This window comes from Caretta caretta, chromosome 3 (assembly GCF_965140235.1).
Source record: "Caretta caretta isolate rCarCar2 chromosome 3, rCarCar1.hap1, whole genome shotgun sequence".
NCBI lineage: Eukaryota > Metazoa > Chordata > Testudines > Cheloniidae > Caretta > Caretta caretta.
The window spans coordinates 13,395,313-13,539,491 of record NC_134208.1 but is presented as its reverse complement, the minus strand read 5'-3'; the positions used below and the strand labels follow the sequence as shown (position 1 = coordinate 13,539,491).

General features: G+C 42.6%; 1 protein-coding gene across 3 annotated transcripts; it reads left to right on the top strand.

Annotated features, from left to right (window-relative positions):
• Window positions 1-73,030: 73,030 nt before the first annotated feature.
• Window positions 73,031-132,824, top strand: TFAP2D (transcription factor AP-2 delta). Of its 3 annotated transcripts, none has more exons than XM_048845753.2 (8): window positions 73,031-73,515; window positions 74,380-74,877; window positions 78,127-78,187; window positions 90,089-90,254; window positions 91,886-92,004; window positions 102,304-102,445; window positions 112,058-112,171; window positions 127,328-132,824. In XM_048845753.2, the coding sequence occupies exons 1-8, from the start codon at window positions 73,477-73,479 to the stop codon at window positions 127,545-127,547; spliced, it is 1,359 nt and encodes a 452-aa protein (XP_048701710.1). In that variant the 5' UTR covers window positions 73,031-73,476; the 3' UTR covers window positions 127,548-132,824. The 3 variants fall into 3 exon arrangements, with proteins under 3 accessions (XP_048701710.1, XP_048701713.1, XP_048701712.1); XM_048845756.2 differs by lacking the exon at window positions 73,031-73,515 and adding an exon at window positions 73,612-73,954; XM_048845755.2 differs by lacking the exon at window positions 73,031-73,515 and adding an exon at window positions 73,612-74,026.
• Window positions 132,825-144,179: the final 11,355 nt, after the last annotated feature.

The window sequence follows — 144,179 nt, the reverse complement described above, 5'->3', positions numbered from 1 at the left end:
CTCAGAGCCCAGCCGATTGCAAGGCTCAGGCTTCAGGGCTAAAAATAACTGTGTAGACATTTGGGCTCAGACTGGAGCCCGGGCTCCGAAACCTAGCAAGGGGAGACATATTGTGGTTCCAGGAGATGGCTGACCTAAGCCTGCCCATAGCTCAAAGGCCCTCCCCTGGAGAGACCAGTGAACTTTGGCAACTATTGAATAATGGAGACAACAAATAAAAAAACAGGGATGGGAGTGAAGGTCCGAGGGTGAAAATCAGGGAACTGAAAGGGGACACTGAGCAGAGAACTCTTGACAGTTCCCACTGCTCCTCAAAGGTGTCCGGGAAGTCAGTGAACACTGCCTGGAGGAACTCTGCTCAGAGGCGTGACTGAACAATATCTTCATTAATGATCTGGAGGATGGCGTGGATTGCACCCTCAGCAAGTTTGCTGATGACACTAAACTGGGAGGAGAGGTAGATACCCTGGAGGGTAGGGATAGGATACAGAGGGACCTCGACAAATTAGAGGATTGGACCAAAAGAAATCTGATGCGGTTCAACAAGGACAAGTGCAGTGTCACGCACTTAGGACAGAAGAATCCCATGCACCACTACAAACTAGGGACCGAATGGCTAGGCAGAAGTTCTGTAGAAAAGGACCTAGGGGTTACAGTGGATGAGAAGTTGGATATGAGTCAACAGTGTGCCCTTGTTGCAAAGAAGGCCAATGGCATTTTGGGATGTATAAGTAGGGGCATTGCCAGCAGATCAAGGGACATGATCGTTCCCCTCTATTCGACATTGGTGAGGCCTCATCTGGAGTACTGTGTCCAGTTTTGGGCCCCACACTACAAGAAGGATGTGGAAAAACTGGAAAACGTCCAGCGAAGGGCAACAAAAATGATTAGGGGACTGGAACACATGATTTCTGAGGAGAGGCTGAGGGAGCTGGGATTGTTTAGTCTGCGGAAGAGAAGAATGAGGGGGGATTTGATAGCTGCTTTCAACAACCTGAAAGGGGGTTCCAAATAGGATGGATCTAGACTGTTCTCAGTGGTAGCAGATGACAGAACGAGGAGTAATGGTCTCAAGTTGCAGTGAGGAAGGTTTAGGTTGGATATTAGGAAAAGCTTTTTCACTAGGAGGGTGGTGAAACAGTGGAATGCGTTACCTAGGGAGGTGGTGGAATCTCCTTCCTTAGAAGTTTTTTAGATCAGGCTTGAGAAAGCCCTGGCTGGGATGATTTAGTTGGGGATTGGTCCTGCTTTGAGCAGGGGGTTGGACTAGATGACCTCCTGAGGTCCCTTCCAACCCTGATATTCTATGATTCTAAGGGAACAGAAATAGGCCCCACAGTCACAGAGCAACCCTACTCTTCTCCAACTTCCTCCTTCTGGTTTGTCTTGGCCAGCTCCAGGAGGAGGTTGACAAAGAGGTCCCATGACTTTGTGGGGCCACAGATGGGGTGAGCCAAGATCAAGAGATGTGGGGAAAAGTGTAACCAGAACCTCAATAAGAGGTTCTGGAGGAGCCGGAAGAGGGGCTTCAACCTGAGTCACTCTACGTAAACATGACCCAGAATCTCCCTCTCACTGCAGAAAGAACAGGAGTCAGGGGACTTTGTGAAACACTCCAGATACACACCAATGCTCATGGCTCCATGGACGAGCTGCCGACTAATATCCCAGGTGGGCCATGGAACGAGAGTGAAGTACAGACTAGCCCACTGGTGGGGGGAGAGGGTCTCAGACTCTGGGCTCCAGCCCAAGTCTGAATGTCTACTCTGCTATTTTTAGTCCCTCAGCCCAAGCCCTGCAAGGCCGAGTCAATTGACATGGGCTCTGAGACTTGGTGCCACGGGTTTTTCTTTGCAGTGTAGATGGAGTGGGAGACGGTCCCTGCCCCAAAGAGCTAGGCAGGCACACTGATCTACCCCAGCTGAAGATGTCTTGCATATAAACAGATTCTTTCTTCTTTCCAATCAGTCCGCTCTCCCAGGCTCATTTGGGAGATGTTACCCGATGGGTGGTGTTGTTTCCTGGGTGTGCATTCACTGCTGCTCATGTTTCATTGCTGTAATTCCTTTGACATCAGTGGTGGCAGTCACACCAGCATGAGAGCAGAATGAGGCTTTTCGGGTCTGCGGAATTTAATTGATTAATAGAAGCCAGAACCCAAGATGTTTACACTGTAGGTTAGCTAGCCAAGAAGAGGATGGGAGGAAGGATGGGCCAATCATTAGAGTGGGAGGTGGGGCTTTAGGAGACCTGGGCGCAATTCCCTGCTCTGCCACACACTCCCTCTGTGGCTTTGGGCAAGTTAGTTAACCTCTGTCTCCATTTCCCCACCTGTACAATGGGGATAATAGCACTTTCCCACCTCATAGGGGTATTGAGATGTGTGAGAGGCTCAGATAAAACAGGCTATATTATTACCTTAGCAAGGAATCTCTACAAACCATGTTAGATTTTAATGTTTCCATATTTATACTGTGCCACCAGAACTAACCCATAGAAAACCAGTTAGTTCCCAGAGGGATGTAGCCTAAATGATCTAGGGAAACTATGAACACCGGTGGGCCGGATTCTCTTAGGTTGCTTTTTCACCTTTTTGGCCGTGCAAAGGGCCCTTAATGTGAGTGTAACTGTAATTACATCCTGTTTAAGGATGCCTTACACTGCCAGCAAAGTGTGAATGAGAATCGGGCTCTAGGATCTTCAGCTACTCAGGTTTATTTACTCACAGTGGATGCTTACTTGTTTTTTATGTCATTTCCAGGTGTTCTGATGGGTAACTGGAAGCAGTGGCTTCTAATGCACTGACATAGCTGTCCAAATTCAGAAAGGGAATTAGGCACTGCATGCTGAACATCGCAACACCTAACTTTTAGGTATCTATAAAATCACAGGAACAACTCTGTGATCCACAAAGCCTGAGTTAGGTACCTAGACTACTTATACAGTGATGGGGGAGAGATGGGCACCTTAACATGCAATCTACAAAAGCCAGCACACTAGACAGAGAACACCTAAACTAGCCAATGGGAGATGCTGGCCCCACCCCTCTCTCATAGGTCAGTGCCGAAGTCCGGGTTGCAGGTAGGCACCAATTTCTGCTAGTGATCCACAAACTGGGGGAAGGTAGGTGCTTCTCTGCCTAAATCACGTGTGGGGCCTAGGCTGGTAGGGGTGCTCAGAGGCCATCTAACTCAAGAAAATCATGGAAGAACGCTTACTTCCCTTATATCTTTTAGCCCAGTGGTTAGGGTACTCGCCTGGGATGTGAGAGACGCCTGGTTCAAGTCCCCTGCCCGACCTAATAAGGAGTAGGAACTTGAACAGGGATCTGTTATCTCTCAGGTGAATGCTCTAACCACTGGTCCATAGAGTCATTTTAACTCTTTCTCTGCCCCAACTGAATAATTACTTATTCAATTGTTTAGTTAAAGTGGAATAGCTTCAATAGGAGAGATTGGGGGAGAGGCCTATCATGCTCCATAGCCCAATAGTTAGGACACTCAGCTGAGGTGGCAGATCCCTGCTCAACTTCCTTTGCTCTTTAAGGTGGAGGGGAGGAGAGACTTGAACTAGGAGTCTCCCACATTCTGGATAAGTACACTAACCACTGGGCTAGAGGTTATAAGGGAGGGCCAGCTCCTCTTCCGTGTGCTTTGTGGAGTTAGATACCCTCTGAACACACCTAATGGATTGTCCCCGAGAGCAACTTAGGTGGCCAAATACCTATCTTTCCTCTTGTTTGTGGATCACCCACTAGGATCATCTGGGCATATCTCTCGGAACTAATTCTCTCCCTCGGACATTGGTGGCACCTCATTCGCTGCCTGTGGCTCACACAGCAATTTAGTCTTCTGTGAAGTGACATTCTTTAGTCTAACGCAGGTTTTGTACTCCGTATAGGGTAGATGGGGAGCAGACGTGCAGAAAAACTCAGTGACTTGCTCAGGGTCTCACAGGACACCTGGGGCGGAGCAGGGAATGGATTCTAGGCCTCAGTCAACCACTGGCCCATCCTTCCCTTCATTCAGGCACATCTTGACTCCCATGCCAACTCTTAGGCCTTGTCTGTACTCGAAAAGTTGCACCAGTTTAAATTTTAAATTTAGTTCAACCAGAAAAAAAACAACCCAATATAGACACGCATAAGTTCGTTTAACTATTTCTTACCTCACTTTAGCTTAATATGCAAATTGACTGATGCCAGCTAACTTGATTTAAGCCAGTGTTAAACTGGCTGCAGTGCAGCTGCCTTATGAGTTTGCGCTGGTGTCACTAGAGTGATTTTAAATTTATTTCTTTAAACTGATGCCATATTTCTCATACAGAAACTGCCTGAAATCCCTCCCCATACAGCATTTGGAATAACAGGGCCTGATTCTCCTTGCACTGTAAATCAGGAGTAGCTCCACTGAATACAAATCAGTAGATTAGGAACATATAACCAGTGTAAGGGTGGGGGAGAATCAGGCACAGTGAAGCTTTATTGGTATAAAAGTGATGCAAATAAGAACAGAAATAGGTTCTTAGGAGCAAGACCTTAGCTTACAGAGAAAGGATGGTCCAGTGATTATACAGTTCACTTCGGCTTTGGGATGTGTGATTTCAACTCCTTGCTCCACTGCTGACTTCCTGAGGCAAGTCACTTAGCTTCTTGGTTCCACAGCTAGAAAAATGGGGATCCTAGCCGTGCCCTGCCTCCCAGAGATGTTTTGAGGATAATTACGTTAAAGACTGTGAAAGGCTCACAGGGTCTTATAGTAATGGAGGCCACAGAGGTACCAAAGATAGCTGGTGTAAAGCAGCGTTGCTCATAAACTTGATTCATTGGCACCTGTGCAAAATGAGTGTGAAAACCCACCAAATCAGAGTAGTAGCCTAGGCACATTCACTTTGCATTCATTTTGCACAGAGGAAAAGGATTGCACAAGTTGCAAGGCAATTAACAGATCTGTGCCTACAGCCGTTCACATCGCAACACCCAGTGGTTTCTAATGTTGATTATAAATAGACCTAAAGACTAGCAACGGAATATGAAAGATTTTCTTTTTCTTCCCAGGTAAAGTATTTCTGAAAGAGGAACAGTAATTGTATTTAGTAAAGCCCAGGCTTTTGAGTACTTTTCCTATTGCATCTTCACTAAGAGTTATACTTCAATTAGCCCAATAACAATAACTCCCCTCACGATAATAACATGAACTTCCAATTCAGAGAGAAAACAGATCTGTTCTGCTTTCATAGGTGATAAGGGAGGGGGGGGGGGGAGGTAAAAGCTACATTCTTGCCTCTTGTTTAACTAGTACCCCCTCTAGTGGCATTTTGACAGCAATGCTGAACCCAAAAAATGCTTGCTGCAGCTCATGTTGACAAGCAAACTACTTCACTTAGTACAATTTCTTTTCCAAAGCATTTTGAACCGAAAGGTGCAGTGAAATACACAAATAGGATCCAGTATATAAACAAGAGATTGTCATTTTAAAGAGCGCGACAATATAAGGGATGTGTTACCATGTCAGTCCTGCAAATATTGTGTGCCTAATTGCTAAATTTCGTAACTTTATTTCTGACCTGGACTTTTTACTCTGGAAAAACTAATTGATGTTTTGGTTAGAACTTTTCTGGAGACATCCTTCTTTTAATAATCTTCCTATCTTCTCTATTAAGCTTGCATTTCTCCTCTCCTTCTCCTCTCCTCTCCTTTCTCCTTTCTTATTTTCTTCATATGCAGAATTAGTTCTACAATTTCTCTGCTCTCGAAATTTGTTGTTGTTTTCCTCTGCAAGGCAAACAGACACCTCAGGTTCAAAGTATCTCTTCTTTGCCCTGTTTATCATTCCCAGCTTGTCTTTTTTTACCCACTTTTTTAAAGCTTCTCTACTGATGCAGCATTGATTTTCTTTTCAGATTAATTGTATTTGTACTAGCAGAGGTGGGGGGTGGGGGGAAATGACCAGTCTGAACAATGGTTCACAGGATTCTTCATGGAGAAGTTTTAAGCCAGGAGATGCATCTTGTTCTACAGGGATCTCTGTCAACTTCTCTTTTAATGCATTTAATGTTCTTCCCTTGTGATAGCCTCAGGGTGCTTTCACTAAACAATTAATGTAAGGAATCTCCTGGGAACCTAATGGGTATTTAGCAATAAGTTCACTTCCAGTGAATTGTATAATATGATATTTTGACAAGGGATATAGCGAGGTTCTTGAAAGGTGAAGGTTTCTCCAAAGAAGCAATAAAATATTTGACAGAACTTCTGGTTCCATTTTGTGGAGTGGGTGGGACAGGAATTCTATCTAATTTAGCAAACCATTATGTGCTGCAGTACAATATGTTCTATAATTTTAGTGTCATCTAGTGATACTGTTCACTTTCACTAATACAATGTACAAGTCTTAATCTATTAGTGAAAATAAAATTTGCTGTGACATTTGATATGAAAGCCGCTAGCAATGAAAGATGTACTACTGCAAGAGATATTTGTATTATGTTAATAAAAAATGATATTAACATATGAAACTAATACTTGGCAGGGAAAACTGTTTAATATTAAGGCTCGAATTGTAGAAAGTAACATGAAATCTTAAATATGGTTTGATAATGTTGCATTCAGAATCTCAGTCACCAAAAAGCTTGTGCATAGTGTATAGGAACTCCATTTTGGGGTCATTGTTCCAATAACAATAATAATTTAGTCAGGCCATTCAACAGTTTCTGGTGTAATTTTAAAGGGATTTAAATTTTTATAGAGCATAAACTGAACTGAATATTCCCTTCCTGAAATATTTTCACAGCTTGTTTAAAGTAAAAGAGAAAATCCAATTTGGAATTTCATGGAGTGTAGTTTACCTTTATTTTGGTACATTATAAAGTGCTATAAAATCATGCCGAGCGTTTTAGAATTGTGGTACGTGATTTTTTTATGTCTTCTTTTTTGTGTTCACAATAATGTGATTTTATAAAATTTGTGCATGAGTATCTATCCATCTGTCTATCTATGACAGACTGGAAAATTTCAACGCACTTATTTGCTGTGGGAGAGACATTGTTGGGAACAGGTAGGTAAAACACCTTTAGATTTTTGGCTTCTTTTAAGTATTATTATTATTTTATTATGGTAAATATAGGGGCAAATAGATGTTATGTGTTTATGTTTGTATGTGCATTTCCATAGTATATATACATACATATACACACACATACCCAAAGATAGATATTGATCTAAGGCTTAAATGGAACACTACCAAAATTTTTCTCCATTACTCATGAACACCATTCCAAACACACATTTAGATTTTTATCTTCATTTTCCAAATCCCATACACACAAAGTATTTAACATAATAAAAAATAATGAAGCAGTACTGAACAAATAATAAACTACCTGATTACATCCTTTGTCTCCACTAATTATATAATTTCTTTTATTAGTCAATTAATAAAAAGTGTCATGCACCAATCTAGGAAAATTTTATTTGCTGATTCCATGCAGATGTTCAGTTATGACGTACTATTGACTTTGCTTTTCTCCTAAAACAGTGTTTCCAAAGGAAATAATGTTCAGAGCACATCGTATGTAATATTATCTAGCACTAACAGAAAACTACAAATTACTTTAGAACGACTTTATTTTACTAGATTCGATCTGTTCATCTTACAGTTGATGATTAAATTAAGCTTATAATCATCCTTAAAAATTCCTAGTTTTCAGATACAGGAACCTGAAGGTAAAGCTCTAAATTTGTTGTAGCAATTGTGTTTATGAGTAATGGGGGGGAAAGGCTGGTAGTTTTCTTATTGTCAGAGCGAATCTGGTCAAAACCAATAACAAATCCAATATTTTAACATTGAATCAATCAATTTAAAAGGAGTAAAACATTGCTGGGGTTTTTTTGCCCTGCTTTTCCTCGGTGTTTTGACCAGATATCATAGCACAGACACTTACAGAGAAGTCTCCACTCCAGCGTCTAAGCTTATTAAGTGGTAGAGCTCATCTGAATCACTACTGAAATTGTACAGAAAACTAGCATGTTGCCAAAACAAACAAACAACAAAAAACAAACAACAAAAAATGTAATTAGCAGCCTCAGTCTGTTAAACCCAAAGACTATATTATGAGGTCCGTACCAGGTTGTAAGGACAGTATCTTGACAGTAATTTCTATTTAATAAATATATGGTCTAGGAATTTCTGCATGAAGTTTATTTGGCAGTGGTGCGCAGTTGGTATTTATCAATATTAGCATTCCACAGGATACATTTATAGGATTATTTTAGTTGTAACATAATAATGCGTGGTTTTTATCTGTTCTGAGATATAATTGTAGCTCAAGCCTACATGCTAAATATGTATTAGAGATTATAATTTAGGCCCAGATCTGGCAAAGATTTGCACACGATTAATTACTATTGACGTCAGTGGGTGTAGTCACATGCTTAAAGTTAGGCATAAACCTAAGTGTTTGCAGGTCTAGAGTTTGAACTTTACGCCCTAAATTATCCTTATTTATTTGTATAGGTCCAGATCCTAATTTTGTGTAAATGTAAATCTGGACTAACTCCACTGAAGTCAATGGCACTACTCAGGATTTACTCCAGTGTAATTAAGGTTACCATCTGGCCTTTAGGAGCAACAAATATATTTCTGTGCATGCTGTATAATAATATAGGTCTTGATTCAACAAGGTACTTAGGCATTTGAAGTCAAGGAAGTTTCTCCTATGCTTAAATTTAGGCATGTGCTTAGCTATCATCAGATCACTATTTTCTTTCTTTTGCATAATAACTGAAAGGTATGGACCAAATCCATTGTTAGTGTAACTCAAAAATCAAGGGAGTTACACCACAGATGAATATGGATCATTTTTGTTATATCTATGGTACAATAAAGGTTTTTGGTTTGCCTAGTTAACACAGAGATAGCAGAATGTTCACTGTATCATAGAATCACAGAAATGTAGGGCATCCTCAGAATACTGTTCTGTATTGTGTCCTCCTCATCAACACTAATGTGAATTTGGAGAAACATGCCAAGGGTTTATATGTGTGACTAATCACTACTTAATATGACTAAGGGCTGTAGAATTAGGCCCTTTATGAGCAAATTTTATCACACATGTAATTCTCACCAGTGTTTATATCACTGCTTAATTTGGTCCAGAGTCCAGCATTCAGACTGCTAATTTATAATTACAAATTGGCTTCAATTCTGTTCTCTGTTACACTAGTGTAAATTCAGGATAACTTCGGTGACTTCCATGGGAGTTTGGACTTCATTTACCCCAGTGGCCTGTACAGCACAATCACAGGCCAGCTCAGGGTAAAAACCTTTACCACGCAATGGGACGGGGTGTCAAGAAGTAAGTCTAGGCCGGGCAAATAAAGCAACCCTGTTTCCATGTAGGCCAACTAAACAGGAGACAGAGGGAGACATAACAAGAATAGAACATATCATTCAACCACATAATCTCAAACCCCCTTCCTTGTAAGAACATCTAACTCCCTATTCCACACAGAGACTATCGTAAAGGATCAAGAGACTAGGGTTCTAATCCCAGTTTTGCCATTGGCCTGCAGTATTACCTTTGACAAGTTGCTACATTTCTTTGTGCTTCTGTTCCCCCCCACCACCACCTTTGTCTGTTCAGACTGTAAACTCTTCAGGACTGGGGATTTCTCTTATTAATTGTATTTGTAAAATGCCTAGCACAAGGAGGCCCCTGATTTTGGCTGGGATCTCTATGTGCTCCTGCAATAGAAATTATTATTAAGAATAATGATGATGAGTATGTTACACCAGTTACACAGAATATAGAATGGCTAGCCAAGGGGTATCATTAAATCATGCAGAGCAAATGTTGCAGTCAGGAATTCAGAAAGGCAGTCAGGAAGAACCAGGACAGAAGCCACCCAGAGACATCCTGCATGTGTCGGTAACTGTGTGTTAGCAATCAATGAGCACAGGGCTAGGCAGTCGGACTTCCTCTATAATCTCAGTTCTGTCACTGATCGTGTCATTTTGGCCAAGTCACTTGACCTCTGTACTCCGGTTTAGATTCCCCCTCTGTACAACATGGATAATGCTCAACATTTTCCTTCAAAACATATTTTGATGGAAAATGTTTTGGAGTTTTTGTTTTGTTTTGTTTTGTTGACTGACTGAAAATTTTCGCAAAAAGTGTCTACTTTGATTATTCATTGGAAAATCAGCAATTTTTGGCTGGAAACTTCTGGGTTTTCAGACGAACATTTTTTGTTTTTCATCCCAATTTTTGTTTTATTGACAAAAAATATTGAATTTTTCAGCAGATCACCCAGAACACACTTCTACAAGCTCTAGCAATAGCAGATGGGGTGTCCACCACACATGAGCCTGGGAAGGGTTAAAGTGGACATAGAAGGCGTTAAGTAACCTGACAGGCCACACCTGAGGGAAAGTTAGGCTTGATAGGCAAGCACTGATTGAAGATGATTGAAGATGCAGTGTGGATGCTACCAGTCACCCTCTGGGCTTAGAGAGGGAAAGGGAGGAAACCCAGGGAGGGTGGAAAGTCCTGGGATCCTGGCCCTGAAGGCAGGGTTTACCCAGAAGGGTGGTGGCGAAAGAAGCCTGATAGAGGTGGAAAAGGAAGCTGTCCAGGGAAATGGCAGCAGTGTCTTGAGGATAGAGCAGACCTTGGCTGCCGAATGTAGGGTCCCTGAGCTGGAACCCGGGATAGAGGTGGAATGGGTTCCCCTATCCACCACTGGGGAAGTGGCATAGCCTGGAATTGGAGGACCGCCAAGAATGATACCCAGTCAGTCCAGTGAGACTTTGATACCCTGGAAGGGGAAAACTATAGTGACCTGGCTGGAGGGCCAAGATGTGAAGAGGGAGCATCCTGAGTCACAAAGAGGAACCACTGTAACTCCTAGATTGTGAGAGAGTTCGCAGCACAAATGAGGGACAGAAGGGGGCATCGGACCCAGACACAGCCGCACAAGGAGGTGCCCCAGCAGTGAGAGAAGAGCCCCATCACACAGTAATACTCATTTAACTCCCAGTGGTGATATGAGGCAACACTGAACCATATTTGTGCCAGGCTTGGAACATGCTGAGCCTTGCTTGCATGCTAAATGCCCTTTTAATTTTAGAGCTCATTAGAAAACAAATTTATTATTATTTTTTTTAATTTTCCTGTCCCTCCTGTTATTTTGCAGAAATTCGAAAATTCAAAATCTGAAATTCCATCAAAATTGAAGAAACTTCAACCAGCTTTGCAATTGGTAGAGAAACAGGGAGAAATTACAGATACGTTGACAATTACGTACATAAAGTTCAAAATGTTAACAATTATTCTTGTTGAAATGTCAAAGTATGAAGGATTTCAACCACTTCTGTTGGCTGTAGTTGTTCCTGTTAGCAAGGAGACATATCTTGATCCATGATGCTTGCATATAGGTTTGGCTGCTCTTTGCTTCTCATTATTCTGATTTGTCAGTTATTGGTGTTTGTTCCAGTGTTGTTCTGCCACTTTGCTGTTAGCTATAATTTACCAGCCTCACTTCCTTTACTTGAATTTCTTCATAAACACCTTTCTTTATATTGCCACCATGGCTGACTCTTCCTTCTGGCAAATGGACTTCTGTCTTTAATTGGGGCTGGGATGCCATCTGCTGGGATCTGCTGGGCTCACATGGAGTCACATGAATAGTTCTCCATGTTGGAAGCTCTTTGCCAAGGTTTCATTGAGGAATATCTTGTGTGTGGGTTTGAGCTCATGGAAAAGCAATGATACCATTTCCGCAATTTTTCAGAATAGCTTTGCGAATGCTTGCCCTGGGCACTAACAAAGTCCAAGCTCTGATACTTATTATTTCCTTTGTGGTCTTGTGCAACTTACATAAGAACATAGGACTGGCCATACTGGGTCAGACCAAAGGTCCATCCAGTCCAGGATCCAGTCTTCCAACAGTGGCCAATGTCAGGTGTCCTAGAGGGAATTAACAGAACAGGTAATCACTCATTCCCAGCTTCTGGCAAACAGAGGGTAGGGACATCATCCCTGCCAATCCTAGCTAATAGCCATTGATGGACCTATCCTCCATGAATTTATCTAGTTTTTTTTTAACCTTTTTATAGTCTTGTCCTTCATCCTCTGGCAAAGAGTTCCACAGGTTGACTGGGTGCGTTGTATGAAGAAATACTCTCCTTTGTGGACCGGATTCCAATCCCACTGAAATCCATGGGGATTCTGCTGTTGAAATAAATGGAGAGAATGGGCCCAGTTCAGAAAATCACTTAGGCACATGCATAACTTTAAGCAGAGGAATAGTCCCACCGACTTCTATAGGACTAATCACCTGCTTAAAGTTAAACATGCTTGCATGCTTTGTGGAATCAAGGGCAATAATACTTAACCACCTCACAAGTGTAATGTAATATATTTTTGTATATCACTTTGAAGATGTAAGTGCTAGATATTGTTATTACTCCATGAAGTCCACTCAAGGCTTTATGTGGAAGGCACTCAGATACTGTGTTGGTGGGTGGTAGTATAAAACCTAAAATAAATGTTGATGCTATTGTATTTCTCTTGCAATCCAGAACTAAGAGCTCAGCACAGATATTCTGCCTTCAAAAGATTAAATAATTTACGTTCCATCTCTTAACTTGTCACTGTGGCAGCAGATTGCCAAGGCTTTACCTTAATTTGTATCTTTCCTTTTATCAAGGAAATGGATACTGGAAACAGAGAGTGATGATAAGAAACTGCACAGTACCAACAATCAACATGATCTGATTATTTGTGTAAGGTTTCCTGAATCCTAATTGCTTTCAATGCTCTCAAAACACAGTTAGTTGGGAAATAATAACTTTCAAAGTACAGTAAAAGGCAATTACACCAAGCTGGAGGAGGTACCTTGGGAGCTTTCATCTCAAGCTTGATGTACCAAGATTTCCTGCAAACACACGTATGAATCTCAACAGGTTTGATTCAACTCCAAATAATTAGTTCCATGCAGTTCTGTGTGTTTGGACCTTTTTTCGATTAGAGCAGTCACATGATCTACATAGGACATCTTTCTGATTTCCTCACACTCCTCTTTAAATCCTGCTTCTTCACTGCTTCAGATTTAAAACTCTTCTCTGCACTGCCAAGGCTATCCAGACATACCTTCATCCTTCCAGTCTTATTGGAGTGGGTAGAATAGTTTGGTCTGTGTTTATGCAGGAGATCAGACTGGAGGATCAGTTGTGACCAAATCCACCTTCCTCCACTATTAGGGTCCTGTGTACCAGTTGTTCTGCACAGCTGAGGAAGTGATGCCTGGATTTACATAGGGATAAAGTGTGAACCCTTTACCCACATTACAGAGCACTTACTTCAAAGCCTCATTGAAGTCAGTGGAACTAATTGCAGAGTACGATATGTCTCAGGATGAGAAAGAGTAACATCATCCGGTCCATAGCTGCTTGCACCTTAGGATCTTTTGGAATGAAAGGCTCTGTATAAGTACAAGCTAACAATAATAATAAATAATGAAGATATTTTAAAGTATAACCTACCACTCTTCTTTCTGATACTATAAAATATAAACAAAGAGCACAATGAAGAAGGATCTCCTTATTTTGTTCCACTACTAAAAGTGACAGTCATTTAAAACACATAGGGCCAGACTCTGCTGTCAGTGACACTGGCAAAAATCCAGCATGTGTCGTTTGACTTCTGTGGAGTTATCGTAATGCACACTAATATTAGTGAGCAGAATTTTTTGCTATAGCCAGTTTATGGTTGACTTTTAAGTTGATCAGTTTGTGAAGGCACTTTTGCAGAGGACCCTCTATGCATCATTCATTTGTTAAGCAAGTCCCAGAAAAGTGTGAAGAAGATCTAAAGCAATCTTTGGTACAGCTTAAGTCTATATTGAAAATGATTCAGTCAGTTTAGCATCTAAGGGCTGGAGCTAGCTCTGAGATGTGTGATGTTTGTTTCAAGAGTGTCACATACCCATATCCTGTTTTGAATAGAGAGTTCAATAGGAGGTGGATATACATAACTATTTGTCTTTTCTTTTTCTTTTCTGTAAAAAAGAATTTATACCCAGAAACTTCATGATTTAAACATTTCAATTTGCTGGCAAGGCATACATTTTACAGTGATTGTTACACTGTGCAACTTATCTAGATGCAGATAGGTATTCGCACTAATAGAACTGTATTGATCCTCCAGCTATCATCTGATATCTGTATCTGATTACATGCTCAGAATATATAGAATGGCAGCAGAAGCAGAAAAGCACAACGAGGACTTTTCATCTTGATTCTTGCTGCAGATCATTGTGACCTCATTTATATTACGGAAGCCCCCAAGGGGCTCAGAACTCCATTGTGTTGGACACTGTAATTAAAGCCTTTTAACAATAGGATCCAAATAGGATGTCACAGCATTAGGGGTGCAATGCAGATCAGTAAAGGGTTGTGTTGCCACTTGCTCTGCAACCCTGGGTGCCTTACAATGCTTTACTCCTCTAAGGTCCAGCCTTGGATGCTCAAAGCCACCCTACCAGCATGCAGGTCACACTTCGGGTGTCTGTGTGCTAGACAGCCCTGGGTCAGCAGCTCCAAAGGCAGCAGCTTGTCTACAGCCCAACTCTGGCTTCCACCAGCCTTGGTTACAACCGGCAAAGTGACCCCAACACACTCCAAGTCCTGAATTTCCCCTAAACCGTATGTCCTGAAATGTCCAGCCCTCACCTGGACAGCTCAGAGAAATAGTAAGATTTGTTGCTCCTTCAAAGAGACAAAAGCCTGTTACATCTTATTAACTTAACTGGGGTAAATACACTCTTCCCTTCAAACACAGCACTGAATTGCTTTATAGTAAAAATAATATTTTTAATGAACTATAGTACATAAGTTAAGTGATGGCAAGTAAAAGAAATAAAAGTGGAGATGGTTACAAATGAATGAAAGAGACCAATGCTTTTTAGGGACTAAGACTTAACAAGCTACAACCTGGGTTCAAGGTAGATTTCTTACCAATCTCTCTTCTTTCCAGCCAGGGCTGACTTTCTCTCAGCCAGGACCTTCCACAGGAGCACAAGGGCCTGGGTTTCCTTGTCTTCCAAGGTGAAAGATCTTTGCCTAAGCAGATTTCTCACCTATATTCAGTTTTAAGCAACCTTACCACTCCCACACTCTTGGTTGAAGGACCCATTTTTCTCAGCTTGCAAGCTTGTGTCTGCCTAGGGGTGGATGCCAAAGATGGCTTCTATCTTTGCTTATATCTTCCAAAGTTCAATTACTTTGCTTCAAGAGGCAGAATGACCTCATACTCTTTTTCCCTTGCTGTTGGCTTCCCATCTGCTGAATGTAAATGGCACTTTCATTTTTTTGATTTCACCTTGTTTAGTTTACATAGCAGACAAGTAAATAGTTTTGATGTTCCCTCCTGCCTGGAAGAGACCTGTTTCTGCCTTTGTTTGGACACAGACTGTAAAGCCTAATATCAATGAATATCCATAATACCATATATAGTATTAATACATACATTTTACAGTTATATTGACAACCAGCATGTCAGAAGCTTTCCGAAAGCACCTCACTCAATAAACTTTTGTAATACAGTAATATTACATACAATCGGTTGGTTCAATTGCTTATCACTTGAGGTTCAGACACAGCATCTCTATAGCCCAGATAAAGTTTCTCTTCCCTGCAGGAAGCTGTCTCCTTCCCTGCTTGTTAGCTTTGTTTACCTAATATGTAAATCGACCTTCATTGTCTCTGCCTGGTGACTGGGCTGGTCAGAGAAGCAAATATACATTCCTGTGTCTAGAGCAGACTTATTTACCAAATCCCTGACATGCCTGGCTTAAACACATTTTAGCCATCATTCCAGCCTATATCCATAACCCTCAATACCACACCATCTGCAGACATCACACAAGAATATAAATGATCAGTGAGTTATTAGTTTTTCAATGCCATATTACATGACATATTTTAGGGCAGATTATATCCATAGTGAGGCAGGGTACACTGAATTGCTCATGCCAGCTGCCACTCATTACCTGATATCAGTGAGCCCCTTGCCCTCTGACACTGGGTTGCTCTTACAGTCACCCCTCGCCCCTTACAATGCTGCAGGAAGCTTAGCCACTGGCTGACCCAGAGGCAGCAGGTCAGAGCCCTCTTTCCTGGACAGGGCATTTTCTTTCCTCCTTATACAGAAGAAACCTGTCTTGCCAGCTTTGTGTGTTTACAGTATGCAGGACACAATAATAGCGAGTATCCATAAGTATCCATAACCTACAGAGCTGTTACAAACATTTCACAGTGACATTAATGATGACGGTGTTACTAGATTTCAAATGATATATTTATATGTCACCCTTTAAATAAATATCATTACACCAGTTTGTGAGATGTAGGGAGTATGCCAGGTCTGACAAGAGTTGCTGAGACAGAGGAGTAAACCACAAATGGGTTTTTCAGAAAAGTTAACTTTAGGAGACATTTTCTGTGAAAAGTTGGTAACAAATCTTTTTTAAGATATTTAGGGTGTGCTGAATCCAAATATGGTTATTATCAAGCTGTATGTTGTGCATAAAGTTCTCTACAGAGAGAAGAAAGTAACCCATGGAAAACACTGATACATAAGTCTTTATTTCCTTTTCATTTAGGATTAGCACACTTCAGGTGGATCTTAATGTAGGATTTAATAAAAGTGATCAAATAATATGCACAACCTTTTTATAAAGTTACTGAATTTCAGTTTCTTATTTGCAAGAGGTACTAGAAATATTTTAATACGTTATACAGCCATGAAAGACCATGTTTACATGGGGGGAATGCAACCTAGATGGAGCTACTATAAGGTAGGTGCTAAACTGGTTGGAAAACTCTTCCCAGAGAGTAATTATCAGTGGTTCACAGTCATGCTAGAAGGGCATATCAAATGGGGTCCCGCAGGGATCGGTTCTGGGTCCTGTTCTGTTCAATATCTTCATCAATGATTTAGATACTGGTATAGAGAGTACACTTATAAAGTTTGCCAACGATACCAAGCTGGGAGGTGTTGCAAGTGCTTTGGAGGATAGGATTAAAATTCAAAATAATCTGGACAGACTGGAGAAATGGTCTGAAATAAATAGGATGAAATTCAATAACGACAAATGCAAAATACTCCACTTAGGAAGGAACAATCAGTTGGTCACATACAAAATGGGAAATGACTGCCTAGGAAGGAGTACTGCAGAAAGGGATCTGAAGGTTATAGAGGACCATAAGCTAAATATGAGTCGACAGTGTGACACTGTTGCAAAAAAAGTGAACATCATTGTGGGATGTATTAGCAGGAGTCTTGTAAGTAAGATGTAACACCAACAGATCGCGCTCATAGGTGGCGATAATCAAACCTGGGACCTCTGGAGCTTAGTGCATGAGTCTCTATTTCATTAGCTAAATGTTAATTGGCTGTTAGTTAAGGATGTTGAGCAGACTCATTAATCTCTCTCTCTCTCTCTCTCTCTAAGTGGTCTCGGTGCCACTAGATGGGACAGAACACCACACTTAGCTGAGGAAGCGCATCCCGGGCTTCAGAAACTTCCCAGTTGAAATCCTGGACGAGCCCCTACTAGTAATGCCGACAGTCACCGGTCGTCGGCATAGAACCTGGGACCTCTGAAGCTAAATGTATGAGCCTCTACCGCATAAGCTAAAAGCCATCGGGCTGTAGAACAAATCTCTCTACTCCGTGCTGATTAGGCCTCAACTGCACTACTGTGTCTAGTTCTGGGTGCCACATTTTAGGAAAGAGGTGGACAAATTGAAGAGAGTCCAGAGAAGAGCAACAAAAATGATTAAAGAAAAAGAGTACTTGTAGCACCTTAGAGACTAACAAATTTATTTGAGCATAAGCTTTCGTGAACTACAGCTCACTTCATCGGATGCATTCAGTGGAAAATACAGTGGGGAGATTTATATACATAGAGAACATGAAACAATGGGTGTTACCATACACACTGTAATGAGAGCGACCACTTAAGGTGAGCTGTTACCAGCAGGAGAGCGGGGGGGGGGGGGGGGGGAAATCCTTTTGTAGTGATAATGTACTCCTTTTCTTTTTGCGAATACAGACTAACATGGCTGCTACTCTGAAAAATGATTAAAGGTCTAGAAAACATGACCTATGAAGGAAGATTGAAAAAATTGGGTTTGTTTAGTCTGGAGAAGAGAAGACTGAGAGGGGACATTATAACAGTTTTCAAGTACATAAAAGGTTGTTGCAAGGAGGAGGGAGAAACATGGTTCTTCTTAACCTCTGAGGATAGGACAAGAAGCAATGAGCTCAAATTGCAGCACGGGAGTTTTAGGTTGGACATTAGAAAAACTTCCTAACTGTCAGGGTGGTTAAGCACTGGACTAAATTGCCTAGGGAGGTTGTGGAATCTCCATCATTGAAGATTTTTAAGAGCAGGTTAGACAAACACCTGGTTTAGATCAGTGGTTCCCAAACTTGTTCTGCCACTTGTGCAGGGAAAGCCTCTGGCGGGCCAAGTCGGGTTGTTTACCTGCCGCATCCACAGGTTCAGCCGATCACGGATCCCAGTGGCCGCCGTTCGCTGTTCCAGGCCAATGGGAGCTGCTGGAAGCGGCGGCCAGCACGTCCCTCAGCCCGCGCCGCTTCCAGCAGCTCCCATTGGCCCGGAGCAGCGAACCGCGGCTACTGGGAGCTGCAATGGGCCGAACCTGCGGACGTGGCAGGTAAACAAACCAGCCTGGCCCGCCAAGGGCTTTCCCTGTACAAGCAACGGAATAAGTTTGGGAACCACTGCTCTAGATAATATTTAGTCCTGCCTTGAGTTCAGGGGACCGGACTAGATGACCTCTTGAGGTCCGTTTCAGTCCTGTGATTCTATGATTCTATGGCTCATATAACTTGAACATTAGCACCTTGAAACAAAAGTATATAAGTTGATTTAACGATCAGAAATACAACACAGAATCTGAAAACACCTGTTTTTAAACAAGTGAAAATATTTTCTTGACTAAATGTTTTAATGCACAGAAGTTAGGCGCACACTTTAATGTTGTAATACTTCAAGAAACTTTAGTATACAATGGCAGCTTGAATCGACATCTTATTAGGTCACTTATTGTGAGCCATGTATTTATTTGCTAATACTGTCCTTAAACACTAAGTGTCAGGTATATTGCTACAACCTTCTTTCTGTTCTCAACATTTGCAAGCTTCCATACAAACAAGTTGTACAAATGAAGATTTTTATTTAATTAAATATACCAATAAATAATGCAATTGGCCTCGTATTCCTTGTGTAATTTAATCTGATACTAATTTCAGTATGTCTTGTTCTGCCCTTCATTTTCCTGTTTTATTCGTGTGGCAGAATTTTGTACTGAACAAACATACCTGCATTGTAGAATTTGTCATGGGGGAGCTCGCATTTTTGGTAGCTGGATGGGGAATGATTGAAGCTTTTGGTACCTCAGAAAGTATACAAAGCAGTTTGGGATTTTTGGTTAAGCACAATCAGTGCATGTTCCAGCAAAAAGGACCAGTAATAAATAGCTATCAGTGTTGACATTTTGTGGTCATTTTAAGGGTTTCATAAGAACATTAGAATATAAGAACGGCCATACTGGGTCAGACCAAATGTCCATCTAGCTCAGTATCCCGTCTTCCAAGAGTGGCCTCAAAGGTACCCCACAGAGGTATATGTATGTGGGCAGTTCACATCTCTCAGAGCTATTGTTTCAGGATGCCTGAAGACACCAGCAAACATGATTTCTCCAGTTTGCACTTGGTAAACACTGGTCAGCTTGTCACAGTGAATGAAAACTTCATTTTTTTAAAAAACTGAACACTGAGATTCCAGAGCAAAATAACCAGCTAAGGGACAGATTCTGCAGGAAATTCTGGGTCCCTGGAGTTATGCAGTACACAGTGTCCTGCTTGACATATTATCCCTATTGTCAGTCTATGTGTTCCTTGTCCATATATGAATCTATAACTGGTTTAACTGCAAAGTGACTCATTTCTTTAGTTCCCTCAAGTGTCAGGTAGTTTTAGTGTGCCAGCCAAAAGCCATCACTCGGAATGACTATGGCAACTGCACCAACCCTGAGAATTTAACACATGATGTTATGACATGTCTGTGTCAGGAGTGCATTTGTCACAGATACCCTTGGTGACAGCTGTTGGTTGCTTGGTAACCTGCCGTGCTTTGCAGAGTTATCATGAAATGAAGTGAAGTCAGTAATGAAGGTAGACATGAGTTCACACTCTCCACTGAGAAAGAGAAAATGAACACCATGCTAGTTTCTAAAAGGGTCCCAGATCTGTTAGACACCACATGTAACTTTTCCCATTTTTGTCACCTCAGGAAGAGATGCAGAGATAAAGTTTCTAGACATCATTAATGAGTGCTTCTTGGAGCAGCTAGTCCTGGAACCCATGAGGGGAGAGGCAATTCTTGATTTAGTCCTAAGTGGTGCACAGGATATGGTCAAAGACGTGAATGTAGCTAAACAGCTTGGTAAGAGCAATTACCATAATGTAATTACATTTAACATCCTTGTGGGTGCGGGAAGCAAAAAACCCACCACAGTAGCATTTAACTTCAAAAAGGGAAACTACACAAAAATGAAGAAGCTAGTTAAATGGCAATTAAAAGGACCAGTCACAAGAGTGAAATGCCTGCAAACTGCATGGAAACTAGTTTAAAAGCGCCATAATAGAGGCTAAATCTATATGTATATCCAAAATTACAAAAAAAGCAGTAAAAGGACCCAAAATTTGAAATATATTAGAATACAGAGAATGGCAACAAAAATGATGAGGGACATGGAACAGCTTCCACATGAGGAGAGATTAAAAAGACTGGGACTATTCATCTTAGAAAAGAGTTGACTAAGGGAGGATATGATAGAGGTCTATATATTCACGGATGGTGTGAAGAAAGTGAATAAGGCAGTGTTATTTACCCTTTCACATAACAAAAGACCAGGGGTCACCTAATGAAATTAATAAGCAGCAGGTTTAAAACAAACAAAAGGAAGTACTTATTCACACAGTGCACAGTCAACCTGTGGAACTCATTGCCAGGGGATGTTGTGAAGACCAAAAGTATCGCTGGGTTCTAAAAAGAATTAGATCAGTTCATGAGGGATAGGTCTAGCAATGGCTATTAGCCTAGATGGTCAGGGATGCAACCTCATGCTCTGGTGTCCCTGAGCCTCTGACTGCCAGAAGCTGCCACTGGACAACAGGGGATGGATCACTCAATAAATTGCCCTGTTCTGTTCATTTCCTCTGAAGCATCTGGAACTGGCCACTGTCAGAAGACAGGGTACTGGGCTAGATAGACCATTGATCTGACCCAGTGTAACCATTCTTATGTTCTTATTTGCATCGAACATAGCTCCCCAACTTTGTGAAAAAGAAATTAATCCTCTTCTGCATTAAACATAGTCATGGTTAGAAAAGGGACTACATTATGACTGGCAACTACTCATTCAATGCATCTGCTTATTTTACTGACCAACACCTAAAAGTCTACTGCTTTTGGTTCCAGCTAGCCCTGCAGAACCAAAATACCTTTGAGATTGTGATCTGGATTCTATTCTGGCATGCATGGCATCAGCATAATTGTTGACTAAGGCCTTCATCCAACTCCTGTTGAAATTAATGGAAAGCTTCCCACTGACCTCAGTCACAAAAGGATCAAGCCCTAAACTACAGTAGCAGAATCCTTGTCATGTATGATTATGCACGAGCTAGAAAGAATATGGGTTGATTTTCAGATCCCAGTTTTAGTTTGCAGGACTGGCAGTTAGAAAAATAATCTATATTTATTATTAACACCTATTTTTCTACTCAAGTATTTTGCTGGATCAAAGCCAGCCTTGCAGGACTAATCCACTAATGAATGCAATGTATGGGTTACACATTATTTTTAATTGATACATTTTGGGACATTGTAAGCAATGTTATATATTACAAATAAATTGATCTTGCATTATTTTAAATCTGCAGAAATATTGTTTCCCTTATTTTGGATCTTTGCCCTACACTTAGCTATTGAGAGGACGAGAGCATGCTATTATCCCAGAAGGGGACTATCTGCATCCAATAAGCGAGGCAGAGTGTACATGGAGATCAGATCCCAGATTGGATCAGAACTGTATCCACAAAGAATGATTATTATCACCAACATAATCATGACATCAATCATTTGCTTGGCCATCAGCTAGTGCCAGCATGCTAAAAATTGCCATAAGACATGTTTTATCGCATGATTCTTAGGCAGCCTGGTAATGGAATATGGAACAAGCTGAAGTTATAGGATCACTTTATTCAGTGGGCCAGCAAACAGGGATGTATAGCAATCTAGACTACAGGAAGTAAAGGCATGGATGAGCTTCCAGGAGCTTGCTCTAGTGACACAAATGGCCAATGCAGAACAACAAGGAGAAAATATAATCTCTGGCTAGTCTTTCCAGTCAATACACGTGGACCCACATGCTACCTTGTATCATATATAGTGGAGGATAGCAAAATGCACCTGAAAAGCCCCAAAACTCTTATAGTGACAGCAGTGAGAGTGACAGCAGTGGGTCCTCATGGCATTATTCCCCATAGCTTCTTTGCAAATGTCCTTTCTATGATTCAGTGGTTCTGGGGAGAAGGAAGAGAAGAAGAGATCAGTTACATGGTCCCACATCGTGCTGTTTTGAGTTAAGGGAGATTTCTGATTGGAAACATACCCAAGAATGAAACTATTTGTAGAATGAACCATGTGCGTAAGTGTTTGTGCAATTAGGACACTGTTATCTGGACTATAAACTGTTTGCACTTAACAAACAAATAAGTATGAACTCATGATCCAAAGCTAATGGACAGAAATGAGTATCTTAAATTCCCTCATGTAGCTCATGTGGTAGGAAGGACGTGTGTGTCTGCATCCTTGTGTGTGTTTGTGTGTGTGTGGAGTGGTAGTAAAACCACCATCAGGAACCACACGGCAGCCCAAATCCACATGGTAGCCCAGACTCATGTGGTATCTCAGTCCCACATGGAGGTCCAGCTCCACGTGCTATCCCAGATCCACAGAGCAGTCCAGCACTCCAGAGCTATCTGATGTAATACCTTGTCAACTCCAAATGGGGTAAATGGCATGAGTGTGAGCCATAGTTCAATGGATACAGACATACCAACTATTATTAACAAATGCACAAGTGGTATAATAAAGATGCAAAAAAGTTCAAAATACAAACTCTAAACTAGGTAGATAAAACAGAGATGTAGAAATCAAAAACAAAATGTCAAAAGGGCTTAAATAGATATCTCAAGTTGTAGCCATTCAATAGCCTCACAGTTAGCAGTGCAGAGTCTGGAAAGTATTCCCAATAGAGCAGCATGAGATGAGCAGCCATTCAGTAGGTGTGTGGCATCCACAGTTACACAGGTAGCTGTTCCTCAGTCCCCAGGTGTGGTCATTTGCCACACACCTCACCACCCCACATCTGAAATGACTGAGCTTTCACCAGAGGTAGCATGGCAGCTCGAAGCCAGGCAGTCTCTCATCAGGCTGAGCGATGAGGATAGAGTTTCTCACAGAAAGAGCAGCTCATTCCCATTCCGCTCACCACAATGTGGAAGTGTCTGCCATAGAGATGGCAGCAACATAATCCAGATTGGTCCTCTGCTGATGAGTCTGTGGTGAGGTGCTTCCCATATATCTTTAAAAAGTGGTAGTTATGGCATCTTCTAGCTTTTGTCAAGGAGATTCTTTTCTGCAATATAATGCATGACATTAGGAGGCAGGCTATTAGAGAGGTGTTTATTGGTCTCATAGCCCCTGTTATTATTGTCATTGTTTGATTCAATTGTACGTCAACTAGCCTTGTGTGGTCACAGTTTAACCACAGAAGAGCACAGCATTCTTCAACTGAGTAGCAGGCAGCTAGAGCAAGTTGCATAATGTTTGCACATGTGCACACCCCAAGTTAAGCCCGCAAGCTTATTCAGGAGGCCATTTCTGCTCTTAGTTTTCTGAGCTACCTCGGTGCTGTCTTTGACACATTGGGCTTAAGTCTCCACTTCTTCCAATAGGGCCTGTATTTCATGATTTGACAGCAGCATATGATATGGCCTGCTGGTTAAGATGTTAAAGATGTTACCTTGACAGGTTGGTATAGCTACGGAAATGATGTTTTAAAATAGACAATTCCAGAAACAGTAGGCAATAAACTGAGCACATGAAGGATCCAGAAGAACGGACACCATCAGGGGTCCAAATTTTCACATTCCAACTTTTTTCAACATATTCATGAATTATCTACCTCCAACAGTCTCAAGGCCATTCAAGTCTGCAGATGACATCTGCCTAGTTTCAAGAGCTAGAGATTTCAAAAAGATTGAAGAAAACCAGAACGAAAACATGACAGCCTTCATTGACTTTTGCAGGACAGACCGAGGTGGGGAGTGCAATGAAACAAGGAGACAATATTGGTCAACACAATAGGCGTCTAACTCCTCTCAAGTTTTTTGACGCCTCATGGCAAAGAAGAATTTTAAGGAGGGATTTGAAGTTAACATATATACTCTTAAATTCCAATAAATGCTCACATTGCAAGTTCTACTGTGTCAGTCTGTGTTTAGATCAGTCCAGACGACTTGCATCTGGGAGATCCTATATTGAACAGTAAAAATGCCACAGAATCTGTGTAAAATGGCAACACCCCCATGTTCCATGTTGTCACCGACAGAACTTTTGGAGAGGGCAACGGTATGCTGCGTACTGAGGGTGGAGTAAAGAAACGAATGCTGTTGTTACAAAAACTCTCTATAAAAATATTTATGGGTACATATAGAGAGAGATATTTACTGAGGTACAGAACCACCTACTCACATATAAGGATGTGGAACATTGCTCACACATTCGTATTGTGAAGAGCAGAGTTCAATGAATAATGGATTTTTTGATGCACTGGCAATTTTGAAAAGTGGGGGAAGGAGGTTGTTTTGATTCAGACCAAAAATGAAAATTTTCAAAATTTTCAGCATATAATAATAATAATTGATAATAATTTCAGGTTGAACAAAATGTCTTGCTTGATCCCCCAAAAGGTGTTGCATTTTGAGTTTGGTCCTTTTTTATGTTTTTGGATTTTTTAAAAATAAAATGTGACAAAGTTCCTCCTCTACCTTGGTGGGTCCTGCGCTTATTGGCGGATTTTGCTTGCCTCAGAGATTCACGGCAGCCATCAGTTTGGCCACTTTCATGGCTCAAATCTGCCGTTCACTCAGATAACTTCATCACTGGCCAGCATGGGGAAAAAAGAGTAAGAACAATCCCCGCAGTTTCTGCCGATCCACCACGTGGGTCAGGGACCAGCTCAGAGACCTTCACCTCTAGTGGAAGCTCTTGTGTTGGGTCAGGAATTGAGAGGTTTGGGGGGAACCTGGGCCCGCCCTCTACCCCGGGTTCCAGCCCAGGGCCCTGTGGACTGCAGCAGTCTAGAGTGCCTCCTGGAACAGCTGTGCGACAGCTACAACTCCCTGGGCTATTTCCCCATGGCCTCCTCCCAACACCTTCTTTGTCCTCATCACAGGACCTTCCTCCTGATGTCTGATAATGCTTGTGCTCGTCAGTCCTCCAGCAGCACATCCTCTCACTCCCAGCTCCTTATGCGCACACCTCACTAACTGGAGTGACAGCCTTTTTAAACCAGGTGTCCTGATTAGCCTTAATTAATTCTAGAAGCTTCCCAATTGGCTACAGGTGTCCTAATTAGCCTGCCTGCCTTTATTAGTTCTAGAAAGTTCCTGAGTTTTCTGGAATAGTCCCTGTTATCTTACCCAGGGAAAAGGGACCTGATTAACCTGGAACTAATGTATCTACCTTCGACCACTCTCTTGAGGCCATCTAGCCTGACCCTGTCACAAAAATTACAGGAAAAGCTTAGATGACAAGTTGTTTCGAACCAAAAACTCAAAGTATTTCATTTTGAAAATATCAAAATGACATGTTTTGATTTTTTTTGGGGGGGGGCGGGATTTTAAAATAAATGATTCAGCTAAACTGACATGAATTCATGAAACATTTTGGTATCAATACATCTCCATTTTTAACTGAAAAAAGGGTTTGGTAGAAAAATGTCACTCTGCTCTAGATAAGAGCTGATGTAAAGAGCCGCTAAAGAAAACATTTTTTATTTGTTTTTTTTTGCATTGCACTGCAGCAAGTATTATTGGTCCTTGTTAAGTGGCTACATTCTGCAGCAGTAGCCCCACCTCGTGGTTAGAGTCCATGGCAGTAGGAGCAGGGATGGGTAGGGGATCCCAGGCCCACCCACTCCATCGAGTTCCAAGCCACTGGGTTCCGAACCGTGCTCTTGAGTACCATACAGTCAGCATTTGTTACCTGCAAACAAGCTAACACCCTCTCCTAGGTCCCTTCCTACTGGTCTATGCCTCTATGCCTCCTTGAGGTATGTTGAAGCTTGTAGGTGTCCCTGGCAACCCAGTGCATGGCCCTCTGTATGTGAAAGAGTCCTGGTTTTGCTCTGTAGTCCTCAGCTTTCCATTGCTTACCCAACTTTAAGGACCATTTGCGTAGCAGGTGTTTGGGTTAACAATTCATATGGTATGTGCTAGAATTTTAGTGGGGAAATGGAGCAGAAGGGATGGAAATCTTAACAGCTTGTAAAGTTTCAAAAGTGAAATATGGAGAAAAAACATTTTGTATATGAAGAATAGATGAAACATAGAATGTCACATCCTCAAGAATTTATAAGGCTAGGCACTGTATTGAAATTAGAAGAGAGCCAGATAGAGACATTATTTTTAGACCTAATTGAGCATGGAAAACTTCCCACCTGGTGAACAGTCACTTTCTTAAAAAGAAAAGGAGTACTTGTGGCACCTTAGAGACTAACCAATTTATTTGAGCATAAGCTTTCGTGAGCTACAGCTCACTTCATCGGATGCATACTGTGGAAACTGCAGAAGACATTATATACACAGAGACCATGAAAAACTACCTCCTCCCACCCCACTCTCCTGCTGGTAATAGCTTATCTAAAGTGATCACTCTCCTCACAATGTGTATGATAATCAAGTTGGGCCATTTCCAGCACAAATCCAGGTTTTCTCACCCTCCGCCCCCCCCACACAAACTCACTCTCCTGCTGGTAATAGCCCATCCAAAGTGACCACTCTCTTTACAATGTGTATGATAATCAAGGTGGGCCATTTCCAGCACAAATCCAGGTTTTCTCACCCCCCTCCCCCTTTTTTTTCAAAAACCACACACACAAACTCACTCTCCTGCTGGTAATAGCTTATCCAAAGTGACCACTCTCCTTACAATGTGTATGAAAATCAAGGTGGGCCATTTCCAGCACAAATCCAGGTTTTCTCACCCCCCACCCCCATACACACACAAACTCACTCTCCTGCTGGTAATAGTTCATCCAAAGTGACCACTCTCCCTACAATGTGCATGATAATCAAGGTGGGCCATTTCCAGCACAAATCCAGGTTTTCTCACCCCCCGCCGCCCCCCCCACACAAACTCACTCTCCTGCTGGTAATAGCTCATCCAAACCGACCACTCTCCTTACAATGTGTATGATAATCAAGGTGGGCCATTTCCAACATAAATCCAAGTTTAACCAGAACGTCTGGGGGAGGGGGGTAGGAAAAAACAAGGGGAAATAGGCTACCTTGCAAAATGACTTAGCCACTCCCAGTCTCTATTTAAGCCTAAATTAATAGTATCCAATTTGCAAATGAATTCCAATTCAGCAGTTTCTCGCTGGAGTCTGGATTTGAAGTTTTTTTGTTTTAAGATAGCCGACCTTCATGTCTGTAATTGCGTGACCAGAGAGATTGAAGTGTTCTCCGACTGGTTTATGAATGTTATAATTCTTGACATCTGATTTGTGTCCATTTATTCTTTTACGTAGAGACTGTCCAGTTTGACCAATGTACATGGCAGAGGGGCATTGCTGGCACATGATGGCATATATCACATTGGTGGATGTGCAGGTGAACGAGCCTCTGATAGTGTGGCTGATGTTATTAGGCCCTGTGATGGTGTCCCCTGAATAGATATGTGGGCACAGTTGGCAACATGCTTTGTTGCAAGGATAGGTTCCTGGGTTAGTGGTTGTGTTGTGTGGTATGTGGTTGTTGGTGAGTATTTGCTTCAGGTTGGGGGGCTGTCTGTAGGCAAGGACTGGCCTGTCTCCCAAGATTTGTGAGAGTGCTGGGTCATCCTTCAGGATAGGTTGTAGATCCTTAATAATGCGTTGGAGGGGTTTTAGTTGGGGGCTGAAGGTGACCGCTAGTGGCGTTCTGTTATTTTCTTTGATAGGCCTGTCCTGTAGTAGGTGACTTCTGGGAACTCTTCTGGCTCTATCAATCTGTTTCTTCATTTCCGCAGGTGGGTATTGTAGTTGTAAGAATGCTTGATAGAGATCTTGTAGGTGTTTGTCTCTGTCTGAGGGGTTGGAGCAAATGTGGTTGTATTGCACAGCTTGGCTGTAGACGATGGATCGTGTGGTGTGGTCAGGGTAAAAGCTGGAGGCATGTAGGTAGGAATAGCGGTCAGTAGGTTTCCGGTATAGGGTGGTGTTTATATGACCATTGTTTATTAGCACTGTAGCGTCCAGGAAGTGGATCTCTTGTGTGGACTGGACCAGGCTGAGGTTGACGGTGGGATGGAAATTGTTGAAATCATGGTGGAATTCCTCAAGGGCTTCTTTTCCATGGGTCCAGATGATGAAGATGTCATCAATACAGCGCAAGTAGAGTAGGGGCGTTAGGGGACGAGAGCTGAGGAAGCGTTGTTCTAAATCAGCCATAAAAATGTTGGCATACTGTGGGGCCATGCGGGTTCCCATAGCAGTGCCACTGATCTGAAGGTATACATTGTCCCCAAATGTAAAATATTTATGGGTAAGGATAAAGTCACAAAGTTCAGCCACCAGGTTAGCTGTGACATTATCGGGGATAGTGTTCTTGACGGCTTGTAGTCCATCTTTGTGTGGAATGTTGGTGTAGAGGGCTTCTACATCCATAGTGGCCAGGATGGTGTTATCAGGAAGATCACCGATGGATTGTAGTTTCCTCAGGAAGTCAGTGGTGTCTCGAAGGTAGCTGGGAGTGCTGGGAGCGTAGGGCCTGAGGAGGGAGTCTACATAGCCAGACAATCCTGCTGTCAGGGTGCCAATGCCTGAGATGATGGGGCGCCCAGGATTTCCAGGTTTATGGATCTTAGGTAGTAGATAGAATATCCCAGGTCGGGGTTCCAGGGGTGTGTCTGTGCGGATTTGATCTTGTGCTTTTTCAGAAAGTTTCTTGAGCAAATGCTGTAGTTGCTTTTGGTAACTCTCAGTGGGATCATAATGGCTTGTAGAAAGTGGTGTTGGAGAGCTGCCGAGCAGCCTCTTGTTCATATTCCGACCTATTCATGATGACAACAGCACCTCCTTTGTCAGCCTTTTTGATTATGATGTCAGAGTTGTTTCTGAGGCTGTGGATGGCATTGTGTTCTGCACGGCTGAGGTTATGGGGCAAGTGATGCTGCTTTTCCACAATTTCAGCCCGTGCACGTCAGCGGAAGCACTCTATGTAGAAGTCCAGTCTGCTGTTTCGACCTTCAGGAGGAGTCCACCTAGAATCCTTCTTTTTGTAGTCTTGGTAGGAAGGTCTCTGTGGGTTAGTATGTTGTTCAGAGGTGTGTTGGAAATATTCCTTGAGTCGGAGACGTCGAAAACAGGATTCTAGGTCACCACAGAACTGTATCATGTTTGTGGGAGTGGAGGGGCAGAAGGAGAGGCCCCGAGATAGGACACCTTCTTCTGCTGGGCTGAGAGTATAATTGTATAGGTTAACAATATTGCTGGGTGGGTTGAGGGAACCATTGCTGTGGCCCCTTGTAGCATGTAGTAGTTTAGAAAGTTTAGTGTCCTTTTTCTTTTGTAGAGAAGCAAAGTGTGCGTTGTAAATGGCTTGTCTAGTTTTAGTAAATTCCAGCCATGAGGAAGTTTGTGTGGAAGGTAGGTCCACTAACCCAGGAAACTATCCTTGCAACAAAGCCCGTTGCCAACTGCGCCCACATATCTATTCAGGGGACACCATCACAGGGCCTAATAACATCAGCCACACTATCAGAGGCTCGTTCACCTGCACATCCACCAATGTGATATATGCCATCATGTGCCAGCAATGCCCCTCTGCCATGTACATTGGTCAAACTGGACAGTCTCTACGTAAAAGAATAAATGGACACAAATCAGATGTCAAGAATTATAACATTCATAAACCAGTCGGAGAACACTTCAATCTCTCTGGTCACGCAATTACAGACATGAAGGTCGGCTATCTTAAAACAAAAAAACTTCAAATCCAGACTCCAGCGAGAAACTGCTGAATTGGAATTCATTTGCAAATTGGATACTATTAATTTAGGCTTAAATAGAGACTGGGAGTGGCTAAGTCATTATGCAAGGTAGCCTATTTCCCCTTGTTTTTTCCTACCCCCCTCCCCCAGACGTTCTGGTTAAACTTGGATTTATGCTGGAAATGGCCCACCTTGATTATCATACACATTGTAAGGAGAGTGGTCAGTTTGGATGAGCTATTACCAGCAGGAGAGTGAGTTTGTGTGTGGGGGGCGGCGGGGGGTGAGAAAACCTGGATTTGTGCTGGAAATGGCCCACCTTGATTATCATGCACATTGTAGGGAGAGTGGTCACTTTGGATGAACTATTACCAGCAGGAGAGTGAGTTTGTGTGTGTGGTTTTTGAAAAAAAGGGGGAGGGGGGTGAGAAAACCTGGATTTGTGCTGGAAATGGCCCACCTTGATTATCATACACATTGTAAAGAGAGTGGTCACTTTGGATGGGCTATTACCAGCAGGAGAGTGAGTTTGTGTGGGGGGGGCGGAGGGTGAGAAAACCTGGATTTGTGCTGGAAATGGCCCACCTTGATTATCATACACATTGTAAAGAGAGTGGTCACTTTGGATGGGTTATTACCAGCAGGAGAGTGAGTTTGTGTGTGGGGGGGCGGAGGGTGAGAAAACCTGGATTTGTGCTGGAAATGGCCCAACTTGATTATCATACACATTGTAAGGAGAGTGATCACTTTAGATAAGCTATTACCAGCAGGAGAGTGGGGTGGGAGGAGGTAGTTTTTCATGGTCTCTGTGTATATAATGTCTTCTGCAGTTTCCACAGTATGCATCCGATGAAGTGAGCTGTAGCTCACGAAAGCTTATGCTCAAATAAATTGGTTAGTCTCTAAGGTGCCACAAGTACTCCTTTTCTTTTTGCGAATACAGATTAACACGGCTGTTACTCTGAAACCAGTCACTTTCTTCTTCACCCTTCACCCAAGTGGGAGCTTGGATATAAGCCAACAGAGAATTCATCAAGGCCCCCCCATTATTTGACTCCCATGAACCTGGGGGACCACATTTTGATCAGCATGAAATTCAGGCAGAATTAATAGAGTGCAGATCACATCACTACCAAACGCAGGGGGCTTTGAATCAGGACCACACACCAGCAGGAGAAGCTCTGAACAAACAAACCAGAGATGTGTTTGTCATGAGGGCAGGATTCAACCCATAGAAGAGACTTGTTTTGAGATTACACAGTAGTTGCCTTTTGCATTCATGAAGCTGGCAACAAACAAACAAAGGAAGTATTTGCCAGAGGATGTTGTGAAGGCCAAGACTATAACAAGGTTCAAAAAAACGCTAGATAAGTTCATGGAGGATAGGTCCATCAATGGCTATTAGAGAGAATGGGCAGGGATGGTGTCCCTTGCCTCTGTTTGCCAGAAGATGAGAATGAGCGACAGGGGATGGATCACTTGATTACCTGTTCTGTTCATTCCCTGTGGGGCACCTGGCATTGGCCACTGTAGGAAGACAGGATACTGGGCTAGATGGACCTTTGGTCTGACCCAGTATGGCCGTTCTTATGTTCTTATGGCTACATTTACTTCAGGTGGGTTTTGCCACAGCAGCCATAATTAATTGCAGTAGCGGTGGGATTCGAGTAATGTGGTGCAGAATGGGCTTGACTCTCCACCGCTTTAGACCTTGTACAGTCATTCACATCCCAGCAAAATGAGTGTAACATGGTTGGTTGTAAGTCAATGCCATTCTGATATGCTAACACTATACACTAGGATATATCAGGGGAGGTATTTCCGGTAGAGATAGGGAAGAGTCATATATGACTGGTAAAAACCTCATCTGGAATATTTTGTACAGTTCTAGTCAAGCATGTTCAAGAACGATTAAATTCAAACTGCGAAAGGTGCAGGGAAGAACTACTACAATGATCGTGGTAATGGAGAGCCTACCTTACAAAAGGAGTCTACAAGAGCTTGGCTTATTTAGCCTAACAAAATGAAGGCTGATAGAGGATATGATTGTTTTCTATAAATACATCAGGGGAACTTGGGGGTAAGCACCATGGAGAGAAAAGAACTCTTTAGGATAAAGGACAATGTTGGCACAAGAACAAATGAGTATAAACTGGCTGTGAATAAATTTAGGGTGGAAATTAGAAGAAGGTTTCTAACCATCAGAGGAGTGAGGTTCTGGAATAGAATCCCAGTAGGAATAATGCGGGGTAAATATCCTAATTAGCTTTGTAAATTTATGAATGGGATTATATGAAAGGGCTCCAGGGCTAAAAATAGCAGGTTTTTCTTTGCAGAGTAGATGTTCCCTATTAGTACCTACATGCGGAACAGAAATATGACAATAGCAGGTTCTTCAGTCTAGCAAACAAAGGTTTACAACGATCCAGGGGCTGAAAGTTGAAGCTGGGCAAATTCAGATGAGAAATGAGGTGCACATTTTTAATAGTGAAGGTAATTAACCACTGGAACAACTTACCAAGGGTTTTGATGGAGGCTCTAGTTCAAACAGAGATTCATTCAGGGAAGTCCTATGATCTGTATCATACAGGAGGTCTGACTACAAGATCACAGTGGTATTTTCTGCCCTTGTAATCTAGGAATCACCCCCGTTTTACATATGGGAAAACTGAGGCACAAAGAGAGGTGATGTTACTTGCCCAAGGTCACCAAGTAGGCCAGTGGCAGAGCCAGGAATAAAACACAGATTGCCAGTGGTTTGTCATGTGCTGTTTAGGTCAGTTACTGATGGAGCCTTTAAAAGATAGGACGTGTGGTTTAAACATTTTCCTTTCCCTTTTAGATGAGGAGACTGTTTGCATCTGGCTCTGGAGACGGTTTAAGCTTTTAAATGCTTCATCCTGATTTTCTGGAGAGAGAGCATAGCAGCCTGCATAAGCCTCATCCCTAGTGTCTTGGCTGGATACATACTTGGGGCAGCTAGCCCCTCCCGCCGCTTGCACCACCGTGGCTACTCTCAATTTTTAGCATGCTGGCTCAATCAGAGCTAGCATGGGTATGTCTCGTCGAACTGGGAATGCCCACCCCAGATTGAAATGTAGACATACCCCAGTGTAGACATGATAAAATGCTATAAGCCAAGATTTTGCAATATTCTCAAGAAGGGGTAAACTCCACTGATGCAAATTAAAGCTTTGCCTGTCTACACTAGGGGCATCATTCTCCTCTCAGTTACACCAGTGTCAAAACTCTCTAGCTCCACTGACTTCAGTGAAGAGACTCCTGATTTACACAGGTGTGAGAGGATAATCAAACCCTGGCGACTGGCACTGGTGCAGACAAACTCTGCTGATTAGCCACAAATGGTTGTATTAGGGCAATTCCCCAGTGCAGGTAAGGCCTGAGTGACCATGTGATCTTACATCTCTGACCCTCCTCACCCCATTCCCCATCATTGTTTGCCATGCTTGTTTATTTTGTCCCATCTAAAATCACACCTCAGCTCTTTGAGGCAGGGACTATGGCCCAGATACTCAAAGATATTTGGGGGCTTAACTCTCATTGACTTCAAAGCAAATTAGGCACCTAAATACCTCTGAGAATCTGGGCCCATATGCTTGGATAAGCTCTGTAAAGCACCTGCAAACTTTTAGGCTCTGTGTAGTTCATCAATGACTCATAATTAATAACAAAAACTAGAAGGCTGCACACAGTGACAAGAGAGGATGCCTGAATCCTCGCAAGATTGGCAATACCAGGAAATGAGACTCTTAATTCTCATTTGCCATTGTGACTCATCAGTGTTTGTGGTGTTCTTCAGCATAAAGGACCCAACTTTTAAGAAGTGCCTCGAAGCAGCCAGTTATAGGATGACATTTTTGCAAAAGCAGCCAACTTCAGGGGCAAGTGATAGAATGGGGACATATGGCAGCCTGATCTGTGGGCATGAGTGTTGCAGTCGCAATACTTTTGAAAATCTGGCTTTGAATATCTAGGCAGATGGAGCATGTCTTGCCCTTTTGAAAAGCATATGGCGAGGACTGGCCCTTTTTCAGTGGAATCTCTCCCTCTCTCTCTGGGCTTTGGATGCATAATGGTATTCAATTGTTAACAGTTATGAATTCATCTTTCTCTGCAAAACAGATCTTCTTCTGTTTGGCTTCGTGATTTAAGGGCAAACATCCTATGCTTTTAATAAATGTGGAAACCAAAGAGTTATAGGAATTATACAATTACAGTATTTGACTTGACAAGAAAGAAAGAAAGAAAGAAAGAAAGAAAGAAAGAAAGAAAGAAAGAAAGAAAGAAAGAAAGACTTGTTTGCTGTTTTAGGACAGTGGAATCTTGGGGTAAATAGCAGTACTTAACAATATGAATATGCTGAATTGGAATTAATTTGCAAACTGGATACAATTAATTTAGGCTTGAATAGAGACTGGGAGTGGATGGGTCATTACACAAAGTAAAACTATTTCCCATGTTTATTTCCCCCCCCCCCAACTGTTCCTCAGACGGTTCTTTTCAACTGCTGGGAATGGCCCACCTTGATTATCACTATAAAAGGTTCCCCCCTCCCCCCGCTCTCCTGCTGGTAATAGCTCACCTTAAGTGATCACTCTCCTTACAGTGTGTATGGTAACAGCCGTTGTTTCATGTTCTCTATGTATATAAATCTCCCCACTGTATTTTCCACTGAATGCACCCGATGAAGTGAGCTGTAGCTCACGAACGCTTATGCTCAAATAAATGTGTTAGTCTCTAAGGCGCCACAAGTCCTCCTGTTCTTTTTGCGGATACAGACAACCACGGCTGCTGCTCTGAAACTTAACAATATGAAGATTCTTACTCTCATGCACAGGGTTGAATTGATCAGCACAGTTTGTGCCCCCACATCCTCAGTTGTCTGATCGTACGTACACTGTACATTGATTTCAATGGACTATACTGATTTATTCCGGCTCAGGATCTGGCCCTTGGACTCTTTTCTCCCATTGCAGGCTGGCCGGTATCTTGGGTGTGCTGTTCCTCTAGAGCATGAGCAGGGGTCATTTCTTAGTGTTTTGTGGATGCTGCCCAGGAAATTAATTCCTACATTGGCAGGAAGAGGCTCTCAGTGAACCTCAGCCCTTTTTGTCTGATGTTTCTATATTTAGGGCTCAAATGTGCTGGGCACCGAGCTGTGCCAGGACTCGTCCCTCTTGCCCGGTGGCTCTTTGCAGGGACGAGACATAATCGTAGTGAAGAGCACAGACACTGATCCCTGTTCGCAGCCCAGCAGATGCTTGCTACAGAAAAATGGGTGAGGAGAGACAGTCTGAGGGTGGGCCTGTGCCATAGCTGGCTGGCTGCAGAAGTGACTATTCGGTAAGGGTGGCAGATGTCCTGTTGGTATGTGTTCTCTCTGGAGCTCCCAGAAAGAAATCTATCTCGGTTAGCTGGCATGCCGGCTGGGGGTTCCCGCCGCAGTGCTGTTACACCACACGCTTCAGCCCAGGCTGTGGCTTCATAGCCACACTCTGGACCTGAAAGTCACAACTGCTCCCAAAATTAAATTCTGCCCCTGAGACGCGAAGGTCTGCGGGGTAGGGACCATCGTGTCCTATAGTTTTGCACAGCACTTATTTTAGCACAGTGGGACACTGACCTGCTGGACTCCTGGCGCTATTGCAACTATTATGTCTAATTGGTGTTGTTCAGCTCTAGTGAACACACTCACCCATCTTGGCTTCAGTACAGATATTATTTATCTTCAGATCCCTTCAGACTCCAGAGAGGGGTGGGTGTCTCCGATTCCTCCCCCAGACCCACACTGGCCGTAACAGATCTCCAACAGAGATTCTTGGGGGTCTGGGGCAAAATTGGAAACTGAGGGCCCTGTCACCCTTCCCAAAAAAGTTACTACTCAAGGGAGGTCCTGGGAGGGGAGAAAGCAAACCCCCTCCTGATTCACCCAGCAGCGGCGGCTCCTGTCCCATGGGGCTAGGCCCGGCTCCCTGTTCCAGGCTTTGTGACCTGGCATGTGGCCTCGCAGCACCGCTCGGGTTTGTACCAAGTTGCAGTGTCACTTGGTTTGGGGGCCTTCTCCAATGAGGGGCTCTGGGCAAACTTCCCCTTTTATGTCCCCTACCCCACCTGGGCCACTCTGCCAATGGGGTGTGATCTGTCCAAAGGAGTGTTTTTATCCCACCTTACCAATAATACAGATTCTACTCTCTCAAGTACTGAAGAACTGAGGCCATGTCTTGTGAAAAAATTCCCTGCACCCTTAGGTGGCTGAACTGCTGTTCAATCTACTTCACATCTGCATAGATGCTAAACAGCCAAGTTGCCAGACGACGATAGGTTGGCCCATGTGAAGGTCTCAGAGAAATCACTAGCAATCAGGAATATCACGCTGCCTATAGAAACTCTGAGACCCCATACAAGGGAGTTGGTGAGTGGAGGTGTAATTCCATGCGTGTATCTGTCTTGTTAATATACAAGAGACTCTGCCCAGGTTCTTCTTCACACTCGGATTTTTTTTTCAAAGACACATCTCTCAGCGTGAAGACACCCAGACACAAAGATGAAAATGACTGTACATCTCCACACTGAAATATTTGCACCTCCTTGAGAAGCCAAATGGGAACAGTGATCTGTGAATTACTGAACCATTCTTGAGCACCATCTGTAAGAGAACTCTGTACAGTGACAAACGCTATCAACTGTATGACAGTTTCCTGATGCATTTGGGAGCCTGTGGCATGCATGCCAGCGAATTGTTCCCTGGTGTGCTTTATACTGGATGTATCGCAGAAGTTAGAGATGGACAAGACCTATTAGATCATCCAGTCCATCTTCCTGAATGTGCCGAGATTGCATGGAGTTATAGACTTGTTCCTTGTTGGGCACATAAACATGCTTTTATTTTGCATATGAGAGGCATATAAATGGCCTTATTCACAGAATCACAGAACCATAGGGTCTGAAGGGACTACAAGGGTCATCTAGTCTAACCCCCTGCCAAGATGCAGAATTTGTTGTGGCGAAAACCTCTAAGACAAATGGCTGTGAAGCCTCTTTTTGAAAACTTCCAGTGACGAAGCATCCACAACCTCCCTAGGCAGTCTATTCCATTGTCCTACTGTTCATACAGTTGGGAAGTTTTCATAGAATCATAGAATATCAGGGTTGGAAGGGACCTCAGGAGGTCATCTAGTCCAACCCCCTGCTCAAAGCAGGACCAATCCCCAATTTTTGCCCCAGATCCCTAAATGGCTCTCTCAAGGATTGAACTCACAACCCTGCATTTAGCAGGCCAATGCTCAAACCACTGAGCTATCCCTCCCCCCCAAATTTCCCTGAGATTTAATCTAAATTGCTGTGATTCTCACTGATACTTCTGCAGAGACTTGTTATGTTGTTACAGAGTGTTTTCCACAGTTGGACTACAACTGCCTAGCTCTATTATTATTAGTTAACATTGATAATACAGGTTTCAGAGTAGCAGCCGTGTTAGTCTGTATTCGCAAAAAGAAAAGGAGTACTTGTGGCACCTTAGAGACTAACCAATTTATTTGAGCATGAGCTTTCGTGAGCTACAGCTCACTTCATCAGATGTTGAACATCTGATGAAGTGAGCTGTAGCTCACGAAAGCTCATGCTCAAATAAATTGGTTAGTCTCTAAGGTGCCACAAGTACTCCTTTTCTTTTTATTGATAATACAGTCGTGCGTAGAGGACTCAGCCAGGTCGGCGCTCCATTGTACTAGCTGCTATGCAAACATAGGGCAAGTCACCAGCCTTTGCCCATGTTAAGACTGACTTTCTGTTTAAACCTTGACTCTTCTTTAGTGCGCTAAATTGTCACTGTTACTTGGGTTGCCTTAACATTTTGTGAGCTTCATGGGGATGCAGGAGTAAGGTTAGTGATAGCAAGTGATCGGTCTTTGCCCCCAGAATCTTATGGTCTAAATTTCTAGCTGTAATATCAGACCTCAGCTTGATGCAATATTGTTCCACCATTTCTGACTGTGTTTGGATATGATCAGACCGGGTTTCTGCTAAATTAGATGAGCTGCCCTGACCCTAGTCCTGTGTCGTTTTGTTGTTTGTTTTTAAATCACACAGAGTCCATGAAACACATTCTCCTTTCATTTACATCTATGATTCTCCACTGGCATCAGTGTTTAAGTAGGAGGATAATCTGCCTAAATTCTGGCAAGGGGCATGGAGCAAGTCCAAGGCCTGGTCTACTCTAGAGACTTTTGCCAGTATAATAACATCATTGGAGGGGTGGAGGAGGGGGGGATATTTATTTATTTATTTTATTTTGCTACACTTTTATACCAGCAAAAGTCCTCGTGTAGCTGCAGTTACACTGGCATAAAAACCCTTTGGCTTTCCAAACTGGTAAAAGCTATTACAGCAAATGCACTTTCTTGCTAGTATACGCTGAGCATGCACTAGGAGGATTTGCTGTATCGCTAAACCTTTTCTAGAGTAGACCTGGCCTAAGGAGCAAGGTGCTCATTTCCTCAGCCAAAACTCAGTGCTTTGTTTTGACAACATATGTCGTGGGGTTGAGGAAGAAGGGTCTTGTGCTTAGGATGCTAGTTTGATGCTCAGAAAATCTGCCTTCAAATCTCAGCTGTCATAGCTTCCTGGGTGACTTTGCACAAGTCACTTGAACCTGGATGCACAAAAGGCATTAGGTGCCTAAAGACAATTTTGGCTCCACTGTGATGCACAAAACTCCTGTTTAACCTCTGTAGGCACCTGCATTTCATCGAACCTAAGTTTTCAGAGTAAAAGTTCCCAGGGCACCTATGTTCCTGCCTCTGGGCATGCTGCATTTTGCCTCCCTCAAGGTACCTGGATGCCTGTCTCACACATAAGCCCAAGAGCAATTCACAAACCAAGGGAAGATCGGTGTTTGGTCAGCTAAGTCACATGCAGGGCCTGATGCAGTAGGTGTGTATAGAGGCTGACTACCGGATCAGATCCCATTCAGTATCCATCAAAGGAGGAGGTGGTAGTGCTCACCTCATAATATTTAGGCCAGTGGTTAGGCTCATGGGCTCATGGACTTTACGATCAGAAGGAACCATCATGATCATCAGGTCTGACCTCCTGCACACTGCAGGCCGCAGAACCTCGCTCACCCACGGCTGTAAGAAACCCCTAAACTCTGGCTGAGTTAGGATTTAAAGCAGGGGTCTCAAAGTCCAGGCCCGCGAGCCATCTGTGACCCGAGAACCTCCCCGCTGTGGCCCATAGAGGAGAGACGCACGCAGCCACGCTGCCGGCAATGTCTGCTGCAGGCTCTGCTGTCCCCGTCCCCCGTCCCCCCGCAGCTCCCATTGGCTGGGGAAGAGGGACAGAGAGACCATCACTAGTTGCCAGGCAGAGTCAGCCATGGAGGCAGTGTCACTTTTTTCCATAATAACTATAAACCAGTCAAAATACCGAACACAACTAGCTGATGCCCACCTTGCTGCAATCCTGAAGATTTCAACTGCTCAGTCACTGAGGCCAAACCTCCACAAACTGACAGAACTGAAGCATTGCCAGGTGTCTGGCAAACACTAAAAACTCTCTGGCAGGCGAAGAATTGAATAAAGGTTTTTGACAGTTTTATTATTTCTAACAAATTTGAAATAAAAACTGCAATACACACATTTTCTTTTCTGAACACCATCTTCAGTGACATTATCGGCCCGCTGGGAGGATGTGAGGACTGGCACGAGCCCTACGGTAAATTGAGTTTGAGACCCCTGATTTCAAGACTTCAAGACCACTGGCCTGGGATGTGGGAGACTGAGGTTCAATTTCCATCCTCCAACCAGAGGGGGAGAAAGGATTCTGACGGGGGTCTCCTGCTTCTCAGGAGATGTGTGCAATCACTGGATATTCTAATATGCGGCTCCTTCAGTCTTTCCTGTTGAAGCTGTTCCAGGATGGATAAATAAAGTGTGATTAGAGCAGGGGGACTGGACCCAGCATCTCCCACCTCCTAGAGGGGTGCCCTTGCCACAAAGTCATACTCTCGCACAGGCTCTCTCTCTGGCCCAGTAACTGTTCCACTGTGGAAAAATACTTAAATAGTCATTGGGCCAACAAGAGAAAGCAGGAATGCGTCTGAAGTCCAGTGATAAGGGCAGGGGGGCAAGTTGCCTGGGTGTATTCTGGATACATTCTCTAGCCACTGGGCTAAAAGTTATAAGGTGGCACCACGATCATCCCCTCCTCCTCACAAAATGGCATAGGTGCCTAACTCCTCCTCTTCTGCTTTCCTACAAAATGGTATAGAGGATCCTGACTGTGAACTGCAAGCACAGACAGGGGCCTTCCTACAGCCTGGACTTAAGTGCCTCTCTGGGCAGGTCTACACTACTGCGGGGATTGACACTCTGAGATCGATCCACCAGTGGTCAATTTAGTGGGTCTAGTAAAGACCCACCCAATCGACCGCAGATCGCTCTCCAGTCGACCCCTGTACTCTACCCCCGACGAGAAGAGTAAGGTAAGTCAACGGGAGATACCGTGTAGACCCCGCGGTAATTCGACCTAAGGTATGTCAACTCCGGCTAAGTTATTCACGTAGCTGGAGTTGCGTAGCGTAGGTTGACTTACCGCAGTAGTGTAGACATAGCCTCTGTGTGAATGCAAGGGGCTGACAGCCCTCTCATCGGCATCTCCCATTGGCTAGCTTCGGTGACTCTCTGTCTAGTGTGCTGGCTTCGTGGATTGCATCCAAAGGCACCTATCTCTCCTCACTCATTGTATAGGTGCTTAGGTGCCTGACATGAGCTGTGTGAATTGCAGTGATTTTCCAAGTGCCTAATTCCTTTTGTGCATCCAGACCTTCATCTCTGTGCCTTTGGTCCCCATCTGTAAAATGGGGATAATAATACTTGCTTTCTCCCATCCTGATGCTGTCTTATCTATTGTAGGTGCTTCAGACCAGGGACACTCTCTAATTGCATGTACAGCCCTTAGCACAGCGTGGCACTGACCTACGTTGGGACCTTTCAGTATTGCTGTAATATGAACAGCAATAATGTGACTTGCATGAACACATGCTGGACTGCTGAAAATCAGCATGGATTTTGTTCTATATTAAAATTTTCCAGGCCCCAAATTTTTGCTTTGTAGACAAAATCAGTGTCAAGGAAGACCTTGGCTATTTTTTCTCTCTCCTGCAGAGGTTTAATTTGTCCTTACTTTATCATTTTGCAACTACAACTAGCAAGAGGAAATATAGCTTACCATGCTGCTGTGCCCAATATGATCTGCCATACAGTTATAATTCTTCAAAAAATATAAATATATTTTAAAATAACCAGAGAAACTCTGGAAGTAAAGTCTGAGCCATCACCTTAGCCATGCCAGTTAAGAAGTCTCATGCATTAAATATAATGGACGGCAGTAGTAACAGCTCCAGTTGAGTATGTGACTTGTGAGCTATCACAGGGCTTCTGACTCAGTATTACTAAGAAATGTTCACTGACTGTCACTGCAAAGGTACGCGAGTGAGACTCTCTAAGGACCAATTAATAGGAATGGAAGAGAATTGCAGTGGATTGGTTGCCAGTGGGGGGAAAGTGAATGGAGAGTGGTGAAGAATAATTTATGTTTGCAATTTACTTATTAAACCTACTAGGGGGGGAAAAAAGCACAACACATGCCAAATGAGGTAACAAAAGATCTTAGGAGCATTTGTAAATACCATGTTAATTATTTAAACTGAATGTGAATAGAAAGTATTCTTTTAAAAGGGACACCACTGCTAATCAACTCAGTGGCCCCATTGTGTGTCATAAATCTGTTCTGTAGCATTCTGCCACAGTCAAGCTCATTGCTCTAGTTTTTTAAAGCTGGCAGCCTTTAATCATAGCTGAAATAATGGCATCTTAACTCCAGCATATTCATGTTGAGGTTTGTTGTTGGTTTGGGGGGTTTTTTTGTTGGTGGTGGGGGGGTTCTTTGTTTTTGTTTGTTATTTGCACTTATGTAGCCATATCTTTCATCTGAGGATCTCAAAACATATTACAAACACCAATTAATTAAATCTCACAATACCCCATTTGAAGTAGAACTCCGCTCCTGAAATTCACCTGGCAGTAGATTGCATTGTTTGAGTTTGATGAGAAAGAAATTTTATGCCAAATGAACCATTGCATAGGTTGCCTGCTTTTGTGTATTTTTATTTTTGGTTTCTTTTAAGTGATCGGCTGGCTGACGTTGTGCTTCTCAAAGCGACCCAACTGGCTTACCATATGCCTTTGACAGATGTTCTCTCAGTAGTTAGGAAATCACTTTTTTGCTCAAACCCCTCTATTTTCATGAAGGAAAAAGATATACTCAGGCCAACCTAATACTGATGGAGGGAGGCTGGGTTGTTGCTATTAAAAGCAAATTGCATCCAAGCATCTTGCATCACTTTCATCACAACATCAAGCAAAATTCTGCTCTTAGAAACACTAGTACAACCCCACTTTGGCTTCATAATTGTTAAGTCCTGCTTCATTAAAGTATTTAAGCATGCGTTTAACTTTAGAGGTCAGTGGGACTTAAACAGTTACTTAATTTTAGATTAATAGATTTTAAGGTCAAAAGGGAGCATTGTGATTAACTAGACTGACCAGATCAATGGGACATAAATGGAACTGGTTGGTAATTTTTTTGATGAAATGTTTTATTCTTTGAAAAATGCTGATTTGTCAAAAATGAAACTTTGCCTGGAAAAAGGGTTGGTTTTGATGAATTTCGTGACTGAAAATAATTGGAAAAAGCATTTTGAAAAAGTTAAAATATCCTACTCTGACACTTTGGACAGGACAAAATATGGTTTTCTGGTTCAAAATATTTTTTTTATTTTGAAATTTGGGCTAATTGTAGCACAAAACATTATTTTAATTTACAAAATGGTCAAAATTAAAACAAAACATCTTGAAATTATCAGAACAAAATGTTTCAATTTACGTGAATTACTACTACTACTATTGCTTTTGTTGTTATGATTAATTAATTATTAATTAGTTACTGATGATCGTCATTGTTGTTATTATTTATTTATTAGGTTGCAAAAAATTCAAATTTCAACTTTTCATCCCAGTTTGGGATGGGAATATTTTCTGAAATCTCAACATTTTTCATAGAATGGGAAAACCATTTCCCATCCACCTGTAGACATAAGAAACCTTTGGCGGGCAATAGGACTGAAGATTTAAATGTGTAAGTGCTTTGGCGAATCATGGCCTTAATCTTGATAACACTTCCAAAGGGTAAGTAAGTATTATGCTTCTTTTAGCACTAGAATTTTTCCCACCATTGCTGATACTGGTGCAGCCCTGACGCTGGTAGCATTCATGGGAGAGCAAATGAAGACAAGGTGCCAGAGGCCACCATTTTGTTTTTTACCTCTGTGTTTGCTGTGAACAAATTTAGATGGCATGGTGCTTAAAAGGCCAGAGAATGCTTGGAGTCCTGTTTGCACTAGGCACCATTTCTCCACAAGGAGAATTGCACCAGAGTTAGCGATTAATTAAATTAAATTTAACCAGAGTTAGCAATGGAGAAAAAGAATTCTGAATAAAAAACCTAGAGCAAGACAAAGCCTGAGAAGTTAAAGCCAAAATTTTAAAATGTACATGCTTAAATTTAGACATCTAAATCAATGGCCTGCTTTGCAGAGGTGTTGAGCTCCTGTTATAGTCAATAGCTTTGAAAAGGGCAGGGACCCAACACCTTTAATTATGCATCTAATTTTCAGCACTCTATTGACTCAAGCCACATGATGCACCAAGAAGACAAACTGGGTTTGGAACTCAAAACTTCACAATCATGTGTTAGCTATAACACTTGTGAAACACAGGTAGAAACAAATAAGATAGTCCAGCCTTCAATGGGGAGAGAGGATATATGGCATAACCCAATGTTCTGAAGGAGGGTGTGATGGGATGGCTGCCTCTCACTGGCAGAAAAGGGGTTAAAAGCAGCCCAAGGGAGGCTGCACCGATGGCAGCCAATTAGAGAAGGGCTGAAGGGAGCAGTCAATCAGGGCCAAGAAGGCCCATTTAAAAAGGGAGCTGCAGGGGAGAGGAAGGCAGTTCTCTTCTGGGAAGAAGGACTCTCTGGAGGGCTGAGAGAACTGCCAGCAACCTGCAGAGAGCAGTGCTGCAAGCAGGAACTGGGGGAGCAGGAGATAGCTCTTGGCTGGCTGCTGGGGTTTGCAGGCTGAGGCTTGAGGCAAGGGCAAAGAGGATGCTGGGTCCACGAGGAAGGGGCCAGACAACTTACTGCAGTAGCCACTAAGGGAAGTGGCTGAATAGCAGGTTGGAGGTCCCCGGAAGCGGGGAGCACAGTGTGTGGCTCGGCTGGAGGGCTGTGTCACTGAAGACACGGTCCTTGGAGAGATGTGAGTCCTAGAGCAGAAGCAATGGCGGCGAGGCACCACCAAAAGAGGACTCATTACCATGCAGAGCTAATTCCCATGACAACCAGCAGGAGGTGCCAGAGTGTGAGCGCACCCAGTCACAGTAGGAAAGGATGCTGGAAAACTTGAGCAAAAGCTGAATATCAAGAACGTTTTCTAGTGTTGAGATTAATTGGACAGGGAACAGCCTTTCAGCAGAAGTGATGAAAACCCCATGGCTTGAGTAGTTTAAACAGAAAGGAGAATGAACCTACATTTATATAATTCTTTGGTTCTCTCTGGTTCACATGAAGGGAGGTGGTGGAATCCCCTTCCTTAGAAGTTTTTAAGGTCAGGCTTGACAAAGCCCTGGCTGGGATGATTTAGTTGGGGATTGGTCCTGCTCTGGGCAGGGGTTGGACTAGATGACCTCCTGAGGTCCCTTCCAACTCTGATATTCTATGATTCTATGATAATGGAGAACAATCATGTCACTTAGTGAAATTGGTCCAGATCCTCAACTGATGGAAATCAGTAGAGCTCCACCAACCAAGGATCTGGCCCATGAGAGTTTAAGTTTACAGTGCAGGGCTTTGGCAATGTAAATTCCACTCGTGTGAATGGGGGAGTTTTGTAACGAAAGCTTTTTGCACTGAATTGGGATGGATTCATCTAATAAATGTCACTTCTATACTTCAGAGTCCAAAAGAAGGATTTGGCCATCACTGTAATGGGTGGCACAACATTCTGTCTCATAGGTGAAGTGAACTTGGGACATAAGATCAATCTCTCGCTCCCCTACTGGCAACGGTTAAAGGCAATATGTTCAGCTTGGGCAGTGTGTCTGTGTGCATTCATGTATGTAACTAATTTTGCATCACTCTGTACTGACCCCCCCCCCTCCATGCACATGCACAGCACAGGAGTTGTTGGAAGGCTGTTTGACTCAATGCCTGGTTAAGGGAGGGGAGGCATAGGGGGAAAACAGAGGGATCCTTGGAGCTTCAAAAAGGCATCTCGGATGTCCTGTATAGAAAATTAAATTCAAAAGTAGATCATTAATTGGCTGTAGTGATATTTACAAATGTCTATATTCCTGTAAATATGGCACCTTTGTAGATGTAAGCCCTCTGGCCAGAAATCCCGGGGGGGGGAGGAGCTCTCTACTCCCTCTACTGGTGAAAAGAGAAAAGTGCTGTCATCAAAAGCTTCATCTGCATAGGCTACCTACCCTACCCTGGGGGAGTCACCATAACAATACATGACTTGGACTTTGGAGTTAGTGGGCTCCCAGACAGCCTCATTGAGGGGGAAGGAATTCTTACCTTGTGAGAAAGTACTTATTGCCAAGCAGCCAGGACCCTACTTGAGCATCCTAAGTACTCTTGACTCCCTTCCCGTGAGGTCTCCACTGCAAGAAACAATACAGACCAAGAACTCAGCATTAAGAGATAGCACAGAGAACAGCAGCAGAGTTGAGTGGACTCTGGTGAGACACCACTTAACCAGCACTTTAATAAAACTGAATGATTAACCAGGGATAGGTGTTGGTGCTTTCTGCTGGGACAAGGGAATCAGCTCCCTTGGATGGGCAACAGACCTGCAAAGAGACACGTGATTGCTGCTGTCCCCACAGTGAGTGGGGATGGTGGATGGGTGAGCTGGTGAGGTCCAGGGATTGCTCCAGTGGGAAGGGAGTTAAATGGACTACTGCCAGCGTTACCAGAAGGGGAGGAGTATTTTATTCTTTATTTGCATATGTATTGTGTTGCTGTGTTCCCCTGAGCTTACGTCTGTGTTCTCGTTACCCTAGGAAAGTTTCCTTGTTTATACAGTCTCAAAGTGCTTGTGAGTGGGGAAGTTCAACCTCGTCCTGCCCCTGTTTGAGTCATCCACCAGTCATGTCTTCTTTTTTAGATCATAAATTCCTGGAGGTAGGGACTGACATAATCACTGTATATTTGCGGAATCATACAATTATTGACTCATAGGACTAGAAGGGACTTCGAGTGGTCTTCTAGACCAGTCTCCTGTAGTCAAGGCAGGACTAAGTATTATCTAGACCAGTGGTGCTCAAAGCCGGTCCGCCGCTTGTTCAGGGAAAGCTCCTGGCACACCGGACCATTTTGTTTACCTGCCACATCCGCAGGTTGGCCGATCGTGGCTCCCACTGGCCGCAGTTCACCGCTCCAGGCCAATGGGGGCTGCAGGAAGCGGCGCAGGCCAAGAGACGTGCTGGCCGCCCTTCCCGCAGCCCCCATTGGCCTGGAGCGGCGAACCGCTGCCAGTGGGAGCCACGATCGGTCGAACCTGTGGATGCAGCAGGTGAACAAACTGGTCCGGCGTGCCAGGGGCTTTCCCTGCACAAGCGGCTGACTGGCTTTGAGAACCACTGATCTAGACCATCCCTGACAGGTGTTTGTCTAACCTGCTCTTAAAAATCTCCAATGAGGGAGATTCCACAATCTCCCTGGGCAATTTAGTCCAGTGCTTAACCACTCTGACAGTTAGGAAATTTTTCCTAATGTTCAACCTACAGCAACCTTGCTGCAGTTTAAACCCATTGCTTCTTGTCCTGTCCTCAGAGGTTAAAGAGAGCAGTTTTTCTACCTCCTCCTTGTAACGACCTTTTATGTACTTCAAAACTGTTATCGTGTTCCCTCTCAGTCTTTTCTTCTCCAGACTGAACAAACACATTTTTTTCAATCTTCCCTCATAGATCATGTTTTCTAGACCTTTAATCATTTTTGTTGCTCTTCTCTGGACTTTCTCCAATTTGTCCACATCTTTCCTGAAATGTGGCACCCAGAACTGGACACAATGCTCCAGCTGAGGCCTAAGCAGCACGGAGAACAGCAGAAAAGTTACTTCTTGTGTCTTGATTACAACACTCCTGCTAATATACTTAGCACAATGTCTTGCACAACTGGGCCCCCTTATGGTCCTGGTCTTTAGACTTTATTACAGTACAAATTGAAAATAATTTATCTTCAACATCTTTAATACCAAACTTTGCAATACTTTTATATGGAAGAGATTTAAGAGTCCTGTTGCATCCGTTGGCCACCTGGGTGAATTTAGGCAAGTCATGGCCTCTCCATGTGTCTCAGCTTCCCCATCTGTAATATGCGGATAATGATGTTTACCCCGATTTGAGATCTACCTCTGTAAAGTGATATACAAAAGCAAGGTATTAAAATCATTGATATTTTACCAATGGGAAAACAGCATACCCAAAGCCACAGGAAGAGTTTGTTTTAAAACTGAGATTAGAACTCAAAAAAATCACTGTCATCTTGTCTTTAGGCCCCTACACCACTCCCTTATTGTGCTGTGTGTCTGCCAGACACAAGCACAATAAGCACAAATAGCAGCTTATTTAGAAGAGACATAGCGGAGTCAAATTTTCAAAAGTGCTCACCACATTGGCCTTAATCTGCTGTCATTGACCTGAGTGGTAAAACTCCCTTTGACTTCAGTGGGAGCAAAATCAAGCCAATTCTGAGCACGTTCAGAAATCCCACCCCCATGTTTATAAAGATAGAATCTCAGTAACAATAACCAGAACTATTTTCAAACCTCATGCTTCAGGGTCTAAATGGGTCAACATAAACTCAGGAAAAAAGATGTTCATCCATATTCTGCAATGCACAGCTGACTAGGTGCATTTATGAGATGATTTTTAGTTCCTTCCAGAGGCAGGATAATGGAGTTGATGAAGCAACAAGCTTGTTCCTATACAGCAAATCTTAGCTTCCCACAAAACTGCATTGCCTATGATTTTTTAACCCTGCTGTTTGGCAGCTACATGTGTGGAACCACCAGTGAACTCAATCAATAGGAATTCCAGGTATCAGGTGGCTGCAAAACTTGGAGCCTTTATGAAAGGGAATTTTATATATATTTAAATTGCAAATATCAAATTGAGCCTGATTCACCACTAAGTTACTTTATGCACGTTATGTGTTTGGCCCCTTTCACCATAATATTTGAGCATCTTACCATCTTTAATGCTGTGTAGCCTAATGGGTGGAGCACTGGGGTTGCACTCAGGAGAGCTAGGTTCTATTACCTGCTCTGTTCTATTACCAGGCCTGTTGGGTGACTTTGGGCAAGTCACTGCACATCTCTGAGCCTCAGTTTCCCCATGTGGGGATGGTAATGATGCTGGCCTCCTTTGTAAGGTGCTTTGAGATCTACTGATGAAAAGTAAAGTATTATTATCCTGACAGCTGTTATCCTTTGACAGATGGAGAACTGAGACATAGAAAGAATAAAGTGGTATTATAATTTATATTACCAGAACACCAAGGATACCTAATCATGGACCAGGACTCCATTGTGCTAGGCACTGTACAAACACAGAACAAGGACATGGTCTCTGCTCCAAAGAGCTTACAAACAAAGTATAAGACCGGAGATGGATAGAGACAGACAGGGAGTGCAAGTGAACAATGAGACAGTATTGGTCGGCATGAGAGGCTGCATGATCTCTGCACACTTACAGGAAGTCTGTTGCAAAGCAGGGAACTGGGCCCTTGTCTCCTATGTCCGAGGCCTGCACCATAACCACTGGGCCATGCTTCCTGTCAGTCAGTTTTGTGCCAGCACAACTACATTAAAACAGTAAACCCAGAGCAATGCAGTGATGAATCAGGCCTTACTCGATATTTAATGTATCCCCCAGTGATATCACCAATTGCAATACCAATATATTGTAATCAGTTTAGGAAAACATCTCCAAAATCCTGTGGTTGCCTAGTCAAAAGTAACATAAACACACTATGATCACAAAGTAAGCCAATCTAAGCAGCAAGCCTGAGGAGCATGGCTTGGTGTTGCATATTAAAATAGCTTGTCTAAAGACTAATAATAAAAAGACTGATTGTGTTCAGATTTCTTGGTTTGGTGAAAACTAGTTGCCAATTGTCTCCTTCATGTAAGTATCAAAAGGGTCAGTCAAGGACCAGAGAATTAAAAAAAGGCTTCCGATTTTCAGATTCAAAATTCAGGGCAAAACCCTCAGGTGGTGTAAATTGGCATGGACTTCAATGGATTTACACCAGCTGAGCAGCTGTACCATGAAGGAGCACTTTAAAGCCGGATATAAACTCAGGCTGGCATTTCCAAAGAAACTTATAGGAGTAAGAAATTTCAATGGAATTTGGACATCTAACTCCCATCCTCAGGGTGTCTCTTTGTACAACAGGCATATTCTGAGCCAGTATTTTTCAACAAATAAAGACAACTCTGGTTGTGGAATTTTGAGCCCTTTGCTAATGAGATGTGATTTCAGGTTTTAGCCGAGCACCTAAATTTAAGTCTCAGTCATCACCCTCTCACTGCTTTGGCTGATGGAAGCTGTAATTCAGAAGAATATATAGCTCTGTGGAAGGTAACGTGGCCATGTTCAAGTGGCCACTGAAGTCAACTGGAGTCTTTCCATTGACTTCCATGGGCATTAGATAAAGCCCTATATTCCAGTGTCAATGTTATTTGTGACACCTAATTGTCAATCAAGGGTTGTCATAAGTGGGTGACAAAAGGAATTGTGTACAACCCTCTCTGAAGATGAATACCTTGGAGCTATTGGATATTTGTTCACCAGGAGAGGGAGGCATTTAATGGGCAAAAGTCAACCCTCATGGAGGTAGATAGGTATTAGAAGTAGTCTGAAGCCAGAGGAAAATATTTGTCAATAACTAATTGGCTGAACATTGCCGTTATTCATCAATTCATCCATACTGTAATATTTGACCAGGCAGAGACTTATCCTAACACTGGAAAAATATTTTTTTACTTAAAGAAATACGGCAATGTTTGTCAACGAATTTAGTAAGTGAAAATTGGACCTGCACAAGAACATACATATATAATAAAACCTGCAATCCCTAGCCCTGTCCAGCGTTCAAGGTTTTGGTTTAACGCTCCCTCTGGAGTTTGTCCATCTGAGAGGTAGTGGGGAGGTTCTCAGACAGGGTGGTGATGAGCACAGTATTAAAACACAGGGCCAGATCCTCAGCTACTGTAAATTGGGATAGCTCCATTGAAGCTAATGAACTGATCCAAAGCCACTGGGAGTCTTTCCACTGAACTTTCAGTGGGCTTTGGCAGGACTGTCAGTTCAGAACTAGAATAGTCCAGTAAGGAAAATATGAATGCATGAATTTTAATGGCAACAACTGAACCCTCCTTGCAAGAACAAATGGATGGCAGAGTACTTAGCCAGTAAAATATAGGCTTTGTTTTCTTCTTTCTTGTTTTTATATTAATTCACTTAGTCTTACAATCCTGTGTAAATCCTATTGAAACAAAAAAGACATTTACAATGTTACATATTCTATAAAACATGTTCACTACTCAGCAATCTGCTTGCTTCTCTTAAAATGTATTTTCCTGACAAACAATCATTAAGCCTCTCAACCACTGAGCTCAGATAAATGAAACTAGTACAGATATTACCATTTGGTTGACACATTTGTTTTGACATTGTAAAAGAGCTTTCCAGATTTTTTTGTATAAAACTCTGCCTTTTTTCCCCTCTGAAACAATAATGTGTTCCTGCAAATGCTGCAAAAGATCAAAAGCTGTTCAGATCATATTTACAGTAGTAAAAGCACAATGAATGCCCCTGTAAATGACATGTAAATTACCGAACAATGATTCAACTTCAGTCAGCTTTGCAGATGAATTGAAGGACCTTAATTCCACTTGAGCTTAGAAATCTGATTATTCTACAACTTGTAAGAAATCAGCTTTAATCCTCTTTTAAATGGCATTCAACAGGTTCTTTCTGCACAAAAGATGCAAATGAATTTCCCATTACAATATCTTTTCTCATTCATTTTCCTTCCACAGGACAGCCATAGAAATAATTTAAGACCGGGTGATCAAAATTATAACTATCCTTTGTTACACATGTTAAAGAAGACTGGTAATGATTCAGATCTTACTTACACCAGTTTTAGATTAGCTTTATGACATTCAACTTGAGCTTGATTTTCAATGAGATGAAAACTAGGCTCACTGGTAGCATTTGCAGCCCAGTTTTTCTTCAAGAAAATAAAAGCATCATCTTTACTTGGAGATTAAAGTAGATCCAGGAAGAGTTCAGACAATCACATATTCCAAAATGAGGGAAGGCATGTACTCATGTGCAATTGAACACCTAAGCATTCTCTCACTGTTATCTGTTCTCCACGGTCTATTTTACCCACCTGCTGTCTCCTATTTTATGTTGAGAGTTCTTTGGGACAGGGACTGTCTTTTTGTTGGATGGCTGCAGAATGGGCCTCAGTTCTTCATTGGGAATGACCCAAATACAAATTAATAACAAAGGATCCTGGGTGCTAAAAATTACAGGCTTAGCTTGTGTAAATCCACATTGCTCCATTTGATATTAGAGAGAGGTCATTTGACTTGGGATATGTCTACATTGCAATAAAAAAACCCACGGTACTCAGTCTCAGAGCCTGAGTCAATTGACTCAGGTTTGTGGGGCCTGGAGTGCACAGCTAAATATTGCAGTGTAAATGTTCCGGCTGGAACCTGAGTGCTGAGACCCACCCTGCTTGCAGGTTTCAGAACCTGGGCTCCAGCCCGGTCCTGAATATCTACACTGCAATTTTTAGCCCCACAGCCTGAGCCCCACAAGCCCAAGTCAGATGACCTGGCCATGCCACTGGTATTTTATTGCAGTATAGACTTATCCAGAGGGCCGAAGTCTCTGCTGCTGTAAACCATTCCAGACTTCAGTAAAGTTTTGTCCATTTACACCAGCAGAGAATTTTGCCTGTTGATACTCAAGTCCTTGCTGCAAAATTCAAAGCTGTATCTGGATTTGAAACAATCCAGGTAAGAGGAAGTCGTCTGTGAGGGATCCTGAGAAGCAAGTTGATCTTCTGCGGTGTAGTTCAGGTGATGTAAGAGAGGGAGTCATTTGAGAAAATGAATTTATTCAGGACTCCTCGTTCTCCCCTTTCTGAGCCCCTCTGTTGTAGTCACTATTCATCACAGTGTCTATAATGAATTTTACTCCTTCTTAAAGCAACTGGCCTTTTTTTAAAACACCACATCTACTTGAAGCAGGGAAGTCATGCTACATTTAGTACTGTAATCATCTTTCTGTTGCTTGACTATGAACCCCTCAGTTAATGTTCAGGGGGATAAAATCTAAGACCTTCAGCACTAGCTTCTATTACACAAACTAAAGGATCCACTCTGATAGCTAGTAGGCTCTTATCCTGTGTGTGGAGCTTCCATAACATCCATAGGCTCTGTCAGCAATACCTTTAAGCACATGTTTAAAGTTAATCACGTGCTTAGCTGAATGAGGGTCTTAATCAGCTTGTGACACTTGCTTTAGGTAGCAAAATACAGTGCATGGCACTTACTGGTAAAATGGTTATATCAACACTGTATACGAGGCCCAAGTCTGACTCAGGTTTGAGCCCAAACCCCCTTTCTATCCACATGCAAATCAATCTGACTTAGATCAGCAAGATCTAGCTCCTAAGACTCCACCGGGAGAGCTGGTCAGACACCAAGTCCTGCTGTGACTTGGATCCAAGCTCTGATCTTTTGCAGTGTGGATGCACATCAAGCCACAGACCCAAGTCTACACAGTGCAGTTTGGATGCGGTAGCATGGCTGTGAAACCTGGGTCCAGCAATAGTAAACCCAGGTATATAATGCACTGCACATGCCCAAGCGGGAGCTTGGAAACAGCAAGTCCACAAAAGCCCTGATCTCATAGACTTAGGCTCACTAGGCAGTGTAGACATACCATAGAGGCCCCAACTGAGCTCAGAGCTCCCATGCTTCTGGGCATATACAGATACATAGTAAGAGACAGTCCCTGCTCTGAAGAACTTAGATAACTTAAAATGTAAATAGACAATAGACTGTAACAGGGTTCAAAAAAGAACTAGATAAGTTCATGGAGGATAGGTCCATCAATGGCTGTTAGCCAGGATGGGCAGGAATGGTGTCCCTAGCCTCTTTTTGCCAGAAGTTGGGAATGGGCAACAGGGGATGGATAACTTCATGATTACCTGTTCTGTTCATTCCCTCTGAAGCACCTGGCATTGGCCATTGTTGGAAGCCAGGATCCTGGGCTAGATGGACCTTTGGGCTGATCCAGTATGGCCACTCTTATGTTCTTAAAAGATGGACAAAGAGTGGAAGAAAATGAGCCAAATAGTAGATTGTGAACTTAGTCATATTGACTGTAAGCAACTGGGCCAAAGTCACACAGGAAGTCAGTGGCAGAGACAGGAACTGACCTTAGTTCTCCTGAGCACAGTCCTCAAACTGTGTGCCCTGTATTGCATTACAGTGCTACAAATTTCATCACATATTGCGGAGCCTTGAAAAATTCTCACTGCATTCCCTTCAGCCTGTCAAGTATAAACCTTAGCAGGTTTGTTTGTAAAATGATTCTGAACACCTTGAAAACATTACAAAGTGTGACTGTTAAAGATTCATTAAGGTCACAACACTGAGATCTGATGTTGAAGGATAGGCGCTATCCGGTATGACTTTGTGACTAAGTAACATAGAACTGAGGTGTGTAATGTTGATTGTGACTGTACTGAGCGTACCTCTTCTTAAATTTCATTTGTGCCACTTGCAAACATATTCTAAATGTCGCTGACATAGTACGGTGACATGACTTGTATTTAGTGTAGCTATCACTCTTGTAGCCTAATTGTAAATAACACAAATCCGATGCAAGTATATTGTATTTTGGTAGGTTGTAGCACAATGATACAGAAAATACCTACCTGGCTTTACATTTTGTGAACTCCAGGAAGAGGCTTATCATTTAAAATGATAATGTGCAAATCCTATTAACCAAGCCTGCCTTTGGCCGGATGCTTTGGGTTTGATATGATGTGTCCCGAATTTCTGCCCTAATGTAACTCTCTTATCTAGTCCTCATCCAAGCAGTCCCATGGGCAGCAGGGTTTATGCTTTGAATATGAGAAACAGTGACTTGCTTTTGAGAGGGGGGAAAAAGAGCACAGCATGTCAACTGAAAAGCTTCTTGTGAGGTACAAGGTGATATCCTTGCATGATCATAGAAAAATGAAGGAATTAGCCCATGTAAAAGGAAGAGACCTCTCCCCACTTAGCATGAGATGTTCTCTGCAAAAAATAAGCCTAAAAAGTTTGATTGCAAAGGTAGCAAAATGCAGCAAAAACAAAAGAAGAGACTCCCCTGTGAGTACACTCACACAACAAGGAACTCTGTCCAGCTTTCAGGCATGAAGGCCCTGTTTCATACTTACCATCATGGGATGAAATTTACCAAGGCTGATTCACTAAATAGACCAAATGTCTTGTGGGATGCTAGAGAGTTGTGGGGATTTTTTTTTCTTAGAAGCGTGAAACAAAATGAAGGGAAAAAAAATCTGTATTTTGCAGGTGACACCTAAAACTCTCCAGTGGCCCCCACATCTTTGGTGTAATTGAAAACTGCTTCTTTGATTCAGCCACAGCATTTCTGGAGTCAGGCAAAAGAGATCTTGATAAGACCTGATCCACCTCTCACTGACGCCAGTTGGAGTCTTTCCATTGACTTCAGTCGGTTTTAGATCAGGCCCTGATTAAGAAACAAGTTCCCACATGCTCCCTGTCTTGCTTGTCCAATTTCTACCTTGTGCTTGTATGTATTGTGACAAAGTTCCCCCTCTACTTTGGTGGGTATTATGCTTATTGGCGGATTTGCTCGCCTTGGAGTTTCACGGAAGCCCTCAGTTTGGCCGTTTTCGTGAATCCGCAGTCCAGGTCAACTCCTCCAGTGTCTGACCAGCAGTTGGGAGGTTCAGGGGGAACCCAGGCCCGCTCTCTACCCCGGGTTCCAGCCTAGGGCCCTGTGGAATGCAGCTGTCTAGAGTGCCTCCTGGAACAGCTGTGTGACAGCTACAACTCCCTGGGCTACTTCCCCATGGCCTCCTCCCAACACCTTCTTTACCCTCACCATAGGATCTTCCTTCTGGTGTCTGAGAATGCTTGTACTCCTCAGTCCTCCAGCAGTCTGCGTTCTCACTCTCAGCTCCTAGCGCCTCTTGCTCCCATTCCTTACACGTGCACCACAAACTGAAGTGAGCTCCTTTTTAAACCCAGGTGCCCTGATTAGCCTGCCTTAATTGATTCTAGCAGCTTCTTGATTGGCTACAGGTGTTCTAATCAGCCTATCTTAATTGTCTCCAGAAGATTCCTGATTGTTCTGGAACCTTCCCTGTTACCTTACCCAGAGAAAAGGGACCTACTTAACCTGGGGCTAATATATCTGCCTTCTATTACTCTCCTGTAGCCATCTGGCCCAACCCTGTCACAGTATGAAATACTCCAGCCTTGTGCTTGCAGTGGTACTGATGGTATCTTGTATCCTGCATAAAAACTACATTCAATAATAAACATACCTGAATAAGTTAATGAAGGGGTAGCTACTTAGAAAATTAGTTACAGTAGAACCACACTGGTTGAACATTAGGAAAAACTTCCTAACTGTCAGGCCAGTTAAGCACTGGAATAAATTGCCTGGGGAAGTTGTGGAATCTCCATCATTGGAAAATTTTAAGAGCAGGTTAGATAAACACCTGTCTGGGATGGTCTAGATAATACTTAGTCCTGCCATGAGTGCAGGGCACTGGACTAGATGACCTTTTGAGGTCTCTTCCAGTCCTATGATGCTAGGGAAATGCATCCTAGAAGGAGCTATTATAAGGTGGATGCAAAACTGGTTGGAAAACCATTCCCAGAGATTAGTTATCAGTGGTTCACAGTCATGCTGGAAGGGCATAACAAGTGGTGTCCCTCAGGGATCAGTTCTGGGTCTGGTTCTGTTCAATATCTTCATCAATTGCTTAGATAATGGTATAGAGAGTACACTTATAAAGTTTGTGGACCATACCAAGCTGGGAGGGGTTGCAAATGCAAAGTACTCCACTTAGGAAGGAACAATCAGTTGCACACATACAAAATGGGAAATGACTGCCTAGGAAGGAGTACTGCAGAAAGGGATCTGGGGGTTATAGTGGATCACAAGCTCAATATGAGTCAACAGTTTAACGCTGTTGCAAAAAAAGCTAACATCATTCTCAGATGTATTAGCAGGAGTGTTGTAAGTAAGACACGAGAAGTAATTCTTCCGCTCTACTCCGTGCTGATTAGGCCTCAGCTGGAGTATTGTGTCCCCCTCTGGGCAGCACATTTCAGGAAAGATGTGGTCAAATTGGAGAAAGTCCAGAGAAGTGCAACAAAAATTATTAAAGGTCTAGAAAACATGACCTATGAGGGAAGATTGAAAACATTGAGTTTGTTTAGTTTGGAGAAGAGAAGACTGAGAGGGGACATTATAACAGTTTTGAAGTACATAAAAGGTTGTTACAAGGAGGAGGGAGAAACATGGTTCTTCTTAACCTCTGAGGATAGGATAAGAAGCAATGGGCTTAAATTGCAGCAAGGGAGGTTTAGGTTGGACATTAGGAAAAAATTCCTGACTGTCAGAGTGGTGAAGCACTGTACTAAATTGCCTAGGGAGGTTGTGGAATCTCCATCATTGGAGATTTTTAAGAGCAGGTTAGACAAACACCTGTCAGGAATGGTCTAGATAATATAGTCCTGCCTTGAGTGCAGGGGATTGAACTAGATGACCTCTTGCGGTCCCTTCCAGTCCTATAATTTTATGATTCTATGTTCTATATCACAGAAAAATGTTGCCCTCTGTTTTGCAGCCATAGAGAGTCTCAGGTGCAGCAAAACTGGTGCTGTTCCATTGCGTGGAGTGTGTATCAGTTGGCATGTGTGGGGCAGGCAGAATTTGTGGAGCATACAAAATGGGTGGAGGTCTTGGTGTGCACTTCTCAGGGAACTCTCCCCATGTCCCCGTACAGCAGAGTAGGAATGCCAGAGTGAGGCCTGGAGATCAGCCAGGATGCAATATCTCCGATGCAGTTCTGGGGCAGAGTTTGGAAACAGGCCCAATTCTGCTACAAACATGGCTATTTGGGGCTTTGTATGACAGTGGGGATCTGGATCAAATAGGGGAACGCTCCTGAGGATGAGTGAGGTTTGGGGACAAGTGAGTGCCAGGGCTGAGACTCGGACTGGGGCAGATCACACCATACTCCAGGAAGGCCAATGGAGGAGTGTTATGTTCACCTGTCCCCCATGCCTGACACTCACAAAAGCCCTGAGATAGAACTATTTAAATCCATGGAACTGCACTGCCAGGAGCAGGGAGCGAGAGCAGGGCTCCAGAGCCAATGCAGAGGTGCAGACCCTTAGTGAAAATGGCCTTGGTGTCATGCATGTTCCAGGGAATCAGCAAGTTTTTGGGGAGGTCCTGTGACTCATTTACTGGGGGATCTCCATCCCCAGTGAAACAGCTGAGGAGAAATGAAGCTAACTGATCCAGAGGAGCAGACCTTCCCCATTAGCCTCCTCCCCTGGTTTTACTGAAAGACAGGATGACAAACACCTGCCAGGGATGGCCTAGGTTTACTTGGCCTTGCCTCAGCACATGGGGCCGGACTTGATGACCTATCCATGTCCCTTCCAGCCCTGCATTTCTGTGAATCTATAATTGGGCCAAATGTGCTTATAGATCCATGTCAAGACTTGGATTTGCCCCTGAAAGCAGACAGGAAGTCAGTGTGTTCTTCAGAGAGTTGTTTATATATTTGGCCAAGGAGCATGGGCATAGAAAGTAATAGCTATCTAGTAGTGCCAGCCTGAGGGAAAGCAACAGAACCTGTGTGGAACTTGTAAGAAACAAGCCCAAATGTTATCAGGGCTGTAACAACTATTATTTATTGGTCACTGTTGTTTAGTTTATTGTCTTGTATAAGGTGGCAATCAATGCAGTGTCTAAAACAATAGGAGCCTATGCTTATGACAGTCCTGGCCATGTCATGGGCCCCAGAACCATCCAACCCCTTTGTGGTCCAGCAGAACAGAGAAGACAGAGAATTGGCCTAGCCCAGGCAGCAAGGGATTCCCTGATGCAAGGGGTATAACCAGCCAGCTGTACAACATCTGCCCTCCCTTCTGGATGGCTCCAGCAGGAGCCTTGCTAGAGGTTGGAGGACAGAGTCACAGCACACTGCACTGCAGTGGCCCTTGGCCAGTAGAGTAGTCCCTAAAGAACTGTTCTAGCTGGAACAACTAAGGACGCGTCTACACAGTGAATGTCATCCTCCGGCTGTGAGTCTCGGAGCCTGGGTCTACAGACATTGGGGGCTGTGTAGATATTGTGGGATGGGATGGAGCTTGGGCTCTCAAGCCTAAGGAGGGGATGGACTTCAGAGCCGGACCCCAAACATCTACACAGCTATTTTTAGCATAGTAGCACAAGCCTTACTCTGTAGACGCAGGCTCTGAGACTTGCTGCTGGGGGCTGCCAGTCAATGGGTAGATGCCCCCTTAGAGCCACCCATGGAGTCTCTTCCCTGCCAATCGCACCCCCAGGACCTGGACTCCATGGGCCTCCCTGTACCTTATAGAGTCATTTACATCGGTGCAAAGTGAATGTAAAGCACCACCTAATCAGAGCAGCAGCATTTTTACACCTGCTTTGCACAGGGGATGAGGACTACACTAGGTGCAGGGCGATGAAGAACTAGGCTCTACATGTTTAAATAGCCCTTTCAGTACAGAAGGCCCCCTTGGGCACCACTGCACTGTGTGTAATTCCTCTGCTTCCTTATTTCAGCTTCTGTATCTGTAGATAGCATTCCTAGGGCAGATTCTGTTTGTCAATCAGCAGTGGGAGGAGCTTCGCTGAGTCACTCATGCATGGCTCCTTGATGTTAAGAGCTAGCACAGTCCCCTAATGAACCCAGCACCAATGGAGGACCGGTGACGTGAAGCTGTGCCATAGCCCTTCTCTTTTCATGTTAATAAATTGGAAAGGGTTCCGAGGACATCCATGAGAACAATTAAAGGATTGGCGAACACACCTTATAGCGATAGACTCAAGGAGCTTAATCTATTTAGTTTAACAAAGAGAGGGTTAAGGGTGACTTGATCACAGTCTACAAGTACCTACATGGGGAACAAATATTTGGTAATGGCATCTTTAATTTAGCAGACAAATATCCAGAAAGATCCAGTGGCTAGAAGCTGAAGCTAAACAAATTCAGATTAGAAATAAGGTGTAAATTTTTACAGATACATATGAACATATGGAATCACACAGTTAAGATATGGAGACAACTTTAACTCTTTTTTGTAATGATCCCATACAATATGATTAGGGCATTTTAGTATCTGTAGTCCCAGATTAGATGGGACTGATATTCTAAATACATTTTTCTTCATATATTTTCTCCTTGTGGAAGAAGAATAGTACCTAGCTCTTACACAGTGCTTTTCCTCAGTAGATCTCAAAAGAGGTCAGTATCATTATCTCCATGTTACAGATAGGCAAATTGAGAGCAGGACAGGGGAAATGACTTGCCCAAGGTCAGCCAGCTGTCCTTTGGCAGAGATGAGCACAGAACCACGATCTCCTGAGTTCCAGTCCAGAGGAAGTAATTCTAGGGTCTCAGGATGTCTGTAAGCCATTCCCAGCTCTGCCAGACTTCTTGTGTGTCATTGGACAAGTCATTTCATTTATCTGAAGTCACTTATATGTATTTGGCTCTAAGAGTTATAAATCCCGAGTTCTTGAATGGCTTAAGCATGCAATCAGGAACCAGGAAAGTCTGCCTCCTATCATCAAGAATTTGCTGTTTAACTCTGGGCAAGTCAATGAATCTCTCTATGCCTCAGTTTCTCAAAGAGGATAATAATAGTCTCAGTTCTTCCACATAGAAATCAATAGGAGCAGCAGCAGATCTGTAGAGAAAGCATGGCCCAGTGGTTAGCCTGTTTGACTTGGGTGTGACGTTCTCTGATAAAATAAGACCATGTAAATCATTGTTGCTACCACTGTTATATAATTGCAGCAAATCTTGTAGAAATTATGTCAAGTAAGGTGTCTATGGAAAGAATATGATTTGCTGAATCTGATTATGCTAGTTGTATGCATGTATCATTTTTGTATTTGAAGTTATGAGAATTGGCTCTATATCTATATTTCTAATGTGTTTGCTACTAGGAAACACCAACAAGGTATTTAGCCTCCACATTGTGAAGGAAATATTCAGATTAAGTGGCTCATCAAGAAACACTTAACTCACTATGGACCATAGAAGATGCCTATCTACAGTTAATGGACTTTCTTGCTATGACTAAGCAAAATCATGCATGGACATGTGACTTGTCCATGTGACTCCATATATTGCATATATACATTTTAACTTGGGACATATAGTCATATATAGCTCTTTTAGGGTCCAGTCCTGTGAGGTAATCATGACATCTGTCCTCTTAGCCCACGCACCAGGTATTCAAAAAGGGATGACCAGAGCTAAAAGCATGTCTTAACATCTTGAGTTAAAAGACAGGCTCTTGAGCTGTGTAATATGACAGACTCACATCCTCCATGGATCTGTACATATAATGCACACTGACCGCTCCCAATTGCCCTTCATTTCAGCCAACTCAGCAAAGTACACCTTGCTTCTAGAATGCAAATAGTCCCATTGAATTTGAAGGGACTCCTTACATACCTTGTTGAACCAGGGTCTCTCAAAGATATTTAGGAGCCTGACTCACATGGAAATCAATGAGAGTTATGAACCTAACTACTTCTGAGAACATGGGCCTCAGTGCCTTGCCAGATCAAGCCTATATGGTGCTTTTCTTCTATGCATTGCTAAGTGTTTCACAAAGGAGATGCAGATGTGGTATATGGGGAAACTGAGTCAGAGAGAAAAGTTACTTGCCTCTGATCACATAGCAGAGATAGGAACAGAACCCAGCTCTCCCAATTCAGTGCCTAATCCACAGAGCCACACTGCCTTCCTGGGAAATGAGCTACTTACAACATCATCATCAGAAGCATCAATAAGCACCAGGCTGCAAAAGGGAACACCAGACTCCCATTCATGCTTCTTTTTTTGTTTTACCTTAAAAGGCCCTTTGATATTTTTTTATACCATCAGACAGCAACCAGCTCAGTTTTTTTAACCTCCTCCCTCTGGGCACGTGGGATATTAATATGAGCCCTGGAACAAGCAGCAGAGGAAATAAAACATCTAGGTAAATACTGCAGATGAGATTAAAACTCTTAGCTTTCTGATGTAACCCTGTGACATAGAGTTTCTAGCGAATTAAACCAAATGTACAAGTATTTAATGACTAATCCTTTTAAGTATTCTAATGCCCAAATGAAGATTTCTTGGGGGGGAGAGGGAAAGCAGATGTGGTTTCCGTTAGAGCCTGCCTGCAGGCGCAGGATTGAACAGATTGGCTTTTCCTTTTCTTTTTTAAATTAATTAATATTTCCCCTCTTTTGTTTTTTTGGCGGGCAGACACCACGTGGCTGACTGGTTCTGAATGGACAGCTCCTTTGGACAAGAGGCTCTACTTGCCTACTACAAGCCAGCATCCAGCTCTGCTGCTCGAGAAATCAACCTGCTGATCTTTCAGGAGGGGGAAAGGATGGGGGACACTTGTCCCAATAGCAGCCTGCAAGAAAGGAGAGGGATGCCAGACAAGCGTTCTTCCTCCCTTGGGTTTCTACAAACAAACAACGTAGTTGAGGGGCTCTTTCTAGACAGTAAAAGAAGAGAAACTTTTCGTTTTAGGAACCCACCCTGCAGGACAGCAGGTATCAAGCTGATGATTTAAAAAAAACCTACCTACCTACCTAATCTGGTTTCTTTTTATGTTACCCATCTTTCTAACTTCGAGGAATAATATTTTCCCCTCTTTTAATAGCAAGGCTTAGGGGTTGCAATGGATGAAATTCAATTTCCCTATTTAATCTTTAAGGATCAGGTTTGGTTCCAAATTTAGGGTCAAATTCCAGGTTAGGGTCATATCATAGAATATTAGGGTTGGAAGTAGGGTGACCAGATGTCCCGATTTTATAGGGACAGTCCGGATTTTGGGGTCTTTTTCTTACATAGGCTCCTATTAGCCCCCACCCCCATCCTGATTTTTCACATTTGCTGTCTGATCACCCTAGTTAGAAGAGACCTCAGGAGGTCATCTAGTCCAACCCTCTGCTCAAAGCAGGACCAATCCCCAACTAAATCATCCCAGCCCACTAATGTCCAGCTAATGTTGATATGTCCAATATAGAAAAATATATCTTCTTTGTGTGCACTTGTGTTGCACAGTGATATCAACAGGCACTGCACTGTACACACACAGTGCATAGATATAATGTATACATTACACACGTGCACAAATTCAGAGAGTTGATATACATCATGACATACATGCAGACCCCATTGGCGTTATTGGGAATTACAAGTGCAAATTAAGATCTATTTCTCTATATTCAAAATATGGGACCAGATACTCAGCAGGTGTAAATTGACTTCAGAAATTATACTCCATAAAAATTAACTGCACACGTAACACAATCCTAACTCAATTTCACCCAACACCTAATGATTTTTCTGTGTATAGTGTATGTGTGGCACACATATATCTATAACACACTATAACACTATAATTTGTGTACATAAATACACTATATTATAAATGTTATAACTATAGCCATCACATATAAACACTCTGTAAAATTACATAATTGTATTTAATACTCTGCTAACTAGACCTAGTTTTCACTCTGTATGTTGCTGTATGGTATTAAAACCATGGACTTGCACTTTTTGTTCTAGGTAAGAAAATAAATGTTAAGCACCTGCTTAAATTCTGGTCTGAGCAACTTGTATGTTCAAGCCCACTGCCATTAAACAGGTGTAGACATTCCATTTCAATTTCCATCATTTAATTTTGTAATGTAGAATTGTTGACGGTCAATATTTCACTTTCCTGGCCCGGAATAGTCAGCTTGAAATGTTCAGTTTCTAGGAATGGATAAAGGTTACCACTGAAAGTCTTAAATGGGGCTACAAATGTGTTGATTATGTTCTCCATGGTTGCTATGAAAAGAAAATAATATTTTTCAATTTTCTTAGTATTTAGTGACTTTCAGCTTTCAGTCTATGAAACCAACATTTCTAAAAGACATAGATTTTGTTTAAAAAGTATTTTCCATTGTAAGAATATTACTTTCCTACTGTCTCCTTCATTTTTGTATTTTAAGCACAGTAGAAACTCAAAGACTTGTTCAAGATCTGATCCAAAGCCCATTAACATCACTGGAAAGATGCCCGTTGCCTTAAAATGGCCATTGGAGCAAGGCCCTTCATTCAAGACAACCTAGGGCCTCACCCTTTCCCCTGAACTGAAATCATCAGTCCCATGGAGGTCAGCAAGACAACTGTCTTAAGTATGGATTACCAGCATGAGTAGAAGTTGCAAAATGGATCTCATAGTTAGCACTGTCAACACGTTCATTATGAAATCTAGCTATTGTCAGGAGGTTATGAATAGCTCCTCCTCCAACCAAAAAGATCACTCCAGAAACTTCCAACTTTTCAAGCAAGATACCATTGCTGGAAACAGTTTTTTTCCTTTTGCCAAATAAATGTTAAATGGCCAATTTTTAAGTAAGAGAAATGGAAAAAAAATGAATTTATGCATGAGCCATTATAATCAATCGGGAAATTAAAATATGTTTTAAAGACATAAATATATATTCCCCGATGGACTCAACTGTCTCTGAAGTAGCAGGCTTCAATTTTGGGGACCCAGCATGTGCATTTTAATAGCAAATGCCTGAATATGGAATCAACCTGAAGAAAAATGTAGAATGTTTCCCCTGCAACTATCCTGGATTCTTGGGTCAATAAAATCCCATTTTCAAATACATGAATAAATATGTGTTCTATATATAAAAATAAATAACTTAACCTAAATACTGATTTATACAAGCTATTCAGAGCAATCCCGGGCTCCTGAGGAAAGAATGTCTTAAAAATATTAATATTACACCTAAGTGTAAAGAGTGTTAGGGCTATAAATGAAGATGCGGGGGGGGGGGGGTCAGATTTAAAATGAATATCCATAAATCGATGCATTACACACACATACACATGGAGAAAAGCCATCAAGCCATGCCTCATGAGCAAGGACAGGGATGTCAGCCTTACCTTTGAATTTACTCTTTTAAGTTTGTGTCACAACCTTAAGGTTATTTAAACATACTGTAGTGCTCTGTGTTTAATTAGGTAAGGAAACGTGCTTGCTATTACTGCCAGCGCATAAATATATGAGTACAGTAGATTATGCTCAATAATCCAAAGAACCTGGCACTGTATTATTTATTGGAATGTCTACATTAATTATGGATGATTCTAATATAAGGTACATCTTTAATACATCACAGTCTACAGATGTTTTCATTCTCCACTACCAGAGAGAAGTTTAATGATAAGATTCTGCTTCAAATATTGAAATGCATCCTGAAAATAATGTGGATAGTGTCATCTTGGTTTAAATTAGCTCGTCAGTTTCTCTGATTAGGGGCATTTCCAAGGGCCTCTTTGACTTGATGGGGTGAACTATACAGTGTGCATGGTTCAAAACTGTCCTGAAACCGGGATTGGCTTGAGGGTTGTTTTAATTGGGTTCAATGGTTAATTTTTAAGCTTTGTGCTTTATCATCACTGCTTGCTTCTAGATACCACAGGTATCATGGTTTACGTACCCACTGAGAAATGGTGAACTCCAAGCGCCTGATTCAAAGTTCCTTGATGCTAATGGGAATCTTTCTATTGACTTTAATGGACTTTGGATCAACATCCAGAATTATTCTTGCTTTTATTGCATTTGTTGCAGAAGTGGACTTTGGGATATTCCTGCTAGAGCTAGTGAGAAAAATGTTGATGACTTTATTTCTATTGAAGAAATGCTATTTTAAAAAAAAAAACACCACCACCACGTTAGAGAAATGTATCAGTTTCAGTGTGAAGACTTCGGTTCAGGATGGAATAAGAGAGAATAACTGGTTAGTTAGAGCACTCACCTGGAATTTGGAAGTCCAAGGTACAAGGCTGGTACTGAACGATGCAGAACAAGGATTTGAACCCCGGTCTCCCTATACCAGCTGAGGGTGCTAACCATTGGTAAATCTGGGGACTTGTTTTCATGGTGTGTGGGTGTGTTTATCCCACAAGCCCATTGGAAAGCTCTCATTTGTTTGTGCCACATCAGAATGAAAATAAACCTGGAAACCTCCATTTTTTTCAGAAACAAAATTGTTGTTCTCCACCCAGTCCTAATTCCTACTACTAATGTACTCCCTTATTAATTACAGGGGAGTGGACTGGCAGTAGAAATTATATACAGAAGGAGCAATACGGTGTGGGGATGAGGATAAATGCAAACATCATTTGTACAGATACAAATACAAAGGACACACCTGGAGAAAGCTTAGTTTGCTAATTGGACATAAACGTGAGATATCTGTGACCACCTCCCTTCCTCAAACATACAAGAACTTGAATGACATCAATGGTTAATTAGCAAAACAAGATATGACTGGAGATCTAGTGATATGAAGATAGACACTGATCCCGCACACACGCATAATTATAACCTAGTTGGGTTTGTAATTAGAACATAACTTTACTTCCCAGCAGAACAAATTAGATAGCCGGCAACTGGGGGTGACATTGCAATAGCTAAACTGGAGTAGGGTTGAAAAGATCCAAAATAAATTAGCGTGGTCCTATGAGCCCTCTGTTACACTCAGCAGCAAATAGACTGTGAGTAAAGAAAAGTTGATTTGGATGGACAAAAGTTCCAAAAGTATTCAAGGGTAAGAAAGGTGAAATAAGTGAAGAAAAGAGACCAGGTAAAGAAAGAAGAGGTCTGGGAAGATTACCTAATGAAGGGAAGAGAGTGTAAGAAATGTGAGAACCACCACGATGAGGAATGAAAGGAGGATTGCACAGGAGATTAGGATAAATAAAGTAATAAGACTTTCTTCAGGTACAGAAAAAAACAAGGAGGAGTCTTTGTGACACCCTAGAGACTAACAAAGGTATTTCGGTATAAGCTTTCCTGGGCTACAACCCACTTCATCTGATTCATGGAATGAAAAATACAGTAAGCAGTGTGTGTATATATATATACACACACACAGCACATGAAAAGATGGGAGTTGCTTTACCAAGTGGGGTGGGGGGTCAGTGCTAACGAGGCCAACTCAGTTAAAGTGGAAGGGGACTATTCTCAAGAGTTGACGAGAAGGGGTGAATATCAAGAGAGGCAAAATTACTTTTGTAGTGCTAAGGAGGCCAGTGAAATCAAGGTGGACATCACCCATTTCCAACAGTTTACAAGAAGGTGTGAATATTAGCAGAGGGAGAATTACTTTTTGTAGTGATCCATGGAAAATAAAATCGGCCTCTAAGAGATCGCAAACGTAACGGACAGAAGAGGTAGCTCTGGCTGTTTAGATAGGGAGAATCCTTCACACAGGTGGATGGAGGCCAGATGCCACCACAAGTGACCATGTTCCTTCTAAGGGATGCAGTAGAAATACTGAAGGAAATTAAGATCGCTCAACAAAAGAAAAGGGTGGAACTACAAATGTCCCAAGGGGGATAGCAGAGTCCGCCTGATGGATGGAGCTAGCTAAAGAATAGAGAAAGAGCTAGTATAACTATTTAAAATGTCTTCGGAAAGGTAGAACCAATACATAGATTTGAGAGAAGTGCAGTTACACCTCTAAAAAGGAATATATGAAATACTCAGGAAACTACAGATTTGTGGCACCGAGAAAGTAGCAAAATGGTGTTGATGAGGCAATGGGGTCATTGTTATTCTTGATCATCCTTTAAGAAAGATTCCTATGCAACCCTTCACACTAGGTTCTGCAGTCTCTCCTCAGCCCTCAGGCAAAGCTCCCATTGAAGATATTGGGAAGTTCACTCGAGCAAGGACAGAAGGGATTTGACACACGATAGTTAAGTACTGAAGAGAGCAAAATATTTGCAAGAATAGGAAGCTGGTTTGGAGAGACAAAGATCGTGGGGAGCGAACAGCAAGGCGCCCAGAAGAACCAAATTAGGGCCAGCCTGGTCTAGTGCATGATGTGGAATAAGCGACATCAGTTAAGAAGAGAAAATTAGCTAATGACACAAGTCAAAGGAATGACAGCCAGGGGGAAGGAGGACAACACCAGTGTCTGTGCAAACATTAAGGTCGCAACAGTAAATAAAGAACAGAAAGAGAAGGGTGGAACAAAGAGGTCGTCCAGTGGGTGACGCCGGGCATAATGAAAGAGAGAGGTTCTATTCTTTGTGCTTTCAAACAGAATCTGTTCTGAGAGAAGGGTCTTGATTTCAAACCAAGGGGGGTAATTTGCCACCTGTCCTGGACAGTTTAAGAGCGGGGTGTATGCAAGGGATGTTTGAAAACCTTGATGATTGGATAGCAGGTCGAGCCGCCAAGCTGAGGAGTCCATTCTAAAATGTTGCACTGGATGGTACAGGCTGTATTCAGTCCCATCCTTCTTTTTGCACGAAAGCATTGATCAAGTCCACATTTAAACCGTGCTCTGCTAGATGTTTAATGATGGCAGGCACCCGTCTTTGAAGAGCTGCCCTTGAGTCTGAGTCGAAATCTCAGCGAGAAGAATTTTCGCTGTTATCAAAGAAACTACTTGGAGACACTAGTTATACCCTTTAATTTCAGACTAATATATTCACAGAGTTTTAATTGCTTGCAGATGCATTTTTCTCTGCCCCCTTATGTTGCCTCTCGGCTGCTGTGTTGAAGCAGAATACAGATGTACACAGGTGAAGGAGTGTTGTGGCGGGAAAAGTTGTTAGTTAGTGTTAAAAAGGAAAGAGGGGGAGGGTATCTATGACAATCTACTAGGGCGGAAAATTCTTCCAGAAATGCTAACTTGACCACAGTAACCCAAAACTCCGCAAAAGGATATTTACCTTGTTTCCTCGAGCAATGTTAGGTGAAATCGGGGGGTTACGGTTTATTCCCACACACACAGAATAATAATAAGAAACAAGGATGTCGTATGAATTAGGGTCTTAAAATAATGATCTTTAATAGGAAAAAATCGAATATTCCAAAGTAACAAAGTGTAATACCATTTTCAGCATATTTACAAGGTTTATCTACCTCTCTATCGTCTTGTTGTGTGGATAGACAGATAGATCTACCCTGCAGCGTTTTACCTAAGGTACGGTGTTCTGAATTTATCCCAAAAGACATGGAATGGAATACAGCAGCATCTAACCTTCTGATATTGACCACCTGGATGTCTTTTGATAAACCATATGCATGCAGGGACCAACCCTGAAGTCCCTTCTCAAGAAGTCTAGTCAATGGAAGTTTTGACGGGATACGGCCTGCAGAGTGGAGCTCATAGTCTGGATTTACCCTTCTGCGTCCAGTTTTCACTCTGTAAGGAGTCAAAATTATTGGCTAGAGCCTTGCGGCCGATAAGAGAAAGCATCACAAGCAATCGGACTCCCGAAGGCAGGGAGTTATGAGGTAGAAAGAAGGGTGGACAAATAAATGTCTTATTGGAAGGGATGCCTTTTCTTTTAAGGCAAGAGGAGGTTCATAGAATATTCGGGTTGGAAGGGACCTCAGGAGGTCATCTAGTCCAACCCCCTGCTCAAAGCAGGGCCAATCCCCAATTTTTGCCCCAGATCCCTCAATGGTCCCCTCAAGGATTGAACTCACAACCCTGGGTTTAGCGGCCAATGCTCAAACCACTGAGCTCTCCCTCCCTCCAGAGGTTCCCGGAAGCTCACACCCTTCCAACTTTAGAAACGCACAAAAAGCCACAGGGAAAGGCAAACATACACTTTCGTAAACAGCCTTTGCCGGCCAATGAAGGAGAGAGACAATTCTTCTGGAAGCCGTGGCTACAACGCTTACAAAAGGCCTTAAAGTGAATCCCTGCCGTCGAGTCTTTCATCACATTGTTCAGTCAAGCTCCCTTTGAAAAGAGAGTTGGTCCCAGGACTTTGGCAAGACTCCCATTCAAGTCTCTGGGAGGTTTGCGCCAGTAAAGACGCTTAAGAGCAGGCTCGTGATTAGTAATAAAAAGCAACACTCGTTAGTGCGGGTAGCCTGCCTCGGAACCAGGGACTCTAGACAGGACCACGGGGGAGGGAAGGGGAAGGCAAAGGAAAATGTAACTCCTGGCTAGCCTCTAACTACGTGAGAGCCACGTTTAGGTCAAACACCAAGTCACTGGGCTCGACAGTTCCGGGCAGTCGATAGGGCACAAGGACCAGACATCCTGGCCAAGTTTTCTGTCACTCCAGCAGCCGCAGCTTTCTACTGTTCAGGGAGCTACCCGATGAATTAAGGTGAGCACCCGCAAGGAGCGATTTTCCAGAAGTCCAGTCTGTCTTGCCCAGAGTCCCTGTCGAAATTCACCACCCCTCATGGCAGGCTAGGTTCTCCTCAGAGAAGAAACCCTTGCACGCTCGTCAATGGGAGAGCACGCTCTATTAAATCATCTACCCAGTTAATTCAATTAAGCCTCACGTTAAAGTCTGTTGTAGTCATTAGCTTATGGCGATGATAGGAAAACAGAAAGATACCAATTAACTTTCCTGAAAGAATTCCTTTTGGAGTAATTAATAAGTGATCTGCAGCTCGCCTCAGCCTCTTAATTGGGTTTGGGGGGAGGTTAAAAACAAACCATGTGACGTGCCTTAGAACAGCATAGGGGACATAATGAAACATAACAGATGGAATTGACCAGTACGTGCATATGGCACGTTGATTTCTTAATCTTTTCCTCCAGACAGGAACATTTTGTTGTTGTTTGGTTAACTGATCAAAACTCCCCAGTTAGGTTCGTCTTTCGGTTTATTTGCGACTGTTGCATTTTTGTGCGGGTGGGGGAGGGGAGGAGTGACTCTCTTTGTTAAGTGGGTGCTGAAGGAATCAGTCCTTGTTCAGTAAACTTGCGTCCCACTTCATTCATTATGATGTGCGCCTAAAATGTAAGAGTTACCTCCTGTTTGGGTGCAGAAAGTAATTGCAGCCAATGAGACTAGCAAAACTCAAACTAAAATAACTCCCCCTTCCCATATGGAAGTTTTCCAAATAAATAAATAGAAGGCTAATGTGTTCTGTGGAGAAATAGCTCATGAAAAACATTGATCTGAGGAATGGATTTACTCACAGATGATAATAGGAGAGAAAATACTGTATAATCATATCAGAAAATTAACTCACATCCACGCTTTTCGTAACTCATTGTCCCCACGCACAGCCTAGTCTATCGCGCTTTCAGTTATGCGTTGTTTTTAATTTGTTGTAGTTGTTTGTCGTTCAGCCCTTTTCATATGAATGACGACGAAGGAGAAACAATAATCAAAACAAACGTATGCGACAAAAAATAACATTCTTAGGCATTACTGATGAGATAAACCATCGTTTTCAGAACAATCTTTATCGTTAAAGGGTGTTGAGAGATTGTTTTCTAGCTGAGTGCTATAGAAGAAGAAGAAGAAGAAGAAGAAGACGCAAAGTCATGTATATGTCAGAAGTATTTATTCACGGGGTCTTAACTTTTTTAGGTATATGCCCTATTGTTTTTGTGTTTACTGTACACACACACATATTTCATTCATTGGGAGTGGGCCAATAATTTAAAGGAGTCTAGCTTGTTTATTTACTCCACATTATTTCACCATCTTTTCTACCAGACTCTTGAGAAGTCCAGCTCTTGCTAGCATTTGGAATCGTTCCTGGAATATCAAACATGGGGAAAGAAAGGGGATCTTTGATATCTCAGTAATTACGTTAGAATAATCAGTGTCGAAATTTCCTATTAAAAAGAAAAAAAGTAAATAAAATGTCCTTTCTTCCTCTTATCCTCCTCCTTCTCCATTAAGGAGAATGGGGGGAAAAGGAGGGGGCAACTCTGCCAAGATGAACCCTCTCATAATATGTAGGAGTGCTAAAAAGTGTTTGCTGCTGACCCCTGTGCACGCCTGGATAATCGCACTTTTCCATCTCAGACAATGCATTTCAATTCTAGTCGTGTGCCTTTGTCCATTTGTATAGAGAAAAGAGGGCTGAATGACAGGTCCTGTTAGCCTGCATGAACAGATACCAGTAAACCCTCCCCAAAACTAGACCTTAAAAAAAAAAAGCCACATGCCTATTTGCCTGCGGCTTATTATTAAGACACCTTTGCAGCTAAAACACTTAAAAGCAAACCAAATTAAATGGCAATTAAAAGCGAATTATACCCTCTTTTAACTCCAGGCTTCTAATTTGTGGAAACTAGCCATCAGCAGACACACATCGGCAGGAAATGCCATTTGGCTAAGAACCTTTCTCGGAACATTTATTTCCCAGTATTGTGCTCGATTTAGAACGTTCGTTTATATTTTGCAAAATATAAACCATTTATATTTGATACTTCCCGTTCTAAATAGAACGTTTCTTTTTCTCTTTCTTTCTTTCTTTCTTTCTTTCTTTCTTTCTTTCTTTCTTTCTTTCTTTCTTTCTTTCTTTCTTTCTTTCTTTCTTTCTTTCTCCAAGTGTGTTTAAGACCCAACCTACCACTACTGTCAATAAATAAATATATAAATACATTTGTAAAACCTTCATATGTGCAATACGGTGCTATCCAACCTCAATTAATTTTCCAAGAATAAAATGTGTCAGCACTTCTTTAAAAAATTAAAATTAATTTAAATGGAAAAAGTCCACCTTCCTCTCACACAGTCCCATCTTTTCCCATATATTTCATATGTTTTTATATATATATATATATATATATATATATATATATAATTCACTGCAATTATACTTTATGGTCTCAGGCTAGCTATTTATTTGAAAAGCTATTAAAAAAAACCCTAAGATTGTCTGCTAGGTAGCCTTTATTAAAAGAAAAGAAAAGAAAGATTGGGATGTGGGGTGGACTTGAATTCGATGTAAACGTAAGGAAAAAAATCAAGCCCAGCAACGTTGTTTTAATTTAGAAAAATACAACTAAAGACACACACCACAAATGTGCAATCTTTTCTTTGGGTCTATATTTAAAAGCAGTAGAACCAGCAGGAAGGATCACACTTACCTATTTAAAATGACGATTTAATTAATATAGATTACTATATCTATTAGATTTATAGCCTCCCGATAAAATGTGTTCAAAATGCCCCCTTCGATCAGATTAGCTCCCATATTAGCCTGTGTGAGAAAAAAGCATTCTAAAGAGTGGAGGAAAAACTGTATAAAAATGTTGAAAGAACCTACAGTTCCTTATTAGGCGAAGATACAATATTTATTCCTTGTCTCCTGGGATGAAGCTCCTCTATCTATTGTCCTCCCAGTTCTCAGTGCTGATGCTTAATTTTCAAAACTTCTATATTACCAAGGGACCTACGACATCAGCCAAAGAAATACCCAGCAAGTACAAAATCTGATCCAGGGAGCTGCTTTTGTGCAGAGGGAAAATTTTGTTCCTACAGGTTTTTAAGGTGGTGCATGGAAAAGGAAAGCGATCTGATCTATGCAGATACATTGCAAATTCTCTCGTAGATACAGATTTTTTTAAAAAAAAACCGGGTGGGGATACAAGGAGTTTGGATGTTTTAAATTTATTTTGTTTTGTTTTGATTTTTTTGAGAGGGAATTTTATCCTGAGCCTTTTTTTGGAGAACCCAAAATGTCAACTACGTTTCCAGGACTAGTCCACGAAGCAGAGGTATTGTGTGTGTGTGTGTGTGTGTGTGTGTGTGTGTGTGTGTGTGTGTTTTAGCGTGTGTGCATGGGTGTGAGCGTGTGTGCCTCTGTGGTTGTTTCCATTTTTTTTTAATCCGTACTGGACCGTTACATTTAATGATAATCCGGCTTCAGAGATAATTTAAAGAAGTATAGGGAGAAAATTCGTTATGACATCTGTCACCAGCCAGAGCAACTCATTACCACGTTAAAACAGTCCCAGCACGAAAACAGAATAAGACCCCTAATAATATAATGAAGTTGGGGGGGGGGGGGAAATAATCAAATCGAGAGAAACGGGAAGATGTGGCAAGGCAGGAACATCGCCTTCCTCTAGGAACATTTGAGGGGGACAATGTGACGGGATTCCTCAGAAACCAGGGTCCCAAACACAAGAAGGCGGCAGCTATCTATCGAGATATGTAATGCTCTACAACACACTGGCGAGCTTTTCCCCCCTCTTCTGGGTGTTCCCGTGGAGTTAAAGGGCTTCGGTGTGATGACTTTTTGTTTCACTCCCAGATAGCAAAGACCTTGATCAGTATTTTTGGTTGTCGTTCCTTTTTCTTTTTCTTTCTTTTTTTGTTTTTGTTGTTGTTGTATTTCTGTGCGGTGGATTCGTTTTGCTCGGCTGTACTCAGGCAGGTTTGGGTGTTTGTTTATTATTTTGAACAGACCTGCATGACACCCGCCCAAGGTGTTGGGGAAGCGACCTGGGGGCGGCTTGGAGCTGGGCACCTTGAATGGGGGGAAGCGATGCAGGGTAGGGTGCTTGGCAGAGTGGCCCACGGTGTTTTAAATGACAAACCTCCCGTTTTGGGGTCTCCTTTTCCCTTCTTCCTTTCAGATACGTCATGACGGATCAAACAGCTATCGTTTGATGCAGCTTGGATGTCTGGAGTCTGTGGCCAACTCAACTGTCGCCTATTCGTCCTCTTCGCCTCTAACTTACTCCACCACCGGCACTGAGTTTGCTTCCCCGTATTTCTCCACTAACCACCAGTACACACCACTTCATCACCAGTCCTTCCACTACGAGTTCCAGCACGGCCACCCGGCAGTCAACCCTGACGCTTACTCCTTGAATTCCCTCCACCACTCACAGCAATATTACCAGCAGATCCACCATGGGGAACCCACCGATTTTATTAACCTGCACAGCGCCCGGGCTCTCAAATCCTCTTGCTTGGACGAGCAGAGGAGAGAGCTGGGGTGTTTAGATGCTTACCGGCGCCACGACCTGTCTCTTATGAGCCATGGGTCCCAATATGGGATGCATCCCGATCAAAGACTCCTGCCAGGACCAAGCCTCGGGCTTGCAGCCTCGGGGACAGACGATTTGCAGGTAAATAGCATGCAGTATACTTTCGATGATACGTTCTCATAGCTTCTTCTCTTCAGCATCGCTCTCACACCGATCACATACATAGGGTGGAGTCATAAGAACCATTAGCAGGGTCCAAAACTAAAAGCATGTACTCTCCTTGCCGGACAAATAACCTCGCACCTGGATTAACATTTTAGGTGGTGGATGACTTGAAACGGGTCAGTTAATCAGGAGATCTCTGTGTGTGTGTATCCCCTCCAAACCAAAGGCACTCGAAATGGCTACAAAATAATCCATCTAAATCCGCTTTTCTCCCTTTCCTCACTTGTGTGGCAAATCTGTATATTTAAATAACACGCGGACACATATAAAAATCCAAATAGACCCAGGGAGGAGGAAGGAGAAACGTCAGGAAAAAATATCTCTGCTATAAAATACTTTTTTTAAAAAAAAATTCTCATGCCCTGCAGATATCCCTTAGTTTAGCTGCGACAGATGAAATGTTAAAGCAAAAATAAATGATAAAAGAAATGTTTGACAGTAAAATAATGAAGGTCTTGAGATATATAGATATGGATGCAGATCTAATCTAATCTATCTATCTATCTATCTATCTATCTATCTATCTATCTATCTGTCTATCTATCTATATATCTATCTAATCTCCTGTTTGTCAACTCACCATATATCTCTACCTATGTAGATAACCTAGTTTATATTCAATTATGAATCCGTTACCACCAACTGAGAATTCATATCCAGCAGTCTCTCTGTCCCAAGTTAAAATGCATTTTTAAAACTGTCATTTATAACAATACACATTTTTTAAAAAAGTCAAATACTAATACTTTCCCTTACAACAAGCTAAGGAGCCGCGTTCACTCCAGAGGTAGCCAGGCTGAGACGGATTTAACCGTATTTACTGTACTTACTTCCCCTCAGTCCTTGCTTCCATTCCCACAAAGCTCGCTATGTTGTCCTTTCCCCCATACACAGAGGTCAGCTGCTCTAAAAAACCCAGAAGTTTGGAGAACTAAAAAGAGCCCCATTAGAAAGATTTTTCTCCCTACTTACCCCGGAGCAAAGGATTATTTAGGGAGGGAACAGCACCAACCAAAGAATATTATCTGTTCGATCCCTTTGGAGGAGAAATTCTATAAATCTTGATTTTTCGACATTTAAATTCACTAAATAATTGTATATTCTCTGGGCATTTTTTTTTATATTTTCCATAAGGCTCCCCTTATGTCCAAACCCCCCCGCACCCACCCAAATCTGCCATTCACTTCTTAGCCCAACTAAAACCTATTTACTCCTTTTTATAACCACGTCTGCTGCTGATCTTTTTGTATCTGTACAAATTTTTTCCCTTTGCCAGGCACAAAGCCTGGTATCTTTCAAAAGAGGGGATTAAGAACGTTTGCAAGGCAGCGGACAATGCCTAAATCCTGTGCAAAAGAGCACCATAGTTTATCCAATTTTCGACTTAGTGCCATTCAACGGGTCATTTATGCAATGTCATCCGACCAAACAACACGTTTTCCTCGCATATCATAATAATATAGAAACAATAAACGTTGGTTAAGCTGTCAGATCCAGGTTCATTTTTATTAAAAAAAATAGAATTAAACAGCTTTGAAAAAATAGGGGGACAGGTTCATCATTTGATCAAAATTCATTAAAAAAATAACCCTGATCCCCCTCCCCCCTTTGCATCTTGGCACTCTCCCTTTCACTTATTTTTCACCCCCTCTCTGTCCAGACAGAACAAGGAAATATATGAAGGTCTAGAAAAGACTCATCGTGGAGAAATTGAATGTATGTATTTAGTTGCTTCAAAACACAATTGTTAATTGTTAATTTCACCTTGTTAATTTCACCTTGCGTTCAGTGGGAGGTGTTTTGATGGTAAACTGAAATGGAGCGGGCAGGCGAACTATAGACCCAAACTGTGGTCTCACCACTCTCCCCTTCTCCTCCGTCTTTCTTTTTGAGACGTTCATCAGCAAAGACCTCATTTCCAATGCAACAAATGTAAATATACTTCCCCCTGCACAGAATGTTAAGTGAAAGTCCAATCGTTTAGAGGGCGGTTTAAGTCAGCCGAACAGATGCAAACAGTCTTGGGGCTGGAGTGGCATCTTTCAGTCCCCTAAAAAGATTTTCCATGGACAACAAAGGAACCTGTCACACCTTTTCCCATCACCGCTTTAATTTATGCTCAGTCGCCAAGTTTTTTTTCATATTGATTTCATAATCACTTTAAACCAGAACACTTAAAATAAGAAAGAGCCTTGAAAAGGAGGGTCTTACAGGCCGGCGCCAATATGGTGAAACTGGGGGAGAGCGCCAGGACTGTGAAGGTTGTTTTGTAAAGTAGGGTTTTTATTATGCACCGACTCTCCCTCCGCATTTACTTGACTGTTCACGGGCTGTTGAGTAGGTTAACACCCTTAAAGGACTCTTTCATGTCAAATATCTCGTTTGTTTGTAAAGGAAAATGCGTCCTTACCACATTTCCACTATGTTCCCCCCCACCCCCAATATATAAAAAAAACCGGTTAAACCTTTCATGATCCCTATCAAAAATATGTATAAAAGAAGAATTGGATCTAAAAATAAAAGAGTAAGAGTTAGAGTAAGTATAAGTAAGAGATGTGTAGAAATACAAACCTCTTCGTATATATGCCAAGACACACATACACACACAAACATATATTTTCTTGAGCATAGTGCATAAGTGGCTATGTTATATATACACGGTGTGTATATGTGTGTACACTCACTCACACACACACACATAGATAGATAGATATCTCGTAGAATTATTGACAGCTGCATTGTTACTTAGTTTTTATTTGTTTAGATCAACAGATATTTGGGAGAATTTCTTTGTGTATACACTGTCTATACACACACACACTGTATGCATATACACACAGAGAAAGAATATTTGTATGCATACACATAAGCTTCTCAAATCAAATCTATCTATCTATCTATCTATCTAGGCAAAAATGATATCTAAATAGAAATGAACCCGACACTTATTCTGTGAAAAATACATTTCCTAGACAGTGGAAGATTAAGTAATTAGACTGAGATATTGTATGGAGTTGTCAGGTAATTTGAATCCCCTTTTAGAAATATGTTGCTGAAATATTGTCTTTACTTCCGTTATTGACCGAGCTCTGTATTAAAACAAAAGCTGCTTGATTTTAAGAGTTTTGGTATCTGACTGATTTTGTTTATTTTTCATAATTTAAGGGGTCGGTGGAGGCCCAATGTGGGCTAGTACTGAACAGCCAAGGTGGGGTGATAAGGAGAGGTAAGCAGGTTAAAAAAATATTTTCCTATATTTTACTTCTTAGAAAAACACACACCTGTCTCTCTCTCTATCTGTTGTTGTGTAGCATATTACAGATATATCGAAAAACTATTGATAATTTCAATGGAAAGAGAAGCACATTAAAAGTAATGTAGTGTCTTGGTGGCTCAGTAACTTACAAATACCCCACTTCACGGCAGCTAGACGAAATGAAAGGTGAATCGAGGTTTCTGTTTGTTTCATTATTTCACCCTTTCTCGGGTAGATTTCTCGTTTTGATTTAAAACTATTCGTGCTCAATAGCGCTTGTCTGTTACATTTGCAGTCTGATCTCTTATGCAAAGGGCGAGAGGTTTGGCAATATCAGCTTACTAAATAACTCACTGTTACAGACTGGTAGATAAACCGGTGATTGACAAAGTAGTTAACTGTCTGGGTAAAGCCGCCCTGGATTTCATCTGCTCCTGAAAAGATCTGAAGTCTAAGTTAGCAGGAAGATTCTGTTCTCCGTCCGGAATACCTTGCTCATGACTTTGTGAGAGAAAAAAATCTGTTTTGACTAAGAGATGCCAAAGTAGGCCGTTTTATCTAGAGGCCCATATATTCAACGCCAATATAGAGACATACTGTATCCCAAAATAATGCTCATCATAAATATATGTATTCAGAATAAAACGAATATAAGGGATTTGTCAAAGACCGATTCTACGTCTTGGAAAATAATATTTCCCTTAATTATTCACTTTCCCGTTTAATAAAGTCCGGTCTTATTCATTATACTATGGGGTGCAGTGTTATTTAAGTAGAATAAACCCGATTTTATTATTCAGATCCCGGGACAAACTGTAGGTTTAAATAAAAAAGTAAAATACACCGGGAACGAATTGCCATTGAAATTGCATTGAAAAAAAAATCTCTAGTATTAAGCATAGATTGCGATCCCGACACAAATGGTGAGCCATTCCGAATTGTTTCGACTGGTTTTAAAATCCGATGTACCGGGAGGAATAGCTCAGTGGTTTGAGCTTTGGCCTGCTAAACCCAGGGTTGTGAGTTCAATCCTTGGGGGGCCCATTTAGGGATCTGGGGCAAAAATTGGGGATTGGTCCTGCTTTGAGCAGGGGGTTGGACTAGATGACCTCCTGAGGTCCCTTCCAACCCTGATATTCTACGATTCTATTAAATCCCCAGTTCTGTGGCAAGGGCATTGTAAATCTTGACCCAGTGGACGTGGGACGGGAGAATTAGCCTAAAATAAAAGGCTAATTCTTTTATTTAACAGGCTAATTTCTTTTTATGGGTGGGGTGGATAACAACTTCTATTTTAAGCAAGAGTGATTTGCTTAAAAAAATATATCTTTGCACTAGTATAAAGTTCCGCAACGAAACCCGACAACACAAACACGCCGGGCCTGTTAGTGGCGGCGTGGTAGCTGAAAGAACAAAAAGCCAGGTGAGAGGCCACTATTCAAAGCAATCTGGACGGTAGATGGAAGGTAGGGCGGTCATTAAGGAGGCCGGGGCCGCTACGTCTGGGGCTGAAAGGACAGCTCCACTAATTGAGAGCTTTCCCGGCCCTTGTGAGGGCTACCTCTTCCTTCCAACCCGGGGTGGCCTTTGGAGTCTGTCCTGTATGACACTGTACATTTCCCCTCTTTTAAAATGTAGTCCCCGCCAAAAGGCTCGGAGACAAAGTTAGGTTTAATTCTTATTTCACAAAGGAATGAACCAAAGCAGGAAAAAGAAAAAAAAAACAGACAGAAAGTGTGGGGGGGTGGCAGGGAAGTTGAGGGTAACATTCCTCCGACAATTCCATCTGCAGTGGTGCTGGAGAATGACGGTGGGTTGAAATTTCAGGGCGTTGCGGGGATTGTTTGTACGTGGATGTGTGTTAGCAGTTCCTATCTGTTGCAATCTGTCCGTTAAAAGGGTGTAACCGCGCCTGTGTGTTTCCCCTTGATTCTTTCTCCTTGGAATTCAGTTGATATTAATTATATCTTAGAAAGTGTTTTCGTTTCTGAACCAACATATGACCTTTAGGAAGCTGAATCCTCATCAAAGAGAGACGGGGAGTGAATGAATTCCCATAAATTGGGGTTTATGTCTGTACGACTTGACTGGATTCTAATCTTCCTTGTGAAAGAGGATCTGGATATCCTGCTCGCATCCAGTTTATTCAATTTCTCCGGCTGTGCTAAGGAACTTCCAATTACTGTACCTGTGTGGCTGATTGTAGTCGTGTCTTTTTTTTTTTTTTAAAGCAATCAAGTTGCTCAAGGATTTAAAGATTGATAGTAAAGGAAATCCAGCATGGAAATGTAAGGTTTTTTCCTTCACTGATCTAATGCCGAAGTGCAGCTGAATAAGAGCTCTCTTTTGGAGAAGTCGGTGGAGATATCAAAGACGACTCTATCGGTTTCAGATGTATATTAAAAATACATAATAAATATTTTGTCCGACTTAAAAAAAAAAGATAGGTGTTAGTAACAATCAAAACATCCTACTCCGAAACGCGGTCCAGTATCCCATATAAATAAATCAGACTTCTTTTCTAGCGATCCATCAATACGAATATATTAATTCTGGGCTTCCCTCATATTTTAAACATCTCGTGTCAGATTTTTTTTCTCGTTAATACATACATATATTTTTTTAAAAGGAGATTGGCTGGGGGTTTTTTGACTGAAAGAAAGAAAGAAAGAAAGAAAGAAAGAAAGAAAGAAAGAAAGAAAGAAAGAAAGAAAGAAAGAAAGAAAGAAAGAAAGAAAGAAAGAAAGAAAGAAAAAGATTTTAAAACATAACTCCTCATGTAATTTCCCCTTGAATAGAAGTCATTCTTTTGTTCTGGGGGGGGGGTGTCTTAAAGGCCATGTGGTCTTCTTTATCAACCCGAATAATAATTATAATAAATACAAATAACTCAAAAAACCGCATCCACAACCCCCTGTCTCCGAACACAGGTCTGACATTACACATCCTGGCTGGCTGCGACATGGTTTAGTGCCATGATTTTGAGTTTTCCTTTAATGAGGCTTGGAAAGTAAAAGACTTTTTGCAGGACTTAGGTGGTGGCGAGATAATTACCAGCTAGATAAAATATTTGCCACCGATTCTGAGGCAGAGATCCCCATGCTATCACTTTCATTTAATGGTGTGCAAGATATAGCCCGGAGCTCCACTACTCCGACCATCAGAACCAATAATCTTTACTTTCCCTACTGCTCGTGTATCGATAGCTTCTCTAGCCTCAGGCAGCTGCTTTGATATGTTAATATTTCGGAGTACCAAATTCTGCAGAGATCATATTAATGTTGTACATACAGAGTGGAGATTTGCCTTAAAGTTGAATATTCAGATCCCCTGTTTCAAAAGAAATCACTTGAAGAAACGAAGCTTTTATTTACAGGAGTCGTCTGTGGTTTTGGATCATTAAAACAAAACAACCCCCCCCCCCCACACTTTCCCAGTAAATGTCTCAGGCTTTTATTATGATCGAATCCTTCCCTTTTAGGTTGCAATTTTAAAGCCAAGAGCCGTTTGATGGGGGGGGGGGGAGTGGCTTGTTTGCTAACCACCCCATTCCCCAAGCCCCCCTTGCATAAGAAGCATACGCCGCTTGGGTGTCCTCACCTCCGAATATTTGGATTTAAAAAGACAACACGGTGACTTTCGGCCTCAGTCGTTTTATGAAATCGAGATGGCAAACTCCAAAAAAAAAACACAAAAAAAAAAAACCCTCTCGTTTCGCTTTGTGATCATCCATCGTTCCTGCCCCAGGCTAATTTCAAGAAGCTTAAATACCGCTATCGCCTCTGGGCCATGACGAGAGAGGGGCCAGGCTATCGGCAATAGCTCTTTTTCGATTGCCCTTGGCAACATAAAATACAAACTACTTTGAATCAAAACATTTTTGGGGAATTAATATGATCTGAACTCTGCACGTTTTCAGAGATCTGGAGTTTGTCAGATCGCTTAGAGGTGACTGACATGCGAATGCTCAGGCATTAATGCCGAGCCAGGAACACTGTCAGATCTTATTTGATTAAAAACACAAATTCTTAAAAGCTCAAGCATCAGTCACCCAAAAGTCTGCCAATAAAATCACTGGAAAGACGCTTCCCCTTCTCTCTTCTGCCTTTTATGTATTTACTTATGGCGCTGCCTGCAGTGTGAAAGGGATTCGATGTGGCTTGATCGTTTTCTCTGATCTTCAATTTTAATTTGAGACGCTTAAGGGAGAAACTGCAGCCTTCTGTCGCACTCGTTAAGGGCGAGAGTTTAAGCCGGGGACTCTTAGAGGCAATGTTAACAGAGAACAAACAACAAAATAAAGCTCCCCAATACGTTTCTCTTTATGATACCTCGGGTAATACATGGAAGGGGAGCTAGACTGGATCTTGGTGTAAAAGGTGTTTTCCATATGCTATCTGGGCTGAGATGATTTAGCTGGGGTTGGTCCTGCTTTGAGCAGGGGGTTGGACTAGATGACCTCCTGAGGTCTCTTCCAACCCTCATCTTCTATGATTCTATTATTTCTGTAATCTACGCAATAGTGGTACTGAAAATTGCGGAGATACAGGAGTGGTAATCTCTTTTATTGCTTTTATTTAATTTAAATTGTAAACACCTGTTTGGCAGGAAAGTTAACAGGGAATTTATTGTGCTTGCTTGCTAAATATTCTCTGTGTCAGAATAGATTATCCTATTCTCTCCCCCCCCCCCCCATAGGACATACCTATTCCTATATTTCTCCAGTACTAAGAAGTACTATTCTGTATCCAAAATAAAATGTATACGTAGGAAACCGAAAAAGCAGAATTCAGTTTGACATAACAAAGGATAAATGCAGCGTTCTACAACGATATTGTGAAACTTTACACTAAAAAGAAACTTATTTTCCCCAGGTAATTAAGGACAAAGGATAAGATATGGCTCTATAGGCGTAGCCTGTACTGTAGGCTAATATAGCACATAACGGCAATTTAATCTTCAATTAATTGCATTTTCCTCCTTTTGTTGTTCTCAGGCCCTACCTCCTTTCCCCCACCAGCTCCTAGCTGTTGAAGAACCTTACAATAGTCTTGATAATCCGGTAATACCTATAATTGTGTCCCGAGTCCTAATGCACTGTAATTAACACGGCTGTCTCTTTTCAAGGGCCAGTTTGAATGGCATTAAACCCTAATAACTTGTCTAATTAATCGGTTTCGTGGTTCCAGCCCAGATAATCTCAGACCGACAACAACAAAACCGGGGCGAGGAGTTAGGCTAGAAGGCAGGGTCTGGACTCCGCGCTGCGTTAGGCGTTGGGGTTTATTAGGCGTCCAGTAACCCCCCCCCCGCCCCCCAATTCCTGCAGCTCGCTGCTCTCCACACGGGAACGGCGAGCGCCTGGTGAGGTTGGGAGGGAGTCGATATTGTTTGCCTGCAAAATCGTCCCCCGTGGCGTCAAGCAAATGCCACCCCTGGCCGCTAATGTTTGCAAGATCAGGCGCCCCGCGAAACCTGGGGAAGGAAACCAAGGCCCCGTTTCCATCAGAGCTGCATGGAAATGTGGCTTCTTTTTGGCCGTGTCCCTGCTCAGCTGCCGAGTTTCGATGGGGGCAGCGAAGGAGTTATTGGTGGGCGGGGGGGGGGGCGCTCTGTGCTGACCTTCTGCTGTTTTCTCCACCTTCTGCTCCATGTCAAGGGTGGGGGCTTTTGTGCTTCGTAACGCGAGGCAACAGCTTCAGCCCGGCCTGTCTGTGGATGGCTGAAACACGCGGTCGCTTCACACCCACACACACCGGCGCACAATGCAAGCAACACAAACTGAACTCCCATAGCACACACACACACACACATACTCACGCACACACCGGCGCACAATGCAAGTAACACAAACTGAACTCCCATAGCACACACACACACATACTCACGCACACACCGGCGCACAATGCAAGTAACACAAACTGAACTCCCATAGCACACACAAACACACATACTCAGGCACACACCGGCGCACAATGCAAGTAACACAAACTGAACTCCCATAGCACACACAAACACACATACTCACGCACACACCGGCGCACAATGCAAGCAACACAAACTGAACTCCCATAGCACACACACACATACTCACGCACACACCGGCGCACAATGCAAGTAACACAAACTGAACTCCCATAGCACACACAAACACACATACTCAGGCACACACCGGCGCACAATGCAAGCAACACAAACTGAACACCCACAGCGTAGCCTGGGACAGGGCGCAAACCACAATGCACACGTCGCCCAGCGCACAGAACACCACACGCACCCGAGCGACACCACAAGCAGATCTGCGCACAAGGGCAGAACGCACCCATCGGTGCAACGCACCAGCAGCACACAAAGCAAGCCGCCCCCCACACAACCTCCGCAGAAGAGGGTCGCACATCCCGCGCCACGCACACACACACACACACACACAGCGAGAACAGCACACACACATACAATCTGTCAAATACAACGCCTCCCACCCGCACGCGCACCCACACACCCACACACACACCAACAGAGAGAGCACACCGACTAGCCCAACGCCCAGCAGCACTCAGTCTAAACGAGACGCACAGCGTGCAGAAGACAACACAAGGCAAGACAAAAGTACATAGTACAACACAGGGAACACAAAACACACCACACAGCGTGCCAAAGTCTCATCAGCGCAACACTTAGAACACAAAACACACCACACAGCGTACCGAAGTCTGATTACCAGACACACACACATACACACCGGGAGAGTACACACAGCACAACACAAAACACAATATAGTGTGCCAAAATCAGCACATACACAAAACACAGCAAGCCAAATTAAAAAACCAAAAAAAAATAAAATAAATAAAACACCAAAAAAACCCTGCCTACATTTCCCCAAATCTCTGGCAGGATGAAGAGTTGTAACATCTGCTAAAAGACTGTTAACTGGGAATTTCTGCTTTTAAAAAAAACTTAATGTCTTAGGAGTTCTTTTAGACAGCTCTGCTCCCTTATGACACATTTGACAGTTAGGGAGACAGGTGAAATTACCAAATCAAACTCTAACAATGCTTAGGCTTTATTTATGTGAAAGAGAAATAGACTGATTTATTTCTTTTATCTCTGAACATTTTGCATTTGAGCCCATACCATTAAAATGAGATTTATGTTCTCATTATAAAGCACAAATCCCTTCAGTATAATTGCATGATGTTGGCATTATGATTGATCAAGCGCTCATCCTCCTTCCATTGAGTGTCTTCCCTTTGTGCATGTCTGTAGAAATCTTTACAGTTGTGTTCCTGCAAGCCAGTGAGGGGAGGACAAACAACAACAAAACTAACAAAAGCACACCTGTCCCTTTGTTTATTTTGTTCTGCATCCATTAGAGGGGCATTCCTACTTCATCTGAATTAACTTCTTAGCTCAAGATTTTCAAACATGGGTGCTGAAAGTTAGGTACTTAATGACCTATTTAGGCCTATACTTAAGTGGTTTGGTTTTCAAAAGTATTAACAACTCAGCAGTTTCCACTGAACTCAGCCATATTACTCGTGATTTTACAGTTACACAGGTGCTTACATTCTTTTCTGGGTCAGGACCTAAAGCTGGGCGAAAACCTCAAAAAAAAGTCCTCTGATTATTTACTGGTATATATATAAAATAAAATCACTTCTGTTGCATTCATGCCCCTTTTGTGTTTAGATAACATGAATATGCTGTAAATGAGTTTATTGCACAAATGTACATGAAAACAGTACATTTTAAGTGACTATGAGAGACAGTCACACAGTTTGAACTCATAAATGTAAGAAACCTGATTACAAAGGTTATATACATTCAATCTGTCCAGTCACAAATAACCAACGCAGCTGGAATTTGGAACATTTATAATGAACTGCTCACAAATAAACTACAGAGCAGCAGTTCTTCACAGAGATTAATTGCTGAATAATTTGATGAATAATTCTGAGAAAATTCTGAATTGCCCACAATGACTCATAAACAGAAAAAGAGGTGAAATGTGGCAAATAAATCACTCATTAGTAGCTGTTTTGACAGCTCTTCTATTACTTAACAAAACATAAGGATTTCCATTTCTCCATTTTGTAATAAATTGCAAATTTGTCAGCTTTTCAGAGCATGGTAAAAAAAAACAACATTCTGAAAGGTGTCATGAATTGTAACCCAGACATTCATTTTAAAGGCACCTGTAGACATAAATAATAGAATAATAAAAGAGCAGAACCTAATGTTAATTGTTTATATAAGATAAATCCCAGATATATCTCCTTAAAAACCCATTTCTTCGATGATGACTCTCGTGGATTATGTTGATTCTTATAGACAAGCCCTTTATATACACATGCTATTTACTACAGGCCAGAAAAATATGAAATCACAATGCAGTGACAGCAGTAGAAATATATGTCTCACCTTTCTGACAAAGCAATAGCATTGTTTTCTATTAAAACACAAAGAATTAATTCACAGCATTTTAACTAATGGGGGGAGAGGGGGAGGAAGGCATCTCAGAACACAGAACTATTGATAAATGGACACACGTGCCCTATTCAACAAAGCACATAATCACGTGCCTAACTTTAAGTATGCCAGAGAAATTTAAAGATAAGCATGTGTTTAAATGAATCAGGATCTAAATGATTTTCCACCACACTATATTATCATGTACATCTTCTATTAATATGAAAGGGAAAAAATTAAAACCAAAATCCACAAACCTGTCTTTGCACCTTAATTTACTGACATTTTCATTGTGTTGACAGGACTGACATGTTTCTAGTAAGTTAGTGGAGTCCACTGCTGTTCCCACTATTATTATTTGATGCATTTATCATTATTGGTGGCCAGTGTTTTGCACTGAAATAGTTCATTTGGTGCAAAGAGGAGCAGAAAGTACAAATACTCTCCCAAAGCTGGCACTTACTTCCTTGTAATGCTAATTTGTTGGCTATTTAGCACAACTCTTGATAGTGCTATTTCAAGAGGCGATGGTCGGATCGGGGTGAGGGAACAAAGTCAAAGCAGAGTCCAGCACAAAGGAGCCAGTTTTGCTCCTATTTAAGTCTATGGGAAGGAGATTTTTCCTCTTTACCTTCAGTGGGAATAGGATTGGGCCTCAAAATATCACAGCAAAAATTTAAAAAACCCTTTCCCTATTAAAGCACCCAGTCCTTCTAGGAGCTTCTCAGCAGCACCCTCATCTCCCAGTGAAGTTCATGGTAGCCTAGGGCACTCTATACCTTGAAGGATTGGGCCCAGAATCTTCTGTTCCTCAGTTGGGTCTTTTGTTCCACAAATTATAGATATCTTTTTTTCCCGTTTCCTCTGTACAGTTATACTTGTTGAAATAGTAATGACGATGACAAATAAGAAGGCAAAGTCATGTGATACAGAAATATGGTAACTTAATAATCACATTTATCGATGCATTCCACAGTCGTAGCTTATGCGCCATATATGATCCTACAAACACTTCCCCATCTCGATAATGCTTTGTCCTGAGAGTGGCCCCATTGTAGTCAAAAGGTCTCTTTGCATAAGTAAGGAATGGTTTGCAGGATGAGTTATATAGCGAATGGACCCAGTCCTACAAAAACTTATTTGTCAGTACCTTGCTAGCAGGGGTAGTTCTGTTGGCACCTTTTTCAATGGCACCACTCACAAAGGACTATGTTCTGAAACCTTTACTCTCTAAGTATCCTAGCAGACCTCACTGGGACTACTCATGTGAATAATTGCTCACCAGTGTGTGTAAGTGGCTCACAATCTGCCACTTTACTCATGTTGAGTACTGACTTTTTATGGGTAAGCATGAGTACTAGTGGCAGCATCTGGTCCCTAACAACTACTGAAGGGAGTGATAAACTACTCATGCGAGCCAGGGTTTTCAGGATCAGACCTAAAACTCATGAGAGGTTTAGAATTTTTTGCCCTGTCCTCAATTATTTCAGCTGTTGCCCACTGCCTGCAGTTGGCTATCAGCTAGGACAATTCCTTTGCTGTTCTGTACCAATAACTATGTTTCTAAAGGTGAGTAATGATTGGCCTTAGTTGCTGTCATTGCTATTTCATAGGAAATAATGCACAAACAGGCCTGTCACCGCTGACCTCCGCTTCTCACCTTTATCTCTGCATTTTAATATATTAACTAAAAAAGAATTGGAAGCTAAAAATATATGCATGCAGCAGGAAGCACAACCTATGATCTTTCACTGTTGTTTGTACTTGTCCTTCCCTTCCTATTCCTTCCTCCTCTCCCTTTGTTTACTGCCACTTCTTGGTCTCTTCCGTTGGGTGTAGGGTCCAGTCCCACAGTCCTCATTCCCATTAGTCCCCAATGGGATAATTCATGTGAGTAAGGACTTCAAAGAAGATTGCCTGCTCCTTCAGGCCTATTTTTGGAGCAATCTTTGACAGTGAAACTCCCCTCTCCTCCGTGGTGCAGTATTAATGAATAATTAATATAGTGCAATAATTATATGCAACAGATTTTACGATGTTCTAATTTGGATCTGGTTTTCAGCATTCTTTTTAATGAATTTAGCTTTTTTGATTTTTGTTTTGAAGAAAAGAAGACTTTTTCTTTTTCCCATACATGTTCCCCCTCTGTATTGTTATTACTGGGATTGCTTTGCATGGTAACTGTGTTTTTAAACAGTTAAGTTGTAAGGTATTTACAACCACAGATTAATGACAAGGTTTTCAATAAGCTCAGGTTAGGGAAGGAAAACAAAAGTGGGACCAAAATATATTCATATTAAATTAATAATGATTTATTCAGTGTAAACTGCTTGTGCACATATGGGTTTAATTTAAGAGAGAGAGAAATATTAACATTTCATTAATTTCAGTACAGTCTCATTATTTGTAAAATATACACAGACGAGCTTTATCCTTATGGTGGAAAGTTCCATTGTGCCTGAGAAACAGAATTGTTGACCACATTCTTCATCTCCAAGCTTTCGGTGGTCTTGTAGATAACCTGGGCCCAGGCCAAACAGATGTTAATTGCAAGGAATAAATAGGTCCAGAACTCATCTGGGGATAAATCAGTGTAGCTTCCTTGTCTCCAGTCAAGCTGTGGTGACACACAGCTGAAGAGCGTGCCTAATGGAAGGCAGAGTGTTTGAGGGTTCCGAGACCTCTGGAACCATTCAGATAAAAAACCATAATTGTAACATGACCATTTCTCCTAGACTAAATAGGATACCAATGTTCCTGTTCACTCTGTTGTAAATGTTAAGATGCAGTTTTTTTATCAGTGAGGGTAATTTACCATCGGAATAGATCACCAAGAGTAAATTCTCTATCACTTGAGGAGTTTCTAAATCGTGACTAGCTGCCTAAAGCAGATGCTTTAGTTCAGCCATAAGTTGTTGTCATGCTACATGCAGGAATCACTGGCTGACGTCATAGGTGCTGGAACTAGGAGTGTGGGGGGTGCTGTCGCACCCCCTGACTTGAAGTGGTTTCCATTATATACAGGGTTTACAGTTTATTTCAATGGCTCTCAGCACCCCCACTAAAAAATTGTTCCAGCACCCCTTGCTGACATTACACGGCCAGTCTTGCGCAGATCAGACTGGATAATCATAATGGGGTCTTCTGGCTTTAAAGTTTATGATTTTTTAAAAAAATTAGTTCATTTCCCCTGCCTATTAGATTTCAATCTAGTAAGTCTTCTTAAAACTGTAGAGTGAGAAGAAACTTAAAACTGTAGAGTGAGAAGAAAGAAAGAAAGAAAGAAAGAAAGAAAGAAAAGTGCACAATTGTGCCTGTATTTGTCAAAGCAAAGAAAACCATTTCAGAGACCATACTTTGATTCCGCCTTCTAACCTAAGGCATGTGTCTTTTGTTTTGTAGGTGGTACCTGTGTTGTTAACCCCACAGATCTTTTTTGCTCTGTTCCCGGGCGCTTGTCTCTACTCAGCTCCACTTCTAAATACAAAGTGACCATTGCGGAGGTAAAGAGGCGCCTCTCTCCACCTGAATGCCTCAATGCTTCACTCTTGGGAGGCATTTTGAGAAGGTAAGTTGAGCTCAGGTGTAGAAGAGTCAAGTTAGCACTGTCATTCTTTTCCTTGCAGACTTTTGTCTAGATCATCATAGGTAGAGTAGATCAAAAGTAGGTCATCATAGAGTAGATCACTGGCTCTCTTCTCTCTACCCCTTTGCTCTGGGACAAAGGGGTAGAGAGAAGAGAGCCAGTGGGCAGGGTCTTGTCTCCCCTCTGCCCCACTCACCAGCCAGAAGAGCTGCCTAGGTTTGCAACAAGCAGTAAGCTGATCTACTAAAAAGAATGAAGTAACTTATTACATCTCACACAACCAGGGGGAAATGGGAGTGGATTGTGACTCAAAGGGGTGTGTGCAAGAGGTATGTCAATACTCCATAGTGAGCCTGGGGGGTGACTCAGGTTTGAGACCAACCACCCTTCTGCCCACACACAAATCTGTCTGATTCAGCACCTGGCTTCTAGGTCTCTGCTGTGGGGGATAAGTCCAAGCCATGTCCTTTTGCAGTGTGGACACAGGTCAAGCCACAGACCCAAGCAAGAAAGTTTGTGTACTGAAGCATGGACATGTTACTACAGCTGTGGGTCCAGCAGGTGTAAGCCCAGGTTTACAATGCAGTGTGGATGCTCAAGTGCAGAAATGGAAACACTGAGTCCTGGGTCCCACAGATCCAGGTGTACGATGCAGTGTAGACGTACTCAGCGTCTCTTGAGGAGAGCTGGGTGACTAACAGATTTTTGGATTTGTTGGAGATTTTAAAAAGTAAAAATATATATATATATCATTTTAGGTTAGACCAAAACCATTTTTTTTTAAATTTTGAGAGATGCAAAAAGGCAAAAAGAATGTTAGTTTCAGGCCAAACAAAATGTTTCATTTTGACAAAAATTGAATGTTTTGTTTCAATATTGACCATTTTAAAATATTTTTGAAATGTTTCAAAATAGCATTCAATAACATTTTGAAACAAAAATGTGATTTCGGACAGGAAAATTGAAACATGTCATGTAGAAAACATCAAAAAACACTGTGTCTATTTGCCTGGATTTCTTTTGGAGGTGAGGATATTTCAAAAAGAACAATTTGTTGGAATCAACATGAATTCACAAAACATTTCAGTGTCACCCAATCTGCATTTTGCACTGGAAAAACTTTCAACTGACAAATTTTGTCCAGCTCCATTCACAAGGCTACTTTTAGGGTGGCACAGTTTATATGAAACCCTTTGTTCAGGACTGTGCTGAAACTAAGTAATTTAAAGATAGATTCTGATCACCGTACCCATGCTGAATATCACCTTACCCAAGTGGTACTTCAATGAGACCACTTGTAGAGTAAGTCACTACTCAGTGTGAGTAAGGGAATAAGGATCTGGCCCTGACAGATTTTTCATTGACATCAGCAGTGGTGGGATAGACCCTAGATTAGCAAAAAGGGTGAATGGAAATTTTAGATTGGCATGTAATAAACAAACAAGTAAAATGAATACACAGATATTCTTCAGGAACTATTTTGGAGAAGTTGCATGGCCTGTGTTATACAGGAGGTTAGAATGGATGATTACAATGGGATTTTTTGGCATTGTAGTCTCTGAATCTGTGAATAAATCAGGGTGGGATTTTTTAATCCCATTCTCTCATGACAGAGCAAAATCCAAGAATGGGGGGCGCTGTTTGCGAGAAAAATTGGACAGACTGGGACTGAATTTGCCTGCTGGAAGAAGGAAAGCAGCAAATGTCACCCTTCTGACTTCCTTGGTTGAAGGTAGGCTTTGTAATATTGTAATATAATAATACTGTCATGTAATAATGTGTTTGCAGTGTTGTAGCCATGTTGGCCTCAGAATATTAAGGAGACAAGGTGGGTGAGGTAATATCTTTTATTAGACCAGCGTCTGTTGGTGAAAGACAAGTTCTGAACTCTGAGTAAGCTTGAAATCTTGTCCCTTTCACCAACAGAAGTTGGTCCAACAAAATATATTACCTCGCCCATCTTTGTCTATGTAATAATTTGCATCAATATGCAATTTCCATCCCTAGATTTAAATATCTTCATCCCATTTTGTACAAAGAGGCACTGTGACTTGCCTAAGTTCATGAGGGAATCACTGGCAGAGACAGGAGTTAAAACTCAAGGTCTCCCATCTCCTGTTCCAATAGCTTATTCATTAGACCTTGCTTCCCTTCACATTTATAGGATACTTTCTGACCAGGGAATCTCACCCATTAATCAAAGAAGTGTCACCGTGCTGTTGTGAGGCTGTCAAGGTTCCTTCCGCACTCTGAACTCTAGGGTACAGATGTGGGGACCTGCATGAAAACCTCCTAAGCTTACTTTTACCAGCTTAGGTTAAAACTTCCCCAATGTACAAACTATTTTACCCTTGGACTTCCACTGCCACCACCAAACTTTATCTGGGTTCCTGAAAAAACGTAGTTTGGACACGTCTTTCCCCCCAAAATCCCCCCAACCCTTGCACCCCACTTCCTGGGGAAGGTTTGGTAAAAATCCTCACCAATTTGCATAGGTGACCACAGACCCAAACCCTTGGATCTTAGAACAATGAAAAAGCATTCAGTTTTCTTACAAGAAGACTTTTAATAGAAGTAAAAAGAAATCACCTCTGTAAAATCAGGATGGTAGATACCTTACAGGGTAATTAGATTCAAACATAGAGAATCCCTCTAGGCAAAACCTTAAGTTACATAAAAGACACACAGACAGGAATATTCATTCTATTCAGCACAGCTATTTTCTCAGCCATTTAAAGAAATCATAATCTAACACATACCTAGCTAGATTACTTACTAAGTTCTAAGACTCCATTCCTGTTCTGTCTCTGGCAAAAGCATCACACAGACAGACACAGACCCTTTGTTTTTCTCCCTCCTCCCAGCTTTTGAAAGTATCTTGTCTCCTCATTGGTCATTTTGGTCAGGTGCCAGCGAGGTTACCTTTAGCTTCTTAACCCTTTACAGGTGAGAGGATTTTTCCTCTGGCCAGATGGGATTTTAAAGGGGTTTACCCTTCCCTTTATATGTATGACAGAGGTAGATGAGGATTCTATACCCATTCTACGGATGGGACTACTTCTCTGGTAATGTGTCCTTTTTTTTGTGTGTCTCTTCATGAATTGCCTAGAGCTGGTTCAAAATATTGAAAATCCTCCCCCCCCCCCAAAAAAAGGGGACACATTTTTCAACAAAGAATTTTTGTGAGAAAAATTCCTTTTTCAAACCTAGAATTGCCCATGAGCTGCTTAAGATTTCCCAGGATTTATCTGCAGTTTGAAAGGCATTCAACAAGCACTCCCTGCTGATAATTGCTGGCCTGTAGCTTGGTCGTGAGCAGCTCTGTGCCCCGGAGAGGTGAGGAACATCTCCTCCTAGGTGCAGAGAACTCTCAGCTCCCATTGACATAGTGGGAGCTCAGCACCTGGCAGGATAATACCCTACATGTCCCTTCAGAAGTAAACAGGGCAGCTCGGGTTTGAAAAGGGGACAATGGAATGGTCAGCACGAGTGTGGGAGTGGAGAACACGCAGCACCTGGCAGAAGGGACCTAGCTCCTCGTGTGTTCAAGCCCACTAAGCACATATGACTAGACTGCTGTTTAGGCCTTGTCTGCATTGCAGATTTGCCCAGATCACAGCTGGTTGTAATCAGGATAGATCCCTACTATAGACAATGCCTTAGAATATAAACCTCCACATGGGGAGTAAGAACCATCCTAAACCTTACACTCCTTTATGGGCTACCCAGACCATAGGTACTGACACACAGAAGTCAGGCAGAGCTACGTGACCACTTACTCGGTAGGTGGGCAGGGTCTGGGCAAAGAGGTATAGGGTGTTGGCAGAGCCTTGGTTACATCCTACTCCTACCCCAATTTGCTTGCCAGCACAGCTGGTCATGCAATGGTGGGAAGCAGTAATTTAATTCTGGGCTAAGTCAGTAGCAAATTACTTCCCTCCTGCAGTAAGGGGGAAAACAGGGAAGGGGTTGCAACTTGCAAGAGTCAGTGTGAGCTTCCCATTGCCCCTTACTCAGGGCTAGTGACAAAGCCACTATCAAGCCCTGGGTGTTGGTTCTGTTCTCTGACTGCTGGAAGAGTGTGAGCCTCTAAGAATCAGGTTTCCAGAATTAGCACTCATGTTTGTGATGCAAACTTCACTGTTGGCCAATGCCTGCTTAAAATTAGCTGTTTGCCTGAGCATTCCTGCTATTCAACTGGTTTGCTGGGATACTGATAGAAAGTGAACACCAAAGGGGTGGGAACAAAGCCAAAGTGAATCCAAGTTTCTGTCTGAACAAATGTTCCTGGCAAATATGTTGAGGTATTCCCCTGGCTCTGGTGGCACATAAGTCACACTCACCTTGCATGCCCCCTGAATGCCACATTAACACAAATTGCACTTCTTTGCCTTTTACAATCAAAGTGAAACCTGTTTATGCTTCTGGTGAAGCTGTCCCCAAGACCTCCAGGGAAATAGAACATGCTTACACCAGGAACTGGGAAGGATTATACTGGCCACATTTGACAGACAAGTTACAAATCTGGGTGCCTTGTTAAACTCTCACATGATCATATAGATTACACAGCCGTCACCCATGCCCTTGTCACATCTATCATACTTATCCGGCACCCATTTCTGTAGCATCTCAGAAGCTTTGATGTATTTGCCTTCCCGACACCTCTGAGAGATAGGGAAGTGCTATTTCCCCTAATTTACAGATGAGGAAGAAAACCATAGAGACTTGCCCGAGGTCACACAGGAAATCTGTAGGAAAGCAAGGAATTAAACTTGGATCTCCAGCTACCCCCTTACCCCTGGGCCATCCTTCCTTTCTTTAGTATTAAGTTATTACAGTGTGCATTATATGGGGCTACAACTTAAATCAACTTGGAAACTGGTGCAGAAGGCAGCAGCCTGGTTGGTAAGCCATGCATCACACAATGAATGTTCTACACCAGTGCTCCAGAATCTGCATTGGCTGCCTGTTAGTTTCCAGGTGGAGTTTAAGATGCTGACTGTGACCTATAAAGCCCTAAATATCTTGAGATCAGCCTACTTGAGAGGCTGCCTTTCTCATGCTGCTATAGAGGAGTTGGGATTCCCTCCAAAACCTTTTCCATTAGGCTTATGCAGAACATCCTGCCCAGTTCTGAGAGACCACTTCATCCAGTTCTCTGGGATCCAAAGCACTCAGTTCAACTCTGGATTTCATCACTTGGGTACCTTTATTTGGAATAGAGCAAAATGACACTGAGTTGATCAGACTCAGTCGTAGAAGGTGGGTACAGGGTGTACCACGTATCCAAAGTTACACAAACAACCTCTTCCTTTATATACATTTACACATCATATTACATTTGCTGTACATTAAATCACACATTTTTGGAATGGCTTGGTTACTCTGCAGGAATCAATCTCTGTACAGCATGCTCTGTCCGTGTGCTGTTTACATGGAACCTGATCTTTACATTCCATGTTTATCTTGTCCGTAGTCCTTGACATCAGGGTGTTGCTGATTATCTTAGCTAGCTAGCACAGATACCCAGACTCCAGCATACTGTTTGTCAAGCCCCTATTTACAACGTAACCTTCTTTCGCCTTCCCAATTATGCCCACTAAAAATGAGGCAAGTTACTTATGTCAAACCAGGCCTACAAGTGGAGAGAAGAGTTGCTTGAGGAAGAGCTCTCTGGGTACATAACAGAAGGAGCCACCAGCCGGGAATTGTCCATGAAGTCCTTAGAAATTCACTATTCCCCTTCCCTAGGTGTGAAATTGACGGAATATGTTGATCTTTGGGGCCCCTCACACAGCTCATCTAATTGCAGAAGTTCTGTGCATTTCACGAGCGAGGATGTGGTTTTTGTGGAAGCTGAAGTAGGGAAATGTTGTTTTTTGTGGCCTCTTTTGTGCAGAGGAGGGAGGCTGGTTTGCTCCAGCTGGTTGCATTTTCATCGGATTGTATTTCCGCTTCTGTGTCAAGGGCACTTAGCGCCAGGGCTAGGAGTTCTTTTCATGTGGCCTTGCTGAAATTGAAACAAATAAACCAAGTTGGTTGAATGTGATGGATTTCAGGAGAGAGTAAAATCCACACCTAGGTCTACCACAGCAAAGGCACAATCTCCCACCGACTTAGGACATCATTATAGTGCAGCCTGCATCAGAATGCAGCTCTTTGTCCCTTCCAGGGCCTGGTTTAGATAAGTGGTTTATGAGTCTGCAACAGTACCGAGCTAGTCCTTTAGCTCACAGAGTAGCAGGTTATCCTCTTATAGCCAACGTTCCTGGGGTCGAGCCCTGGGGTGGGCTGAAGGAAGCATACAGGAGTGCAGAGATCACATTTTCTTGGAGGGGCTCCCCCACAGAAGGGAAAAAGCCAGCCATAGTGTGATTTGAGGGAGGGATAGCTCAGTGGTTTGAGCATTGGCCTGCTAAACCCAGAGTTGAGAGTACAATCCTTGAGGGGGGCCATTTAGGGATCTGGGGCAAAAACTGGCGATTGGTCTTGCTTTGAGCAGGGGGTTGGACTAGATGACCTCCTGAGGTCCCTTCCAACCCTGAGATTCTATGATTCACAAGGTGAAAAATCCAAGAGTGACTATCAAAAAATTGAAAAGGAGTACTTGTTTCATCTTAGAGACTAACCAATTTATTTGAGCATAAGCTTTCGTGAGCTACAGCTCACTTCATCGGATGCATATGCATCCGATGAAGTGAGCTGTAGCTCACGAAAGCTTATGCTCAAATAAATTGGTTAGTCTCTAAGATGCCACAAGTACTCCTTTTCTTTTGGCGAATACAGACTAACACGGCTGTTACTCTGAAACCTATCAAACAATTGGAACTTTAAACAAAGCAAAATATGACTTTAAAATCCAAGGCTTAAAGAAAGACCACCCAGGATTTTTTCTGCCAAACCCCACGAAGACACCAGTTTTATTGTACTGTACACATATCTTTTCAATGATCAGCTCTTCAGTATCCCTTTCCAAGCACTGCACTTCCTGGTAAATAGGTCAGCAGGGAAAACGGCTCTTTTGTCTGCACTGATATAAAACATCATATTCTTTCTTATCCCTTTCTTTAGCCTTTGTTTTCACATCTCTCCCTCCTCCCTTCCCATCTGGTGAGTGGAAAGACAACATCCACCCCCACCTCTACTCCTTGCATAGGAGTTCTGTTGGATAGTAGCATCAGATGGAGGTAAAGCCAAGGAGGAGAGGAGACTCAGATCCAGAGCTTTCCCCTCCTGGGACACTGCCCCTTCCTTCACTCTGGATAGGAGCATCCCTCAGTCTTGGCTAGGCCCAGGAGAGCGTCACGCTGCTCCTTGCACCTGCCATCAGAAGCCTGTCAAGGTACACAGCCTGGTCCCTCCAGTGGGGCTTTCCAGAGTTGTTTGTGTCAGCTCAACCTCAGCAACTGTCCCTTTCAATCATGCAAATCTTCCCGGTCAATTGTCAAGCGCTATAGGAACGTGTTGCCGTTCAGTGCCGGCTATAGCTGTAAACAAGGCAGTGGCCCAGATTTAAAGGGAAATAACGAATGGTCTCTGATGCCGTCTTTTGTCTCTGACTCAGGAAAATGCTCTGGCTATTAGCAATGAAGTCATTTTTTGTGTTTAAACAGGGCAATTGATTGGAAAATGCAGGGTTTTTAATGGGAAGCTAGCATCCATCTGGAGGGACTAGTACTCCACTGAAATAAGCAATAGCAAGCCAGGAAAGGAAGAAACCAAGGTGACATCACCAAGATCATAAGCAGATGTAAAAAGAGACCTGATACAGCTCAACTTCCATTTATTTTCCAATCAATATTTTTTGTGAGAATTTTGATGGGAAAAAAGGGAAACATTTTAAGTGAAATTTCATGCAATATGTTTCTTATTTTTCGATGCTCTGTACAGTTAAGAATTCCCTCAAGCACTAATCAAAATAATGTGCAACACTGGCATGTATATAAAAACATAATAAAAGCTGCATCTAAAGAAACAGCATGCTGGTATTGGGACAAAGCCTCAGGTTTGCTCAACAATGAGGGTGTATGAAGAATCATATCCTATAGGCGACAATATTTAGAACCTGAAATTTTAACATAGAAAGCTCTTTTCACATGCCATGTCTCAGTAAAGCACTATATAAAATCGACATCAGTTTTCTCTTTCCAGCAAATACATAATTTTAAAGTTATGTGTACGTGTGTGTGAATATATATGCACACAACACATGCAAACATATATACACATACCTTTTGATAGATAGATAGATAGATAGATAGATAGATAGATAGATAGATAGATAGATAGATAGATGTCATTACACCTAATTGGTACTGAAGTAGCACCCAAACAGAGCCGGAGTCCCAACTCAAGATATAAAATTCAAAACTATAATCACCTTGGCATAAGTGTCAACACAGCTATGTACTCAGCAGTGGTCCAATATACATACAATCAGTTGGTGAACAGTATTTGCAATTGTAATCACATTTGCTTTCCATTCGCCTGCATGTATTTGAAAATGTTATCCAAATGCTAACATTATTATTCTGGGCCCTGTAACATGGCTGCCGCTTCCCATGTACCCTCCATACGTGGCAAGTACTCCACACAAACAAAGGTTTCTCTTCCTTCTCCCAGGCCTTGCTGCCTGGAGCCTTTCTTGCTTTGGGAGGCCACTCCCAGGACTTTCCTGGCTAGAGTCTCAAAGTATGTCTACACTGCAATGTAAGCCGAGGGTTAATGGGACTCGAGTCAGTTGATCCATTCTAGGGAACCCTGGGCTTGAGCATCTACATTGTATTTTACCCCAGGTTAAAAATTTTCTGAGCCATGCTCGAACCTAGGGTTCTGGCGTCCTCAGTTCAGTGTGCAGACATGAGTCAAAGTAATCTATCCCAGAGTCCCTTCAGTGGCCACCCTAAAATACAGCTGCTCTAGCCCTAGGACTGTGGTGCATTGTGGAAAAACTTTACTGCCCATTCTGCACATTACCAGGAAACAGCTCATTTTGCAAAAGGTTTGATCGGTTCGCTCTCCATTGCAAACCCAGGAGGCTGTCTGACTGATAGTGTGTTTGAAAATCGGTGATCAGAACTGAATGGGTTAGTGCTGACCTGAGCTACTGCTGTTTGCCAAGTGTGGGAGCAGGGGAGCTTCTGTTTTCAATAGAGTGGATTGCAGATTGTTGGGATAGAGAGTGTGATGTGTTCCCCCTGGGGTGCCACTTGGAACTGGGATACCACTAAGCCAGCCTGTCCCACCAGCTTGGGTTCCCCTTACTCTGTACTGCTGTGACTGGCTCTCAAGTCTCTTTCCAGCTCACTCACAGGTAGAGATACACCCAGCTGCAGCTATAGTCACATAGATGCTGAGATCAACTCTGCATGGGAGAGCTCAGCTAAGGCATTGCCCAGCACTCAAATGCACACCCCCTCTGAAGAGTAAACCCAGAACTGTATTGTCTTGCGCTGCACAGAGAACGGTACTGCGTAAGCTAATTGAAATTCGCCCTCTCCCTCAGTGTGGAGAGAGAGATGCACAGGTTTTTGCCCCCCACCCCAATTATGAATTACACAAACTGGGCTTTGGAATAAACAAAGAGCAGGTTTATTAACCACAAAAGGTAGATTTTATGTGATGATAACACATTAGTAAACAGAATAAAGCAAATTACCTTAGTAAATAATGCCCCCGCTCCACAAACTGAGCTTAACACACTAGATAGGTAGGATATAAATTAGCACATTCTCACCCTGAGTGATAAACAGTCTGGCAGATTCTTAAGGCACAAGTTGTCTTGGCTTTCCCAGGTTTTCATACACAGGCTAAAGATCCTTTTAGCCAGGGACTATCACTTCCCCTTCTCACAGTTCAGTCTTCGTTTCTTAGATGTTTCCAGGTGTGTTGTTGTAGGGAGAGTGAGGACTCCCCATAATGTCATTTTCCCCCTTTTATATCTTCTCCCCACTTGCTGGAAAGCTCTTTTGCTGTGACCTGGGTCAAACAGTTCCCATTGTATAGTGCTTTCTCTGAGAGGTTTCTACTGTACACAGTTCCTGGGGTAATCCTTGTGCTTGTGTGCATTTCCTTAGTAAGCCATTAACATCGTTTGGCCTTTTTACTGTCATACCTGAAAGGCTGCTTGTGGGTGTTTTCAACCTCAGGACATGCTTCAGCTACACAGACATTACCAAACTTCATAACTTCGTATACGATGATAACACATACAATCCAACGAGATATTACTGTCTAGCAGATCAAGACTTTTAGAATGACACCTCACAAGGCACGCTTTGTATAAGGCATATCCTAATTACATGACAGTGGCGAATATTGGGGTGTCAGAGTGTCACAGAGAGGACTAAGGAAGTTGTGCCATGGAATTGTGGGATACTTCCGGATGACTCCCAGGGCCTGAGTCAAGGAGTGCTGAAGCTACACTGCAAAGCAATAGGGCTCAGACCCTGGGCCCTGGCTTGACTCAGGTTTAGACTCAGGACACTGAGTCCAAGCCCTGGGTTAGTGCAATTGTACGTGTAGATACAAGGGAGTATTAGCCTTGAACCCCGGCTCAAACATGGGCTTACATTGCAGTGTAGACCTACCAACAGTCCTAACTCCCAGGACTCTCTGCTACTGCCAGATCATCCCTAGAAGTCTTTAATCCCTGAGCATTCCCCCCTTCACTGCAGCCTCCTGCTGCTCTTTATAGGGCAGTCTTCCTGATCTCTCCCAGATGTGGCTCATTATGTAATCAGCCCTTCAGCTTTAAAGGGGCAAGATCAGGGTTCTGTTACGCTAGGTGCTGTATAAATAGTAGAAACCAGTTTCCTTTTTCCAACTCAGCAGTATGTTTAGCTTGCTGGGGCATTTCCTTTGTTCAGTTCAGGAGTATACCCTTGCATTCCGGATCCAGAATAAATGCTTTTAACATACGAGGCAAAATATGTTTTTGAGCAATGGTTCTCAACCAGGGATATGCGTACCCCTAGGGGTATGCAGAGATCTTCCATGGGGTGCATCAACTCATCTAGATATTGGCTTAGTTTTACAGCAGGCTACATAAAAAGCACTAGCAAAGTCAAACTAAAATGTCATACAGACAAACTGAAAAAATACGCGATTTTTCAGTACTAGTGTGCTGCGACACTTTTGTATTTTTATGTCTGATTTTGTAAGTGAGGTACGCAAGATAAATCAGTCTCCCAAAAGGGGTACAGTAGTCTGGAAAGGCTGAGGACCACTGGTTTTGAGCATCCATAAACAGATTGTGCTTGCAAAAGTTGATGTTGACTTATGTCACATAATGAGTGTCACGTGATCAGTGCATGCATTTAATTGGTTCAGACATGCCGTTAGGTGTATGACAATATGATTTAGGCAGACAGTGGGGGGTTTGCATGTGGAAATTGAAGCTGTTCATGTGGCAGAAAAAACTTAAGGGAGATGACAACAGCATCACCCTCTAAATGGAAAGAGGTATTAGTGTAATTGACACTTCCCTCCGGCAGGTTCAGGGAATCTGGCTCCACCTCTTGGTATTTGCTGATCCCTGGGCTGCTCACTTAAGATGGGTTTCACTGGAAATTAAACTGGGGAAACCCACCCATTCAATAAACATACAAAGGAAAATTCAAAGATATGCAGCTGCAGTGAAATCCACTACCCAACCGCACAAAGCCTCAGTAATCAAACTCCAGGGAATGGTGGAAAGACCCAGCAGTTGTGGTGAGATGGATGGAATCCATCTTCTCACCAGCAGGACTTCACTGCAGCCTTTTCAGAGCTGCTATTCCAACTGAAAGGCTGGAAGAGTGGCCACCGTGACTCTCCATCCCCTACACAGTGCCCCATATCTGGGCTATAAATAATAGCAGGGCCAAGAGGCCAGAATCTGATCTCAGTTACGCTGGAGTAACTGAGATCAAGGATGTTTTCACACTGCAGTAACCTGTTGTTCTTACTTTGTTTTTTAAATATATAGCTGAAAAAAATATTTAAAAAAAAGTTTTGTATAAACTGATTGACCCATTTTGTCTGCCTCCAGGGGAAGCCTTACATTTGGCCAGGGATTTTGGCTACACTTGCGAAACAGAGTTCCCAGCCAAGGCAGTAGGAGAACATCTTGCCAGGCAGCATATGGAACAGAAAGAACAGACAGCGAGGAAAAAGATGATCCTAGCGACAAAGTAAGCAAGAAAAATCATTCAACACAAGAAATGTGTCCAGACGCTTTTCATTTGGATCATGGGAGGTTTATTATTATTTGTATTACAATAGCCCCCAGAGGCAGCAAGCAAGATCAAGGCCCCTTTGTTCTAAGTACTGTCAAAACACAGGAAGAGACAGCGTTTAACCAAAGAGTTTACCATGGGACTGCTCTCAGTGCAGGAAGTTAAGCATGTGCACAAGTCTTTGCAGGATTGGAGCATAAATAGGGAGGGAGCATTATTTAAATGCAGGCTCTTTGGGGCAGAGGCCACCTCTGTGTCCTGTGTTTGTACAGCGTCCAGCACAATCCTGCTCCATGACTAAGGCTCCAATCTGCTACCACAATACAACTAATAACTCATCATTATTCCCAATGTACAGAGGGGGATTTAAGGCACGGGGGTGGGGTGGGGTGGGGGTAGATCCTCAGCTGGTGCAACTGTTGCAGGTCCACTAAAGTCCATGGAGCTATGACAATTTACACCAACTGAGGATCTCCACCAGAGAGATTAAGGCCCAGATTTTTAAAACAATTTAGGCCTTGCTGCGCTCAGCATCGCAATGCCTAACTGAGCTGGGAGCCTAACTGATTTTCAAAAGGGATTTAGGTGCTGAGGAGTCTAGATCTCGACTGTTGATGGGATTTACACTCCTAAGTTCCTAAATCCCTTTTGGAAATGAGATTTAGGCTCCAAAATACATTAGGCCTTGTGATGCCGAGCACAGCCATGCCTATAAAGATCGGGGCCTTGGTGACTTGCCCAACATCACACTGGCAGTCTGTAGCAGAACCAGGAACTGAAGCCAGCCCTCCTGAATTCCCAATTCACAAGATCACCCTGCCTCATTAGTGGCTAAAATAAATGGGAATAACCATGCCAGAATATAACTCATGAAATAAAGATAATTTGCTGGGAAGAAGGTATGCAGACCCGTTGGAACTTATGGTCAATACACACGAACGGTTACAGTTTTTCATGTACTGTTGGACCATAAGTATCTTTGGCTATTCAGAGCAGACTTTTGCTGTCATCACATCGTTTATATGTCCAACGCTCTACGTGAATCAGAGCCAAGACTTCGTTGAGTTCTAAGTGGCAAAGCACACCAAGGGCTATGAAATCTAGTGCTCTGCATGTGGAATTCCTGCTGAGGCAAATGAGAGTTCCATGCCCAGACTGAGACCAATGTGTGACTCAGGATATGCATGTGCACCCGTGGCTTGATGTCAAGCTTCATTCATTCATGGTACTGCAGCCCTTTGACAACCTTGGGTACAATGAAAGATGGGAGTGCAAAGAATTGTTATTATTATACTTAAGTGCTGCCCCCAAATACATCAGCTGTCTGATGCATTTCACAAATGTAGGAATAAGTAAATAACCCAGAAGTTGCTAAACCACCACTTGGCTCATTGGGAGTTGTGTAGCTATGGTTCTGTTGAGTGTTTAGGGCTTGATTGTGCCTCCAGGCATAGCCCTGAGCAAAGGGGTGGTATATGTAAGCTGCACCCCCCCAGAACTACTCCAGGAGGCATGGTGAGTCAGCAACACCCCTCCGAGGCACAAATTCTTCTATTCTCTCTCCTTCCCCTCGGGAGATAGTAAATTGCCTCTGGCTTATACCACCAACAAATTACCATCCTCCCCAGGCTGGTTCAGCTCTACTGGCTGGCCCATCGGGGGACACGTCAGCCCATTCCCCTGCCACTTTCTCCATTTACCAGCCACCTGCTCGCAGAGAGGGTGAGGAGTAGTGGGCACACAGAGTCCATTTACCTCTGCATATCCGGACCCACAATCCAGCCAGTCCATCCAGAGGCCTCATAAAGAGGTTATCTTACCCACCGCACACCCCAGCACAGATACCTCATAACCACATCATAACCTACCCCCCATTCTGTATACACGATACATAGATATGGACAAAATAAATAAAGAGGGACGTAAACGGCAGTTTGAACGGGAAGTGCTCCCTGATCCTTAATGCAACCATTGCCGCCATGACTCTTATCATATTTTCAGAGTCATAGAAATGCCATATTTCCCTTCCACCAGCTAAAAGTACTTGCTATTTGGTCAGTTAACCATACCTTTAAAGGTAAAGATATCATTTATCATACCGTATGTAGGGTGACGTAGTGTTATGGACTGGCTGGTGTGTATGTAACAAATGCCCTCTACTGGATGGAATTTGAACTATACCACACAGAATCATAGGCCCTAAGATATTGTGATCCCAGATACTAGAAAAAAGGGCATCATACAAATGTCTATAATAAATAATACATCCATAATTATGCTTCTAATGAACATTCTCCATTAGCTCAAGTTTCAGAGCTGCTACTTATGGTGTAGGAGGATCTGAGCTTTAGCTTAACAGTTGACAAGAAGTTCATAGCTGCCATGGTGTACACCATAGTGACAACTCTGAAGCTCTCCATAGTTACACTCTCTGAAATTAAACTGAAATTCCTGGGCACCATAGACACTCAAGGATATGCTGTGTCTAATCTTACCTTAATCCGTTCTGACAGTTCCACTGTCCTCCACTGATTACAGTTGCTGGCTAGTTGTGGTACATCTTCCTACATGATGCCAGTGCATTCAATATCCTCTATCACTGTCTTCTGCCAGCTCGTCCTTGGCCTTCCTCATTTTCTCCTGGGGTGTACCCCATTCAATGCTCACACAGCATTTCTCCCATCTTCCATACAGTGGACTGGACATGTCTCAGACACCTAAGCCTTCTTTCTTTGATTATATTGTCTAACAAACCCTGCGCTGTCAGCTACCTTACTCTTGCTTTGTTATTTTATCTTCCCATTAAATATGTAGTTGTTTTAACTAAGGAAGTAAATGAACTGGTGGGTAGGTTGCCGGGCACTGCCCTCTACTGGATACAATCAGAACTGCTTAACTGTGTATTATTGATCGAGCTGATGAGATTTTCTGAATTTCGAGTGCTTGATAAAATATGACAAATGTTGACAAAAGTTCCCCAACGAAAATGTTCTGGTTTTTCAGTCAGCCTGTGGAAATTTCTTAACCACTGAAAAATGTCATGGAAATGTCAACATTTTTTGAAATTTTGAAAAATCAGCAAAAATGTTTTTTTCTCCTTGTTTGATTGTTTATTTTACTACCACTAGAATTATTAACATTCTGCTGAATATTATACTTCAGCTCAAGGAGTAGGGGACTTTGATTACAGAGCAGTAAGGTTTGAGTTCTAGCCTTACTGACTCTGTGAAGTTTCAAATATTTATTATTTATATTCCAGTAATGCCCAGGATGATCAATTATGGACCAGAACCATTGTTCCCTCTCAGCTGTGCATGTGTGCGCGTGCACATAGATCCTAAACCCCGTTCACATGGTGAAACACCATGCGCACAAACAATGAAATACTACACCGGAGCCAGGCCGAAATATCGTTTACGGGCGACTTTTGACATTGTTCGCCCACCATCTAACAACACAGCCAGATTCTATTAGCTGGCAACGGGGGGAAAGGGATAACGTATAATGTATAAGCATTTTACTCGCGTGGGCGCATTTGCCTCATGATGCACAAATTTGAACTCTGCTTCAAAAATTTGCACAGAAGAAATTTTTTGTGCACACGGCCTGTCAAAAAGTAGAGGGAACATCAGAACTAAATTGTACTAGGCACTGCACACACAGAACAAAAAAAGTCTGTGAACCAAGGAGTTTATAATCTAATAAGCTGTGATGCACTGTATAGGGACAATCATGAAGTTGCAGATGACCACAGATGTGTTACAGGATCAAAGGCTGTAGAACACCTGCATGCAATAGTCCAAAACTCATACCACTGACTTAAAGTGGAGAGAAACAGGAGACCACTTTGATTGTCATGCACTGTAGATATAATCAAATGTTGAAAATCCATAAACACACCAGAGGCAGATAGCCCTTGATAAACTCTTTCAATTCCCCAAGGAGCCATAAAAAACAATTACTCTGTCAGAGCCACAAAGTCCACATGGCAACTTCAATTATGTATACGAGTCTAGCACAGAGCCACGTCACATGCATCCACTGTTTCAAAGCGCCTCTTTCTCAAAAGAGCAATCGAGCCCTCAGACAAGCCAGATGCACTGCAGGAATATCTACCTGTAAAAAACCTAACAAACCTCTGGCACAAAAGAGGTGATGTCCTGCTATGCCATCAGCTCTATAACTTCCACTCCATGGCATCACCATCATTCAGCTAAGGACACAAAATACAGCTATGGAACTAAGGTACTATGGCAATCCATACATTAGTGTCACTTTCATTGACACACAGATCAATCGATAGGTAGTTAACTTTTGAGTGAGTTATTCTAAGCCAGCAATGGTTGCTTGCTTGCTTTCTCCAGTATTTGTTTAAGCATCAGGGAAAATAATTAGAGATTACTAAGGGTATATTTCAGAGTAGCAGCCGTGTTAGTCTGTATTCGCAAAAAGAAAAGGAGTACTTGTGGCACCTTAGAGACTAACAAATTTATTTGAGCATAAGCTTTCGTGAGCTACAGCTCACTTCATCAGATGCATTCAGTGGAAAATACAGTGGGGAGAATTATATACATAGAAAACATGAAACAATGCGTGTTACCATATAGACTGTAACCAGAGTGATCACTAAAGGTGAGCTATTACCAGTGGGGGGGGGGGGGGGGGAGGAACCTTTTGTAGTGATAATCAAGGTGGGCCATTTCCAGCAGTTGACAAGAATGTCTGAGGAATGGGGTGGGGGGGGGGGGATAAACGTGGGGAAATAGTTTTACTTTGGGTAATGACCCATCCACTCCCAGTCTCTACTGAAGCCTAAGTTAATTTTATCCAGTTTTCAAATTAATTCCAATTCAGCAGTCTCTCGTTGGAGTCTGTTTTTGAAGTTTTTTGTTGAAGAATTGCCACTTTTAGGTCTGTAATCGAATGACCAGAGAGATTGAAGTGTTCTCCAACTGGATTTTGAATGTTATAATTCTTGACGTCTGATTTGTGTCCATTTATTCTTTTACGTAGAGACTGTCCAGTTTGACCAATGTACATGGCAGAGGGGCATTGTTCATCACCTGAATTTAGGCCCTGTATTGAGAGAAAAATTGAGAAAACAGTGATCTGCTCACAGTTGCAGATATTCCAGGTGTAGCAAAAGAGGCTACATTCATCGAATGAAATGGTTTGCTGTGAATTCTTGACTGAGCTCTAATTTACATTAACGTACACACAAAGTGAGTCAAACTTTAGGTTGTCATTCAGGTCAGTCAGGTCTGAAATTTGGGTGTGAGTTCTGGTTGGTTCTAATATCACACAGACTGGTTTGCCCATCCTTGGCAGCCAAGGAAGTAATGTTTCATGTGTGACTTGAGCAGATCTGTGGTAGAGCCACCCAGGAGTGTACATTCAGCTGGGTAGACACCCAGTCTCCCATTCGCAGACCTTCATTGCGTTTGCAAAATTGAATAGTGGGTTGGACATCTGACCACTTGCCCCATCTGATTTTCACCCAAAATTCAGCTGCAGGTGTAAAAGGGTGGATGTGCGTTTTGTGAGTGCAATGGAAAAAAAGGAGCAAATTTTGTGGCTGCAACTTGCGCCCAGCACAGGAAATAACCCTTCTGGATATGAGTACTTGTGGCACCTTAGAGACTAACAAATTTATTAGAGCATAAGCTTTCATGGGCTACAGCCTACTTCATTGGATGCATAGAATGGAACATACAGTAATATATATATATATATATATATACACATATATACATACAGATAAGTTGGAAGTTACCATACAAACTGTGAAAGGCAAATTAGTTAAGATAAGCTATTATCAGCAGGAGAAAAAAACTTTTGTAGTGATAATCAAGATGGCCCATTTAGACAGTTAACAAAAAGGTGTGAGGATACTTAACATGGGGAAATAGATTTAATATGTGCAGTGACCCAGCCATTCCCAGTCTCTATTCAAACCCAAGTTAATGGTATCTAGTTTGCATATTAAGTCCAGCTAAAACCTCTTCAATACATTATCAAAAATTTACAACCTATCCTGAAAAATGATCCCTGACTCTCACAGATCTTGGGAGACAGGCCAGTCCTCGCTTCCAGACGGCCCCCCAACCTTAAGCAAATACTCACCAGCAACCACACGACAAAAACACTAACCCAGGAACCTATCCTTGCAACAAAGCCCGATGCCAACTCTGTCCACATATTTATTCAAGTGACACCATCATAGGACCTAATCACATTAGCCACGCCATCAGGGACTCATTCACCTGCACGTCTACCAATGTGATATATGCCATCATGTGCCAGCAATGCCCCTTTGTACATTGGCCAAACTGGACAGTCTCTACGCAAAAGAATAAGTGGACACAAATCAGACATCAGGAATCATAACATTCAAAAACTGGTAGGAGAACACTTCATCCTCTCTGGCCACTCAGTAAGATTTAAGGGTAGCAATTTTGCAACAGAAAAGCTTCAAAAACAGACTCCAAGGAGAAACTGCTGAGCTTGAATTAATATGCAGACTAGATACCATTAACCTGGGTTTGAATAGAGACTGGGGGTGGCTGGGTCATTACACATATTAAATCCATTTCCTTAAGTTAAGTATCCTCATACCTTCTTGTCAATTGTCTAAATGGGCCATCTTGATCATCACTACAAAAGGTTTTTTTCTCCTGCTGATAATAGCTCACCTTAACTAATTAGCCTTTCACAGTTTGTATGGTAACTTCCAACTTATCTGTATGTGTATATATATATATATATATATATATATATATATATTACTATATGTTCCATTCTATGCATCTGATGAAGTGGGCTGTAGTCCACGAAACCTTATGCTCTAATAAATTTTTTAGTCTCTAAGGTGCCACAAGTACTCCTGTTCTTTTTGCGGATATAAGCTAACACGGCTGGTATTCGGAAACCTTCTGGATATATACTCCCCCCCCCAAGTTGTTAACAGTCCTCATTTGGCCATGATTGGAGTAAAGCATCCCTCACATCCCTGCTTGGTGCTGCTCAGACTGTGACTGTGGCCATGATGAGGAGATCTGGGGCAACTTGCCTGATACAGCTGGTGGCAAGCAAGAGAGGAAGGAGAGGGGAGGCAGTGGGTAGAGCATCGGCAAGGAATATAGCCCAGTGGTGGCAAAGGGGCAAGCCGTGGAAGGACCCTGACCCCACTCACTCGCTCCCTGGCCTGAGTAGATGACTGGATGCAGAGCGAGGTGTACGCTGCTCATGGAAAGGAGTAGTAACTTGCTTTCCCCTAGAGAATGAGAAGTACTGTGCCTCTTGGAGTCACAATTCACTCTCTGGTCTGCTCCTGGGACAGAGTGCCCATGTGCCAACCCTTAGTCAGGGCTGCCTGCAGAATCACAGGCTGTCCCAGAGCGAGTCACTATGGAGCCCCACCGAGTCGACTTCTCTGCCTGGGAAGCCACTTTAAAGTAGGTTACTGCTCTCTGTCAGTTTTCATGTATAATGTAAAGCTGCTTTTCTCCCCCTTCAATCCGCAGTCCTATTTAACGACTTCTGACATGTCAGGAGGGAAGAGAGAGGAACTGAGCACTTGGCTCAGTTCTGACACTTGCTGCAGTCAAATCCTAACAACTTTTAAGCTGAACGTTTCCAACAGGTAGAACCTGGAGGTAGAACTGACAGGCATCCTAGGTGTGTTAGATCATGTATAAGCCAAAGCACTTGACTGATTTCTGTTGTTAAAAGAGTCTTTTTTCCCCCTCTAAGGGACTGATTCATTAAAACTGTATACTCCAGATGTAGACACTTCTCTGTAATTTTACCCGAAAAAGTGCTGAATACCTCTCTTTAGATAAAGGTCTGCACTGATGCAAACCTTTCAACAAGTCAGCTCGCAGAGCCATATTCACTGCCCCCATTTACAAGAGGCAGGCTGAGTAAACCCAGACTAGCACAGAGGTCACTAGTCTGTTATAGTTTATGGGGTTCCACCTTTAGTATAAGGGGGTTTTGGTATTGAAGATCCCAAGTTCAAACCCACTTGATGACTCCTAAGGGAATCACTTACAAAAATAGCATCTAAAAGGACTCAAACTTCAGTAGACCTCAGATTCGTAGGATGAGATGATTTTAACAGCGGAGTTGTGTAATGTATGTTTGCATGCTTTCCTCCAGTGGCTGTTCTGCAAGAGGATAGCAGCCCACTATTGCTGCCAATTAATGGAGTTACTCCTTTAGCCCAAGAATAGAGATGTTAGAGCTGGTTTGAACATTTTTGTCTCAATGTTTGTGGAGACCTATTTGTTTTGAATAAGTTTTTATCAGGCATGGGAGGCAACAGAGAAAGAAAGGGGCAACTTTCTTATACTTTATAGCCTGATGGTGCGGGCCTTTGGGTGGGATATGGGAGACGCTGCTTCAAATACCTGCTCTGCCTAAGTCAGAGTGATGTGGGATGAAAAACTCTCCTCTGAATGAGGCCTAATTACCATGGATGGACACAGAGCTCAGATTTCAGCCTGAAGGGAACATTTTGACACACTTCCATTTCAGTGAAAACATTCAAAAGTTTTTGATGTGGAAAAAAACCAGATTTCAAAAGTTGCTGCAAAATGGAATTACTGTCCTCCTGTCAGCCATAGAGAGAGGGCTGTGTTGGGTTGTAATAGGTCCTGGGTTCAGACCCGGTAGATGACCCACAGGTAGTCATAACATAGACATAATGAACAGCAGCGGGGGCAAATAGCTCTGGGAACATTTTGCTCCACCTTTCCCACTGCCGCATTTGGCTGCAGAGCTGAGGTTAGCAGGACCCCGGACAGGACCCAGGACTCAGGGTTAAGAGGACCCAGGACAGGACCCAGGACAGGGGGCTAGGCAAGGCACTTTATGTGCAGTTAGCCAGTTTGCACGTGCAGATATCATCTTGCCTGCCTATACAGTGTCTGTACAAATTTTGCAGAGAAGTTTAGGGTATGCCTAGCATGTTAACAGGCTTTCAGACATACCCTGCCAGTAGTGTAGACAAAATTTAACCCTTTAAAAGTGTGGAAGCTGGCCCAGCTAACACATCTTTAAAGGTGCTAAAACTGTTCCATTCTAGGTGCAAAAATCATGTGTAAAAACAGGTCAGGAAACCTGTTTTCCAACACAACCTATTTCTTTAGTCTAGACAGGGTCCTACAGAGAGGCTTGTGAAGATTCTGCTGACAATAGAATCTCAGGGTTGGAAGGGACCTCACGAGGTCATCTAGTCCAACCCCCTGCTCAAAGCAGAACCAATCCCCAATTTTTGCCCCAGATCCCTAAATGCCCCCCTCAAGGATTGAGCTCACAACCCTGGGCTTAGCAGGCTAATGCTCAAACCACTGAGCTATCCCTTCCCCACAATGTCTGTCTACTGATGCTTTTGGTCATTTTTTTCTGTCATATATCATTGCACTCTAAACCATTTTTGTGCTAGGGCTGGTCTGAAAGATGCTACACCCAGTAAAGTTGAATTGTCATGATGTCTGATGTGGGTATCAGCCTCACAATGGAGATTGCATGGATCCCTTTTAAATGATTCCCCTTTTCTTTTAGACAAATATGTAAAGAATTCCAGGACCTACTGAGTCAAGACAGATCGCCCCTTGGATCCTCAAGACCAACTCCAATATTAGACCTCGACATCCAGAGACATTTAACACACTTCAGGTATGACCTTTGAAGTCGTTTTGTGGTGCAACTTCCCACAGAACGACAAAGGCTGAGGTTAACTGAATAGGAGAGATCTTGGAGAGGTGGATGGGAAGTCTTTTAAACTGGATTTCTTCCACAGCAGGGGTGGCCAACCTATGGCTCCAGAGCCACATGTGGCTCTTCAGAAGTTAATATGCGGCTCCTTGCATAGGTGCTGACTCTGGGGCTGGAGCTACAGGTGCCAACTTTTTAGCGTGCCACGGGTGCTTACTGCTCAACTCCTGGCTCTGCCCCAGGTCCTGACCCCACTCCACCCTTTCCCCCATGGCTCCTGCCCCTTCCCCCAAGCCTGCCGTGCCCTCGCTCCTCCCTCTTCCTCCCCAGAACCTCCTGCACACTGTGAAACAGCTGATTATGGTAGGCAGGAGGCATGGTGAGGGAGGGGGAAGCACTGATCAGTGGGGCTGCCGGTGGGCGGGAGGCACTGGAGGCGGGAGGGGGGAGCTGATGTGGGGCTGCTGATGTATTACTGTGGCTCTTTGGCAATGTTCATTGGTAAATTCTGGCTCCTTCTCAGGCTCAGGTTGGCCACCCCTGGTCTACAGGAACTGATAGATATTGTGTTTCTGCTCTGAAGGACAAAATTCCAAAGCTGGATCTCATAAAGACTGTGCATTCAAATACGGTGGCACCTGTTCTCTTATTTCCCCACAGTTCGGACTACAAGGGTGTGAACAGCAGGGAGATGAGCTGCAACTCCTCCACGTGGATGCTGCAGGGGTAAATTAAAAAGCTCCTAGTTTGCATTAACATAGTCCCCTTCAAACAGGGCTACTTTAATGTGAAGTAGGAGCCTTTCACTTTGCACCCACAGTGTCCACATGGGGGCGTTACAATGCAGCACCTTGGTACACACAGCTATTCACACCCCTGTAGTCCAAACTGTGGGGCAGTGGACACATCCCCTAAGAGCCACAAGAGGGGAAACATACAGAGCACCAAGGGGCCTTAACTGAGATTAGAGCCACAGTGTACAAACACACAGTGAGAGGAAGTCCCTGCCCCAAATTGCTTATGCTATAAATAGACCAAAGGTGGAAGCAACGGCGCCAGACCGGTGGCCCCCTCACTTCGACAAAGGTTCTTGCCCCCCTTGGCTGGAGGAAAGGAAGTGTTATCCTGCCCTTTCCACTTGAGGTGCAGTGAGATTCAGGGCCAGATTTTCAAAGGTATTTAGTCACCTAAAGATGCAGCTAGACATCTAGTGGGATATTCCAAAGCACCCAGGTGCCAAATTCCTTCTGACTGAAACAGGAGCTTTTGAAAATCTCAGTAGATGCCTATCTGCACCTTTAGGTACCTTTAAAAATCAGGCCGTAAGTGACTTGGCTAAGGTCTATGGCAGAGCTGGGGGTGGAAGCCGGAGCTCCTGGTCTAATATCTTGATTACAAAATCAAGATTATATTGATTTTGTAATCAAGATAATCTTGATTTTGTAATCAAGATATCTTGATCTATGATTATCTTGATCTAATTCCTGGTCTAATATCTTGATTACAAAATCGTCCTTCCTCTCTTCACACATAAACTAACATGAGCTTCAGGTGGGGTCTATGTCAGCCAGACAGCCCTTCAGTGTTTTCGCAAAAGACAGGGATAGTAGCAGTAGAAGCTTTACATCATCCTGTTGCTACACCTCAGCCCTGACCCAGAGATTGGGAGAGGATAATCAAGTCTTCATGGCTCAGGAGTCCCTGGCCTTTCTGCCAAGACTGCCAACAAAGCTTCTGGTTACTGACAATGGAGGAAATGGTTTCTGTGCGGTGGATATTTAACCACTGAATAACTTGATTGGAACTATCAGTTTATTTCACATAAGCCACTGAACAGCCATCAAATGGTAACTGCTAAGAGCTAGCATAAGAGAACATAAGAACATAAGAGTGGCCATACTGGGTCAGACCAGGTCCATCAAGCCCAGTATCCTGTCTTCTGACAGTGGCCAATGCCAGGTGCCCCAGAGGGAACGAACAGAACAGGTAACCATCAAGTGATCCATCCCTTGTTGCCCAGTCCCAGTTTCTGGCAAACAGAGGCTAGGGACACCACAAGAGCTGCATGTAAACTGATCCCAGAAGTAGCCATTTGGAGTGCATCATGCCAACAAATTGTATTTGGTGCTACAAAACGCAGGAACAATGTTACATGCTCTCTAGCACCGTCTACTGGCACGTTATCTATTAACTAACTACACATACCACTCTCTCTTACGGCATACTCCTATAAGAGTAATGGCTTTCAGTCCTTATCATCCTGGACCGAGTTCCCATTAATAGTCCTCTGAGCCATGCAGTATTAAGTGTCTCCCGGGGCTTGTTTCCCCTTTACTCACACCCAGATGCACACACACATAGAGCTCCCATCAATCATAAGCTGATATAAATGGGACCATCCTGTTGAGGGAACGGATAAGCCACATTATATGAACACAAAGCAAATATGACACAGTGCAGCTAATCACTGTATGTTTTGCACAGTACATTAAATGGGGTTTAAAAGGGACACAGAGAGAATGGACCCAATACTGAAGTCAAGATTCTCATCCTTCCCTTTGCTGCCCTGCTACACTGGGACTTCAATCCCAACTGCCAGAATACCCTTAGGATGCTTAACTTTATCTTCAATGGGACTACTCAGTGCTTAAATTTGGGCACAAGGTTGAGTACCTTGCTGAATTGGAGCCTAAAGGCAGAACTTCCTTCACTGGTGACTTGATTGGCTTTGGCCCCGATGGGGTTTACATCAGTCAATAAGCGAGGTCAAGAGGGTAAAAAATCTAGGACAATAAAATAAGAAACAGGCTTCAGCCAGACATTCCCCAGTTTAGAGAAGTGGCAGTTGTAATCTGAACCTGAGTCAGAATTTCAGATCTGTCCTCTAATTCTATAACGGGACAAACCAATTTCTGGATCCAAACACCCTGAAACATTGGGATGGGCTTGGACCCATCTTTAAATGAAATGTTGTCCAGACTTTGATCCCAGACATTTCAGACATGGTTAAGGCTATGACTGTGTCATGGAGATCACGGAATCTGTGACTTCCATTGACCTCCATGACATTTTCTGTGCTGCGGCTGGAGCTCCCAGCCGTTCCCCCTCGCCCCCCCAGCTCCCAGCCCCCTGCATCTCCCAACTGTGGCAGGCGGACCCTGCAGCTGCCCAGCCATGGCGGGGGACTCCCTGGAGCTCCCAGCCATGGCGGGGGGGCTCCCTGGAGCTCTCACTCACTGTAGGTGGTGGGAACCCCCCAGAGCTGCTCAGCTGCCACCTGTGGGGGACCCTGGAGCTCTCACTCACTACAGCAGCGAGGGACCTCGGAGCTCCAGCACCAGTGTGTGCTGAGCTGAACCCGCCTCCCCATTTTGTCAGGGATATTTTTAGTGAAAGTCAGGGACAGGTCTCAGCTTCTGTGAATTTTTATTTATTGCCCATGACCTGTCCGTGACTTTTATTAAAAATATCTGCATCAAAATCTTAGCCTGAGACATGGTTGCTAACATTCCAGGGTGCTGTTATGCCCTCTAGTGGTCACACAGAGAAGTAGCTGTTCATCACTATCGTCACGATAGGAAGGGACTTGATCACGATAAGCAGAAAGGCCTCTACACTGATAAGAGAAGAAATCATCTATCCCTGTGGGAGACTCACTCCCTAATTATAGACTCTATAGGCCAGATTTACAAAAGAGCATGTTGGATGATGAGCCCTTTTGAAAATCTGGTCCTATTTGTTCAACATATTGTTAAAAAAGAATATATCCTTCTTACCTTTGACACTATTAATCACTCCTCCATTATGTGGTGTACAATGACACAAACTCAGGCTGTGAGCTTTTGTGCAGTTCACAAACTGCTTGATGAAGTGATCGCCCTATTCATTCAGGCAAGTTCTCCACTGATGTAAGTAGGTATGACTTGAGTAAAGTCAAAGATATTGCAATCATTTAGGGCAGGGATTAAATTGGCCTATACGCTGTCATAATGTCCAGGGCTTTGATGCTCATGAAATGTATTCATTATTCATTCTTATTATATACATCAACATTGCAAAATTGTTTTTTTTAAATAAATTGGTAGCCCTTTTTGATTGCAAAGATAATCATTAGTGGCATTATTTGTAACCTGAGTGACAATCGGGTGCTCAGTGCTCACCAAACATAATATTTCCCAGATGAGACAATAAAACTGAGGTAATGACCACTGGCGGCCATCAAATATTCCATGACATTTTTTAACAAGAGTACAAACCTGCTGTCCCATCTATATTCCAATATAATAATCTTTCTCGGAATACATTTTACCTCCTGTACTATGAAGAAGTTTATAATGTTGCATAGCTTTCTATCCTGTGACAAAACCACTAGAAACTTATTGGGGGTTACAAACTTCAGACTTGCACTAGTTGTTCTGAAAGCTCACAAACATTTTGGCAAACACTGCAAGAATATCAGGCTTTTGCCTGGAATCTCTCTCTCTCTCTCTCACTCTACTCTACAGTGATAATGACTTTAGGTGGAAAACATACAAAACTGATATAGTTTCACTCAAGTTTAGTATAGCCATAGTGGACTGGAAACTTCTGTTTACTTTCTCTCATAAGGCAAGAACAAGCGAATGTGGAATGAAATTGGAAGGCGGCAAATTCAAAACTGATAAGAAGAAAAGCATTGTGAGAAAAGAGTCTAACAGGATTGAAAAAAAGACTGCACATTTACATGGACAACATAAATGTCCAGAGCTAGAATAGTAAATTTTAGGACATAAACAAGAGCATTGGAAGGGATATAAACTCTCATGCATAGAGAAGAATCTAGCCTTTATTTATTGGGTACGATGAGGAATTTTTCTCTAGGAACAAGCTTATCCCATAACTGCCAACTGCAGAGTTTCTTGCATCTGGTACTAGCCAGCATCAGTGACCAGATACTGGACAGATGGAGCACGGGTCTGACACAGTGTGGTAATTCCTGTGTTCCAGTGTTTTAATTCTTCAACCTCAGATCAGGCCGTGGCGTCTCGTGTTGAGACCCCCGTTAATCAAGATACTCAAGCATGTGTTTAAGGACAGGAATCGTCCCACTGAAGGAATAAGAGTTTCTAGGTTTGCTCAAATGCAAAACTCAAAGCTCATGCAAGCTGAAAGCAAGGAAAAGCTTCAAAGAACCACCCTGTGAGCCTGAAAACTGCTGAGTTTCACACAACTCTAGTAGACAGGCATAAACCATAGGCTCATCTACACTATTGCTACAACCACGGTTATGCAGCTAGCTTCTGACATGCCTATCTGACCTGAATACAGAAAACACAGTTTCAGCAACTCTACACTGCAGTGTTAACTGCGTTCGACCATCCACTGATACCATGCAGCCATGTTTATATCAGTGCACTCTGGGAAAATCTGAACAATTATCCTATACTGCTTGAGTCTGGACAAAGGATTTGGGGTGTTTTTCAAAATTCCCTTGTCAATGCCTTCTGAGATGGCTTCCTGCAGGGAGAATTGGGAAACAGGAAAATGCTAAACTTGGTTAAAAAAGCATAGTTAGGTTTTCCGATCTATACTACAAACGGATCATGCTAGATCTGAGTTAAAGGATGCCAATAACATGAGTTACCTAACAGGCAGCAAACGCTGGTACATGTTGCAGAGCCATGGGTTAGGAAATGTGTTTCCGTGTCGTGTATGGATATGAACTAGGTTTGGAGTTAATCATTCCATAACCTGGCTACAAACATGATGAAAGACTTTAGTACAGACAGGACTTATGGGAGAGCTTTTGCACAGCTTGAGGCAAAATGCATCACTTAGTTCAGGAAGCGAGCATGCGAATCCTGGGAAAACTCAATGCCACCCAAAGGCTGGGAGCATTTGTGAAACCATATTGATGCCTGCCTCTCAGTGGCTTTTTGTTTGCTTCTAGTGACCAGCCCACATACAGATAGGGTGACCAGATGAAACTGACAAAATATCGGGACAAATGGGGGAGGCAAAAAAAACGGCAGCCGGAGTGGAGTTGCTGAAGCAAAAAAAAAAAAAAAAAATGCAGCCGGAACGGCCAAAGCCGCAATATTGGGACAAATGGTGTCCCGACTATGCATCAGTCAGAACGCAGGACAAAGAACTAAAAATCCTGACAGTCCCAATTTTATCGGGCCGTCTGGTCACCCTACATACAGAAGTGTATGAGTCTGCTACTACCTTTGTTTTTTAGTTCAAGTAGTGGGGGCTCATGCATCATGATCCAGAGGGCCCAAGTTCAAGACCTGCAGTAGTGAAAACACAGTTATGAGGTCCTAATTACCCTTGCACAGGGTTTTGTCATCAAACCTGCCATAGGTGCTCTCTAGTGGTCAAACACGACTCTATGAATTTTAAATAGAAAAGAAAAATCTCTCCAAGCACAAAATTATATTGGCAAAGAAAGTACCCAAAGGGCTTCTGTAGCCTGAAAGGGCAGTGTCCATCATCCCACACTGCCTTTCACATTCTGGGTATTCCCAAAGCACTAATAAGTCATGGAAGCAAAGTAAAATGAAATGTTTTATTAGGGGATTTAAGGAAACTCCAGGCTAACATCAGCATTACAAACTTTACATGCTTCGGATTTTAAATTTAGGCCCTAGATATCATAATGGTAGCTGCTTTCAAAATAATGTTGGCATGTGAAAAAGAAAGAAAGAAAGAAAGAAAGAAAGAAAGAAAGAAAGAAAGAAAGAAAGAAAGAAAGAAAGAAAGAAAGGCATTGCCAGGAAAAGTATTGTACAGTACATTTTTTAAATGGCTTTTACTAATAACAATTTAGGCCAAGATTTTCAAAGTGACTAATGACTTAGGGTACCTCAGGTTTTGGGTGCCCAGTTTGAGATACTTTAGAGAGGCCTGATATTCAGAGGGTGTGTGCTCAGTATTTCTTTAATATTAAGCCCTTTCAAGGTGTCCCAAGTGAAGCACCTGAACCCTGAGGTCTCCCAAATCACTAGTCACTTTTGCAAATCTTGGTTTAGTTTCACCGCTGTAACATGCCAGTATAGACAATGCACCAGCGCTGGGAGCGATGCCCCTCCTGGAGGTGGGTTTTTTAGAGCACTGGGAGCTGCGCCATGACCACACAAGCCGCTTTAAAGCACTTTAACGTTGCCAGTGAAGACGTGCTCATAGTTACATTGTGTTTAAACCGGTTCAACTGAATCCACACTATGAGGATTGTACCACTTTAATTAAACTGATATTGTTAAAGAGGGACAACTTTTGTTTGTAGACAAGGCCTAAGCAGAGATCCCATCAGTGCGACCTGTGCTCCTAAATTATTTAGGTACTTTTAAAATCCCACTCTTACCTTGTATTATTACTCTGAAAAATGGTACCATAAAAATGACATCTCAGTGTTGCCAACCCTCACAGTTTTGGCATTTTACTTAAAGTTCCAGCTTCTGGAGCCAGGTGATGTGAAAATTGGCATGGTGGCATTAGAAATATTATTTTCGTGCAAGTGACACTTGTGCCAGTGGGGGGAACTGGCAAAAGAAGCAAGAAGAAAAACCTTTGGAAATCTTAAGTCAACGGAGAAATAAAATAACAGCTTGAAAACATGCAGTAAAAATAATCAGCATAATTGTGAATGAAATTGTTTTCTCCCTAACACTCTGGATGACACAAAGCAACTTTCAACAGACATTTTTTCAGCGGGCATTTTTATGGCTTGATAATCGCTGTGATTGAGGCTGTCAGTTTCCGGTGGCTGTTTGGCATGATATTGACATGATGACAAGGAAAGTGGCATGCTAGAAACCAGTAGGGTGACCAGACAGCAAATGTGAAAAATTGGGACAGGGGGTGGGGGATAATAGGAGCCTATATAAGAAAAAGACCCAAAAATCGGGACAGTCCCTATAAAATCAGGACATCTGGTCACCCTAGAAACCAGAGGCGCAGAAATCAGGAGCAGGACTGCTGTAACTTCCTTCTTTTTCAAAGTTAAAAAAAAAATCAGTGCATATAGGTTTTGAAATTCAACACTTTTTTTTAAAAACTCCAGTATTACACCCAAACTCCAGAGCCTTACCGACGTTATCATTACACACCCATTTATACTGCATTTATACCACTCTCCCTTTGTTACGTCACCACTGGAATGTGCAGCAGCTGATGCCTTGATTCCATTCCTCTTGCTTATTGAAAGCTGCCTTTAGTGTAGATGCATGAACTGGAAGAAGCCAGGTGCATTAAGAAGTCTGTGGTCACATAGCTCTGGCGCCATCTAGAGCTTTCCACCTTCCTTGACCTCTTTCAGTCTGGCTTTAGGCCTGGTTTTTAGGCCTGAAATTGCATTGCTTTCCTTGGTGAGTGATCTGGTGACACTGTCCATACCGATCCTTTCTTTTTTTCTTATTAACTGTCTTTGACACCACAGGTCACAAAGCGTAGACTGTACTACTGGCCTAGGCAGCAATGAACAATAGAGTTCCTTTGGCTCGGGTTTTTTCTCTTCGGCTTGCCCAAAGTCTCATTCATGTAGTTTTGTGCAGCTATCATTTTGTCAAAGGTTTTGCGGGGGCTGTATTGCCGGTGTTGCCAGCTCTCATGGTTTTACTGTGCGTCTTGTGATATTTGATGCTTTCCTTAAAGCCCTAATTCCAGGAGTCAGGTGATTCTCTCATTGATTTAAGAGAGTAAGCTTCTAGCCCTTGTGTTTGTGGAGAAAAGCTGAGCAATGTGACCCCTAAGGTTCAAAACCCAGAAGGCAAATCAAAAGAACCTAAAAATGATTATTTTTTAAAAGCTGACTATTTTAAATTAAATCTTGTGATTCTGGGGGCCTGACTCGTGACTTCTGAACGCTTGGGGCTGGCAAGACTGCACTGCCATCAATATGCTGATGGCACTCAGTTTGAACTCTCTTTTCCATCAGACCCCGACAGCGCAGTTCCTCTGCCCAAGAGAGAGGTGCGGATGGTTGTGAATTGCCTAAAGCTCATTCAGTTTATCACCTCTGTTTTGTCTGCCACACAAGCCGGAGGTGATGTTGATGCATAGGTGGAAAGAGAACTGGGAAGGCATTTGGTTTGTTTGAGCCCTACCTCTTTCAAAGTGGTCTTCAACCTACGAGTTCTTTGGGGCCTCTATTTGCACCTGGATTCTCTAGCAGCAACAGGTGTAGAGGACAATGCTTTTCACCCACAGCCAGAAGGTTGTGACTTTTTTTTTTTTCAGATCCAGACCGCCACCTGGATATCCAGACTCTTACACTCCCTAGCCTGACCTGCTACCATATCATGTGCGCTTCTTGAGACTATCCTTGACGAACACCCAGGAACTTCAGCTAGTGCAGAACATAACAGCTCATGTGCCAAGCCGTGCATGCTGTACTATGGTGTATAGAGGGCACTAGCTTTATATTTGCTCTCTAGTGAAATTCTGAGTGTTGTCAGTCTTGTGACAAAACGTTTTATGGTCTGGGGCTTGGCTGCCTTGGAGACAGTCTCTTTCCATATGGACTCTCCTGATAGGTGAAATCAGCCACAAGATTTGAGCTCTGTGGAGCAGGATGTTTTTGGGGGAGGTCCCTAGATTCTAGAACCCTTTTTTCTATCCCATCAGAACCCATCTTTGCTCTCCATGGTATGGAAAAGCCCATCCCTTTATGATGACATTTTCCTATCAGGTGTTTGGCTATGAAGGGAGCTGACTGGAGTAGTGTCTTTGAGCCTGGAGGCTAGCTGTATAGTTTTATAGAGTTCTCTATCCCTGTAGTATCTGACACCTTTACTCAGACTCCACACATGTTCCAGGGGGCTTCCCTATGCCACTTAACCTGAGGGAAAGTATCCGAATCAAGCCCTTAGATCCTACAGGCAACCTGCAAATGAAATACAAAAGGACTCTTGAGGTCAATGGGAGCACTTGTGGAGTAAGGTGCCACTAGGCATGAATCAGGCTCTGTTTTAGTTCTCTCTTCAGTTGCTGGGATCTCCTCTGGGAGCTGTGTGTGGTTGCTGCCAGTCAGATGCAGCGTGTTGTGAAATTTGGATAGTCACTTATGTTTTTTGGGGATGTTCATGTTCCCAGAAGCTTGGGAAGTGGGTGCCTGTTTCTGTTTTTGCTTTTTTAATTAGGGTATTAAAAATTGGTGCAGATGGCACCACTCATGAAGAGTGAGCATGTTTCTTTTGTGATGCAATGGTGCGCCACCCGCCTGGGGTGAGCAGGAGTGCTCGAGGTAGCTGCCAAACTAGAGTCCAAGCCTTCAGGCACACTGTGATGTTTTAATTTTAAGTAAGGACATTGTTAAAACATGAGCTGCCATAATTGCATCATAACACTAGGCATGCCTATAGGCAGGAATATATGCTGGGTGTACTAAAGCATAATGGTTATAACACATTGACCCTAAATAATTTCTTCCATGTGAAGATCTCAATGCATGGTACAAGACCCAGTTAATTTAGCCTTGCAATATTCCTGTGATATATTATTACCCCTATTTTGGAAAGGTGAAGTGACTTACTTAGAGGTCACACAAGGAGGAGGGCAGCAGACTTGTGAATACCTCAGACCAAGATTTCCAAACTCAACTGCTTGATTTTAGGCTCCTCAATCCATATTTCGGTACCTTAATAAAAGTGACTTGATTCAGAGATGTTGAGCCCCCCCGCCAGATTGTTTTGATGCCCAGCACCTCTGAGAACTTTTATTTCGGTACCTAAATGTGGATGCTATGGACCTGCAGTTAAATACTTTGCCCTGAGTCTTCTGTCTCCCAGCCCTGTGCTTTCAACATAGGTCCATCCTTTCTCCTCTGACTGGAATCAACTTACTGCTGCTGGTAAAGGGAAATTATCCAAGCTTCCCAGCATTTTCAAAGGGTTAAAAAAAAATGGTGGGGCCAGGTGAATTACTGTGATAAAGAGTAAAGGACGTCTTCACTCAGCCTTGCTGTACCTCATCAGTAGAACGGGGACAGTAAATTATACACAGTGGGGCTGGTCAAAAAATTGTCTTCAAACCTGTTTCTTTTGGAGGAAGGGAGGCTGGGTATTAGGGCGGTCGTGTGACCGGGGTGCATGATGGGAGATGTGATCCTGTGAGGGAGCCCAACCGATAGAGAAGAATGGGAGCATGAGACGCTTGATCTACAACTCCTGAGGTGGCATTTCAGAATCAAAATATTTCGGTTTTTGTTTTTCACTCAGAACATGATTTTTTCCACAGAAAAAGAAACCTTTTTCCAGTCAGCTCTAGTTATGATGCTGGCTTGTTTTGACGCCAGGTATAAAGCTCTTTTTCCAGCCTGTCCCATGGTTTGCAGACAGGTGTTGTGTTTTACAGTTCTGTTCATTATTTGAGATCTGCCCACTTGTATACACTGATGGGCTGCTGGTGAGCTGTGCCCTGGGCACGTTCAATATAATATTCCCTCTTTGCTCTTCATGATGTGACAGGCCATCTTAGTCACATGGTATTGTTTCTATTCTCTGACTGGATGACCGGAATGTTTAAAAACAGGGGGGGGGGGGGGGGCTGGGCTTTAATAAATCACTTTCACACAATCCTTTGCACAAATGCATATTCTTACATATTCATGGGCCTTTGGCTTTCCTATAATCATGTGGAAAACAAACAATATGACAGTGCATACTGGTAACTCTCAGAGGAACTTCACGTCTTTCGCTTGAATATAAGCTAACAAATATTTCTTGTGTATTCCAGTGTACACAACCCTGGCCATTCCAAAATCATAAACCAGGCCCTGAAAGATCAAGAAAGTGGCTTAAAAATAATGAGCTTAACCCCCCATTCCTGACATTTGGGGTTCCTTTTATTTGCCTGCTGGTATCGCAGCCTTTAGGGTTTGTATTTTGGAGCTTTTCTTCGCAGTCATGAGGGCTTGAAACTTACACTATCAGAATGTAAATTGAGATCCTCTGTAATCACATGACTCCAGAAGTTTGGACTTTAAGGAAAATAGCAAATATCGCATAAGATGGCAAGATTGGTGTAAATATTAATCTTTTTTCCAGTGTGCCAGGCACTTTCAAAACATAAAAAAGGCACTGTCCCTGTCCTGAGAGGAAAAAACTTTACAGTATGAAAATAATTAGATTTGCCTCATTTATTATAACTAAAATGAAGGCCCAATGGGGCCTCCAGATATTATTATTCAGTAATTGTTAAGTAGTCATTTGTTAATGTTTTTTCCCATCTGTAAAATGGGGGTAATGATGCTTACTACCTTTGAAAAGTGCTTTGAGACGTATGGTTGAAAAATGCTACATAGGCACTAGTTATTACTCTAGTATTGATGGGAACCCTCGGAAGACTGGGAGATTCAGATTCAAATGTCTAGGGACTTCTCCAAGGTGTCTGACTTACTGAACTCTCCACACTTCAGTCAGATATCTCAAAAGACCATGACTCTCCCTAAGATTTGTGGTACTTCCTGCTTCTAGGAGAGGCAGAAAGTCAAGCCTGTCTGAAGCGCAAGTGTCCTGTGTTTGGAACTTTTCCGCTGATCCCCACAAGGGTTGCCAACTTCTGTTTGCAGAAAACCGAACATCCTTGCCCCGCCCCTTTCCCAAGGCCACGCCCCCACTCACTCCATCCCCCTCCCTCTGTTGCTCACTCTCCCCCACCCTTGTTCACTCGCACTGGGCTGGGGCAGAGGACTGGAATGTGGGGGGGGGGGGCTCTGGGCTGAGGCAGGGAGTTAGGGTATCAGAGGGGGTATGGGCTCTGGGGTGTGGGCTCTAGGGTGTGGTCAGAGATGAGGGGTTTGGGGTGCAGGAGAGAGCTCCAACCTGGGGCATGGGGTTGGGGTACAGGAGCGGGTGAGGGCTCCGGCTGGGGGTGCAGGCTCTGGGATGGGGCCAGAGATGAGGGGTTTGGGATGCTGGAGGGGGTACGGGCTGGGACAGGGGTTTGGGATGCAGAATGGGGTATGGTCTCTGGGCTAGGGTGTGTGGGCTCTGGGGTGGGGCCAGAAATGAGGGGTTCAGGGTGCAGGAGGGGGATCTGGGCTGGGGAAGGGGGTTCAGGTGCAAGGGGGGGTGCAGGATGCGGGCTTCAGCTGGCGTTTACCTCATATGGCTCCCAGGAAGCTGCCAGCATCTCTCTGGCTCCTAAGCAGAGGCACGACCAAGTGACTCTGCATGCTGCCCGTGCCTTCAGGCACCACCCCCTCAGGTCCCACTGGCCATGGTTCCCAGCCAAAGGGAGCCACTGAGCTGGTGCTGGGGACCATCCCGCCGCCTAGGAGCCAGAGGTAGATGCCAGCAGTTTCCCAGGAGCTGTGTAGGGAGCCTGCCTGCACCGCCGACCGCACTTTTAACAGCCCGGTCAGCACTGCTGACCGGAGCTGTGAGGATCCCTTTTAGACTGGGCTTTCCAGTCCAAAACTGAACACCCGGCAACCCTAATGCCCACTCAGCTTCCTCCAACTTCTTGGCAACAAGCTCTCACTTATTTCTAAAATGTGTGGTCAGGCTGGGGAGCCAAAATGCTGAGACTTGTCCTTGCTCTGCAAAATACAGGAGGTGCTTCCTGACAGAACTGCAGGTGTTTTAGTGCATTAAACCACTTTCTCTAATCTCCACCACAGAGGGAATCCCCCATGATAGCCCATTGTTTTTTAGCTGAAGGGGTTAATGGCTCTCTGGTGCTTGTCAGTGCCGTTCCTTAGCCAGCCAGAGGAGTCACCATCAGCAGCAGGGAGCATTCACTTCCTGCAAGTGAAATTCACTGATTCAGTGTGCGTGTGTGTCCACCCCAAGGCCTGATCCACAGAGGATCTAAGTCTGTTACAGCCATGCTTACCAACTGTGGGTCTTTAGCTCAAGCTATAAGCACTTACGCCTTTTGCTTGTGAGGTCACTGGTTCAATCCTCTTTATTGTCCAAAACAGCAGCTATCCCATACATTGCCTCTTCAGTATTTCCCCGGCAGCAGGATTTTGCCTATTGTTATATAACAAAAGATATAAAATAAACCATAGAAGAGTGCTGCACCGTTAATCTCAAAGCACTTTATCAACTATATCTGTGCAGCACCACTAAAATGTAGCCACTTTTGGGGTGCAGAGCAGGAGGAGCAGCAGAAAAAAGACTGTGTTCTGATGTAACCCAGGCTTGGTGGGGTGCACTGTCCCCCCTCTAGTAGCACATAGACTATCTAGAGATTAATGTGTCTGCTACAGCCTTAGCTAAGAGGCATGTGGCTTTTAGCTCATGCAGTAGAGCAGGGATCGGCAACTTTTGTCATGCAGTCTGTCAGGGAAATCCGCTGGCGGGCCAGGATGGTTTGTTTACCTGCAGCGTCTGCAGGATGGCAGCTCCCACTGGCCGCGGTTTGCCATTCCAGGCCAATGGGGGCTGCGGGAAGCAGCATGGGCCAAGGGACGTGCTGGCTGCCACTTCCCGCAGCTCCCATTGGCCTGGAATGGCAAACCGCGGCCAGTGGGAGCTGCCATCAGCCAAACCTGCGGACGCTGCAGGTAAACAAACCGTCCTGGCCTGCCAGCAGGTTTCCCTGACAGGCTGCGTGACAAAAGTTGCTGATCCCTGCAGTAGAGACTCATACAATAAGCTTCAGATGTCCCAGGTTTGATCCCAATTACCGGGGTCTGTCAGCGTTACAATAACACTAGGACAAACCTTTATCTTAACTAAAACTACCTTAGGATCTGTAATGCCTGTGCATAGCAATCAGGCCCTTGGGTTTTAATGGTCTCTTTTAATGGAACACTTAGCAAACTATACAGAATTTATTTAATCTACCACAGAAAGATGTTGTTAACCCTACTGTGATAAAAACCCAGCAATTCCAGTGAGCGTAGGGGACAGATTCTCAGCTAGCGTGAATTGGCATAGCCCCATTGAAGTCAGTGGTGGTACATCCTCTGAGAAGCTGGCTCTAGGTGGTTCAGACCTGATCCTCCTACTGCAAAAACACCCCCTTTGAAGTTGCATCAAGTCTGGTTTTCTTTTATTTCTTTCCTCCAAAGGCAATAAATATTTTAGGGGAAAAGTCTTGAATTTCATTACAAGACAATCAGTGCCCAGTAAACTCTTCAATATTTCTTTTCTTTCTGTCTCCCTGTCTCTCTCCCATGTATAGTTTGATCACTCACGGCTTTGGAACTCCTGCAATATGTGCTGCCCTAAGCACTTTCCAAACTGTTCTCAGTGAAATGCTGAACTACTTGGAAAAACACACATCGCACAAAAGCGGAGGAGCAGCAGAATCTGGCCAAGGACACGCCAACTTGGAGAAAACCCCCCTGAGGAAAACTTCAGAGGCTGCTGTGAAAGAGGGCAAAACAGAAAAGACAGACTAGCTACATCAAACAGAATCTATTTCCAGAGAGTCTTGCTGCTGATATTTTTCTTTTTTAAATATATATATCATTGCGGGTGATTTATTTCCAGTGGACCAAAAAACAAAAACAAAAACAAAACAAAAAAAAAAGGGAGGGGAAAAAAGAAAAAGATAAAAAAAACCTCTGAGAAAAGCAGTGTACAGTAAATTGTGTGATGAAATTGTCATCTTTTTATTTATGTTGCTCTAAATTATTATTTTGTGCACGTAGTGTTTGATCGTTCCCAGTGATACACGAACACTGTTTTTATAAGCACTTCCGGACTCAGATGAGGTGGCACGCATGATTTGTCTGGGGCTAACTTGAAGCACTTCCTTGTCCGGCAGCAGAGTTAGGGATGGGGCAAGCACCAGAGTCATGGGATAACACAGAGCTGGCATTATAACTTCGCCCATGTGACGGATAAAATGGAAAGAGTGCCTTCTTTGCCCCACCAAGCTGGCCCAATCAGCTGACCATCAGAAGACAGTATGGAAACTTGGAAAGGGGAAAGAGAAGAACCTTTATGTCCTGGGAAGAGTGGACCACTCAATAGTTGGGGTCCACAGCCCAGTGTGGGAATTTATGGTAAATCTGCATTGGAATTATGCCAAAGCATGTGATTGTTCAAGAAGCAGCCCTGATGCCTCTCATGTGAAGGACATCACAGTCTAAAATGAAAGAGCCTTGATAATTTCAGCAAAAGCCCTAGTAACTGTAATCATTGGAGGTCAGATTAAACTATAGGCTTCTGTCCCTTATTCCTTATCGGCCCCTAGTATTGGCAGTTGAATTCCAAAACTGCAGTCAACCATATCTGGGTCTGTATTCAAATAGATTGATGCAGGTGGTTGGAGAGGTCTTTTGTTGTGCTTTGATTTTACGACGATTTTCTTTTCTTCAGTGGCTTGTTTCTGCAGCTTGATTGTCTTTAGCAATACATCTGGGACTCAGGAGGTTCCAAAAACACCCACTCACAGATCGGGGGGGGGGGAGGGGGAGTTGTTTTGTTCTTTTAAATCCCATTTCAAATAAATGATGTCTAGGGATAGATTGGTCTTGTCCACGGCAGCCAGAGATTTAAAGGCCTTGCTTACGTATTTCTAAAGCCTTACTTTACCACCTGCCACACTCATCATCTAAAATGGAGCCAGCCATAGCATCCTCCAGGCTCAACTCACTTCAAGCCAAAAGTGTCTCCGGTCTGATTCTACTTTGTCTTGTCTTGGGTTAGTTCCATCCAGCCAATTCATGCCAGAGGAGTTTTATTTCATTAGCTTATCACTTCTTTTTGGTTTCCATCATATCTCTTTATTGGGGAAGGAAAAATACTGTTGCACTTGCAAGAGTGCCTTGGCTGTAAGTAGATAGGACAACCAAACTGGGATTACAAAAATTGGCCTTCAGGAAGAGTTGAAGTGTTGAAGGAAGTGAGTCAATTGTGGCCCAGTCCTATTCCCACTGAAGCCAGTGGGAGTTATGCCATTAATTTCATTGGGAGCAGGATTCATAAATGTATTGAGAGCTGATTGAGTTTCAGGAAACCTACCAGCTGTTAAAGAGTCACTACTGAGTCAAATTTAGCCCTTTGCAGAAACAAAGATTTTTTATATAAAATCTAAGACCTGTGCAAAAGTTTCCCTGAGATATTTTTTTTAAAATTCCTGTGGAAACAGTTGTGAAAGAAAAACATTTTCATGCAATGTTTGCAGCTCAGACAAGGCAGGATTATGTTAGAACATGAGAAACTTGAAAATGAAATTCACTAGCCACTGACTATAAGCAAAACAGAAACTCATTCATTGATTTTCATTCCCAAGCTGAGAGAAATACAAAAAATAATGAAATAAATAAGCAAAAATAAACAAAAAGCAAAACCTTAAGAGGTGTTAAGTGACTTGTGCCCAACCCAACTCCCCCAAACTATTGGGAGTTACAGGTGCTCAGTATTTCTCAGGATTTGGCCCCGGATTTTTTTTAAGATAACAGTATCCCCCTAATGTCAATTTCCTTTTTAAAAATATCTTCAGATTTACCACATTATGAAAGTGTAATGAAATTCAGCTGACAGATAAAAAGAGGCACATTCCCTAGCTCCAAAAAACTTGAATAAATTAATATTAGAACTCCTGGGGGTACGGGTGGGAAACAAGGGGGAAAAATAACATTTTTGCAATTTTTTTCATCAAAGTTTTGAATTATGACCATTTTTGACAAGCTGTACAGCTTGTTCTATAAAATGGTGTGTGTGGGGGAGGGAGACTACAAATACATTCTCAATTTTTTCCCCATTATTTTCAAATGACATTACAAATTTTGAAATACTTTCTACAAAGGCACCAAAGTATCTGTGGTCATGAATTCTGCCCAGACATTGCACTCAATTATAATATTGATCAAATATCTGAGCCAAGAAATAATGCTTACATGACCCTATTTCAAGTAACATGGTGTTCAATATACATTTTAATGTCTCTACAATCTTTACTCTTAAAATACTTACATTTTCTGTTGGAGCTATGGAGGACATTGTCTGTATCTTGGGTTACTGTTCTACCCACTTAACATTAATAGAAATTGTGTGCTGTTTAAACCCCGGCATCCCACACTTATGCCCTATTGTCCACTAGAAGTTCTTAGAAAGGAATCACTTAAGGCTGATCCAAAATGGTTTCAAGTCAATGAGATTCTTTTCATTTGTGGTCTTTCTTATTGCTCAGCTCATACTCCTATTTCTCTTCTTTGCTCCCCTGAAACCCTTTGAATGCAAAACACTTCAAAAGGCTGTTTGGGAACCTAATTGAAGCTCATGTACTCTCTGTGTTTGCTTGTTTGTTCTCAGTCTTTTCAATGGATTTATTTACTTTCTTTGGAGGGGAAAATATTTGTAAGTTCTGTTTAAATGGCTGGAATTTTCAAAGACATTGAGAGAATTAGATGCCAAAATACCTTTGGAATTCAATGGGATTTGAGCAACTAACTCCCTTAGGTTCCTTGAAAATCCCAGGCTAAATTCTTATCCACCCTACCTACACATGCACACAAACGTGTCCGTCCCCTCCTTTTCCTTTCTCAGGCCTTATCTATACAGAAAAGTTGCATCAATGTAATTGAACTGATTTAAAATCAGGCTAGTTACACCAGTGCAAACCCCTAATATAGATGCACTGAAATGGGTTTAAAACTTGCTTATGTCAGTTTAGCTTTTTGAGGGTTACCACTTAGGTTTCAAGCTTGCTACCAATGGAAAGCATGCCAATCCCAATTAATGAATTAGATCAGCTTGAATGATGGGCAATGGCTTGAAGTTAGATTCAAAGAAGTATCCAGAATGGTGGGTGTTTATCCAAAGTAAATGCAAATATATGTGTACATTTCTGATCTAGAAATTAGGCCTGGAACAAGCTCTCTGATGACATATCCACGAATTCCTCACTCTACTCAGGTTAGAAACATCTTTCTCATGGCTGAAATCCAAGGCAAAAAAAATGAACCACAGGTTTTTTTTAACCCCCCAGAATAGATTTGTGGATCAAGTTTTGTGTGAATGTTTGGATCAGGTCTTATTTAATTGAACCAGGCCACCCAGCCTTTGACATTTCTGCAGCTCTGTTAGCACCTGCTCTCACTGACAACACTATTAAGAATGCTTTGCACTTATACGGCATCTTCCATCCAAGGTGCTCTATAAAGCTTTATTAAGTAAGCCTCAGAAACCCCAAGAAGTGGTAAGTAAATGAGTATAATTCTCCTTTTGACACAGAGATTAAGGGCCAGATATTACTACTCTTACTTTGGTTCAGTAGCAGCTTACTCTATGAGTAGTCCCGTTGACTAATAGCGATGACCTTACTGATGGAATTAGGGTATTATTCATTGGGAGCAAGGGGATCCAAACCTGGCCCTAAATCACTTGCCCAAGGTCAGCCAGTAAATCAGTGGCAGAACTGAGAATAAAACCCTGTAGTCCACACTTTCAGCCCTTGCTCTAAACACTAGACCTGAGTGTTCTCATGTAGCACCCCATAATGTTATTAAGAGATACAAATGCACATTAAGGAGAGAGTACGTATTCCCTTTACACAGCAGGTAGAGAGAGAATTAGTGGAATTCCTACACACTTGTTGCAGTGAGCCCAGCAGATGAATGGTCATGACTCTACCAGTTAAAGTTCAAAGATCCAGAGAAACTTGTTCTTGATGTTGGAATGCTAGCAAGCAGATTGCTGCAGCTTTAGTACCTACCTCCTTGCAGGTGTCACTCAATTGTTTTGATGGAGTGACACCAAGAATGAATTTGGCCCCTAGCTTTCCCCCCTTCTCCCCATAGGTGAACTCCAAATATCCATTAGGAAAAGACTGTCAGCTCTCCAAACCCGACAAGGCATCCGTTCTTTGAAGATTCTCGTCCATTTTTTGCTAAAAGATATGGCAACCTGACAATGTATAGTCCTCCCAAATCATAGGCTTTTGTGTAAATATTGTCCCTGCTTGTCTCTTCCTTTTGAAATTGACTCACTGGAACAGCTGACACTTGACCAAGGAAATGGCATTTTTATTTCCTGATAGTTCATTGTCTCTGAACGCTTTTTCTAATCATGTTAGACATTTTTTGGTCTTACAAATCATCAATCCAAAAGGGCTGATGATTAATTCCCTGAGAATCTGACTTTCTTTTATCCTTCAGAGAGGCAATTCGGCTGCTCTAATTATTTACTTTAAAGGAAGAGAAAAAAAACAGTATTAATAGACGATCCAACCTTGCAACACAAAGGAAAATCAATGACAATAATTATACGGGACTGTAATTATAATCATATCCTCTCCTCTGCCCCCATTACAGATTCTACAAGACTCAAAATATAGTTGATTGGGAGGGAGAAGAATATTATTTCAGTTTTCTTTGCCAAGTGAAGGTCACATTGAAAGAACCGACCTTTTTTATTGCTGTTATTTTTTAAAATTTTATTTAATTTGTATGATGAACTCCATTCTGTACAGCAGCTGTTGTGATTGTATTAAATGTGACTGTGCACTTGGTCACAAACAAGCAATGTCCTATTTATTGTTTGGGGATTAGGTTTTAGTTTTCTCCTTCAATTTAATTTTATTTTATTTATAATTCAGTGGTAAAGAACATAATCTTTTATATTTCTATTTCCTATATGACCTATCCGTTTTACATGAGTCTCTTTAGATAACAACCACATTCAACAGAACATATCACGGCAATAAAATCTATGTTGATTTAACCTGATGTCTGGCGCTGGAAAATAATTTCTGCCTATGAAGAAAGATTAAAGATTTAACAGTAGGACCATGTGACAGCAACCAGCATTATTATATTATGCACTTATATTGTAGTAGTACCGAGAGGGTTCCCCAGCTAATAATGAGACCCCATTGTGCTAGACACGGTACATACATGCAGTAAAAGACAATACTTGCCTTGAAAAGCTGACAATCTAGATAGATGAAGCCGACAAAGTGCAGGTGAGAGAATGGAAGTATCATATGCCCATTTTACAGATGGAAAACTGAGGGCCAGAGAGATTAAGCAATTTGCTCATGGTTATGTAAGAAGTCTGTGATAATACCAAGAGCTGAACTTAGATCTCGTGAGTCCCAAGCCAGTGCCTTAGGGCCAGGACTATCCTTTGTCTATGGCAGAATCTCAGAAGGTCTGAAATTCAAATTCTGTTTTGGGTGGTAATCAAAAGGAAGGATTAGTAATGGGCACAAACTGCAAAACTCCAGTTCGGATTCAGGGCCAGGGTTCTGGGAAGCATTCAGATCCAGCATTGGCATTCTTCCCATTATAGAAATAAGGAGTAGCCACAAAAGTTTGTTTCTAGATTTAAATCCCAACTTCTTGGACGTTTTAGTTAAGCTTAACTCTAGCTCAGATGTTTATCTTAATTATTCAGAGCACTTGGGTCTGCAAAGTTTTGTTGGATATCTCACAAGGAAAGGCTTTCCATTGCCTGGACATAGTGTTTCTAGCCTGGTTGGGAACATGGTATGAACTATCTTTTCTGCAGTGTTTCAGTACTTCCAGCAGTGGCCATGTGGAGGTGCATAAAAATGAAAGACAATAAGGAAATTTCAAGTTTCAGAATTGTCAAAAGTTATGTCTTCAGGTCATGTCTTGCAGGTGCCTCACTTACCTCATATGTCATTCTCTGGGTGACAGCAATCCTGTGGTCTGATTCTGGGATATGGGGTACAGCTCTCCAGCTGTGTCTCTTGGCAAGTCCACCTCACTCCAGGAATATAAAGCAGTCCAAACAAAAAGGAAATACTTCTGCAGCCCTCAAATGTTTGGGCCCCCTTCCTTGCGTAAGGGAGAGGGAAGCAGGCTTTCAGGCCTCCTCAGCTCCCACACTTTTGTGTAGTAGGGAAGGAGAGGCCCCAGGGGTGGTGCAGCTGGAGAGCACCCCGTCCTCGCCCAGCAGCTGTAGCTTCTGTCCCAAGGGGCTAGGCCCAGCTCCCCACTACAAGCATTGCGATTCTGTGCGCTAGGTTGCAACGCCACTCAGGATTGGTGCATTTGCTCCATCTATAGAAGGGTGGACACACCAAACATGAGTGACAGTGTGACTCCAGAAACTAGGTCACAACGACAATCAAATTTGGCCCCTCTATCCCTCTATCTCCTTCTGTGGAGAGGCAGACCCGCCAAGCCTGGGGGGCAGTGACCTTGTGGGCAACGACTGGAGCGGGAAGCCAGGCTCACAGGAGACACTGTTGTGCAGGTCACAGACTTTACTAAGGTTTCAGAGGAACAGCCGTGTTAGTCTGTATTCGCAAAAAGAAAAGGAGTACTTGTGGCACCTTAGAGACTAACCAATTTATTTGAGCATAAGCTTTCGCGAGCTACAGCTCACTTCATCGGATGCATACTGTGGAAAGTGTAGAAGATCTTTTTATACACACAAAGCATGAAAAAATACCTCCTCCCAGCCCACTCTCCTGCTGGTAATAGCTTATCTAAAGTGATCACTCTCCTTACAATTTATTAAAATTCACAATTACCATGAACACCATGACTTCTGTGCCAAAATCATAGCCTTGCTAATGAATGATGAATATTATGATTCACTGGGAAATACCACTTCTGTAGTCTAACTCCTTTTCTCCATGATCAGTTCTGTGAGTCCCTGCCCTTTGGTATGTACCAGAGACTCAGAAGGAGATCAGTGGGAAATTCATTGCTGGTGTGAGTTCAATGCAGTTACACCAGGGATGAGCTCAGCTCATTAATTTCACATTGGGGTGTAAGTCATCCTCCCAATCTACAGGAAAACAAGAACAACAAGAGAGATTTGCAGGCAGATTTGCAAAGCGCATGTTCACTTTTACATGCATTAAATGCCAATGTACAGAAATAACCTCTGATTTGTACACATGTGCCTGTTTGTGCGTGTGCAAAGTAGAAGGGGAGGGGTCATCCATCTGCATCATAATTGGCCTCTGAGCAAACAAGGTGCATACAAATATGTGCATTCTGCTTTGTGTATGCACTGTTTGAAATTCTAGCGGCTGGTTTCTGGGGGCCTGATCCAAAGCCCAGTGAAGCTAAAGGGTGTCTTTGATATGACATGATGGAAGCCACCAGAATAACACATGAAAATGTTTTGTTATGGACCAGTAGCAGCATCAAAGTGCAGAGCACATATGAGGCCTTAGACCAGATAAGTAATAAAACACAACAGGGAACCTGATCCTATGAAAAGCACCCTCAACTCCCAATCTAATGGGCATTCAGGATGATCAGACATTATCAGGATTGAGCCCAGCAGATATAAGGTAAAATCCTGCCCCCATGGAAATCAATGGCAAAACTCCCATTGCCTTCAGTGGGGCCAATATTTCACCCACAATGTACAGAGATATCAACACAGTTCGGGAACCTAGCTAGGCTCGAGGCCTATGGTTTTGTGATGTACCTATCTTTGAATTGGTGATATACCATGAGTGGAGACATCCCCTCCGGATTCCTGAACACTCCTTTGAAAGAACCAAAGAAAAGACTGGCCCAAGATCATCCATCCCAGATTACAGCCTCTGCCCAGGGTATGATGGGACAATACTTTGGCAGCTCAGCGAGCTGTGTGTGACTGCACAGTCTGTGCAGACATGATCAATGAATCTCTTAGCTAAGTACATTAACATTAAATATCATTACAGCCTATCACTACTGAGTCCCAGGGCTTTCATTTAAGGCCCGTCCATTAACTGGGAATATAACAATCTCATCACTGAAGTAGCTCCTCTTTTCTATTTAATGTTTCAATGTATAGTTTTCATGTCCTAGACAGCATTGGGGGAGGGATAGCTCAGTGGTTTGAGCATTGGCCTGCTAAACTCAGGGTTGTGAGCTCAATCCTTGATGGGGCCGTTTAGGATTCTGGGCCAAAAATTGGGGATTGGTCCTGCTTTGAGCAGGGGGTTGGACTAGATCAGTGGTCTCCAAACTTTTTGGCTCACGCACCCCCAGGGTGAAGACCGGAAGACCTGCGTGCCGCAGACAGGAAAAGACCGGAAAACCTGCCACAGGTGTGCCGCCAACAGAACAGGACCAGAAGACCCGCCAAGGCGCGCTGCTGGAGGGAAACACCAGCCGTGGACGTGCAGAGCTGCCGCCGAAGAAAAGAAAATGGCAGAGTGCCATCTGGCAGTGCTCCTGCTGCCGTGCACCCCCTGGGATCATCTTGTGCATCCCACCCCAGTTTGGAAACTACTGGACAAGACGACCTCCTGAAGTCCCTTCCAACCCTGATATTCTATGATCCACTTGCCCAACAGCAGGCCTACATGGTGGCCCCTGCATGAAAGAAAGAGCTTACCTTTGCTTTCCTGTTCAGCATAAACTAAATTATGACTGGCGTTGTGTGTTCCAAAGGAGGGTCCTCCTCTTTTTAAAGCAGACAATTTTTCCATTTCATGGAGCACTCCCAGGCAGGGGCATCATTTGCTATGGAGAAAGGGGGCAGTTACCTCCCTTCCACTCCCAATCTTAGTTTGTGTCCCCTTCCCCACCGACTTTTCAGAGGTCTGTGTGCTCCATTATGTCTTCTATTTCCCCGGCTCCCTCAACGTTGCAGGATATAATATAGTCACATTTAACGTCCCCCATGCTGACAGCTCCCACACCTCCCTGAGAATTTTTCTGAAACGATGGCCCTGCTCCCAGAGTATGAATGTCAGCAACACTGGATTCAATGGCTCAAATCACACATACTCTTATTCATTTTCTAACACTGATGTAACTGAAGGGGGAGCAGAATCATGGCGAGACACACAGGTGGGGCAATAACTCTGACCCAGCTCAAATGCCAGGGGCTGGGATATAGTTTAATACCTGTGTCATGTGATTGGCATCAATATTCGCTGACTCTAGCAGCTAGCGTTAAAATGAATCCCGTCCCCCCTCCCCAGTTTTCAATACTACTTCTATTATGAATTAAAACATAAAAGTCATCCTGTGCACAAGGGGGCAGCAGGGAATTTGGATGTAGCAGGACAAGACTTTTTGAAATAGGCCAGAATGACTTTCCCTGAAAAATGAAGACACTAAACCTCTCTTCAAACTGTTCTATTAGAGCAAGGCAATTGGAGGAACGGGCAGAGCAGATAGCAGAAGATTGGGTAATTTTTTTTTTAAATAAAGTATTTATTTGAAGCTGTAATAGGGCTGTTAAACAAAAGGCCACATTGGGAATAATTAGAAAGGGCATGCCTCAGTGAGAACCCCCATGCAGCATTGTGACTGACTCAGCCAGAATTCCTTGATGAGGCTGTCAGGAAGTGCACACAAGATGGGTGCTCCTAGATTTTAAGGCCAAACGAGACCATTATGATCATCTCGTCTGACTTACTGCAAAACACGTGCCACAAATTTCACCAAGTGGTTCCTGCTTCAAGCCCATCATTTTTGGTTGAGCTAGAACATATTTTTTCGAAAGGTATCCAATCTTGATTTAAAGACTTCAAGTTTTGGAGAATCCATCACAACCCTAGGTACATTTTTTCCAAAGGTTAATTATCCTCACTGTAAAATATTTGCACATCATTTCTAGTATGAATTTGTCCAGCTTCAGCTTCTAGCCTTTGGATCTTTCTGTGGCTTTGTCTATTAGATTCAAGAGCTCTCTACTGTCAGAAATCTCTTCCCTGTGTAGCTGCTTACGTTCCATGACCAAGTCACCTCTTAACCTTCCCTTTACCGAGCTAAATAGATTGAGCCTCTTTAGTTTCTCACTGGAAGGCAGGTTGCCCAGACCTTGAATCACTCTTGTAGCTGTTTTCTTCACCCTTTCCAGTTGGTCTGCATCCTTTCTAAAGTGTGAACACCAGAACTAGACAAAGTATTCCAGAAGTGGCCTCACTAATGCTGTATAAAGTGGTAATAACATCTCCTTAGTTCTATTTGATATTCCCCTGCTTATACAACAAGAATAGCATTTGCTTTCTTAGACTCCTCATAAACCAGGGAGTTACTGTTCAGTGGGTTGTTCACCATGGCTCCTAAGTCCTTTTCTGAGTCACTCCTTTCCAAAATACGGTCCCCCCATATTGAATGTGTGTGACCTACATTCTTGGTTTCTAGGTGTATGACCTTGTAGTTAGCTGTATGAAAATACATGTAGTGACCCCATCTTAACACAAGATCCAAAACATTCTGTAGGACTGACCTGTTCTGATTACTTACCATTCCACCAACTTTTGTGTAATGTGCAAACTTTGCAGGCTATATTTTTTTCTTCCAGATAATGATATTTAAAAGCATTGGGTTAAGAACTTATCCCTCAGGGACCCCACTAGAAATGCCCCAGTAGGACAATGATGCCCCATTTACAATTACTTTTTCAAGATTCATGAGTTAGATATTTTGTAATCCATCTAATAATATGATGCATTGATTTTGTATAGTGCTAATTTTTAAATCAGAATGTTGTACAGTACTAAGTAAAAATGCCTTACTGAAGTCTATTATGTCAACACAGTTATCTTTATCGGCCAAACTTGTAATCTCTTTAAAAAATTGAGTAAAATGATCAAAACCACCTAAGTATTTTAGGATTCAGATTTTTAAAGATACTTAGGCATGTAAAGATGCAAAGAGATATGCAATGGGATTTTCAAAAGCACCTAGGTACCTAACACTCAGTGTAACGCTGTGGCCAGAAGGCCTAATGTAATCCTTGGATGTACAAACGGGAATGTTGCACAGGGGTAAAGAGGTTACATTACCTTTATATTTGTCAACGGTGCAATCACTGCCGGATTACTGTGTTCAGTTCAAGAAGGATGTTGAAAAATTAGAGAGGATTAATAGAAGAGTCATGAGAATGATTAAAGGATTAGAAAACATGCCTCTTAGTGATAGACTCAAGGAGTTCAATTGATTTTACCAAAGAAAGAGAAAGCTAAGAGGTGGCTTGATCACACTGTATAAGTACCTACATGGGGAACAGAAATATGATAATAAAGATCTCTTCAATCTAGCAGACAAAGGTAAAACAAGATCCAATGGCTGGAAGTTAAAGCTAGACAAATTCAGACAAAAAATAAGGTACACATTTTTAACAGTAAGGATAACTAACTGTTGGAACAACTTACCAAGTGTTGTGGTGGATTCTCTATCACTGGACGTTTTAAGATCAAGACTGGATGTTTGTTTAAAAGATATGATCTAATTCAGCGGTTCTCAACCATGAGTACGCATACCCCTGGGAGTACTTGGTGGTCATCCAGGTGGCACGTCAACTCATCTAAATATTTGCCAGGTTTTGCAACAGGCTACATAAAAAGCACTAGCAAAGTTAGTGCAAACTACAATTTCATACAGACAAAATGAGAAAGTCCGCAATTTTTCAGTCATAGTGTGCTGTGACACTTGTATTTTTATGTCTGATTTTGTAAGCAAGTAGTTTTTAAGTGAGGTGAAACTTGGGGGTAACACAAGACAAATCCGACTCCTGAAAGGGGTACAGTAGTCTGGAAAGGTTGAGAACCACTGGTCTAATTCAACCATAGCAACAGGATTTGAATCAGGAATTAGTTCAGGGAAGTTCTGCAGCCTGAGTTATGCCGGATGTCAGATTAGATGGTCACAGTGATCCCTTCTGGCCTTAGAGTCTGTGAATCTCAGTGCTTTGAAAAACATTACCCAACGTCAAGTTTATCTGTCAAGACCTATTTTCCACAAAAGCAGGTTGATTGTTATTAATTATGCTACCATCCTTTAATTCTTTACTGATGGCATCCCATAGCAGCATTCCCATGTTCTGCCATCCCTTTACAGTGCTCCTCTCCCATGCCTGCTCAGCTATACTGCCTGGTGCTCATGCCTCCTCACTAGTGCCCAACTACAGGGTCATTGGCCATCTGTAGGGTGACCATATTTCCCAGTTCTGAATACAGGATACCTGGCTCTCCGCACAGTGCTGGGAGTCAGATGTGCCCCATCGCGGGGGAGGGGAGGGATATGGAGGAACAGCAGGGTGAGGGGATGAAGGGGCAAAGCAGGGAGAAGACAGCAAGAGGGGGAGCATATAAAGGGTAGCTGGGTGGTCAGCAAAGGTGGCATGTAACTGGCTGCTGCCTGGTGCCTGCCCACACTCACCAGCCACCGCAGCTTGCGGCTTTCAGGCCATGCTGGATGGAAATGGGATGGGAGGTGGGGACGATTTAACTGGGAATTGGTCCTGCTTCGAGCAGGGGGTTGGACTAGATGACCTTCTGGGGTCCCTTCCAACCCTTATATTCTATGATTCTATATGATTCTATGATTCTATGACCTGCTGGCCGAGATCCGGCATGCAGCAGGGGCTGCACTGACGGACCAGCAGGGGGAGCAGCCAGCCCCACGCACTGCATCTTTGCCCCGCCACCAGCCTTGCACACCCACCCCTATCGCTGGCCACTGGACTCCCCAACTCACTTCTGGTGGGTGGGTAGCTGGCGAGCAGAGATATGGCCAGCAGCAAGACCTGCCTGTACTGATGGGCGACAGGCAGAAAATATGGGACAATTTGCCCATTTTTCAGAAAAAGACAGGACACCTGCAGGAGGGCTTAAATACAGCACTGTTCCTTTAAAAATGGGTCATCCGGTCACCCGAGCCATCTGACCCATAATGTTTCAGACTGTTTTAAGGGGATTTCGTGAATGTGAAAGCAGTTTGTTTGGCAACAATAAAAACATAGCGTCCTGCCAGAGCGGGATGAGCAAGAATGATAGCAAGGCACGTTCTCTGAGCCGGCATCCATTCCTGAATCCGTGGCTTCCAGGAAGGACAAGATAATTCAGTCTTTGTGTCCATAAAACCTTTAGCCTCTCCTGAAACTATCGAAAGAAGTGTATGTATGACCTAGATACCTGTAACAGCGATCACAAAACTCATTTTACAGAAACCGCTATACAGCCATGAGAAGGTAATGACTTTTGCTTATGACTGATCTGGGCTGGATTTGCAATAGTGACCTAGATGAAATACTCCACAGGCCATTACTGTTCTCACCCATGAGCCATCTAGTCTCCATATGTTTTTATTAATATGTATTTAATAAAAATATTAATGAACCACCCTAGGCAATGTCATTATGACCACTGGAATGAAGGAGTCATCAAGATATAAAAAGTTTGCCAATTACCATATACTGTGAAGTGGGTAATAAAACTGCATGAGGAATTATGAATGGTCAGCAGCTATAGCTTAAATGGAGGGGCAGAAGATAACAGATAGACTGTTTGTGAGACTACTCAGTAAACACACACACTTTCAACCATGATGCTGTGTCACACTATTACCAACCCATTTTTTAAATTGCAGTCTGGTCGAAAAACAAAAATTTGTCCTATGAAAAAGTTCCAGTGTCATAAAAAATGGTTGTGTCACCGGAATGGTTTGGGTGTGGAATGTACTGATTTTTCAGTTACACAATTTGAAGCAAAAAAACGTGTTCCAATTGTTTCCAGACTTCTTTGTTGTTTCAGATAATTTTGTTGGAAAATCTGAAACTATCTAATGACACAATTTTGCTTTCATTTAAATTTTCATATCGTTTGGTGGAAATGAATTTTTCATCAAAAAGTTTTGATGAAACAAATTGATTTTAATATCCCTTTGAAAGGGAATGAAATACTTGCGAAAGGGGTCAGGTGGAAAACTTTGAATACAAAGTGAAATTGTCCAAAAGTTGTAGGAAAGAACTTTTGCTTGTGAAGTATACAACAAGAAAGTATTTTCTGAGTACTGTCAGAGACAGCTCTTTTATATGGCCTCAATCGTGTTCTGGAAGAACCAGTTTGAAGATTGACAGAAGTAGTGACTGGGTCCTTGCCCACTGAGTAAGGCAACCAATGTGGCCAGTTAGAGCCAGTTGTGATGGTGGTTTTTGTGATATGAACTGGGACCACTGATTCATTTTCCATTGGTCTCCAAGTAAGCATCAAATGGGAATGACTTTTAGGCATTATCGACTTGGGCCACATTTGAATTGGTGACAAGTGATGAAAAGTGATCCATATTTCTTTAAAAACACTACAGTCCATCCAATCCCTCCCACATTCCTGGTTCTATAGACCGATCAGAAAGCAAGATACCTTACTATCTATTTTAATTAGCTATAGTTTCTGCCTCTGAGCTAGATCATCAGCTGATGTAAATCATCAGAGAGACGGCCTCATTGGAGTTGTGCTGGTTTACGCCAGCTGAAGTTCTGGCCCACTATGTTGTATTTTCCTATAGCACCATAAAAATGTTTTACTAATGCACATGCCCACATGATATAATTGGCTATAGCAAGTATATGCCCTGAAGAGGAACAGTATGTCTACTACTGCCCTCTACCGGAGTATATATGTCACACCAGCTCACCTGTATAAGAAAGCGATAATAAATACTCAACACTTAGGTGGTTCTTTTCATCTTCAAGCCACTATGAAAATGTCGACTAACTAACAATACCACATGCCAAGCAGGACTGTGTGAACCCATCTTATTTTTCTCAATTTATAGATGAGGAACAGAGAAACAGAGAAATTAAGTGCCCTGCCTGAGATTACACAGTAAATTTGTAGCAGAGCTAGGAACTGAACCCTCGACTCCCCAGCCCAGTGGCTTAACCACAAAACCTTTCCGTTCAATTGCAAAACAATGGTAGCAATGTTCACTCAAACTCAAATTGAAATTGTGAATTCAATGGGAGTGTAGGAACAAACTTCGCAATGATCTGGAAGTAAATATAAAATCAGTTCTGATAAAATTTTCAGATGACATAAAGATTGGTGGAAGGGTAAATAATGGTGAGGACAGGACTTTCATACAGAGTGGGGCGGGGTGGGGGCGGGGCAGAGATGGGAAGCTTTTGAGACAATCCCACATGACATTCTATCAGGGGGCCCTGATAACAGTCTTCAAATACATTAAAGGCCATTATAAACAGGACAGTGTTAAATTATTTGCCATGGTCACTGAAGATAGGACAAGAATTAATCGACTTAATCTATAGCAGGGGAGACTTAGGTTAGATATTAGACAAATGTTCTAAATATAAGGTTAGTTAAGTACTGGACTAAGAAACCAAGGTAAAGGGACCTGTTTTTCAAAGAGCAGATACTCAGCACTTTCTGGAAATCAGGCCCCTTTCAAGCACTCAAAAATTGAGCTCCCTGATTCACTAACCACTCTGGGCCTTAAACTATTTAATAGAGCTGTTTGAAATTTTTTCAGTGGAGCAGTTTTGCATTGGAAAATGTTGTTTTATTGAAACAGAAATATTTCGCAGGAACGTATTGATTTTGACAGAATTTTCTATGGAAAATTTTGAAACTGTTCTGACTTTCTCATTTTGATTCAGGATCATCAAAAGGTTTCATTTTGATAATGTTGAAATGTATCAGTCTGACTTTTTCACTCTATTGCATTTGGTTTTGACATTTATATTAGAATTTTAACTATATTACATTTCTATATTATATATTACAATTAAGACTCTATGTCATAATAAAGTACATGATAATGTTTTGACTTTATCAAAATGAAGTATTTCAATGTTTCTGTATCATATTTTTTTCAGAATTTCCATGTCACGGGAAATTTTGGCTTCAATATGGAATAGTTTTTTGTTTTGAACTGCCTGTGGAATGGAAATTCTTTTTTCCAACCAGCCCTACTATTTAACAATATCCCTTTAATAAAATAATAATAAATCCAGTCTTTACACACATATACGTTGAATAGCCAGCTCCTTGTCTTCCAAAGCAACCTTTCTATGTGTCTGATGTAAAAATCCAGGATATTTGAGTGTCAGGTTATAAGGGCTACAGCTGTGTGAAATAAGATCCAGCCACAATAGTTCCCTTTTCAAGCACTGTGTTTCCTTCATATCTGTTCATGCCACATCTAAAATATTGTTGAAACTGAGCATGATCATTTTTTGCATTAATTGAACATCAGCTCCCCCTACTCCCCCAGGTTCACATTGTCACCTCTTCTTGAAAATGCTACCAATACAGCGTGTGGCAGTGGATCTATCTATTCTACCTAACAAAAATATCCGTGGCTACTGTAGACATAGAAACATATAAATGTGGTAGGGCT

What these genes read in the sequence shown, in the direction of transcription:
- TFAP2D (XM_048845753.2), top strand. Translation starts at nt 73,477, where the DNA reads ATGTCAACTACGTTTCCAGGACTAGTCCACGAAGCAGAG. An exon ending in GACTAGTCCACGAAGCAGAG is followed by an intron (nt 73,516 to 74,379) that starts GTATTGTGTGTG and finishes TCTTCCTTTCAG; the next exon opens with ATACGTCATGACGGATCAAA. An exon ending in AAGATGATCCTAGCGACAAA is followed by an intron (nt 102,446 to 112,057) that starts GTAAGCAAGAAA and finishes CTTTTCTTTTAG; the next exon opens with ACAAATATGTAAAGAATTCC.